The sequence below is a fragment of the Sciurus vulgaris genome (genome assembly GCF_902686455.1).
Source record: "Sciurus vulgaris genome assembly, chromosome: X".
NCBI lineage: Eukaryota > Metazoa > Chordata > Mammalia > Rodentia > Sciuridae > Sciurus > Sciurus vulgaris.
Window position 1 is genome coordinate 77,285,973 of NC_136471.1, and position 121,896 is coordinate 77,407,868.

The 121,896-nt window shown below is 36.0% G+C and overlaps 1 protein-coding gene and 1 pseudogene across 4 annotated transcripts; one reads left to right on the forward strand and one right to left on the reverse strand.

Annotated features, from left to right (window-relative positions):
- The first annotated feature begins 17,739 nt into the window (after window positions 1-17,739).
- On the forward strand, window positions 17,740-121,034 carry PHKA1 (phosphorylase kinase regulatory subunit alpha 1). Of its 3 annotated transcripts, XM_079123711.1 has the most exons (33): window positions 17,740-18,232; window positions 19,348-19,506; window positions 25,775-25,822; window positions 27,724-27,892; window positions 40,426-40,508; window positions 46,132-46,212; window positions 52,718-52,816; window positions 53,928-54,074; window positions 56,816-56,869; window positions 58,751-58,873; window positions 61,120-61,215; window positions 61,965-62,072; window positions 63,723-63,801; window positions 67,165-67,299; window positions 70,401-70,510; window positions 71,449-71,593; window positions 75,277-75,355; window positions 78,050-78,216; window positions 80,962-81,138; window positions 82,661-82,752; window positions 83,117-83,256; window positions 91,498-91,654; window positions 92,724-92,803; window positions 94,847-94,925; window positions 95,067-95,196; window positions 97,342-97,443; window positions 98,415-98,530; window positions 98,649-98,687; window positions 100,339-100,389; window positions 112,093-112,263; window positions 114,326-114,379; window positions 117,067-117,267; window positions 118,727-121,034. In XM_079123711.1, the coding sequence occupies exons 1-33, from the start codon at window positions 18,155-18,157 to the stop codon at window positions 118,898-118,900; spliced, it is 3,723 nt and encodes a 1,240-aa protein (XP_078979837.1). In that variant the 5' UTR covers window positions 17,740-18,154; the 3' UTR covers window positions 118,901-121,034. The 3 variants fall into 3 exon arrangements, with proteins under 3 accessions (XP_078979837.1, XP_078979838.1, XP_078979839.1); XM_079123712.1 differs by lacking the exon at window positions 98,649-98,687; XM_079123713.1 differs by lacking the exon at window positions 80,962-81,138.
- On the reverse strand, window positions 100,397-102,343 carry LOC306651234 (small ribosomal subunit protein eS6-like; annotated as a pseudogene). Its single transcript has one exon. The product of its transcript is annotated as a small ribosomal subunit protein eS6-like (transcript).
- Window positions 121,035-121,896: the final 862 nt, after the last annotated feature.

The following is a 121,896-nucleotide window of genomic DNA, read 5'->3' on the forward strand; positions in this document are numbered from 1 at the left end:
TAAAACATTTTGAAGCTTCAATAATTGAGAACAAAGAGTAATGGAAAATAAATAGACATGCAGATCAATTAAGTAGACTAGAGAGGTCATGATTAGAATAGGAGAAATATTAAAGTTTAGGATATGATGAAAATGACATCACACATCCGTGGAGAAAAGAAGGACAAGTTCAATAAACAAATTCCCCAACTTGGGTAGCCATGTGACAAAATAAAATAGATTTCTACTCACACTCTATTCCATGAACTGTAAATGAATCAAAGAGTTGAATATTAAACAATTAAATAGCGAAGGACACTAGAAGAATATATGGGAGAATAACTTTCTAACCTTGGACTTTCAGGAAAAGTTTTCATAACTATGATTCAAGATCCAAATGCCATAAAGAAGCCCTAGAATTCAATAAAAGATCAACTAACCAAAGGAAGAAATGGGTTAACCTCACGGACACACAAATAACAGAAAAAGTATAAACAGCCCTTAATGATGCTAAAATATAACTATAAAAGTGGCACTCCTCCAAATGATAACACACTTTAATAGTAATGCTGTAGGATACTAGAGACTCTCATATATTCCCCACAAAAGGCAATCTGGTGATACATGTCAAAATTATGAACATTTTCCATTGAACTCGTGATTCAACTTCCAAACATTTACCTGAATACGTAGAAAATAAAACAGGCACAAGGTTAATTGCAACTTTCTATAATAACAGAAGATTGTAAACAATGCAAGTATCTATCAACAGGGTAGTGGTTAGATAAATCAAGGATCATTCAAGCAACAGAATTCTATGACTTATACAAAAATAAGGAATCTTTATTTGTACTGACATGTAAAGATATACTACTAAGTGAAAAGATCAAGTTACCAGACAGATTGTGCAGTATTCTCCACTTTGTAAGAAAGGAGGTAAAATAAGTGTCTGTATTTATCACCCTGTAAAGAACTCTGGAAATCTAGCACAGTGGCACATGCCTGTCGTCCCAGCAAATTGGGAGGCTGAGGCAGGAGGATTGCTAATTTAAGGCCAGCCTAAACAATTTAGCAAGGCCCTGAACAACTTATTAAGACCCTGTCTCAGAATTGAAAAATGAATAAATAAGAGGCTGGGGATGTGGCTCACTGGTTAACTGTCCCTGGGTTCAATCCCAGGTAGCAAAAAGAAAAAAGAAAGATCTCTGGAAAAACATGTATTTATTGAGATTAACTGAAGGTAAAGATGGGAAGGAATAGGGGCAAGAATTTTCACTATATATCTTTTAACTATTTGGGTTTTTGAATGATATAACTACATTATCAATTGAAGAAAAAATGCAATAAAGATGAAATTAAAATTCCAGGAAACAATAGCAGGATGAAAAAATGATGTGTTGTTTGGTGAGTTGATAAACCACATCAGAAAACTTTGCATGTTTGGAGGAACAATAAAAAATACTAGGTTTTTTTCACATGTGTTAAAACACTTTATAGCTGAATACACATTAAAATCTAAAGTCAGGGTGGGCAGAGTGGAGCATACCTGTAATCCCATCAACTTGGGAGGATGAGGCAGCAAGATCTCAAGCTGGAGACAAGCCTAGGCAACTTAGCAAAACCCTGTCTCAAAAACAAAATAAAACAAGAATGCCCCTAAGTGCAACCATCAAAAGAACAGAAATGCAAACTATATTTTCTAAGTCCTCACAGGGAGAAAACGCGCACACACACACACACACACACACACACACACAAAAGCTTTATCATTTTAAGAGAAGGAAGGGGAAGAATGATAAAAAGAAAATACAAAACAATCCTCCAAAAATGGCAATCATCTTTGTTCTAATCAGAGTTTTTACCACTGTGATCAAAAGGCTGGAGAAGAACAATTTTAGAGGAGAAAAATTTGGGTCTCATGGCTTCAGATGTCTCAGTCCACGTATGGCTGAATCCATTGCTCTGTGCTTGAAGTGTGGCCAACCATCATGGTGGAAGACTGTGATTAAGGGAAGTGTCTAAGGACATGGCTACCAGGAAGCAGGGAGAATGACTTACATGTCCCCAATGACCACGCTCCTCCAGTCACATCCTTCTGGCCTAAAATTACCACCCCGTAAATCCCTATTAGAAGATTAATGCATTGTTTAGGTCACAACTCTCTTAATCCAATCATTTTACCTCTAAACATTCTTGCATTTTGTCTTACACATGAACTTTTGGGGAACACTTAAGATTTAAGCCATAACAATAATATATTTAAACAGATGTCATGTATCAATTAAAAGACAGGGTATCAGAATAGATTAATGATCAAGGCTGTATTTTGCAGCATTCTTAATGCTAGTAAAAGAGTAGAAACAACCCAAATATTCCATAAATAAAGGATTAGTACAACCTTAACATGAAGTACTTGCAGATTTTAAAATTAATATAGCCAGGCATGGTGGTGCACTCCTACAATCCTAGTGACTCAGGAGGCTGAGAATGGAGTATTGCAAGACTGAAGCCAGCCTCAGGAATTCAGAAAGACCCTGTCTCAAAATTTAAAGATTAAGAAAGAAAAAGGGCTGGGGATATAACTCAGTGGTAAAGAACCCCTACGTTCAATACCTATTATAGAGAGATATAGAAGGGAATGCAGAAGATTTCTATATACACTAATGGAATTATCTCAAGGATGTATTGTTAATTAAGTAAATGCAAGGTGGTAGGGTATGGTGGGGTATGCCTGCAATTCCAGCTACTCAGGAGGCTGAGGCAGAATGATTACAAGTTCAAAGTCAGCCTGGGCAACTTAGTGAGAACCCATCTCCTAATACAATTGTGAAAAAGGCATTGGGGAGGGATCCGAGATGGTGGACTAGAAGGAGGCTAGAAGGAGCATTCCTTATTGCTCCCTAATTTAGGATTTAAGCAGCGGAAATACTGTTTCTCTTAGTTGCCCACTGATCCCCTGCTGTTTACCCCATTTGTCTGCCTCAATCACCTGCCATCTGCCAGCATATTGCCTGCCTTTTGAGTGTGGATCACTACTGACTGCTGCCTATCATCCTCCATTTGCCTGTTTGCCCGCCTCTTGCCTGCCATCACCTGCCTTTCACATACCCATCACCCACGGCCTGATGCCCACCCACCTATCATCCACCATTAGCCTGCAGATCACCAGCAGACTGCCAGTAGATTGCCTGCTGCCCACTGTTGCCTGGAAGTCCATTGTCACAGTACCTGCAGGTTTGGTTACATGCCTCTGCTGTCTTCTTGGGACAACAGCCATGGCCTGCAGGTTTGCCTCCATGGCCACCACCATCTCAGGACATGGCCACTGTGGTCTGGGGACTCAGGCCAAGGCCTGGAGATACATTGGGGTCCCACAGGTCTGGCTGCACCTGAGGACTTTCTGCTTGGTGTGGTAGTGGCTGCCATCTGGCTGCCTCTTTGCAGGGTCACTCCTATGTGTTAGTGCATCCCTGGTGGTCTCTCTGCAAGTTGAATGGGCATTGAGATCATGGGACTGCAGCAAGACAGGGCCTGGGGAAGCAGAAGTCCAGGTCTGTTAGATTGCAGCTGGGTTTATGTGGGCCAGTCTGGGTCTGGCAAGCCTGTGGAAAGTCGCAGACTAGGGACAGTTCCCTGGAGGGAGCACAGGTTAAAGAAACTGGAGAAAACAGAGCTCTCTCCTGCTCAGTGAGTCCTAAAGTGTGCAGGGCCAGAAGTGGCCAGCTATAACAGGAGTGGGGGGAGACTGTAAGTGGTTGTGAGGGCATCTTGCTATCAGCTCACCTACCCAACTGGTCCAGCACCCACTAGACTGGAGCCAACATCAAACTTCAAGACAACCCCACCTATCATTGAAGAAGGGAAGCTGAGAATATTTTTGAAAGCCAATGGAAACAATCATTCAATTTTCCATTGAGACTTTCCTCCCTTTTTTCTCTTTTTTTGCCCTCTCTTGCACACCTCTACCATTTTTGAATCCAAATATTTTTTATGCATCAACTTATTGAGGAATGAGATGTCTGAATAATATTAGGCAATTTTGTTGTGTATTTTTAAATTTTTTACTTTTTAAAAAATCCATATATATTTTTTTCTCTCACCTACCTGTCTCCCTGGGTTCTCTTTCTCACTTCTCTCATACTAACAGCCAATCTCTATTCCTCCCTTGCTTTTACTATAAATGCTTACCTCTATCTTCTCTACCTCTTCCTCATAAACATCACATCTTACACTACTTCTGTTCCCTCATTATCCATCATTTGAAATGGTAAACACTTTTATCAAACTTACTACTTATATTTTAGACAATAATTGAACTCTTCATGTCTCTCTATTGTGACAAAACTGTAAATGCCTTAATAGGAGCCATTTGGTTTAAGGTGGTATATTGTTTGCATTGGGTGCAGTGGATATTTGTCTCCCCCTTAAAAGTGAGCAGCCTACAGGGACACTATAAGACTACAGGGTAGAATCTGTACTGCCTCAGCTCCATACCACTAGATCAGAAGACACACAAAAACATGAAAATACAAGGAAACAAAGTGCCTCAAATAAACCAAGATGTTCCAACAATAGAATCCATATACAACACAGAAGAAATGTCAGAGAAGGAGTTTAGAAGATACATAGATTGATCTTTGAAAAAAAGGATGATATTGGAGAGAAAATACAGGAAATGAGAGATCACTTCAGTAAAGAGGCAGAGTTCATAAAAAGGAATCAAGCAGAAATCCTCAAAATGAAGGAAACAATAAACCAAATTAAAAATTTAATGGAAAGAATCACCAACAGACTAGACCACATGGAAGACAGAGCTTTAGACAATGAATACAAAATATATACTCGTGAAAACAAAGTTGAACACACAGAGAAGATGGAAAGAAACCATGAATGGAACTTCCAAGTAATATGGGATAACATGAAAAGACCAAATTTAAGATTTATTGGAATAGACAAAGGTGTGGAGACACAAACCAAAGGAATGCACAATCTTTTCAATAACATAATATCAGAAAACTTTCCAAATCCAAAGAATGAAATGGAACATCAACTGCAAGAGGTTTACAGGACCCCAAATGTACAAAATTACAGCAGACTCACACCAAGGCACATTATAATGATAATGACTAACATACAGAATAAAGATAGAATTTTAAGGACTGCAAAAAAAATCAAATTACATATGGGGGAAACCAATTCGGATCTCAGCAGATTTCTCAACCCAGACCCTCAGCACCAAGAGGTCCTGGAATAACATATACCAAGCTCTGAAAGAAAGTGGATGCCAACTGAGAATTTTATATCAGCAAAATTAAGCTTCAGATTTGAAGAGGAAATAAAAACCTTCCATAATAAACAATAGTTAAAAGAATTCACATTTAGAAAGCCTGCAATATAGAACATCCTCAGCAAAATACTCTATGAGGAGGAAATGGAAAAAAAAAATACAATGAACACCAGGGAAGGGAGAACCTACACTAAAGGAAAAGTCAATCAAAGGAAAAACTAAGTTAAAAACCAAAAATAAGCCAAAATGACCAGGAATACATATTGTATCTCAATAATAACCCTGAATGCTAATGGCCTAAACTCATCAATCAAAAGACGTACACTGGCAGATTGGATTTTTTAAGAAAAGATCCAACAATATGCTGTCTTCAAGAGACTCACCTCCTAGGAAAAGACATCCACAGGCCAAAGGTGAAAGGTTGGGAAAAAACATATCACTCAAATGTACTGCAAAACAAGCAAGGGGTCTCCATCCTCATATCAAAGTAGACTTCAAATCAAACTTAGTCAGAAGGGATAAAGAAGGACATTTTACACTGCTTAAGGAAATCATACACCAACAAGACATAGCAATTGTAAATATGTATGCCCTCAACAATGGAGCATCTACATACATCAAACAAACCCTTCTCAATTTCATAAATCAAATAAACCACAACACAATAATACTGGGTGTTGTTAACACACCTCTCTCACCACTGGATAGATCTTCCAAACAAAAACTAAACAAAGAAACTATAGAATTAAATAATGCAATCAATGATTTATATTAAACAGATATATAGAGAGTATTTCATCCATCATTGAGCAAATACACTTTCTTCTCAGCAGCACATGGATGCTTCACTAAAATAGAAAACAAAACAAAACAAAGAGAAAACCCCCACAGAGAGAAAAGTTGAGAAAAGTATGTAGAAGGGGGAAAAGGTATGTACATAAGAAGGGAAGAGCTAGAAATATATGTGTGTGCATATTTTTATGTTCAAAAGGAAAGAGAAGTCATAAAATAAAGAAAATCATTACCAATGGGAATAGGAAGAATAGTACAAAGTATCAGTGATAACAGTTACACTTTCTTTATGTATACCTTCTTCTGCAGATTTGAATTGGAACCACATAAGTATATTTCACAGTTACAAAATGATTTTTAAAAAGTACTTAAATGTCCACAGCAAAATGAAACAAATAAGCCTATGTATCCAGGTGGTCACATACCCAGAAAGTGACTTTAAAACACAGCAACATTAATGGATATGTTAACAGGACACCCACAAAGATAAGGACAATGATATCTACAGAAGAATTGCATTCTTTGCAGTAACCATAATTTTTAGTGTAAGACTAGTATTGTTATTCTGAGACTATTACTGTATATGGTGGGATAAGCAAATGAGTGGCTATGTTTATTGTCTTGAGAACCAGGATTTTAGCTGTGGGAGAATGGAGTTACAGGTTATTGAGATTAAGTAAAAATCCTGTGTTCACAAATTTGAAGTGGAAGTATCATGCTGACCAGATTTTTATTCCTAAACACCATTTTACACTAAAAGGAACAAGGACTCCTTGGAGAAATGACTGGTTTCTAGTCTGGGGTTAAAAATGTACTAGCAGATCCTCCAGCACTTGCATTCTCAGAAAGCAAGGAAGCTTTCACAAACAACTAGGGCCAGCAGCAGCAGGGAGAATACTGTAATGCAGTGAAATGCTTCAAATGTTTAAACACATTTTAATGATACTACCCAAAATATGATCACACTTAAACAGTGATATCGAACAAACTCATTGTTTTGAAAAATTAAGGGAAAGGAAAGTGTTTATTCAATATGGATTGATGGGATACCACTGCTTTGCAACCCTTTTGAATTAAGGTGTGTGGCTTCAGAGAGACCAGCAAACACCATGTGTCTCTTGGGACAGAACTCTACAGGACCTGTGGGAAGTGAAGCCAAGGAAACTGAACCTCAATGTAATTAAGCCTTTAAAGGCTTAGATATGTAGGAAGTATAGGAGACAGAAAATGAAGTAAATTATACCATGGGACAGTAGTAGAAAAGTCCAAACGGTGAAACTCTACAGGACAACTAACCCGATTCTTCAATGAACTGCAAGGAAAAATGGGATGAGAAGAGGGGAAATCTATGGCTTAAAAGACATTTGAAGGGCTGGGGTTGTAGCTCAGTGGTAGAGTGCTTGCCTAGTACATGTGAGCCACTGGGTTCCATCTTCAGCACCACATAAAAATAAATAAAATAAAGGTATTGTGTCCATGTATAACTAAAAATTTTAAAAAAGGGAAGCCAAGAGATAGAGGACATATCGATTGAATGCAACGCACAGACCTTATTTATTCCTGATTCTATAAACTATACATCTCTTTCTCTCTCTCTCTCTGTCACACCCCCAAACACATTTATGAAGAGATATTTGATAATATTAAGGAATTTTATTTTAGGTGTAGTAATGGTAGTGTGTTATGTTTAATAAAACAATTGCTTTATCTTTTATTGGTACTTAATACTTAGGGATGACATGATATTAGATCTGGGACTTGTATAAGATTGATAGGAAGGAGAAACTGTAGATGAAAGAAACAAGATTAGCTAATAGGTTATAATTGTTTTGTTTGGTGGTGAGGTTCATTGTATTTTACACTTTTTTTGTAATAAGTTTTCTTAAAATTTGTATACCTATTAAGTTAAAAAGTAATATAAAATAAAAGTATAAGCAATGAGTAGAACTAAGAGCAGGTATGGCAGAAGATTAATAAAATAGAAAGTTCTTGGCATGTTCATCTTACTAAGAAAAGAGATAGTCACAAATAAAGTCCACAAAGAATATAAAGGGGGAGTAATTCTGATTTAGATCAGACTTAAACTGAGTATGAAATATTTCACCTTAACCCATTTTGGTAAATTTTGACTTCCTTGATGATATTTTGCAATATCTGGAGACATTTCAATTGTCACAAATGTGTGTATTGGGGGAAGTCACTACTGACATGTAGTTTGTAAAAGCCAGTGCTTCTGCTATTGCACATGCTACAACACACAGGACAGCTTCCCATAACCATGGAGCATCCAGAATAAAATGGCAATAACACTGACATTGAAAAACTAAACTGGTTGGCAGGCTTCTAGGAAAACTTTAATAAGAGAAATTGACCTTGGAAGAAGCTGAAAATCTGGATAATGCAGTAACCAGACAAGATACTGAATCATTTCCCTCCTGATGTCTTCTGTTATCCACTCATCATATAATAACATCTATGGTTTCTTTATTCAATTTTTGTTTGGAGGATCTGTCCAGTGGTGAGAGAGGCGTGTTAAAATCACCTAGTATTATTGTGTTATGGTCTATTTGGTTTCTGAAATTGAGAAGGATTTGTTTGACATACATAGATGAGCCACTGTTTGGGGCATAGATGTTTATGATTGTTATATCTTGCTGATTTATGCTTCCCTTAAGCAGTATGAAATGACCTTCTTTATCCCTTCTGACTAACTTTGGCTTGAAGTCCACATTATCTGAAATGAGGATGGATACTCCAGCTTTTTTGCTGAGTCCATGTGCATGGTATGTTTTTCCCCATCCTTTCACCTTTAGTCTATGGGTATCTCTTTCTACGAGGTGAGTCTCTTGCAGGCAGCCTATTGTTGGATCTTTCTTTTTAATCCAATCTGCCAGTCTATGTCTTTTGATTGATGAGTTCAGGCCATTAATACTCAGGGTTATTTTGATATGATTTGTATTCCCAGTCATTTGGCTCATTTTTAAAATTTATTTATTTATTTTTTGACTCAACTTGGTTCTTCCTTTATTTGACAATTCTTTTATGATAGTTCCCTCCTTTGCTGATTTGCTTCTTTGTTTTTCATCTCTTCCTCATGGAATATTTTGCTGAGAATGTTCTGTAATGCTGGCTTTCTTTTTGTATATTCTTTTAGCTTTTGTTTATCATGGAAGGATGTAATTTCATCATCAAATTTGAAGGTAAGTTTTGCTGGGTGTGAGATTCTTGGTTGGCATCCATTTTCTTTCAGAGCTTGAAAAATGTTGTTCCAGGCCCTTCTACCTTTTAGGGTCTGGATTGAAAAATCTGTTGATATCCATATTGGTTTCCCCCTGAATGTAATTTGGTTCTTTTCTCTCACAGCCTTTAAAATTCTCTCTTCATTTTGTATGTTAGGTATTTTCATTATAATGTGCCTTGGTGTGGGTCTGTTGTAATTTTGTGTATTTGAAGTCCTATAAGCCTCTTGAACTTGATTTTCCATTTCATTCTTCAGATTTGGGAAATTTTCTGATATTATTTCATTGAATAGATTGTTCATTCCTTTGGTTTGTTTCTCTAAGCCTTCCTCAATCCCAATAATTCTTAAATTTGGCCTTTTCATGATATCCCATAGTTCTTGTAGATTCTGTTCATGATTTCTTACCATTCTCTCTGTTTGGTCAACTTTATTTGCAAGATTAAATATTTTGTCTTTAATATCTGAGATTCTGTCTTCCAGGTGTTCTCTCCTATTGTTTATGCTTTCTATGGAGTTCTTAATTTGGTTTATTGTTTCCTTCATGTCAAGGATTTCTGTTTGGTTTTTTTTCAATATCTCTAACTCTTTATTGAAATGATCTTTTGCTTCCTGTATTTGCTCTTTTAACTGTCGATTGGTGTGATCATTCAATGCCTGCATTTGCTCTTTCATCTCATCATTCAATGCCTGCATTTGCTCTTTCATGTCATCGTTTGCTTCCCTGATCATTTTAATTATGTACATTCTGAACTCCCTTTCTGTCATTTCTTCTGCCATGCTGTCATTGATGTAACATCTAGATTTGTTTGCGGCATTTTCTTCCCTTGTTTTCTCATATTGTTCAGGTATCAGTGGACCACTGAGATATTGCAGATTTCCTCTATTGACTTACAATGTCCCTGAAAATTTCTATATATATCCCCCCTTAGCCTTCAGTAGGCTGAAGTCTTGGAGGAAGTTGATAATGTGGTGCTCCACAAGGAAGCTGCCTCTCTAGGGGTGATGGCCTTCAGGTGGGGTATATTCCCTGTTAGTGGGCAGGGGTGCCTCCACTTGTTGACCAATGGTCATTCAAAGGGGAACTAGGCTGTGGGCTGAGGCAAGGCCTGTTTGGGCCTGTGTCTCTGGTTTTACTGTCTTTGTGGGAAAACCTCAGCCAGCGGGGAAGACTCACCTGGTGGGGAGGTCTCGCTGGTCATTTCCCCTCCTAGAGGTTCCCCTCAATCCACAACTACCGCGTGGGCTGGGCAGCCCTCCTCTGCAATGTTCCCAGGGGCCTGGACCTACCTCCTGGGCCTGGGAGCCTCACCCTTCTCAGAGGAGTCTCCTTAGGCTGCCTCTCCTCAGAGAATCTGCCTGCAGTCCTGGAACCTTCGCTCTGCCCCTCAGCTTGTCTCTGTGTGGCTCTTCCACCAAGAAGCCTCCTAGGTCCTGGGACCCTGCTCTGCACCTAACCACCTGGCTGTGAGGCCCCTCCTCTGAGCAGCCACCTGGAGCCTCTTACAGAGCTCCGAGCCCCAGTGACCCGCCACACGCCTCTTCCTTGGGGCAACCACCCGGAGTTCTGGTGCAGTCGCTATGAGTCCAAGCAACTCACTGCGCGCCTCCTCCTCCTGCCAACCGCCCGTAGCCCTGGTGCAGTCACTCCAAATCCAAGCGACCTGCCGCGCTCCTCCTCCTCCTCCCGGCAGACCCCCAGTGTTCAGGAGCGGTCCCTCTGAGTCCAAACAGCTCTCCTTGCAGCTCCTCCTCTGGGCAGCCGCCCAGAGCCCCAGTGGTTGCTCTGAGTCCAAGCGCTGTCCAGAGCAGCCTCCTCTACCATGCTCCCAGTTGTCCAAGTGTACTGCTGCAGCAGGGGGAGGGGTGTCTCGCTGGGCAGCTCTACTTCACAAAGTTCCCTGCGTTCCGGGTTGACCGCCCCATCCGGGACGCCTCCCCAACAGAAAAACCTCACCCGGAGGTTTTGAGTTGATCCCAACTCTCTCAATATCTCCTCTTTTGAATCCTGAATCCTGGAGCAACATGAAACACAGCCACCCTCTAGTCTGCCATCTTGAGGACCCTTCAGTTTGAATTAAAATCTAGGGAAGACTGATGTCCCCACTTAAAGACAGTCAGGCAGGGTTTTAGTCAGCTTTTTGCTGCTGTGACTAAAACACCCACCAAGAGCAATTTTAGAAGAAAAGTTTATTTGAGGGCTCACGGTTTCAAAGGTCTCAGTCTATAGTCAGCAGTCTTCTTTCCTTGGGGCTTAAGATGAGGCAGAACATCAGGGCAGAAGAGTGTCCTACCTCCCCTTCTTGAATCCTGAGTTCTGGAGCAACGGGAGATGCAGTCACCCTCTAGTCCGCTATCTTGAATCTCCCTACAACTTTTTTTTAAATGGACATATTTCTTTCTCCTCTTCTCTCCCTGGTCCTCCCTAGTCACTTCCCCTCCCTAATCTCAGGGGAAACAGGGTTACCTTTCTCCCCATTTTAGGTAGATTTATCTGTCCTTCAGCACACACCCATCATAGGAATGAAGTAATCGAGACTTTGGGGATGATTCCAGAAGATCTCAGAAATAGCTATCTCCCAAATTAACAAGTGAATTACAACTTCAGACAGAGAACACATGGAATGTAGCCATTGAATCACATCTTTGAAAGTCCCTTTTTCCTGCTGATGGGCAGAATCACAGTCTTTGAAACAGGAGTCCCCTGTGTTTCTCTTTTGCTAGCAAAGCAATAAACCTTCTTTTTCCTTTTTCTCAAAAAAATTAAATAAAAATTTAAAAGAATCAATAAGTGGGACAGCATCAAATCACAAAGTGTACCCACAGCAAATAAGACAAGAGTGTGAAGAGAGAGCTTATAGAATAAGAAAAAAATCTTTGCCAGGTACTCCTCTGACAGTGGATTAATATTCAGAATATGTAAAGAACACGAAAAAGTTAATACTAAATCTTAAGACAATCAACAATTGGGCAAAAAATAAAAAAAAAATTTCTCAAAAGAAGAAATACAAATGGCCAACAAATATATGAAAAAATGTTCAACATTCCTGTGAATCAGGGGAATGCAATTCAGAACTACATTGAGATTCCTTTTCACTTCAGTTAGAATAGCAATCATGAAGGATATAAATAACAATAAATGCTGGTGAGAATGTGGGTGAAAAAGTACCCTCATACATTGTTGGTAGGACTGAAAATTATTACAACCACTTTGAAAAGCAGTATGGAGATTCCTCAAAAGAATAAGAATATAAACAACATATGACCCAGCTATTCCCCTCCTCAGTATTTATTCAAAAGAACAAAAATCAGCATACTATAGTGATAGAGGCACATCAATGTATATAGCAGTGCAACTCCTAATAACCAAGGTACGGAACAAACAGATGAGTGGATTCAGAAACTGTGGTGTATATATATATATATATATATATATATATATATATATATATAGAGAGAGAGAGAGAGAGAGAGAGAGAGAGAGAGAGAGAGAGAGAGAAAGAGAGAGAGAGTGTTTTAGTCAGTTATAAATAAGAATGAAATTATGGCATTTTCCAGTAAATGAATGGACTGGAGAACATCATGCTAATTGAAAAAATTCAAACTCAGAAAATCAAGTATCGATTATTTTCTCTCATATGCAGAAGTTAGAGAAAAATAAGGAAGAAAAAATGTGGGGGCAATCCCATGAAAAGAGAAGGGAGATGAGTGGAATGCAGGAAGGGGATGAAGGAGGAGGGAGGCGGGGCCAGAAAAGGGAGGAACTGCAGAATGAAACTGACCAAATGATGCTATGTACATATATGAATATACTACAGTGAATTTCACCTTTATGTGTATTTATAAAACACCAATAAAAAAAGAACAATAAATAAATAGAAGGAAGACCAGAAGAGTAGAGTAAGGCCAAATGGGGAGAGAGCAGGGAAAAGAAAGATGAAGCAAAGTATTGAGCAATGAAATGGAGCAAATTATATTCCATGCATATATGATTATGCTAAAGTGAACCCCACTATTCTGCATAATGCACTAAAATAATTTTTAAAACAGTGTTGTAGAGACAAAATTTTTAAATTTAATTTTAGTTTTCTTGCTTGTATGTCTTAGCTAAGATATCAATGCCTATCCCAAGGTCACAGTGAATTTATCTTACACTTTTCTTTTAGAAGATTTAGAATTTTATCTCCTCTATTTAGATTTCAGTTCCATTTCAAGTAAAATTTTTAAGGTATGCTTTGAAGAAAAGTCAATAATCACAGATTTGCATATAGCTGTCAAATTTTTCTAAGAATATTTTCTTAAATGATTAATCTTTCTACTTTTTAACTATCTTAAACTTACTATACATTTGTTGGCCTATTTCTGAGCTTCCTATATTATCCAAGTTATTTTCAATTATTTCCATAGGCAGAACCCATTGTCCAGAAGCTGTATAGTACATTTTGATTTCAGGTAGTATCCGTCTCTAAATATGAATCATTTTCAGTATTTTTTACTAATTTAGGTTATTTACGTTTTCAGATTTCAACTTTTGGAATCAGTTTATTCAATTTAACAGAGTACTCTGCTGAAATTTCCAATGGAATTTGTTCATTGACTCTATAGCTCAATTTGGGGAGGACTTGTATATGATTTTATTGAAACTTACCATATGTAAACATGGAAACTCTATTATTTGGATCTTATTTTATTTCTCTAAGCAATATTTTTTGTGTTTTTCAGTACAATGTTAAATTTTCACTGCACTCACACACAAACACAGACACAAAACACAAAGACCTGGCAAGAATGTAGAGAAAAGGGAATTCTTGTACAATGTTGGTGGGAATGTACAGTTATTACAGAAAATACTATACAGGTTCTTTTAGAAATTAAAAATAAAACCATGATATAATCCAGCAATCTTACTACTGGGTTTATATTCAAGGGAAATGAAACCAGTATGTCAAAGAAATATCTGCACTCCCGTGTTCCTTACAACACTATTCACAATAGCCAAGAAATGGAAACAATCTAAGTGTCTATGAACTGATGTATGGATAAAGAAAATGTGGTGCAATTACACATCAGAATACTATTCAGCTATGAGAAAGGATGAAATCCTGTCCTTTATGACAGCATGGATAGAACTGGAGGACATTAAGTGAAATAAATAAGGCACAGAAAGATAAGTACTATGTGCTCTTACTCACGGAGTATAGAAAAGTTGTTCTCACAGAAGTTGAGAATAGAATAGTGGCTACCAGAGGCTGAGGTGAGTAGGGAAGAAAGAGGGATGAGGAAAGGTTGTTCAATGGTTCTTAAGTTACTGTTAGATAGGGCGAAGAAGTCCAGATGTTCTATTTCACAGTAGGGTGAATATATATACAATAATGTATTTCATATATCAAAAAGTATCGAAAAGCTAAAAGTGAAGATTTTGAATGTTATCCTCACCAAGAAATGAGAAATTTTTGAAGAGACAGATATATTTACCAGATTTGAATATGAAACTGATTTTACACATTTAGAAACATCACATAGGACCGCATAAATATGTGTAATTTTTGTGACAATAATCAATGTTTATAGCAGCTCAATTCACAATAGCTGAATTATGGAATCAACCTAGATGCCCATCAACAGATGAATAAATAAAGAAATTGTGGTATATATATATATATATATATATATATATATATATATATATATATATACACAATGGAATATTACTCAGCCTTAAAGAAGAATGAAATTATGGCATTTGCCAGTAAATGGATGGAGCTAGAGAATGTCATGCTAAGCGAAATAAGCTAATCCCAAAAAAACCAAAGACCAAATGTTTTCTCTGATGTGCAGATGCTAATTCACAATAAGGGGGAGCGGTGGCTAGGGCAGAATAAAGGTACTTTGGATTAGGTAGGGGGGTACAAAGGGAGGGGAGCCAGTATGAGGTAAGAAGGATAGTAGAATGAATCTGACATTATTACTCTATGTACATATATGATTACATGACTGGTGTGATCCTACATCATGTACAACCAGAAGAATGAAAAGTTACACTCCTTTTATGTATGATGTGTCAAAGTACATTCTACTGTCATGTATAACTAATTAGTACAAGTAAAAAAGTTAAAGTAATGGAAAAAAATAATAAACATAATGGTTTCTAGACTGATAAGACTTGACTAAAACTTTATGACAATTTTGACATACCTAAAGAAAGAATGTATTAGTGAGCCACAGAATCATTGACAAGGGAGAATCAGGGAAACCAGAATGGAGGAGCACACTGCTAAACTACTCAATCTTTGTATGCCTTAGTTTCTTCATCTCTAAAATGGGTTTAATAATAGTATACTTAATAGGGTCACTGTATAAAACAAAAAATTACCTGGTATGTAATAAGACTTACACATTACTAAAGGAAGGGAATGTAATGGTCAGGTCAGTGTAAACTGTGTCATAGTTCTTTCTATTTCTCATCAACCAGCATCCTGGTCTTCATATATCAGGTTCTTGTGAAGTGGTCAGCATGAGTCAGCCTCTGAGTGTGACCAATTCTGGAACTCAGAGTAGATCAAGTTTCTGAGACTGTAAGACTGAAGGTCCAAACTGAACTGAGGTTGAAAGCACCAAGAAAATTCCATCTAGCAAGAGCCCTTGACAGCCAGCCAGCTTCTTTTCTTAGTGACACCCTACTTCTGGCATAATCTATTCATACTTAGGGTCAGGGTCAGTCTATGCAGAAGGAATAAAAAGACTGAAAAAAATCCTTAAAATATTCACAGGTGGTAACCAAAGGGATTGTGGATGAATTTAATATCTTGTTTGTTTTATTTTTTATACTCTCCAAATTTTCTCTAGTGAGCATATATTGCTTTAATATTTTGTAAGTATGATTAACTGATGGTGAGGAGAAGAAAAAAAGAGTAGGTGTTTGAAGGGGGCAAGAGTAGAGAAAAGACTTCTGAGGCCCCGGGCTGAGGGGAAGATTTCAGGGAGTTGGGGACACAAAAGGGATGATCTTTCATCGAAAATGTACCTGCTATTCCTGTGCACTGAAGACTTGAAGTGGTTCCTTACTGGCCAGGCATTCCATTTGCGTAGGTAGTGAATGCAATGGAAAATATTTGCCTGAGACTTCCCTCTCACTGTATCTAACTGTATAGTGAATGACTGGCTGTTGAATCTGATGTTTCCAGATCTGAGGGTTTTTGTTTGTTTTGTTTTTGGTACAGGGGATTGATCCCAGGGGAGCTTAACCACTGAACCACACCCCCAACCCCGCTCCTTTTTATATTTTCTTATTTAGAGACAGGGTCTCACTAATTTGCTGAGGTTGGCTTTGAATTTGTGATCCCCTGTCTCAGTCTCCTGAGCTGCTGGGATTACAGGCATGTGCCACCGTGCAGGCCCAGAACTGAGTTCTTGAGTATTCCCTCCTTCTTCATTATCTTGTCATTTATTTCCTTGTTGCTTTCCAAAGTGCCTGGCTAGACGCTATATTGGACTGAGAAGAGGTGGTGGTGATAGTAGAAAAGGGGGAACTTAATAAGGAGAAACGAAAGTTGAGGAAATGAAAAGAAACGAAAAAGCAAAATCATTGTAGCCTGGGGGAGGTGAGTAGGGAAGGCTTAGAACTTGCAAGGTCAGTCATTCTAATTCTTTTACCCGGGATTCAGAGAGCAGGTGGTACTTAAGCTGAGCCTTGAGAGGCGTGTAGGGTTTGGATGAGCAGAGAGAAAGGGGTGGGGGTGGGGACAGTAGATGGAGAAAGTAAAGTCCCTGGGGCCCCTGCTCCCCTATCGGCTGCGAACGGTTTCTCCTTAAGACAGTGATCTGCGTTACCTTCAGGCTTCTTTCCCAGCCTCTCCCTCCCCCCTTTATTTTCAGCTGAGTCTTTGTTTCCTCAACCTTGTGACCTACGTGCGCAGGAGGGCCATCCAAAGCAGTTATATGATCTCCAGCCCGGTCCTGCCAAGGCCGCCCTCCAGCACTGCTCATTCCCAGTCTGGTTCCCTGCCTGTGACATTCGCTTCTTCCAAGTACACCACTGACGCCTCCTTTGCCAAACCTGCGGACTCCTTGTTTTTAAGAAATAAAGTATCCAAGGGAGTTCTTTCTTGTTTGGTTTCAGTTGGAGGGCGGAGTTTAGTCTGAACTTTTGGTTAAAATCTAAGATACGCTAAAGACCCGGAAATCCAATTGTTTAGACCTTGAGCACAAACGTGTCTTTCAGTTTTGAAGTTCCTAGACCTATCCTGCAGAAGAAAGAAAAGACAGCCTCCTCAACGTCCTGTGTGCACCGCAAGTGTGGAAAATTTAAATAGTCACTTGTAGTGTTTCGAAAATAAACCTCAGAGAGCACATTGCCTACGATGACACATTCTCCGCCGCGGGGCAGGCGGCCGAGTCCTGGGGCTGCAGCGCGCAGCTGCCAGGACCCGCTGCGCCCGCCCCGCCTCCTGTTCGCGTCTCCAGCAAGGTGGAGGCGGCGCCGCGGCCAGCGACCTGCTGTCTGTGACCGCGCTGGAGCCTCTGGGCTGCCTAGGTCTCCAGGAATTGGGTGGAGGATGCCAGAGCCGCGCACGGAGGCCACACGGGGCTAGGGTGGTAGCGAGCGTCTACGGGGAAGTTGTGGCAGTGCTGTAGATCACGGAGGTTTGACTGGCTTTGGCGTGTGGTGGGCTCCGGAGGCCGCCGGAGCCAGGAGTGCTACACCGGACCGGCCGGGCCCAGGCCGGAGCGGTGGGAAGACTCTGCCGGGCCTGGCACTCGTGCTTCCCACAGCGAGGGTGCACCTGCGTTGGAGCCTCTTTCCCTAGTGGTCAGCGGCACCCCAGCCATTTTTCTGAGGGGATTGGAAACGTGGTGCGATGAGGAGCCGGAGTAACTCTGGGGTCCGACTGGACGGCTATGCCCGGCTGGTGCATCAGACCATCCTGTGCCATCAGGTAGGTGTAGGGGTGACACCTGGAATAGCCGAGGATGTGGAATGCAATAGACCGGACAGAGACCCTGGGTGAACCTTCGTGTGTGTGTGCATGTGTGTGTATCTGTAACAGGTTCTCCTGGCCCCTAAGTGGGAAGGCCAGAAAGGACCCTTAAGGAAAGGTAGGTGTTGGGCCTGCAACAGACCTAGAGTCAAGCACCCATAGCCAGGACCCCATCTGCCCCAGCCCCGTGATGATTTCGAAGCCCAGCACCCCAAATCCATAGCTGGGATCCAGAAGTAGGTAGAGTTGGAAGATGTGTTGAAGCTTGTTTATTGACGCCCCGTATCCCAGGTTTAGGCCTCACCTTCTTCCCTTCTACCTCCCCACCCACCTCAGAAAAGAGGTAGGGAACATTTAGCCATTTTAAGACTAGAGTATTGTGAAGGTCAAGGCAGTTTGTGTATATGCATACTTTTAATTGTATTTTTTTCTATTCCTTTACTACTGTATTTTTGTTGGTGATAGTTAATTCTTTCAAACTGGGAAGTTAACTTTTAATAATAATGCCCTTTAATAATGCATTTAATGATGCTCTTAATAAAATTATTAATATTATTTAATAATTTTAACAATTAGCACATTTCAGACTTGTAAGTCTTCAGCCGGTTCTTTCCCTGTACTCAAGATAGCATTCGGAAATAGTGCAAACTTTCCATTACAAGATAATGATGTTCTGGGGAGCAAATGAACAGCAGCATGATAACTGGAGTTATTAATACTTTATACTTGAAATTTGCTAAGAGAGTAAATCTTAAGTATTCTTAAGAAGAAATCTTTCTTACACCAAAGAAAAATAACTATGTGAGGTGATGAATGTGGTAATTGACTTGATTGTGGTAATACATGAATACAAATATCAAATCATCATATTGTACACCATAAATATACACAATTTTTATTGTTAATTATAACTCAGTAAAGATGTGGTGGGGAGAGAAAGCATTTGTCTGTAATTGGTCAGAAGAGTTTATAAAACTTGAGTGGAGAAGTAGAAGAAAGACAAAAATGCCCAATAACTTATTCCCTAATTTTGTTCCCTAAATATGCCTGTCCTCTTTTTCTTGGTCTTGCAGAATCCAGTGACTGGCTTGCTTCCAGCCAGCTATGATCAGAGAGATGCCTGGGTCCGAGATAATGTATATAGCATCTTGGCTGTGTGGGGTTTGGGCCTGGCCTATCGGAAGAATGCAGACCGAGATGAGGATAAGGCAAAGGCATATGAACTGGAGCAGGTACTGGAAACAAAAACACAAAGCCATCCAGAGCTGAATATGGTTGGGGTGGGGAGAGCAAGGATTGAAGAAAATGTAGCCCTTTCTTCATTTTCTTGAAATTACATTCCAAAAAGTTTTCCTGTATTGTACTGAATGGTTTCTTGGCAGTGGAAACTTGACACTTGTTGATTCAGGGGAAGAGGGCACAGTCTGTTCCATTCCCATGGAAAATCCTATCCTGGGATCTTAAAATTAATAATCTTCTTTCTAAGTAAATGTATTTTGCAGTCGCCACCATTTTATTATCATTAAGAAGAATGTTTGGGGGCAGATATCTACTATTTTATTTCATTTTTGAAAAGTATTAATGGTATTTGTATGAGTGTATCTGACACAGATACTAAACACAAATAGACTATTTGTTGATTTTTATAGCTGTGGCCTGTTAACTCCCCCACCCCCATCCAGGGGCAAAATGAGGTCAGAGCCAGTAAACACTTTTATGCCAACTTTCAAGGTACTTCCTCTCAGTAAATTAGCTTTCTTTATAGAACCATTTATATTCTTAGGGAAGTGCATCCTTTTGAATGACCAAAAAAAAAAAAAATCTGAGCTACAGGAAACTTTTAATGTTGAGGTCTTCTACTGTCTGTGGTAAGATATGTGAGACTCTCTACACTAACCATTTTTTACCAAGGTCTCCTTCAGAGTTAGGCAATCTGAGCTCTAGTTTTCATCTATAAATCAGAATATTGATATTTGCTCTTTAAGAGCAACAATATATCATGGAATTGCAGTTCTTGGCAATGAGAAAAGTCTCACTGTTGTCCTCAGCAACAGTAGGCATTTGTCATTTCTTTAAGCCATTATTCAGAGTACATAGGTCCACTCCCCTCAAAAGTTAGTTTGTGCTCTACCCAGGAGGTACAGATCAATATATCTATGACCTTTAAAGAATTAATACTATTGTAGAAAATTGGAAAACAGGAGAATGTAAAAAAAAATCACCTGCAAATCACCCCACCTCAAATCTTATATCCTACTCTGAATATTTGCTATGTCGATTGCAGTATATTATTTCTTTATTGTTTTGTTTTGCTAGAAATTAATATGAGTAGAACTGAAATGATATGCCTGGTACAATTTCATCAATTCTTTTCAATGTTTTTAAAAAGAGATGTGTTGTCTCTCTGTTGAACAATCACATTTATCCTTATTTGGCCCAGGTAGAAAGAATTTAACAGAGGAAGAGAGAAAAAGTAGGGAAACATTAAATTGCCCATTCTAAAATTTTAATGTTCTATTCTATAACTTTTTAATATTTTATTAGTGCACTATAATTACACATAATACTGGGGTTCATTGTGACATTTATAAATGGATATAACATAATTTGCTCCATTTAATCCACTAGTACTTCCCTGCCCATATTGCATAACTTTTTGTATAGCCAAAAATATTTTTCATACCACTCCAATAATAACTTTGGAATATTTTAAAAATTATGGAAATAGGAAGCAAATTTTAAAAATAAAAGTTTCTGTGGGAATTCTAAAATTTCTATGAATTTACATTATGAATCAAAACAAATTTTATTATTAGATCTCATTTTCTTTTTTCAAACTTGATTCAGCATTAATCTATACCATCTCTGTAGAATCGCAGATAGTAAATATTTTCAGCATTATATATCACTTGTGTCTCTGATCAACTCAGCTGTGTATTTTAACACGAGTCAGAATTCATATATAAACAGTGAACATGGTTATGTTCTAATAACATTTTATTCACAAAACCAGCTATGGGTTGGATTTGTCCTTGATCTACATGAGTGGTTCTGAACTTTGACTACACATTGGAATTCCTTGGGAAGCTTTTTGGAAATTGTTACACCTTGTAATAATTTTTTAAAACTCCGAAAGTAGAGCCCATACCATCATTTTAAAAAATCACCCAGGTAATTTTAATGCATAGGCAGATCTAATGTAGATAGATAAGATAATGACTTTACTATGGCTAGTAAATAAACATAAATTAAATCCACTAAATCCACGGGTTAAATTCCCACCTAATGCCAACTTTCTATTATAGTGTGGATTTTCCCTAGTGATTGTTAACCATTTATTCCCTTCTAATTCTTACCTAGTTTTCTTTCTGATAAATAATATCAAGAACTGAAGAGAATTCTAAGACAAGGGTTTAAACCACTTCCATATTCTAGATTGAGAATGGAATTATGGGCTTGCATGTTATTTGTTATTATTTTTTTGTACTGAGAATTGAATCTAGGGTCTCTTAACCACTGAGCCACATCCCCAGCCATCATTATTTCTTTATTTTTTTAATTCGAGACGGGTCTCACTAAGATGCTTATGATCTTACTAAATTGTTAAGACTGGCTTTGAATTTGTGGTACTCTTGCCTTGGCCTCTGGAATCACTGAAATTACAGGTGTGTGCCACCATGCCTGGCGGACATGTTTGTTTTTTACAAATGCCCCTTGGTCTTGGCACATAGATAAGTCAATAGCCATAAAAATTGTATAAATAAAGGTCTCTATTCCGCTGCCTCGAGTTCAGTTCTGTTCTCTCTTTTTGTGTGTGTGTCTTTAACAATTACCTTTATGACAACCACTTCCAAATCTTCATCTTTAACTCTGACCTCACTTTAATTTCAAGTCCCCATTTGCAATTATTTGCTCATTATTTTTGCCTATATGTCTTGAGGTTCATCAAACTCAATGTGTCCTAAACCCCACATTTCCCACTAAAAATAAAGAGAATAAAGTACCAAGCAACAGCACCTCACCAAACATCCCTTCTTCTCTTAATAGAGTCTTCATTTTGCCAATCAACCTGGCAATATTACTTGGAGTATTTCTCAAAGTATGTTCCATTGAACACTAGGCCAACTACTAAGGTTGGGGCTATGTTAAAAAGTAGGTTTCATTATACCTTATTTTCTCAGAGCCGTTGATGTACTTATGTGTGTTTTGAATCTAAGGCGGGAGTGAATTTTATAGTCTTTCTAGAATTTCCTGGACTAGTGTTCTATAAAATAGTGCTTTCTTTAAGTACTCTTCGTGCTGCCTGAGCCAGGAGCAGTGGCACATGCCTGTAATCCCATTGACTTGCGACGCTGAGGTAGGAGGATCATGAATTCAAAGCCAACCTCAGCAAAAGTGAGGCACTAAGCAACTCAGTGAGACCCTGTGTCTAAATAAAATACAAACTAGGGCTGGGGATGTGGCTCAGTGTTTGAGTACCCCTGAGTTCAATCCTCAGTACCAAAGGAAAAAAAAAAGAGTGCTGCCTGTAGGGTGAATTTTTTTTATTTGTTCTTTTCAGATAGACATGGCAGTAGAGTGTATTTTGACATACATACATGGAGTAGAATTTATTCTAATTAGGATCCTATTCTTCTACATGGTATGGAGTATCACTGGTAATGTATTCATATATGAAAATAGGAAAAATATGTCCAATTCATTCTACTGTCTTTCCTATTCCCATCTCCCCTCCCTTCCTTTCATTCCCCTTTGTCTAATCCACTGAACTTCTATTTGTTATCCCCTGTTATTGTGTGTTAGCATCTGCATATCAGAGACAACACTCAACCTTTAATTTTATGGGATTGACTTGTTTCACTAATCATTTTAGTGTTCAGATCCATCCATTTACTGGCAAAAGTCATGAAGTCATTCCTTTATATGGCCAAGTAATATTCCATTGTGTGTGTATATATATATATATATAAAGAAAACGTGATATATATATATATATATATATATATATATATATATATATATATATATATATATATATCACGTTTTCTTTATCCATTCATCTGTTATTGAAGAGTAGGTAGGTTGGTTCCATAGCTTAACTATTGTGAGTTGAGCTGCTATAAACATTGATACTAGTATGTCCCTGTAATATGCTGATTTTAAGTCCTTTTGATATATACCAAGCAGTAGGATAACTGGTTCAAATGGTGGTTCCATTCCTAGTTTTCTGAGAATCTCCATACTGCTTTCCAGAGTGGTTACACAAATTTGCAGTCCCACCAGCAATGTATAAGTGAACCTTTTCCCCACATTCTCGCCAACATTTATTGTTACTTGTATTCTTGATAATTGCCATTCTGACTGGAGAGAGATGAAATCTCAGTATAGTTTTGATTTGAATTTCTCTAATTGCTAGAGAAGTTGAACATTTTTTCACATATTTCATAGCCATTCATATTTCTTCTGTGAAGTGCCTGTTCAGTTCCTGTAGGTTAATTTTTGAGTTGTTGCTCTTGATTGTTGATATGTGCAAATGAAAGATGGTTGATTCTTTCATTTTCTCTAGAGTCCATCCTCTTTTTTCTTTTTCCCTTCTGCTTCAACCCTAACCTAAACCCTTATCATTTAATACTGTTGAGAAAAATCATACTTACATTATATTATTTCCATCCTCACTAGTCCTTCTGTGACTCTTTTTTCCCTACAAATGAAGTCTAAACACCCTGGATTTATAGGCAAATCTCTGTAGGATTTGGTCCTAGTCTACTTTTTTAATATATCACACTGGTGCCCTCAATTATACCCTCAGTTCCAACAAGGTTGGTGTCTTTGTTACTTCTCTAACAATCCCTTAATAAAAAACACCTAACAAATATTTGCTGTAAGTACTTTTCATTATACAACCTACTCATGCATAATTTCCAGTATTTCATTCTTAGAATGTCCTGTGAATTAGGTATTATTTTCCCTAATTTATAATTGAAGGAATTGAATTAGAGATGAAGAAGTAATTTGGTAGTACCATGAATAAACATTAGTCTTATGACTTCAGATACTGTCTTGTTTGAATATTTGTCTGTTTTTGTGTCTCTTTGATCTGAAAGGTGAGGGAACAATCTATAGACAGAAATTACTTAAGAAAGGGGACATCCCCAAGGAAACAATTTTTACTTTCCCTCAATAAAAGGTTCTATGAAGAGTTGGAACATTATTTAATAGGTAGTTATCCTTATCATGCCTATTGCTTATCGTCTGAAGTTAATATGTTCTGAAGGGATAACAGATTGACATGGCTCCTAAGTAGACTATTTCTGTGGTACTGGCATTTAATCAAGGGTGTTGTGCATGGTAGGCAAGCACTGTACCACTGAGCTATATCCCCAACCCTTTTTATTTTAGTTTGAGAGAGGGTCTTATTAAGTTGCCCAGGCTGGTCTTGAACCTAGGAACCTCCTGCCTCAGCCTCCCAAGTAGCTGAGATTACAGGCATGTGCCACCATGCCCAACTAGTAGATTAGTTTTCATAGTTGTCCTGATGTCACCTCTGAGCCAGCATTCTCTGAAGTAACCTGGTTCAATTTCTTCTAGACTGCAAAACAGAAAGCTTCTAGAAATGGAGAAGCTATTCATTGCTGTATTCTAAAACCTCTTACCTACTCATGGGGCTACTCATGGGCCCTTCTAGTTTCATGTGGTATACAATTGTTGACGAGAATTTGGGGATGTTATGATTGGAGAATGACTATTTTAGAAATTGTCAAGTCTTAGTAAGAGATATACTGATAACAAGGATTTCATAGACAGGCACAGTGGCACATACCTGTGGCAGGAAGATCACAAGTTTGAGGTTCAGCCTGGGCAACTTAGTTTGACCCAGTGTCAAAATAAAAAGGTGCTGGGGATGTAGCTCAGTGGTACAGCACCCCTGGGTTCAATCGCCACACCTGCCCCACCAAAAGAGGAGTCTGCAACTTTTTTTCATGGAGAAAGGGTTGAGTCATACTAACAATTCCCCTTTACACTTACTCTGAATTAACAATTCATTCGTTTTTAGGTAACATGTCCAGATAAACACTTGTATGGAATCTTTAGTCTTGGCTAGTTTATAAAAGTCATGTTTTGGTGAAGTTTTTCTAGGTCATAGGATATATTTTAGAATATCTTCAGAACTTTATGATTTTTTTAGTTGACTTGCCTTTTCCTCCAGGTGGAAGGAATATCCTCTACTAGATTGGTTGGTTTATTTTTATGTAAATTTTCCAAAGCATGGATTATTATTTTTTAAGTTGAAGGAATCAGAAACTGTAGCTTTTGATTCCATTTTTAGCTCCAATCTGCTTTTCTGTGTACCTATAAAGTAAATGCCATGTGATGTGAATAGGAACCCAGGATAGGGTTACTTGTTCTCAAAAGGTCATGTACCAACTGCAGTTGCTGAGCAAGTGTTTTTTTTTCATCTAGGCATGTTTATAACAGTCTTGTTTCCATTTATTTCTGCAGAGTGTAGTGAAGCTGATGAGGGGACTGCTGCACTGCATGATCAGACAGGTATGGAGTTGCTAACAACTTGCTCTCTAATGAAAGCACATTGAAATACTATCTCTACCCCTTAGGGAACACATATAACTTTTTTTTCAACTTCAAAAATAGTATACTCTAATTTTAGAAAATTTGAAAAATCAATGAGAAAATGTTATCCATAATGCCACCACCAGATTCCCTCTAAAATGTTTCATTCCATTCTTTTTTTTCTTCTCCTTCTACAAAGAATTTTTAAAAATGTGTTCCATCATTACCATTCATGCAATTACATAATACTGGATAGAAGATGATATAGGCCTAAAAACCCTCATCTGAAACTCCTGGGGCGATATCAATTTTAGAGTTGAGAATTTTTCAGATCTTAAATAGGTAGTGCAGTATATATACTATATATTTATCTTATGCCTCCAGTGGATTCAGGATAGCACTATTTAATTTTGAAATATCTCTGTAGAGAAACATGCCTTTTCACATTAAGTGGAATCAAGTCCAAAAATAGCCCTGTGTCAATCTGAACCTGGTGTTGCCACCAAATGAGCTTTGATGTAAAACTTAAGTGAGATAACTTTTCAAAGTGTTTCAGATTTTAGGAATGGATATAAAGAACTTTGGACTTGCAGTAATTTGTATTTCCTGTCTTTGAGTGAAGTTGAGAATCCTTTCATGTTTAGATTGAAAATTTGCTATTCCTTGCCTGCTAGGTGCTTTCCCTGTTTTTCTTTTAGATTGCCTACTAAGGAGTTCTTGCACATTATGGATATTAATCCTTTATCACATGCATTGCAAATATTTGAACAGTCTACTATTTTTTTGAATTTATGATATTTTCTTTGTGCAGAAATATTTTACTTAAAAATTATTTTATCTGGGGCTGGGGAGATAGCTCAGTTGGTAGAGTGCTTGCCTTGTAAGCACAAGGCCCTGGGTTCGATCCCCAGCACCCAAAAAAAAATTATTTTATCTTAGATCTTAAAAATGTTATGTTTCATTAGAAGAGTCAATGGAGACTCAGATGGATAAAGTGACTGCTCATAGACACACAAGTCTAAAGTAGAAAGAAAGCCACTCCAGACTTCTGAACTTCCTTATCAGTACTCTGTTTGTTGGGCAGCTATTATTTTCCCTTTTCCCTGTCTTTACTACTTTTTTGTACTTTAAATATTTGAACTTTCTACTCTAACAAAAAGTTTTAAAGTCTCTGATTTCACAAACCATATTTAAGGTGTAATAAGTACTCTCATATGTCAGAGGCATAAATATTCAAATCCAAGTTTCAAGAACTAAATTCTTTTAGCTGTCCCTTGTCCAGTGTTTCCCATCTGAACTTGTTGTGTGCATGGGGAGGATTGTGTGTTGGAAATTGAAGCCAGGGTCTCATGTATGCTAGTAAAATACTCTACCATTAAACTACCTTCCTGACCCCCATGTTTCCCTTCTGATCTCTAGTTTCAGCCTTCTGTCATACCTGTCACTCCTTCCCTCACCAGTTCTTTTCATTATTGCTTCAAAACATGTCCCCTTGTCCTAATTTCCCTCAAAACTACAACCTCATTTTCAGGAACAAATGTGTAACTCTGAGTTATCTTTTACTAAGTTGTTCTTACTCAGAACATTCTGAATCTCATTTTATATCTACAATGTGACAAAGTGGCCATCTGAAGACTGAGAGGCAGTGAACAGGAAATAGAGGGTTTTGACTGTTTGTCATTGTTTTCTAATTAAATTGCCTAAATTGAAAAATAGCAATTACAGACTTCCCCAATTATGGAAGAAGAAGTAACAGTGTATTTTAAATATTTGTAATGACTTGAAGACAGTGTACAATGATGTTTGTTAGAGTATTACAGAAGTGTGGCATACAGGTTCATTTTTTAAAATATCCTTTTACTGTTTTTCCTTTATTTCAGGTGGATAAAGTAGAGTCCTTCAAGTATAGCCAGAGTACTAAGGACAGTCTTCATGCCAAATACAATACCAAAACCTGTGCTACTGTAGTGGGTGATGACCAGTGGGGACACCTGCAGTTGGATGCTACCTCTGTATACCTGCTCTTCTTAGCACAAATGACTGCCTCAGGTCAGTACAAGGAGAGAAGTACTGTAAGTCCCTGAGCTTGGAGCACTTGCTCTGGCACCCTTGGCTTTTCAAGATGTATTGACCAGAAAATAACATAGCTATTGACATTGCTCAAAAACGCACATTGGAAACAAATGACAGTTTGCAAATTTTATACAGATTATTTGAGGTCTAGTTAATATTTCAGTAGGTTGAGATATAACAAGTCTGGGGTACTAATTAATATCTTTTAAAATGAGAACCAAGAAGTTTGAGGTAGATATTCTTTAGATAGGTACTTTTATTATTTATTAATTCTTAGATACCAGGATATGGGAAGGAAGGGCTAGGGTTTATTTCTTGTTCTCATATTGTACACAGATTAGCCTGCAGTTTGTATGAATATAAATTGAGACACCTATGTACTCTTTATGAATGTTATAAAATACATGTATCTGCTTTATATTTACAGAATTACCTTAGCAATCAGAATCCATTTTTTATTGAATTATACACTCTTTTCCAGTGATTTTGTTATTAGATTTAGCTACTTGACTTGTGAGACATTCGACAGATGTTATTGAGTCAGGCAATATACTTCTCACCATATATTTGTGTGTGTGGCACTCAGGATGGAACTAAGAGCCCCCACACCTGCTAAGCAAGCACTAAGCTATAACCCTAGAAATGCCACTTTTTGGGTATTTCCTCCTATCTGTTTACAGAACTTTCTAATACTAAGTCCATCCAAGGTAGGCATTCCCTCAGAGTACTTTTCTCTGTTTCTTGCAGTAACAAATATTTCATGATCAACCCTTTTTTTCCTCTAGAACACATATCCCAGAACCTGATTAACCTTTTGTCAAAATTATGAACCAAATACTCTCTCTTTTTGGAGGGAAATTTTTTTTCTGGAATAAATATGAAATATACTTTTAGGTTTTATATCTTTAAATTGAATGGCAGCTATAATTTCTATTTATTTATTTATTCATTCATTTATTTGTTCATTTGGTGCTGGGGATTTAACCCAGCGGCACTATACCACTGAGCTACATCTCCAGCACTTTTTATTCTTTATTTTGAGACAGGGTCTCACTAAGTTGCTTAGGGCCTCACTAAATTGCTGAGGCTGGCTTTGAATTTGTGATCCTTCTGCCTCAGCCTCCCAAGTAGCTATGATTACAAGTGTGTGCTTCCATCCCAGCTCTAGTATTATTTTAGTACTAATGCTGGAGTTATTTTTTGTTTTGTTTTTTGGAAAATGAACAGTGATAACTATCTTTGGTGGTTTTTCATTTTGAGCTCAGAATGAAAACAGAAATATACTAAAAAGGCTTATAAGAGATATATTCATTCATTTAGCAAATGTTTTTTTGATTCCTGGTTGAACATTTGATTTTCAACACAATCAGCTAACTTTGATAGATTCTTGTTTTGGGGGGAGGTGTACCTGGGATTGAATTCAGGGGCACTCAACCACTGAGCCACATCCCCAGCCCTATGTTGTATTTTATTTAGAAACAGGATCTCACTGAGTCGCTTAGCACTTTGCTTTTGCTGAGGCTGGCTTTGAACTTGCACTCCTCCTGCCTTAGCTTCCTGAGCCACTGGGATTACAGGTGTATACCACTGTCCCTGGCCACACTTTGATAGATTCTTGGAATAAGATGGATATTATTTGATCAGGCCTTTGATAAATAAATAGGAGTAATAAATTAACAAGTCAGAAAATGTAAAGGAATAGGATGAGTACCACACAGAAGTTTGAAAGGTTCAGGTCATCAAAGTAAGGCTAGGTCTTTTCTACCTTTAGAATGTAAAACATGTTGGGAAAATGTCAAAATATGAAGCTAGGAAGTTTGGGCCAGCTATTGGAGGACCTGTGTACCCAGCTAAGTAGTTTGGAGTTTCGTCTGCAAAAGGTGGAAAGATATTCAATGTAGATAAAGGAAATTTCAAATTATTCACTCTAGTAGCAGGAGGGATAGATTGGGTTGGGGAATAAAATTAAGATGGAAGGCTAGTGAGGAAGTTAGTGAAATACTTTTGGCAAGAAGTGATTATAGAACTTTTGTAAGGCAGTTGCCTTGAAAATGGAAAGTGCCTAAGTGAGATGTAATTGGTAGACACAGTATGGAAGTTCTTCATAGACTATTTAGTAATGCTGTGCATGTTTCTGAATACTTAATCTGAACCTTGGTTAAGACAGGCTTAGACAGAATCTGACTGCAGCTTACAGAATTGCAGCATGAAGAACTTCATGGATATTCCTCCAGCAAAACAACCACAAATGCTAAAAATTATTTCACAAAACTAACCCTTTTGAGTCACTGGAAATTGTCCGAAGGACCCACAGCAAGTGGAGAAACACTCCAGAAAAATCTACTAAATATTGGTAAGAGCAGTGAGGAACTGTGGCTTCTGAGTTTCAACCTACTCCGTCCTTCACCCCAAATCAGCATGACAGAATTAGTGTTCAAGGTGGGTACAGCCAAAAGTCAAATCCCTCTCTATCCTCAGCTTCAGTTTAGGGCTACTGTGTATCTCCAAGAGAGGTAGATTGTCATCATTTCCCATCCTACTAGCTCATGTTCTAGAAGCTATAGTTCAAGCAATGTTCTTGCTTAGAGGTCTGGAACTCCCTTCCTCTTCACTCCTAGTCTCCTGTGAAATGGAATCTTTGCCCCAGGCAGGGCAAGGGAAGAATACTAGTCTCTGATTGCCTTCAGTCCACCTCTCTATTAGGGGAGAGGTTTAACACTGAGAGAGAAAAGCTAAGAAGCTCATAGGCTACTACTCCTGCTCAGTACTCAGTTTGTAAAGGAGGCATGCCTCTCCAAAAGAAATGGACGACTCTTCTCACCACCAATTCTGGAGCACTGGCATAGAAATTTTGCTTGGGAGGGAGGAAAGGCAAGCTATAAATACAAAACTTTTCAGGTCTTCCAAAGAGAACTGATTTTTTTGAAACAGTGTGAGAAAGTTCAAAAATCAATGTAGAATTTTGTTCTAAGCAATAGAGAAGACCAGTTGCTCATAAAGAGTAATAAGCCAAACCAAAAAGTAGCCAGAAGTCTTAATAGAACCAACAAAAAGAAACAGCCGGTCTCTAGCGTTAGAACAATTCTCAAAGACTCGACTCAGATTACCAGAAAAGGGACTGAATTTAACTGGATGAGACTGTGGTGCAATTTATGCCTCAAGATATTGTACCAAAGAGTATAGCAATCAGTTGGAATTATTGGAGGCAGAAGCATAACAGATTAAGGAAAGAGATAGTCAATGAGACACCTGCTGAAACCCCATCTTCTCTGGGTGACAGTGCACCTGCCTAAGGCTGTACACTGAGGAATATGAGAGGCTGCCTACTATGGGGATAATAGAATTTACTGAAATAGTTCATCCAGAAAACTAAATAAATAAACAAAAATAAGAGAGAATATGTACCAGTATCTAGAGTTCTCACAACATATTATCTAAAAGAATTCATTTTCAACAAAAATTAATGAGACAGGGAAAGCAACAAGAAAGTATGAGCCATACACAAGAAAAAGCAGATAGCAGAAATTACCTTTCAAAGGGCACATATGTTGGAGTTAGGAGACAAAGATTTCAAAATACTTATAAAAATATTCACAAATCTGAAGGAAACCATGCTTAAAGAAATAGTGATAGACCAACAGAGATTCAATCTCAAGGACAGAGAGAAAAATAATTTTAAAAAATGAATAGAACTTCAGAGAAGTGTAGAACATCATTTAAAGCACCACCACACATGTAATTAGGGTAGCAAAGGAGAGTAAGGAGCAGAAAATATATTCAAAACATAATAGCTGAAAATATTCCAAATTCGATAAGAAATAAATAGAATTTCAGTCATCTCCAAGTAGGATAAACTTAGAGATCCTTCTTTGTTCTGTTGTTGTTAAATGTATTTCGTAGATTGGAAGACTTAGTGTTAAGATGTAAACATTCTTCAAATTGATCTACAGGTTAAACAAAATCCCTATATAAATCTTACCTGACTTCTTTGCAGAAATTGACAAGATGATCCTAAAATTCATATGGAAATTCCAGGGACACAGAATAGCCAAAACAACCTTGAAAGAGAAGAATGGTGTTGTTGGACTTGTCCCAATGTCAAAACTGAACTATAAGCCTACAATAATCAAAACAGTGTGACACTGGCATAAGCGTAGACCTAGAGATCATTGGAATAGAATCAAGAATTCTGAAATAAACCATCACATGTTCAGATGATTTTTGACAACAATGACAAGGTAACATGGGAAAAGAATAGTCTCTTTGGTAAACAGTGCTGGGACAATTGGATGTCCACATGCAAAAGCATGAAATTGAACTCCTTCCTCACACTGTGGATAAAAATCAACTCAAATCATAAAAATAAATGAAAGAGGGGAAATTATTGTATTAAATACATAATTGTGTTATTGTATTAGAATTCTCCAGAGAAACAGACCCAATAGAATATACGTAGTTTTGAGGGGACTTTATAGATTGACTTGTATGTTTAAAGGCTGAATAGTCACACAATGAATGTCTGCAGTCTAGAGAGTCAGGGAAAACAGTAGTTGCTCGGTCCAAGAAGCTAGAAATCTCAGAATATAAGAGATCAATAATGCAAGGTTAAAGACCTTGAAAGCACCCTGCAGAGCCATCGTTACAAGTCTGTATTCACAATCTGAAAAACATGGAGTTTAATATCCACAGGTGACAGCAACAGAAAAATCTAGCTGCTCAAGAAGGGTTCAACACAAGTGAGAGCTAGCTTCCTCCTAACCCCTTTTAGTTCTATCCAAGTCCATATTCCATTGAGTGGTGCCATCCACTTTCAGGGCAGGTTTTCCCAACTTGCTGACCTACATGCCTGTCTTCTCTGGAAAATCTATCACAGACAACACCCAGAAGCAAGCTTTACTAATTTTCTAGGCATTCCCCAATGCTGTCAAGTCAACAAACAAAATTAGATATTACAACTGTAAAAGACTGTATTAGTCTGCCATAGCAGAATCCCACAGAATAAGTGACATAAGCAACAAGAATTTATTTTCTCTCAGTTTTGGAGGTTCAAAATCCAAAATCAAGGAGATGGCAGGGTTGGTTTCTGGTAAGACCCTCCTTCTTAGCTTGCAGATAACTGCCTTCTCCCTGTGTCCTCACATGGCCTTTTCTTTCAATCTTGTCCCCATACTGGGGATTGAACCATGTGGTGCTCTACCGATGATCTATATCTCCAGTCCTTTTTATCGTTTTTATTTTCAGACATGGTCTCACTAAGTTGCTGAGGCTGGTCTCAAACTTGCAATCCTCCTGTCTCAACCTCCTAAGTTGCTGGGATTATGCACCACCACATAGCTTTTTCTGTACAAGCATTCCAGATGTCTCTTCCTCTTCTTATAAGGAAACAAGTCTTATTGGATTAGGACCATACCCTAATGACCATATTTATCTCTTCAATTACCTCCTTAAAGGCCCTATCTCCGAATACAGTCACATCATTGGTTAGGGCTTCAATATATGATTTTTTTTGTGGGGTGACATAATTCAGTCCATAACACACACTTAAGGGAAAATATAGGAGTAAATCTTTCTGAAGTTGAGTTAGGCAGTCTTCATAGATATGACACCAAAAGCATACATAACTAAAAAAAATTGATAAATTGGGATTTGTCAAAATTAAGAACTTTCGTGCTTCAAAGGACTCCTTCAAGAAAGTAAAAAATAATCCACACATGATGAGAGAAAATATTTGCAAATCATATATCTGATAAGGTATTTGTATCTAGAAGAAAGAACTTTGACAACCATTAAAAAGATTAATAACCTAATTAAAAATGGCCAAGGGATTTGAATTGACATTCCTCCAAAAATATGTTCAAATAACCGATAAATATGTGAAAAGACAGTGAACACCATTAGTCAGTAGAAAAATGCAGATCTACACCATAGTGAGATACTACACACCCATTAGAATGACTGTGGTAAAAAAATAAGCAGATAACAAGTGTTGCTGGGGATATGGAGCAATGGGAACAGTGCTGGCAGAAATGTACAATGGTATGTCTATTTGGAAAACAATCTGGTAGTTCCTTGAAAAGTTAAGCAGAATTACCATATGATCCAGTAATTTTCCTCCCAAGTACATGAATACCCAAGAGAAATTAAAACTTCAGGGCTAGGGATGTAGCACAGTGGTAGTTCTTGCCAAGCATGCTCAAGGCCCTGGGTTCAATCTCTAGTACTGAAGAAAAATGAAAAAAGAAAAAGAAAACATGCATTCATGCAAAAAGTTTATACATGAATATTTATAACAACATTGTTTATGATAGCCAAAAAGTAGAAACATTCCAAATGCCTATTAACTAAAGATTGGATAAATAAAATGTGATTCATCTATACAACAGAAGTTTTGGCAATACAAAATAAAGCACTGACTGATAAATGCCAGAACGGATGAACCTTGAAAACATTTTGCTCAATGAAAGAACCCAGACAAAAAAGACCACATGTTATATGTTTTCATTTACATAAATGTTAACTGAGGCAAATCTATAGAAACAGAAAGTCAATTAGTGACTACTAAGGCTTTGGGGCAAGTATTGAAGGGAAGTGGGGAATAACTGCTAAGGGGTACAGGATTCCTTTCTGGGGTGATGAAAATGTTCTAAAATTAATTGTGGTGATGGTTTGCACAACTGTGCATACACAAAAATTCATTAAATTTTATATTAATTTTATATTATGGAATGGGTAAATTATATGGTATGTGAATTTATCTCAAGCAGGATATTTTTTGTTTTGTTTTGGGGGGGTTTTGTTGTTATTGTTGTTTTGTACCAGGGATTGAACCCAGGGACACTTTACCCCTGACCTACATCCCCAGCCCTTGTTTTTATTTTATCCTGAGATAAGTTCTCACTAAGTTACTTAGAACCTCACTAAATTGCTGAAGCCGGCTTTGAACTTGTGATTTTCCTGCCTCAGCCTCCAGAGTCACTGGGATTACAGGCATGTGCCACTGCACATGGCCTCAATTTGTTTTTAAAAATGAAAGAGAAGTTGGGCACAATAGTGCACAACTGTAATCCCAGCTACTCAGATGGCCAAGGCAGGAGGATCACAAGTTGGAGGACAGTCTGGGTAATTTAGTGAGACTGTCAAAATAATAAAGGACTGAGAATATAGCTCTGTGATTGAGTTTTGCCTAGCATGCAAGAGGCCCTGGGTCTAATTCCCTGTACTGGAAAAAATGAAGGGGAAAGAGGCTTAATGTTAGATAGGTAAGTGCAAGTCAATCTAAGTTGAGTAGATTTAAATTTAATTCATAGTATAAATTCCATTCCTGGAGTTTTAGAATGCTTTATGTAGCACTGTCACCTTTGACCTTATCTAGCCCCACCTCAGTTCATGTGTACTCACCTCTGCACTCCAGGTTCAAAAAGTTGTACCTTAGCTCTACAGAAGCTACAGGATCCAGAGGGTCTGGGCTTAGGATCTTGTTTCAAGAGACTGGTCCTTTTCCTTTGTTAACAGGATTGTTTAATACACTTTTGAACATCTACTGTTCAGTACTCTTTAATACTGTACACCATACTATGTAAGATATGTTTAGGAGTTCAAATATAAGTAAGATATGCTTCTTTTCCTAAAATTCTGCTACATGTTCATAATACAGAGTAAAAAATGTTTTTAAGAGCAAAAAAAATATAGCTCTATAAATCACAAAAGAAGGGAATAAGTGATGGAATCACAGAGGAGATAGCAATTTAACTGAGACTTGACAATACAGTAGGGTTTCGAGATATGGAAAGGAGGGAAAGACTATTTAATCAGAGAATATCATAAGTAAAGGGACATATGGGAGAAATGTGTAGACTTTATATAGTATAGTAATTAGTTAGCTGTGACATAGTTTAAGAAATAGACAAGACCTGTTTCACACCAGCATTCTCAGTTTCTGTTCAATCTTGTTGGTATATGAAAAATGACAAGATGAAGATTTGATGCTGATGTCCAATGCCACTATCTCTCTCTTCCTTTTACCCTTCTATTCAATAAGTTAAGGTCATTACTGCTACAAGAAAGACGTTTGCTGCTGCAGCTACACTGTATTATGGTTGCTATTTTGACAGAAACATGGATCAGATGAAGTTTGTATTCTGAGGATACTAATCATATAGTCCTTTTTAGTTCTATAGTTACAGAGCTCTGATTTAAAATATCTCTCAATAGGTCAAATATTCAGGTACAAAAACTGTGAAACCATAAGTACCAGAAATATTCATAGGATAAAATTATTTTATAGAAGTTTTTAAGAAGGAAACTATACTACAGGGTGAGAATCTCTAATGTGAAAATTCAAAATCTAATAAGCTCCAAAATCCAAAACTTTTTGAGTGTTGACATAATGCAACAAATGGAAAATGCCACACTTAACCTCAGGTGATAGACAGGTGGCAATCGAAATGTAGGCATGCTAAATATTTCATAAAATTACCTTCAGGCTCTGTATGTAAGGTACATGGAACAAATATGAAAAGTATATTTGAAACAAATGCATTTTATGTTCAAACTTGTGTGCCATCCCTGAGATATTTCATTATGCATATGCAAATATTCCAAAATATGAAAGCTGAGACACTTCTGTTCCCAGGCATTTCAGATAAAGTGATACTCCACCTAAAAACAAAGTCAAAATTCAAACAAACTAAAAAAAATTACTTATAATATATATGGTGGGAAAAAGACTAATTTCCTTAATAATGTTTATTAAAATATCAATAACAGAAACAGAAAAGAAAAGAAACTGTAGTGCTATGTTAAGCTGTATATATCAGTAAATCAGAAGAACCAGTAATTCAATAGAAATCCATGAAGGACATGCCCAAACAGTTCTGAGGAAAAGAAATATGAATGAAGTATAAAAGACTCATAATAATAGAACTGCAAATTAAAGGAATATTCTACTTTGTATTTTTAGAGTAGGGCAAAGATCAAAAACTTTTTGCAAGGTCAGGGTTGGCAAGGATTTATAAAACATAGTAAAAAATAAATACAAAGTGAAACAGACAGTCAGTGTTGGGTGGTATATAAGCTGTTGAACTTCTTTGCAGAATAACTTGGTAATTACTATCAAACTTTAAAATGCATAGTGAAGTATTTAGAGTGAAGTGTACTGATATGTGCTGCTTACTCTGAAATGTATCAAAATAATTTGGATAGATATGTGATAAACAAAATATAGTAAAATGTTAATAGAAGAGTCCACATAGTAGATATGTGGATGTTCTCTGTAAAATTCATTCATTGTTTTTGCTTGAAATAAACAGAAATTATGTGTAATAAAATGTTGGAAAAATAATATGCATAAATTTTTCTTCAGTAGTACTGCTCAGAATTTGCCCTGATATACTTCACAGGCGTGCAAAGATATATGCAGTTATCCTCTGGTATCCTCAGAGGATTGGTTCCAAGACCCCCCACCACATGTACTCAAGTCACTTATATAAATGTTTTAATATTTACATATAACCTGTGCACATTCTTCTATATATTGTAAGTAATTTCTAGATTGTTTATAATACCGAGTACCATGTAAATCCTATGTAAATAGTAGTTATACTGTATTGTTTAAGAAATAAGGACAAAAAGTGTATATACCTGTTCAGTACATGTGAATTTTTTTTCAGAATATTTTCCATCCAAGGATGGTTGAATCTGTCAATGTGGAACCCACAGATACAGAAGGCCTTCTGAATATACAGATATTAATTGCAGAATTGATTGTAATGACAAAAGAGTAAATGCAACCTGAATGACTTTCAATAGGAAACTGGTTACATGAGTAGTCATTCAGTGCAATACTGTGTAGCCATTAAAATAAACAAGACACATATATTTGGAAGTGTCTCCAAGTTATACAAGAAAAAAGCAAAGTGTGATATAATATATTATCCTTTAGGTAATGTTTGTTTTTGCATAATGTTATCACTGAAATGACACAGAGGAAACTGGCAAGAATGCTTTCCTGTAAAGATTTGGCAGGGATGGGGTGATGTGGCAGGAGGAAGACACTTTGTATACTTTTCATGAAAGTGTATTACTAGGTGCTGATTTATAAAGTGTGTGCTTATCCTAAGAATTGTTTCTGAACTGGAATGAGTGCTATCCAGGACATTTACAGTGGGGTTCATTTTGGAGCTGAGGTTAAGAAATATTTGAGCCATGCTTGGTGGCACGTGCCTGTAATCCCAGCTACTCTGGAACTGAGGCAGAGGATTAAAAGTTTGAGACCAGTCTGGAAAACTTAGTCAAACCCTGTTATCAAAAAAGGAAAATTTTTATTAGTACTTTATAGTTTTAGATACTATTGTGGTTCATTGTGACATGTACAAACTTGGGATATAATTTGCTCCACTTCAGTCCCCAGTACATCCCCTTTGCCTTCCCTCCTTCCTACCCCTGTTCCTCTTCCTCTGCTCTACTGGTCTTTTTTTTTTTCTTAAGGGCTGGCCATGTAGCTCAATTGTACAGCACTTGCCTAGCATGCACAATGCTCTTGATTGAATTCCCAGTACCAGAAAATAAGAAAGAGAAAGGAGAATGAAAGATTTGACAACCATTTTACATCAGGTTTCTAAGAATGTCAGAGGAATTTTTTCCATTCCCAAGCTCCCCACTCCCTTTTTTTACTTTTTTTTTGGTACCAGGTATTGAACCTGCAGGCACTTAACCACTGAGCCACATCCCTAGCACACACCCCCGCCACTTTGTTTTTAATTTTGAGACAGGGTCTCACTTAATTTTTTAAGGCCTCACTAAGTTGCTGAGGCTGGCCTTGAACTTTTGATTCTCCTGCCTCAGCCTCCCAAGTCACTGGGATTGTAGGTGTGCACCACCATACTTGGTTCCCAAGCCCTTATTTATTTATTTGTTTGTTTGTTTGTTTGTTTGTTGGTACCCAGGATTGAATCCAGGGGCACTCCACCACTGAGCCACATCCCCAGGCCTTTATTAATATTTTATTTAGAGACAGGGTCTTGCTGAGTTGCTTAGGGCCTTGCTAAATTGCTGAGGCTGGCTTTGAAATTGCAATCCTTCTGCCTTAGCCTCCCTAGCCACTGGGATTACAAGTGTGTGCCCGGCTCACAAGCTTTTTTAAAAATGTTTTTTTCCTCTAGACCTACGTGCTGTAGATACACCCATTGCTCAGAAAACTGCAAATTCTGAACTTTCTCATGGTATAACATGAGACAACTGGCACATATAATCATTTCCACTGAACCACCTTATTTTTGTTACCAATGTGGATATAAAATCCTTGTTTAAATAGAATAGTTTCCATCAGAAAAGTATGAGAAGTTTAAACATTCAGCATCTGCAACTAACATGATTTTCATAGTTTCTTCTTACTTATTTAGAGACCAGAAAGGGAAAACAAGCTTCCTGATTCTTCAATTCTGACGTAATTTCTTAGTCTAAATAGGGCTTTAGACAATAAGCATGCAGTAGTATTTTTGTTACAAATGAGGCATTTAAAAGTTAATTGTTTATTTTACACATATAAACATTTTCAGCAATTGGGACTTAATAGTTTTCTATAAAATTTTATGAAGTATATCCTACCATTTTCTACCTTATTTAATATGACTTTGCTTTTATATACAACTTTTTAACAGAACTATTTTTATAGAATACTGTAAAATTACAAAGATATCCAAATAAGAAGAAAATAAAGCTCTTTTGAATCTTAACATCAAAGAAAACTACTATTAACATCTTTCCAGTTTTTATGTTTTTAATTCTATTTTGGTGGTAAAATGGGGGAGAAAAAGATTTTTTAAACAAAAAATGGATCATATTATTCATATTAAGTGGTAGTTTAACTTCTTGGTTAGGAACTCAATCTTTAAAGTGTAACAGAAGTCTACAGTCAACTGAGTCATTGTTCCAGTGTCTCTATTAGTTATGTGAAATATTTAATCACTCTAAACTTCATGGAGAAAATAGAGGTACCTGTCTGTTAGGGTTGCTATAAAAATTAAATGGATAATTCATGCAAACATTCCTTGTGTAAGCTAATTGTCTTTTTGTAGCTTATATTTAGAATAACTGTTATTTTTACTCCAAATATGGCTTGAAGTTCTTAATATCATTTTATACACTTTGTTTGCTTAGTATTTAGACTCCTTCATGGTATTTTTTTGAAATAATTTTCTTTATAGTTTTGTATATTTAAGTACATTATAAATTAGTAACCTAGAGTATCAGGAATCTGAGAGTTTCTGTAAAAATCTACAAATAATAGTTAAAATGTTTCCTGTTAAAATATATTCACATCTCACTTAGTTGGAGACTGGCCTAGGATTGATTTGTGATGTGGTTTTTATGATTACAAATCAAAATGTCTTCAATTTTTCCTAAGCAAGAGTGGATTACCTGGGAGTAGTGAGTACTTCACCTCTGTGGCTGCCTATCAAGTTTGTAGTGCTAATTGACTAGCTGTATATCATTTTTCCCTTTTTCCTTAGGACTTCATATCATCCACAGTCTAGATGAAGTCAATTTCATACAGAACCTTGTGTTTTACATTGAAGCTGCATATAAAACTGCTGTAAGTAGCTCATTTTGGAGTGGGTTTTAAACGCGCAATGGTTTTGTTTTTAATATACTGTACAGTCCATCTCTTCTCTTAATGCTGTCCCTCATAGTGAACTAATCTAAAAAGACTTCTGGCAGAAATTATATTCAGTCTCTTTCCAGAGTGTCCAGATGCTATACTTTCAAACTCCATGATATCTTACGGCATGTGTTTGTAAACCTGGGGCTAAATTGTAGTCTTATTTTAATGGTTTAAAGTCATAAACAGGAGCAAGATGGCTAGGGAAAATTATGCACTAGTTAGCTATATAGAAATAAAATCTGGTCATGTATTTAATATTATTTGTAGGTATAATAGCACTAGTATACAAAAAAGTTTTTTCCTTACAACTACTATATGAGTTAAGTTCATATTAATTCAACATATACAACATATTCTCTGTATAAAATATTATATTAGACACAGGTATGTGGATTTTTTTCTTCTTCAGTCTAACATAAACTGTTTGTTGTTTTTGTTGTTGTTTATTGAGGCTTTATTTATAATCTCCCAAATGGAAATAATTTAAATGTCCATCAACAGATAAATAGTTAAACACATTGCAGTATGCCCATAAAATGGTATACTGATCAGCAAGAAAAAGGAATGAACTTTGGCATTCATGAACAATATGGATGAATCGTAACAGCATTGTGCTTAGTGAAAGAAGTGAGACAAAAAGGTATGTACTGTATGGTTACAGTACTAGAAGATTCTAGAAATCTATAGTGACAGCAGATGTGTAGTTGTCTCATAGCAAAGACAGAGGGAAAGATAAATTATAGTGGGCATGAAGAGACTGGGGGAGGGCTGGACTCATGACCCAGTGGTTGGGCCCTTGCCTAGCACATGTGAGGCACTGGGTTTGATCCTCAGCACCACATAAAAAATAAATGAATAAAATTAAAGTCATTGTGTCCATGTACAATTAAAAACTTTTTAAAAAGTGATTGGGGGATTTCACAAATGACCATTCTTATGATGGTAGTTCATACATTTAAACATAGGATAAAACCAAATTTTACAGTTTGTGTACCTTTTTATAACAATTTTACCTCAAAAATGATAGATATATAAAGTTATTAGTATTTGAAGAATGCATGAATGTAATTGCTCTAGGACTGCGCTAAAGACACTGACTTTTAAAGACAAAGTCATTTTCTGACTGCTCCTTTTCTCTTTGTTTCTTACTTACCACCCTCCTCCCTTATGGCCAACACATTTTTTTTTCTTTTGAGGGGCTTGGGATAGAACCCAGGACCCCACACATGCTAGGCAAGTTCTCTGCCACTGAACTATACCCCCAGCCACCACATCACTTTTAAAATTTTGTTAATTGTTACATTATCTTTCTAAGATATTTAATTTAAAATAAATGTGTTTAAAATTTCTGGCACTCTTTATTTCTTTATGTACATTCAGATTTCAAACTGTTATCATTCCTTTTGCCTAAAGAATTTCCTTTATCATTTCTTGGGTCTGATGGTGATGAATTACTTCAGCTTTTATATGCCTTTATTTTACTTTAATTTTCGACAGATATTGGCACTAGGTATAGAATTTTCTGTTGATAGGTGTTCTTGTATTTCAGTCCTGAAAAAATGTTGCTCCTTTATCTTCTTGCTTGTATTTTTTTCATGAGGAATTTGTTATCTTTATCTTTTTTGCTCTCTATATAATGAGGCTTCCTCCACCCCTGCTGCCTTTGAAGTTTCTTCTTTGTGTATGAATATATAATAATGAATAATGTATAATTATAATGCATCAGTAAAAAAATCCAAAAAATAGAGTTCCTTCTTATTACTGATATTAAGCATTCTGATTATGGTATTCCTTGCTTTTTTTTCTTAATATTTCTGTGCTTACGGTTCAGTTTAGCTGTTCATGAATCTGTGGATACATAATTTTCACTAAAATTTTTCAGCAAATGTTTCTTTGTATATTTCTTATGTTGCCCCTTTTCCTGGAGGGGCTCCAGTTATACATATATTAGACCACATGATGTTGTTCCACAGCTCACTGATACACTGTTTAATTTTTAAATTCTCTCTCTCTTTTTTTTTTTTTTTTGCTTTCTGTTTCTCATTTTGTATAGTTTCTATCACTATACCTGAACTTCACTAATCTTTTCATTTACACTGTCTAATTTGTCATGAATTCTATCCAGTGTATTTTTCATCTCAAAAAGTTTCATTTCTAGAAGTTAATTTTGGTCTTTTTATATTTTCCACATGTCTACTTAACTCTTTAAACTTATGGAATACAATTATGCTAAATATTTTAATGTCTTTGTCTCAGAATTCTAAAGTCTGTCAGTTCCAGGTTGGTTTCAGTTGATGACATTTCTCATTAATTGATTGTATTTTCCTGCTTCTTTGCTTGCCTAGTCATTTTTTACTGGATGCCTGATATCACGCATCTTACCTTGCTGCATCCTGGATGTTTTTGTATTTCTCTAAATACTCTTGATCTTTGTTCTGGGATCTACTTAAGTTAGTTGGAAATACTTTGATCCTTTATTTCTTTAAAGGTGTTATGTAGGTTGAAAGTCATGTTTAGTCTAAGGCTAATTATTCCCCACTATTTAAGCCAGACCCTTGAATATTCATTACCCCCACAAAATCGTTGGAACAAGCACCATCTCTGGTCCCATTTGAGCACCAGGTATTTTTCCCTTTAATTCTTTTGGGTAGTTCTTTCTCCAACCTCAAGTAGTTTTCTTGCATACATACATTGGCCATTTTTCTGTTGAATATTAGAGGGGGAACCTCTACAGAATTCTGAGGTTGTGTATCTATGTAGCTCTCTCTCTCTTCCTCATTACTTTGTCCTGAAAATTATATGTACCTTGGTCTCTCTGTACTCTGAGCTTCATTTACTCAACTTAGGGAATCTGCCAAGCTCTGCTTTTTTTTTCTTTCTGTACTGTGGTCTAGAAATGCTTACAAACAGTAGTCTGGAGCAATCATAGGACTTGTCCTGTTTGTTGCTACCTCTCAGGAATCACTGCTCTTCATCGCAGGAACTTCATTATATTGAAAACCACTGTCTTGGACTTGGAATACAGCTCAGTGCTAGAGTGCTTGCATAGCATGAATGAGGCCCTAGGTTTAATTCCAAGAAGAAGAAGAAATAGTAGAAGGAGAAGAAAAAGAAAGAGAAAACCACTATGATACATAGTCCAATTTGTTTAAAGTTGTTTTTGGTAGGAGGGTGAATCTGGAATCTCTTCCTCTATATTTTCCAGAAACACAAGTCTAACATAAACATTTTTATGGAAGAAGACATTATTTGTCAACTGATCACTATGCCTTCTGAGACCATAGGCTTGCTGTGGTAGAAGTCAGGATTCTTTGGCCTCTCTTTTGCATCCAGGGGGTTTAGTAGTAGTGGTAGACTTAATGATATTTGTGTGTGCTTATATATTAATCTTTGCTACACAAAGTAGGGCAGATCTGAGTCTGGGAGAAGGTTAAGCAAGCTATGGGTTAAATAGGGCTTACTTTCCTGAAGCATCGCTTTAACTTAGAGATTTGATATGAAAAGTAATTAGAGGCCAGATGCAGTGGTGCACACCTTTATTCCCAGGAACTTGGGAGGCTGAGGCAGTAGGACTGCAAATTTGAGGCCAGCCTCAGCAACTTTGCAAGGCTCAAAAATAAAAATTAAAAAGACTGGAGGTGTGGTTCAGTGCTAAAGTACCCTTGGGTTCATTCCTTAGTACCAGAAAAGAAGGAAGGAAGAAAAGTAATTAAAGATAAATACAGAAATAATAGAGGAGTGGGGAGCATGTGTGTGTACATGTGTGTGTGCATGTACAAGCACATACACATGTGTTCATACATCTTATTCTAAGTTCTGGACTGACACCCCTGTAATAATGAATATACCCAGTGCCCAGGTTTTGGATTCTATAATTTTCTAAAAGAAATAAACTGGTGCTCCTTGTAGAGGAGATTGATTCCAGGGCTGGGATTAATTAAAATACAAGATGAGACTGGAGTACTTTGTATTACCAAAAAGTAAAGAAGTGCAGAAAAAAAAGAATAGGGCATATCAAAAGAGCACAGGAAAAAAATCATCAATAAATGAAATGAAGAAAGCACAGGAGCCAACCTGAAAAAATACCTGATGACCAAACCTTGAACAGTTAACAATTTGGATAACAAAATATTAGGGAAAAACCTAAATATCTATAACTCATACTAATATAAATAACTGGCTAAAAAAATAAATGAGGGAGAAAGGACAGCTCTTCTGTACAGAATTGCAATTAGTGATTATAGAAGTAATGAAGAAGCTAGAGAATCTCCATTAAAACATCACTGTTTCAGGCAAGACCCATCAATGGATGCTGAATAAGTGAGTGGATGTTTGAAGAGAAACAGGATATTTGCATGTTCTCAAAGTGTGTTTCTCAAGATATGTGCTAATTACAAAGGGGAAAATAGTAATGGTAGAATGGAGAAACTCAACAGATGGTACCTTAGCAAAGTGAAAGTTAACATCACTAGTAATAAGATATACAACATATTATACCTCTGATATAATGTACTGAGAAGGACACAGCATAATAACTGCAATACATATTCCTATCAAAAATGTATAACCTCTATCTAATTGTGAGGAAATATCATGCAAACCCAAATTAGGGAAATCTATTAAATATTTCATCACTAATCTTCAAAAAGCACCAAGGGTCTTGAAAAACAAGAGTAGAGGAACCATCATTGATTGAAAGAGACTAAGGAAACATGACAAATGTGACATGGAATTCTGGATTAGATTATGGAATGTCAGAAAGGCTGTTAGTGAGAAATTGATGAAATCCAAATAAAATCCACAGTTTGGTTAATAGTATTATCCTGATGTTAATTTCTTAACTTTGACAGTTGTACTATAGTTATGTTAGATGTTAAAATTAGAAAAAGCCAAATGAAAGGCATATGGGAACTCACTGTAATATTTTTTTGCAACTTCTATGTATCTGAAGTCATTTCAAAGTAAGAGTTTTAAAAAGTAACTTTGAATATTATTTATATTTTCATGGGGACATATGGAGCTATGATTAAGAATGGGATTTGAGTAAGATTACTTAAACCCTAATCCTGGTTCTGTCACTTATTAGCTCTATGAACTTGGGTGAGTCACTTAACCTCTCTTTGCACCTCAGTTTCATTATCTATAGAAAGGTAAGGATGAAGGAAGATAATATATAACATGTATCAATTAGTGCATGGTACATTATCAGTGCCAATAGAGAGTCAAATTAAATTGGATGTTTAAGATAAAGTACTGGGCTCCATCTCCTAGATCCCCTGGGTGCCTGCTATGGTGATAATTATTGAGAAGCATCTCTGCAGATGGACTGAGTTATAGTTCTTATCCCTCCTGATTAACTTATGAAGTCTTCCAACTTTTTGTAGGCCTCAGCAGAATTTAAAGTTATCAGGAAAGTAGCTACCAGAGCCACCAACTCATTAATAAGCATTGTGGCAAATGAGTTACTATTAATTTTTTTATTCAAGGATTGTGCATCTAGTGAGTGTTTAGTAGTTATGACTTGCTAATGGTGTATTGGTTATTGTTATCCCAGGACTTCGGGATATGGGAACGTGGCGATAAGACCAACCAAGGGATCTCAGAATTGAACGCCAGTTCAGTAGGAATGGCAAAGGTAATTTTTCTTTCTTGTTTATACTAAGTATGGGGTAAGGTAGTCTGATGCACCTTTTCTGTAGAAAAAACTTAATGAGCATGTAGACTATTAACAGACTATGGTTTTAAAAGACAGACAAAATTCATATTCTCCAATGAAACTATGGTCATGTAGATGAAAACACATAGATGCTCCAGATTTGATATCCAACTGCTTTTGTGGTATGTCTCTACTTAAATGTCTCACAAGGATTTCCAAGAACGCACTTTAAACACATTATCTCTACCATTACAAAAACAAAGAGAAACTTTTTGTCCTTCCATAGAACAGTTGGCCAAGCTTGATATCAGAGAACCACCTCTCAATCCTTTATTCCCTTACTCTCCTCTGTCCCCTGTATCATCATCATCATCATCACCACCACCACCACCACCTTCTATTTAGCTCTATCTTTTCATCCTATCAGCTTTTATTTTGTCCGAAATGAGCAAGAATTCATAAAATATAATAGCAGGAATAGGATTAAATATATCCATCATGATAAATATGCACAATTTAATTCTTCCTACTAAGAGGGAAAGACAGATTTTCAAAAAAATTTTATATATTTTTTAGTTGTAGGACCCAATACCTTTATTTATTTTTTTAATGTGTTGCTGAGGATCAAACCCTGTGCCTTACATGTGCTAGGCAAGTGCTCTACCCCTGAGCCACAGTCTCAGGCCCCACAGATTGATTTTAAAAAAGAAAAAAGGAAATTCAGTCCATACTGCCTAAATAACAAAATGATTCAGAAAGATTAAAGACAAAAGGATAAGCAAAGTCTGACAAACATGAAAAGATCAGGGAAGCTGGGCATAATGGTACATGCCTGTAATCAGGAGTCTGAGGCAGGAGGATCACAAATTGGAGGCCGGCCTCAGAAATTTAGTGAGACCCTAACCAACTTAGTAAGAACCCTATCTCAAGATTTAAAAAGGGCTGGGATGTAGCATTGTTGTAAAGCATCACTGGGTTCAATCCCCAGTACCAAAATGAAAGAAAGAAAGGAAGAAAGGAAGGAAGGAAAGAAGGAAGAAAGGAAGGAAGGAAAGAAGGAAGGAAGGAAGGAAGAAAGGAAGGAAGGAAGGAAGGAAGGAAGGAAGGAAGGAAGGAAGGAAAATAGCAGGGGTGACGATATATGAATATCAAATGAAGTGGATTTCAAAGCAAAAATATTACATTGGATATAGAACACAAAGAGGATCATGACAGACTTTTAAGAGGCACAACCTATAATGAGGAAGTCTAGTCTGAAATGTAGTTCCAATTAATACAGAGTAAATGTATTAGATATGCAAGGGAAACAAACAATTATATGGTAATAATTGAACAAAACACATTGTCAGGCCATGATAACTGCAGTAAACAAAAACTGAGATCATAGAAAATTTGAATTATATAACCAATGCAGTAGAATTAATAAATATATATGGAACTTTGTACCTATGAAACATTTATCTACTGGGTAAGCTTTTTAAAATGTATCTAAAAATGACCAAAATGGTACAGATATTAAATTTACTTTTTAAAAATGAGGTTATACTATATCTACTTCTGTGTAACCTGGTTTTTTCATTCAGTAAATCTCATATGTCACTGAAGAGCATAACTAAGCACCCTACTATGTCATTTCCTTTATGATTAATTTTTTCTTTTTGGTTATTTTGTAGTATTAAATAATTGCTATATTAATAAAATTGTGTCCACTTTTTATAGTTTCAAATATGTTTTAATTAGGATTCTTGTACATACATCCTGATGAACTTGCACAAATAATTTTTATAGAATAGATTTTTTAAAACTAAGAAACACTGAGTTAAGGGATATACACTTTAAAATTGCCCTCCAAAATTTTTTCACTGATTACCTTTTTCCCATCCATATATGAAGGATATGTGTATGCCATTATATACCATATATGGCCATTTTCTTCAAACCTTTATTTTTGGATGTTTGATCCCAAAAGTTTTAACCACTAAAACTACTTTTTCTTTCTATTTTGAAATCATTTCAGGCTAGAGAAAAGTTGTAAGAATGGTACAAATAATTCTCATATATATCTCATCTAAGTTCCTCACTTGATGACATTTACTTTATATTTTTCTCTAGCTGTTTAAGCACACATGCACGCACACACACAATTTGAGAGTACACTACAGAAATTAATCCCCACTACTCCTTAACTACTTCATTGTGAATTTCCTCAAAGACTCTTTCATAACTATGGTACCATCATCAAAATCAGGAAATGAACACTGGCATTATACTACCACCTAATCCACACATCTCGTTCAAATTTTATTAATTGTTCCACTAATGTCATTTATGGCAAAAAATCTTTGTGATGTAGGATCCAATCTAGAATAACATGTTACATTTACTTATAACATTTCTTTAGGCTCCTTCACTCTGAAACACTACTTCAGTCTTTACTTATCTTTCATGACCCTGGCAGTTTTGAAGAATATAAGCTAGTTTTTTGTTTGTTTTGATATTTTGTTTTGTTTGGCCTAGTTTGATCCTGGGAATAGAATCCAGGACGGTATACATGCTAAGTATATACTCTACCACTCAGCACCCCCTCACTTGTATTAGCTAGCCTCAGATAAGTATTTATAGAATGTCCCTTAATTTGATTTGGTATGCTATTCCCTTATGATTAGATTCATATTGTTTTTGGCAAGAATACCACAGAGGTGATCCTATATCATCAGGGAGCACATGATGTGAGTTTGTCCCATTACTACTAATGTTATATTTAGTCACTTCATTAAAGTGGTTTCTGCCAGATGCCTCTGCTATAAATTTGCTATTTTCCCCTTTGTTATTAATGAGTATTTTGTGCCTGGTCTACTTCCACTTACCCTTTAGGTTTCATTTATTTTGTGTGTCATTTCTTTAAGGAAGCTTTTTAAATTAAAAAAAAAATTGGTGCTGGATATTTGAACCTAGGGCCTCATACATGCCAGGTAACAATTTATCACTGAGCCACATCCCCAGCCCTGGGGAAGCTTTTTTATAATTACCTTTTACCTCTAAGACTAGATCAAGTCTGCCTCATAATTGAGGATATTATACCCAGCCTTGTTAGCAATTTAATGCAAGTGAATGCAACAAATAAACCTTTTTTATCAAAGCAGGAAAAATATTGAGATACTTAGTTTGCGGGAAGGAAGGTATTGTCAAATACCTTCCTGATATACTGCTAGTGATAGTTATATTGGTATGATATACACCAAAAACAAATTAGCATTGTCTCAAAAATTGATCATACCCAATTGATCATGACCCAATGATTCTACTTCAGGAAATTTATGCTTACAAAACAACTCAAAATGAAAGCACAGAATTGGTAGCTCAACCCCAAGCCTACTACATGCCATGCTATGTACTCTAGATATTAGTAAAAACGCAACCTTGACTTCAGTGGATTTATAATTTAGACTGAGATGTTTATCAAAGCACCAAATTAAAGACAACCTAAATTTCCAACAATTGGTAAATGGCCAAATGTACTTTATTACAGACTCATTTAAGGATATTATGCCAAAATAGTTTTTATGCCATTTTTACAAGTTTGGTTTTCATTGAATTGACTAGTTGATTTAGCAACATATAATTTAATTTACCATGTTAAATTGTATCTAAAATGACAGCTGGAAAACCTGGTTATATAGGAAATGAAACTCAAGCCATTTACTTGGCATCATGACTGGTAGTTTGAATTTAAGTTTACAAAAAGAGTGTGAATTGGCCAGCCATTTTTCCTTAAAACTGGCAAATATCACTTTGTCAGGAGATACAGCCTATATGGAAAAGTAAATCACTAACTCTTGTCAGTTTTCATCAATCACCCAGTTGTTTTATTTATTTTTATTTTTTTCTTTAGGCATTGGCAATTAAAACCAGGGGCACTTTACCACTGAGCTACATCCCAGCTCTTTTTATTTCTTTTACTTTTAGAAGTCTCACTAAGTTGCTTAAGGCCTCACTAAGTTGCTATGACTGGCCTCAAACTTGCAGTCCTCCTGCCTCAGCCTCCAGTGTTGTTGGAATTACAGGTGTGCACCACCAGGCCCAGCTCACTCAGTTTTATTATTTATGAAAGTAATAACTTTAATTATAGGTTTGACTGTTGACCAGAAATACTGAAATAATATAACCTAGTTTAAGTACCTGCCTTCAGGATCTGACAGCCTAAACAACTTTGTAAGCCTTCGCATACCTTCTTTTTAAAATTGTAATTATTAATGCATGTTCACTGTGCAAAATAATGGGTTTAACTATGGCATGCCATACATTCATATATTGTGCTATGATTATATCCCTCCTCCCTATTACCTTCCTTTGACATTCTCTCTCTCCCCTTTTCCTCTGGTTCACTTACCATTCTCTAATAGTCACTCTTCTAGTTTCAGGTCACCTTTTGTTTGTTTATTTGGGTTTTTTTTTTTTTCAGTTTCCACATGAGAGAAAATACTCATCTTGCAAGTCTGGCATATTTTGCTTAACATCATGACCTCCAATTACATCCATTTTTATGCAAATATCATGATTTCATTCTTCTTATTACTGAAGTAATAAACACATCTTTATGGAATGTGGATATATCCTCTTGTGTATTTATAATATATTTTATCATTGATTTATCTGTTGACCAGTACTTTGGCTGATTCCATAACTTAGCTATTGCAAATGGTGCTGCAGTAAAGATAGATATATGTGTATGTCTGTCTTTTGTATGCTGACTTCTTTTTCTTTGGGTATATACCCAGGAGTGCTACAGCTGGATCATACAGTAATTGTATTTTTAGGTTTTTTGAGGGACCGCCATACTGGTTTCCATAGTGACCATACTAATTTACATTTCCACCACCAGTATATAAGCATTCCTTTTTTCCATATCCTCCTCAGCATTTGTTATTTTTCATTTTTTTTTAAATATCAGCTAGTCTGACTAGGGTAGTTCAGGGAATTTTTTATTTGCATTTCTTTGATGTTGAAGATTTTTTCATATACTAGTTGGTCATTTGTACTTCTTTTGAGAAACGTCCATTCAGATCTTTTGCTCATTTATTGATTAGATTATTTGTTCTTTTGTTAAAATTTTTTGAGTTCTTCATATATTCTGAATAGTAATCCTCTGTCAGATGAATAGCTGGCAAAATAGTTTTTTCATAACTTGGAAAAACAATTAAGCTCGATATGAATTGTAAAAAGTAAGATACAAAATGTAATCTCAAATATATATAAATATACATAGAAAAAACTATTAGGACACATTTAAAAAATCTTAACAATGGCTGTTTTGGGTGACTTCCCCCTCTTTATACTTTACCGTTTTCAATATAGTCTATAAGGAGTATGTTTTACTTTATGATCCATCTGAAAACATATTTAGAAAAGCAAGAAATTAATACATTGTTTTTAAATGATAATCTCACATTTGTGTGGAATCCTAAAAAGTCAAACTCAAAGCCAGGTATTGTGGCACACACCTGTAATCCCAGCAACTTGGGAGGCTAAGGCAGAAGAATCTCAAGTTTAAGGCCAACCTGAGCAATTTAGCAAGACACTGTCTCAAAAAACAAAAAAAGGAATGTAGTTTGGTTGTGAAACGTTCCTGGGTTCACTCCCCAGTACCAAAAGGAAAAAGAAAAAAAAGTCAAATTAAGAAGTAGAGAATCAAATGATGATCATCAAAGACTGGAGCAGAATTGTTTATCAAGGAGTAGAAAGTTTCAGATAAACAGGAGAAATAAGTTTTGAGGTCTGTTGCTCATTAGGGTGACTATAGTCCATAAAATTTTGTGTGTGTTTGTGTGTGTATGTGTAATTAAAACCATGGGAATTCCTCCTTTGCTTGGTGACTAAGAATGTTTATTTTAAAGTCACCTATAGTATGTTTTAAGGAAGTCACTTCTCAGCTGTATGGCCGTACATGTAGTTGTTACGTTATCTTACACCACACAACTTGTAGCATTTCTTATGTGCTGGTATCATACTTGGAGCTTCCTTGCAAAAAAAATGATATACTGTACATTCGTGTTCCATGTTCAAATTATTTTTTTACATTTTTTATTTGTGCATTATAGTTGTACATAATGATGTCAAGTTATTGTGAAGTGTAATGTTTGACTCGATAGTGCTATAGACTCCATCGTAACTTTCTCTGAGACCATGTGGGAGACAAAGAAAAACTCAGAAGCCCCTGAAAATAAATATTATTGTATTTTTTGCTTTATTGAACATACTTATAAGTGACATCATATGCATTGATAAGATACTAGGATACAGGGAATATAAATATATACCTTTGGGGTTTTATTTGTTTGTTTGTTTTTGGTAGTAGTGGTACTAGGAATTAAACCCAGGGCTTTGCACATGCTAGGCAAGTGCTGTACCGCTGAGCTATATCTCTAGCCCAGAAATATTTATCTTTCTAACCTGAAGTTGTCCTTTCTTCCATTGCTTTTCACAGGCAGCCCTGGAAGCACTAGATGAACTGGACCTATTTGGTGTAAAAGGTGGGCCCCAATCTGTTATCCATGTCCTGGCTGATGAAGTACAACACTGCCAGGTAAGAGAATAATGAACAGTGTTATAGAAAATTTTATTCTTGCCCATACTCAGATTTAACATGAGCTATAGATTAAGGAGAACTGAAGGATAGTACCTCATCTGATTTATTACCATGTGTCAAGAAATGTCTTTATCAAGCATCCTATACTGAGATAAGCCAGATATATCATTGTTTATAAAATATGTAATAATTGTGTTCTGTTATGAAAGGTTTTGAAAGGATCCCACCTTGGTATACAAAATTATCCACTGCTATCTTATCAAGGTGCTATAACATTCCTGAAAAATCTCCCTTTCTAAATATATAAAGAGAACAAAAGATAATAGTTTTTGAGTATTTTTCACAGTGTCTCTGAAACAGTCTTTTATCCTGGGTTACCTCCAGGGTTAGATAATTTGGAGATCAGAATGTTAACATTGTAAACATGTATCTTCAGTTTTATTTAGGATTACTCTTGGTTTTGAAAGATTAAGGTTTAGCTGGGTGTGATGGCACATGCCTATAGTCCCAGATACTTGGGAGGCTGAAATGGGAGGATCATTTGAGCTTATGAGTTTGAGACGAACCTGGGTGACATTGTGAGACCCCATCTCAAACAAATAGATAAACATAAAGAAAGATTAAGGTTTTCTTTTCTTTGGCATGATGAATTTTTTCCTTTTCTCCAAACTCTGATTAGATGCCCATGTGTTCTAATGAATATAAACTTGCCTTCTCATTTTAAAAACAAAACTTTTCCGTGGGGAAAAAAAACGTATCAGATGCATAAGAGCTGATCCTTCCTTATCTTGCTCCTCAGCAGCTACATTTTACCTTAACTTTATCCTTAAGTAGCTGCTAATGGAGCAATAGGACCATGGGTGGGATAATAGAGTAATCTCTATGCATGAGCAGTGCTTAAGAATCAGAATGGGGATTTATTAAGAACAGGATTAAGACAAGGGATGACTTAACCAAAGTAGCTAGATTTCTAAGTTCTCTCTATTGAATAATGTTGAGGTTGATGTTTTCTTCTGAAAGATCTTCCACATGAATCTTTTGAAACTAAAACTGTTTTATAATGCCAAGGTATTTACTAATGTACCATATTTGAATTTCTTCCTCTTAGTCTATCCTTAATTCACTACTGCCCCGGGCTTCAACATCCAAAGAGGTTGATGCTAGTCTGTTGTCAGTGATTTCTTTCCCAGCCTTTGCTGTCGAGGACAGCCAGTTGGTGGAGCTCACAAAACAGGAGATAGTCACCAAGCTTCAGGTATGTCCACATTTGCCTTTCTTCTCTTTGAGGCTGTGACTTTGAGGGGAAATTAGTGCCTTTGGAGGCCTTGAACATGACCTGTGTCAGTGATTTTAAGGAACCTTTCATTTTTCTGAGTTGTCCTCTTCTTTAAAAAGCTTTTTAGTTTCTGTAGTTATTGCTAGTGGGAATACAGAATGGTCCATCCACTTTGGAAAACAGTTTGGCAGTTTCTTACAAATTTAAACATGTACACCATGTGATCCAACAACTTCATTCCTAGATAGCTACCCTAAAGAAATGAAAATTTTTTCCTCAAACAAAAAATCTGCACACAAATGTTTTTAACAGCTTTATTGATAATTGCAAAAAAGAACTAAAAACAATCTTCAACACAAGAATAGATAAACAAATTGTACTACCTCCCAGTGGAATACTACTCAACAATAAAAAGAAATAAGCTACTGATCTATATGACAATATGGATGATTCTTAAGTGCATTTTACTAAGGGAAAGAAAGAAGACTAGACCCCAAAGACTATGTGTTGTATGATTCAATTTACATGGTAAGCTAGAAAAGAAAAAATGAACAGAAAAAAAAAAAGATTAGTGGTTGCCAGAAGTTGAAGGGAGAGGTTGCTATAGCAATGCAGCTCTGGAATATTTTTTTAAAAATTTTAACAATAAGGTTTTTTTAAATTGATGCCTTATAATTATACATAATGGTGGATTTGTTGTTACATAATTGTACACGCACATAATATAACAATATAATTTGGTCAGTGTTTAAGTCAGCTTTTTCACTGCTGTGACTAAAAGACCCTGACCAGAACAACTGTAGGGGAGGAAAATTTTATTTGGGGGCTCATGGTTTCAGAGGTCTCAATACATAGGGAGTTGGCTCCATTCCCTGGGGCTTCAGATGAGGCTGAATATAGTGACAGAGGAGTGTGGCAGAGGGAAGCAGATCACATGATGATCAGAAAGCAGAGAGACTCCACTTGCCAGACACAAAATATATACCCCAAAGCCCCGCCCCCAATGCCCATCTCCTCCAGGCCACTTTACCCACCTTCAGTTAACACTCAGTTAATCAATTCACAGATTGGGTTAAGGCTCCCATAATCCAATCATTTCTCCTCTAAACCTTCTTGCCTTGTTTCACACGAGCTTTTGGGGGACACATCACATCCAAACCATAGCAGCCAATATCATACTGTTGTATTTCCCTTTTTCCTCTGTGGTCCCTTTACTCTGCTCTACTGTTCTCCCTTTGATTTTCATGAGATAACCCTCCTGTCATATGTTTTCTTTGATAAGTGGAAGCTACAGAGGGAAAAGAAAAAGAAAGGTGGGGGAGGATCTCTGGATTATTTTTAAGGTGATGGAATGGTTCTCTATGATACTGTGCTAGTAGAAATATGACTCTATGGGAAACCATTAGTGTACAGGTAGGGGACCAGGGGGACCAAGGGAGAGGGTAGGGGATGTATTGGAGAATGTTATTAATAATGTTATATGCATGTACAAATGTGCCACAATGAAACCTGCTATTCTGTATAATCAATATGCTCCAATAAAATTTTTAAAATTATTTTTTAAGTAGTATTAATGCCAAAGGGGTCATAGCTTATGTGTAATGTTAAGGAACTGAGGATAGTTCATTATCAAATATTAAATGAATGTTAACTATATACACAAAAACATGTTGAAGAAATGAAGGAATTATAAAATTACCATTAGGTAAACACTAAAATAATAACTGCTTCAGGAGAGACCCACTGATGGATGCTAAAATCTGTGGATGAAAGTTTAAGGAGAAAGAGAATATTTGCATAGTCTCAAAGTATCTCCCCCAAATATCTAATATCAAATATTTACAATGGAAAAATTACAGTGAAGAAATCCAGCAGATACCACTTTAGCCAAATGATCAGGGGGAACTTCACCACTAATAGGACATGTGGAAATCATATATCCCCTTATATGAAGCACTGAGAAGGGCACATAACTTGTTTGGTATCTTCCAGTAATACATAACCTCAATTGCATTATGAGAAAAAAACCAAACTAAACTAAATATGGGACATTATACAAGATAACTCATGAACACTCTTCAAAAGTATCAGGGTCATTAAAAACAAGGAAAGACTGAGGAACTGTCACAGATTTGAAGATACTAAGGACACAGGACAATTAAATGCAGTGTGGGATTCTAAATTGGGTCCTGGAACACAAAAAAGAGCATTAGTGGAAAAACTGATGAAAACCACTTAACTTACATATTTTGGTTAATAGTATTGTACCAAAGATAATGTTTTAGTTCTGATGAATGTTCTATGGTTATGTAAGATGTTACTATAAGATCCTGGTAATTGATGGGTATATCGGGACACTGTAATGTATTGATAACATCTCAAATTTAAAAAAATGTTTTTTAAAGCCTGTGGTCTCTATAAGCTCTGTGAGATATCAGCAGGACCACACAGATTAGTAATTAGGCTGTCACAGACTTACTCTAAGGTGGATATTGTTAGAAATGCTCACCTAAGGAAGAACCTATAACTTTGCCCTCAGTTGTAATCACATTGCTGAAATGAATTTCTGCTGCTGGGATGATTCAGGTTTTTATTTTTGTTTTTAGCTATTATGTCTGTATTGGTGAGAAATTGCACAGGATGGATTTTACCAAGCATGTATTTCTGTTTTATTGATGTATTTGTGTATAAGCTTCTAAATTTTTTCTTTGTGTCCCCAGGGTCGTTATGGTTGCTGTCGTTTCCTACGAGATGGATATAAAACTCCTAAAGAGGTAGGTTTCTTTTCAGCAAAATGAACACATGGTAGAAGGGTCGCTGTTATCTGCAGCCTTATTCAGAGATAATACATATCTCATTGATGGTACTTATGTAGATCACTAAATAGGATAACAATAACTGATGTTTACTGTATTTGTTGGACTTCACTGCCACATTCTCAGTTTGGGGGCCATTCTGGTCTAAATGAAAAGAAAGAAAACTCTTGCAGTTGGTTAGTTTCAGGAAAGAATTACTGATGAATGCTAAAATCAGGGCAAAAGCTTAAGCAAAAACAAAATTTGCATAGTCGCAAAGTAGCTCCCCCCAAATATTTAATATCTACAAAGAGCAAAATCTTGCCATCAGTACATCTTTCTGGTCCCTTGTCTTAGTACATTTTCTGTTGCCAATAATGTAATACCACAAAATGGGTGTGTTATGTAGAAAGGTGGCTTGTTTATTTTGGCTCACAGTTCTGGAAGTATAAGTTCAAGGATCCATATCTAGTGATGGGCATCACGTGGCAAGAGACAGGGAGCATGAGCATGTCTGTGTGTCTCTTCTGGTCATTCTCTCTTTTAATACAGCCACCAGTAGTCAGTAATGGGGGGCTCCACCCTAATGATCTTATTGAATCCCAATCCCCTCTCCCAGGCCTCACTTCTAAACAACATAGTTGGAATAAGTTTCTGCCGTCTTAATAACTTACAGTGCAGAATAAATTTTAACACAGGGACCCTTAGGGAACACACTCAAACCAATTCCAGATCATAACAACCTTTGAAAGTTTTTTTAGTTTGTTAGTTCTAAGCAGTTCTTGATCTTGAAAAGATTAAGTTCCTTTGGTTCTAATAGACAAATTTTTCTTGGAAATATCCATGGGGAAAATTAAATACTATTAAAGGGATTTTTTTTGATCCTGGGGATTGAACTCAGAGATGCTTTACCACTGGGCTACATCTCCAGCCTTATTTATTTATTTATTTATTTATTTATTTATTTAAGACAGAGTCTAGCTAATTTGCCTAGGTTGATCTGGAACTTGCAATTTTCCTGCCTCCGTCTCCCAAATATCTAGGGTTACAGATATGTGTTACTACACTTGACTGCTAAATAGAATTAATGGTCAATAATGAACACTTTTATTGGTAATGCAAACATTGTTTAAGGCTTAGGTGAGCTGGTCAAGGGCCATTGTGATTTTTTAAATCAAGCTCAAACTCTTCTGATACACTTTCTCTTTTTCACTTTATTCCTTAGCATTGAAGTTGACTGTTGCTCCCAACAGTATACTAAAATTACACCCTGAAACATCATCATAAGCTTCTAAATGACTGATCCAATAGCCAATCCTTATTCTCCTTGACTCTCCAATATTATATCACTGTTACCTACTCCTACATTTTCTTAATTCTTTTCCTATTTTAATTTTCACAACACTATAGTCTCCTGAGTCTTCTGTCTTTCTCTCACCTCACTCTGAAGATTTACCAGAATTCTATTTATGAGTTTGCTCATTTTATATAGTATTTATTCACTAAGTTCATCTATAACTTGTAATTCATGTGTCACTTTTATGAGGATGATTCCCAAACCCTCATCTCTAGCTGCCCTGGTAAGCATTTCTATTTGAACATCCTACACTACCTCAAACTTAGTAAATATAAAACCAAATTAGACTTCATTGCAAGCTAAACTTACTTCATATACCCTCCTGTGATGTCCTTATTACCCCAGTTCCATCAGTTATAATCACCTCATACAGTACTAAATACTGACTGCCTTTTCTGAAACAAGCTTTAAGTAGTGAAAGGTCATATAATAATATCTCTGAACTAAAGATGTACATCTAAGCTCTGAGTGATAAAACAGACTGCTTATTGTGTTTTTACCAGGATCCCAATCGTTTGTACTATGAACCAGCTGAGCTGAAGCTGTTTGAAAACATTGAGTGTGAATGGCCATTGTTCTGGACATATTTTATCCTTGATGGGATCTTCAGTGGAAATACTGAACAGGTAATGAGTTGAGGAAAGAGTTTTTCGGGAGACTGATCTTGTCCTATCTTGCTCTTTCAATTAATAGTTATACCAATTCTGTGCTCAAATGGAAGTCTTCCTACTAGAAAAGAGACAGAGTTGTCCCCTATAGACTAGGAACTGAGAGTCCTATGTTAACAGATGGGAGACCTAGATTCTGTTTTTTGGCTTCAATTTTGACCATTGAATAGCTCAAATATTGTTATAGACTTCTTTAGTTCCTCTGTACATCAGAATAGTCTTTCTCTCCTCATAAATTGTAAAAAAATATTTAAGAAGATGAAAATGTCAACTATCCTAATTTGATCCTTACACACTGTATATGTGAATCAAATTACTAAACTGTATTCCATAAATGTGTACAGTTAAAATTATAGTTTTGCAGCTCTCGGGATTGAACCCAGGATTTTGCACTTGCTATGCCCATGTTCCACCACTGAACTACATCCCCAGCCTTTTAAAAAGTTTTATTTTGAGACAGAATCTCCCTAATTTGCCCAGGGCTGGTCTAAACATGCAATCCTCCTGCCTTAGTCTCCCAAGTTGCTGAGATTATAAGTGTGTGCCATCATGCCCAGCTACAATAATATTTTTTAAAAAGATATCCCTGGAGTTCTTTGAATTTCACAGATAAAGACATGTTGTAAATTCAAGGTACAATCAGTTCTGCTCGGAGATAAAAACACAAATGAACTAAAGTGGAAAATCAAGGGAAAGGGGATGCTATGAAAGTAGAAGGATGACCAGTAGAGAGAGGAGATCTGGAGGGGAGGAAGAAGAGAGTGGAAGCAGTATTGGGGAGTAAAATTGATTAAATTATGTTTTGTATATGTGTGAATATGCCACAATGAAACCTATCATTCTGTATAAATGAGATGCAACAATAAAAGAAAATAATGATAGAAATTAGAGAAAAAAGAACATAGAACAAAGAGGAAAATTTTAAAAACAGGAGGAGAGGGAAGAGTGGGGAAGGCACATAGCCATGTGGCCAGGGTCACCACCAGAGGGTTACAGATTATAATCTGTGAAGTAGTAAAAGAAGGGTTATCTAAAATGGGATAGAAAGTAATAATAGCAGGTCTGAATGGGTATAGTTCACTATCCTCCTGAGATGTGTTCATGTGTGTTTTGTGCATTGTTAAGCAGCCAAACACATTCTCAGGAAGAAACCATGTATAAGCAAATGTGAAATTTATGTTCTACTCATATTGTTCCCTAATCTATTCAATACATCAGAACAAATTTGTGTTTTCAAAACAAGTATTAGAGCAGAAATGATTGCACATTTTTCTATCATAAATTATAGGAATTTTTTACTTTGTTTTTCAGGACCTGGGATCAAACCCAGGGCCTTATGCATTCTAGGCAAGTGCTCTATCACTGAGGTACATCCCCAGCCTTTGTTTTTTTTTTTTTTTTTTTTTTTTTTTTTTGTTTGTTTGTTTTTTTACATCTTATGTATTGGTAGGCTTCAACAAATGACTAAGCGAAGGACGTAATCCTAACCATACTAGAAACCAAATTTGATGGGTGAAATGCAGCTTTAAAGTCCAACACATCCTAAATCAAGTACTACACATGGAATCAAGTAGGACTTTGGAGGCAGGCTGACTTGGGTTGAATGCTGGACTCAACCATTTCCTTGCTCTGTGATCTTCCACAAGTTCAGAACTTCTTTGAGCCTACATTTCCCTGTAAAAAGGCTTCAATCAGGACTGGGGCTGTAACAGTTGTAGAGCACTTGCCTAGCACCTGTGAGGCACTGGGTTCTATCCTCAGCACCACATATAAATAAATCAGTAAAATAAAGGTATTGTTTCCATCTACAACTAAAAAATTTTTTAAAAGTCTTCAATCACACATGCCCACTACAATTGTTATTAAAATTAAATGCATTGAAGTATACAAAGTCCTAACATAATATTTGACCTATAACAAGCTTTTACTGCCATTTTCCTTTCCTCTCCCTTTTACGTGGTTAAATAAGCAGCTTTGCATAGTACCTTTCTCTTTGCATGATACCCCTCTCTTCTAGGTCCTTACAAGAACCGTCTGCCTTTCTTTTCTCTTTATTTGACCTATAACAAGCTTTTACTGCCATTCTCCTTTCCTCTCCCTTTTACATGGTTAAATAAGCAGCTTTGCATAGTACCTTTCTCTTTGCATAGTACCCCTCTCTTCTAGGTCCTTACAAAAACCGTCTGCCTTTCTTTTCTCCGTAGGTTCAAGAGTATAGAGAGGCTCTTGAAGCAGTCCTCATCAAGGGCAAAAATGGAGTCCCACTTCTGCCAGAGCTGTATAGTGTTCCTCCTGACAGGGTAAGTTGGAAAATGCTATAATACTGATTGAAGTGGAGGCATAATTTAATAGGACTGCTTCATTTGGGTCACATAATTGCTTATCTTCCGGTTTTGATGTTCAATAAGTTTGTCTTTAGGTATAGAACAACAGAAATATGATATTCCTTTAGAAATAAATTGTTAAAGGAGTCTCAATTATGGCAATATGGTACTGGAACATAGGATGAGACCAAACTGTGATGCTGAGAATGACATAGAGATCAGTAGGTAGAACTGGAGTGATGTTTTGTGTGAGCTCTCAGTTTTTGATATTCTCTGTTTTGAGACCAATAATCCAGGATTGCTTAAGTAGATCAGGTTTGGAAAATAAAGTATGTCCTGTTTTCATTTTCCCAAAACACCAGTCAGGTATACCATTTTTCATCTTTGTGAAAGAGCACTAAACGTGAGAGATTTACAACCTTCCATTCTGGTTGCGATGGGAAGGATAAGCTCCTAGCAATATCAGTACTATCACCTAAGTTTGTTTGAAAATAGATGTCATGCCTTCACCACACCTACTCAATCAAAGTCTGCATTTTAATTAGATCCTCAGGTGATTTGTATGAATATTACAATTTATGGAGTAAGTACTGCCCTGGACTACTGTTATAATGCTTCACTTATTAGTGGATTGCCCAAGTCACTGTGTAGAGTCACAATTTAGACTCAATCTTTTATGGTCTAATATCTTAAGCCTTCTATTACTTCTTCATGTTTTCATTTAGGTCGATGAAGAATATCAAAATCCTCACACTGTGGACCGAGTACCCATGGGGAAATTGCCTCATATGTGGGGCCAGTCCCTGTACATTTTAGGAAGTTTGATGGCAGAGGTAAGGGGAAACTTTAAGCTACCATGCCTTTTTCTGCCTTGGTCACCTTAATAATCAGATTTGTGAGTGGCTCATTCAATCTGAAGGATGTCTTGCCTTTTGTACTTTGCCTTAATTATAGCTTTTCCTCCAAGTCCTCAGAGTAGGAAGCATGGTCAGCCCTTGATGAAAATCTCATACTTCCTGGCAACCATTTTCCTCAGTCCATGCAGGGCTCCCTACTTTGGCATTGTACTTGGGGATACTAAAGAATCAAGATCAGAAGTTTTCCCATTCAAAATTCCTCAGTACCTTGCCTGGTGATGAATGCAATTGCCCTTAGATAGTAATTACTGATAATGGATTAAGTGCTAATCTTTCCAAGTAACATAATGTTTCATTCTTTAATTGAATTAACTAATCCTTTTAGACACCCTGACAACTGGGTAAGAACACTATGGACTTTTTGTTTGGTTGTTTTGGGTTTTCTGTTTGTTTTTTGGTCAGGTACTCACAAAATGTTCCTCAAATCAAATTCTGTTGAGACAGCCCTTAATGAAGCACTTCTACCTTTGAATCCAGCTTCTTTGTGGCATTTTGAACCAACACAAAGGGTTTTGTTTCTCCAGAGTTTTCCAGATTTACTGGTGAATCTATTTCCCCATTGTAGGTTATTTGGATGTGATATATGAACAGGTTCCTAGAGAATCTGCTTTGGGCATTAGCTGTCCTTTCTGAGCCACATTCTTTGACCTATTTATATGTGATAATTTCTTTTCTGAAGCTGTTTTCATTTGTTTTGTTTCTTCCTGGGACCATGGCTGTTTGATTATCTATAGTTGACATGAACCTGAATAGAGCAAATAATGGGAAGAGTGCTTTGTTTAAAGTATTCCATACCTGGTAAACTTCTCATTCAGCTAGAATAAGTTATATGTAATGAAAACAGGAGGAGATAAGTGGTATGCTTAAAAATAAAATAAGTGAGTTCATCCCATTTCATAAAGGACAGAAACTCAAGTTAAGTCAAAAGATTTTTGATAGTTAGGCACAGTGGTACACAGCTGTTATCCCAGCTACTAGGGCCGCTGAAGCAGGAGGATCACAAATTTGAGGCTAGCCTGAGCAACTTAGTGCAACTCTGTCTCAAAATAAAATTTTTAAAAGGCTGGGGATGTGAGTCAGTGGTATAGGTCTGGGTTTGATCCCCAAAACTGGAAAAAAAAAATATTTCCAAGGGGAAGAAAGCACAGAAGACACAGGAACAAAGTACAAAAACAGCAGGACTATTGACTTAAAATGTTTATAATAAATATTGTAGTCTGATCATCTAAATATGTGTCATCATTTGCATATCAAGAGAAAGACGAGGAGTAACCAGAAACTGTTAGTTTAGTTTTTTTTTTTTTTTTTTTTTTTTTGTGGTGCTAGGGATTGAACCCAGGTCCTTGTGCATTTATTTAGAATTTATATCCCACCTAATTCCAAGAAAAGGATTTGTGGCAGTCACTAGAAATAAACTTGAAATAAAATTAATATTGATGTGAATTATGGGAGTTCAAACATATTCATACATGAAGTGTATTTGTTTTCTTTCTGATATTATTTTCCCTAAAAATTAGCATATTTGGTTTTGGTTTTGAGACCTAATAATCTTTGATTTTTCTTTAGGGATTTTTAGCTCCTGGAGAAATTGATCCCCTGAATCGTAGATTTTCTACTGTACCAAAGCCAGATGTTGTGGTTCAAGGTGTGTATTCCATTTCCCAACAGCAAAATCTTTTATATTCAAGGTGTGGCTAGGGACAGAGAACTTTGGGCCAGTAAATTATGACTTTTTTCTTCATCTTGCATTTGTTAGATTTCAAAAAGTATATAATGATCTTGGTTCTGTTTGGTTCCAAATTTACTGTTAATCTTAATTCTAAATAAATTAATAATGTGTGATGTCAGAGGACTCAAAATATTATTTGATGTTCTTTATTTCTGGAAAGTCTTTACATTGTCACAACATTTCAGCCTCCTGGTTATCTCTGCTTCTCTGCTTCCTCTCTAACTACTTTTTCTGTGCTTTATCTGCTAGTACTCCTTTCTTTTCGTGTTTTCCTCTTGGTTCCGTACTTAATCTCATACTTTTGTCTTTCTATGTGTACAATATACTTTGTTAATTTGCTGGGACTACCTCCCTCATAATAAGTTTGCTTCTGACCATTATCTCCTTGGAGGATACACCTAACCTTTATTTTTAGTCCTAATTAAATCAGCTTAGATATGTGGGCATCTATTCTATGTAAAACACTGAGCTGAGTTATAAACATATTAAAAATTCTAGTTCCAGTACCTATAAAACTTCTCAATCACTTAATTATATGCTAATTACTACTAAATCTGTAGCAGTTTTGTTTAACATATCCCTACTTGGATGTCTCCCATACTGTATAGACTCCACATGACTAAAATCAATCAGCTGCCCCTCCTTGTACAGCATCACCTATACCTTCTTTTCCTCTTATGCACCTATACCATTAAATGACATACCATCCTCACAGTTACACCCAGGGAATCTTTCTCAATCCAAGTTTCTCCCTCTCTCTCATTTCCTTCAATCCGTTAACAAGTTCTGGTTTTTTCCCTTCCTAAATCATTCTGAAATTCATCCAGTTTTCTACAGTACCAATAGCATGATCCTAATATAGATCATCAACATCTCCCTCTTGCATTACAGCAAAACCTTTTTAATGGGTTCCTCTAACTTAACTCTAGGCCCAGCAGAGTCTCATCAGTTTCTTCTCTCTCTTTATTAACTTCTGTAACCCAGGTGTAGAAACATCAGTATAATCTTTAATGTCGTTAAAATATACTCTTTTTATGGTGCTAAGGATGAAACTCAGGACCTCACACATGCTAGGCAGGTGCTCTACCAGTGAGCTATACCCCAGCCCCTGAACATACTCTTTTTTAACTTACAGCATAAATATGTTATTCCTCTGATTGCAAGTCTACAATGGGGCTTCTCACTGCCAACATCCTTAATATGACTTACAAGGCTTTTATAATCTTTTGATTTTGTCTCCTGCTTCAGTTCTCATCACTTCCACTCCGTACTCCATGTTCCTTCTATGAAGAACTTTTTGTAATTCCTAGATCTGCCTTGTTCTTTGTTCCCTTGAGCCTTTGCCCAAGCTGTTCTTCTGTCTGGAATAATAATTTCTCCCTTCCTTTTACCATCACATCTACCAGATTAACTCCAATTTGACCCTCCAACAGGATTCATCATTTCTGTGTGTTCTTAGCATCTAGAGGTGCCTAGCATATAAGCAAAACTAAGTAAGAATTTTCTAAATATTTATAAAACATAAAATGAACAAAAAAACCAGTTGTTTGGATTGAATATGCTCCTGGGGTCCCAAAGATTTGTTCACTTGACTTTCCTTGAGTTCCCTCTATTCCTATTCCCAACTGCATTGCCCATGCAGAACCATAAAGTTCTGTAGGATATAGTTTGGAAATCATTACCCAAGAATAATATACAAGTTCCTTAAAGTGGCATATGCTCTTTATGGCAATTGACCCCCTGTCTACCTTTCCACATTCATTTCTTTTAGTGACATAAAAATGCTGTGGCAATATTGAAATGTACCTGTTTCCCCATATACACAATCACATTCTTTGTCATTTCCATTCTTTAAATTTATTCTGGACCCTCTACCTAGAATAGCTATCCCTTTTCCAATTGCTTCTTTCTCCTGACTTACTTATTCATTCTTTCATACTCAGGCATCAACTCTTTCACAATACCTTTCCTCACACTACTCTTCCCAACCCCAGCATAGACAGGTATCACTGCTGGGTATTCTCATAATATTTCATGCAAATCTCTATTTACCTAACAGATTATTTTACAATAATTTCAGGTATGTGCCACCTTCTTATGCTGTTGAGTTTTTGTCGGGGGGAGAGAACACTCATCTCTATATCTCTAGCACCTAGCATAGTAGTAAATATTTTTTAATGAACAAATGTATGACCACATGTGTTTGCCTGGACTGTTATTGGCTGTTATCATTCTTCCTCTGTACATGTTCCTCTTTCATTTTTGTGTTTTCCATTTAGAAGTGATCAAAATGATGTTATGTTCAAGGGACTCTTTAATCACCATATCCTACATATCCTGGCCCATACCTCAGCAACCTATGAGCATGAGGTTGCCAAGATAGAAAAATACACAAAGGATAATGGCAAAGGAAAGCAAAGTAGTACTTTGTTAGCCAGTTTTTTGCCCCAAAAGCTCAACAGAAAATACTGTAAAGCTGGAATTAACCAATTGGTACATTCTTTCCCCTTGTGAACCAAATGGAACACATCTATCAGTAAGGGAGCAGGAGGAAAGAGCATGTTACAAGCCAGCTGGTGTCACTTCATCATTGGTCCCAGTTAGGTATATGTTCCATAGAGGGAAAGTGAAAAGAAGAATCAGGGAGCTGGCCTGGTTTCCTGCCTTGTGGATAGGCTTACTACTTCAGGGACATCAGTGTTAATGGAAGAAAAGGGAACTTTCCAGACTTGGTAGGTTCTGGGTCTAGAGAAATGTCATCCCTATCATTACTAACCCCTCCTCCCACAAATCCACAACTATAATACCTCCTGGATGTTTATGACTTAAATCTTTATCCCCAATTCACATTGCTTTCTTTCATTGTCTAGCTATAGGGAAACTCCTGTCATCAGGACATTCTTTATTACCCTCACATTTGCAATCCTGACCTTAAGTATGTTGATCCAAAAGAGTGTGGGAAATCAGTTTTTACTAAAGCTATAAAAAACCCTCATGATGAATTTTTCCCATTTGAATATAATGTGTATCATTCTCTAAGAGCACTTAGTTACTTAGCCAAAAACACAGTCTAATACTCTAGTCATCTTTTCCATTTCCTATTTAAATAATATTGCTAATGTATCTAGGATGATATGTGCTTCATCTATTTCCTCAATAACTGTTAATTTCCTCCCCTTTCCTTTTTTTTAACCTCCAAAAGAAAGTATGTGCCATGAGAGACTTTCTATATTCCTATTGAAATAAAATTGTCTGTTGATCTCATCTTTCTTTCTGTAGTCTCCATTTTAGCAGAAACAGAAGAGATCAAGTCCATTTTGAAGGACAATGGAATTGATGTGGAGACCATTGCTGATGTGTACCCCATCAGAGTACAGCCAGCTCGTATTCTCAGTCACATTTATTCCAGTCTAGGTAAGGATTTTGGCCAACCTGCCAGAACCAAAGCATCACCCAATATGGCTTGTTTCCTTGCATTTTTCCCCATCTTGACCTTGTACTACTTTATTAAACTGGATCTGAGGAAGAATTTACAGTATCTGAAGTCCAAGTTTCTAACCCTATCTCTTCTAAGCAGGCTTAATAATTTTAGATATCCTTTAGTATGTAGGGCATGACTGCTTTCAGACAATATTATATCTTTATTCCAGGTGCGTATTCATTTAACCGGTTCTTCTCTTTCTCGGAACCTACATTTCTGTTTCAAATACATGTGAATTTCATGTAGAAGAGAATAACCAAGGAACTTGTTTTTAGGTCTGTTATACTTTGTCATGTAATGAACAAGTTGATAGTATTTTAAAATCCCTTAATCTGATACTTATTTTTTATTGGTATTTATTTTTATTTAATTTAAATATTAAATGGTGATATTTTCCACACTCAATAAATTACTATATTGTTAGCTTTTAAGAGATATGGGAGTTAGAGGGATACCTCAGTTTCAGAGTATGTGTCTAGTATGTCTAAGGTCTAGCACCAATAAAAATGATATGAAAAGTTCTAAACTACCTTTGTGGAAGACTACAGAATGATCCCCAAAGATATCCAGGTCCTAATCCCTAGGACCTATGAACATTACCTTATATGGCAAAAGGAACTTGGCAGGTATAGCTAAAATAAGGAGCTTGAGATGTAAATATTATCCTGGATTATTCAATTGAACCCTAATTGTAATCACAAATATCCTTATAAGATACATACAGAGGGCTATCTGACTACAGAATTAGGAGATGTGACTACAGAAGGAAGAGGTTATTGTGATGAGACTATGATCCAAGGAATTCCCACATTCTTTAGAAGTTGGAAGAAGCAAGGAGTGGTTCCTTCCCTGGAACCTCCAGAAGGAGTCAGCCCTGGTAAAACCTTGATTTTGATTTTAGCTCCATAATACTCATTTTGAACTTTGAGATCATTTGCTTATTTACTGTGGGGCTGGGGATTGAACCTAGGACCTCGAAGCATTCAACCACTGAACTACATTCCCACCCCAAATATCAATGAGATTTGTAACATATATATTCCCTAGTTTGTTACTTTCTTTTTATTTTCTTACCCTTTTGCAAATCTTTAAATATCAAATACATCAATTTTATCAGATATATTTTCCACTCCTTTCAAAATTATGAATATATCTCCTAGTTTCATCTGAAATAGATAGTTTCTGGTTCTGTTCAGTTTTCATAAGTTGTAAGCTATCTAATTTACAGATGATATATACATATTGACTACAGGAAACTGGGGAATAGAGAAAAGCATAAAGGAAAGAGATAAAAACCACTTGTAATTCCACTACTCTGAGGAATTTGCTCTTTTTATTTTGGTGTACTTGCTTCCAATAAGTTTATTTGTGTGTGGGGGGATACTGGGGACTGAACCCAGGGGTGCTTAACCACTGAGCCAAATCCTCAGCCCCTTTTATATTTTATTTAGAGACAGGGTCTCACTGTGTTGCATAGGACCTTAGTAAATTGCTGAGGCTGGTTTGAACTCACGATCCTCCTGGTTCAGTCTACCAAGCTGTTGGGATTACAGGCAGACGCTTCACCACTGAGCTATATCCCCAGCTGTTTTATTTTGAGACAGGGTTTCGCTAAATTTCTTAGTGCCTTGCTAAATTACTGAGGTTGGCCTTGAGTTTGCAGTCCTCCTGCCTCAGCCTCATGAGTCACTGGGATTACAGGCATGTGCCACCACACTCAGCAGCAATTCTAAGTATGTACCTAAAAGAAATGAAAGCAGGAATTTGAACAGGTATTTTCTATGCCAACATATAGCATTGTTTACAATAGCTAAAAGGGGGGCACAACCCAAACATCCATCAGTAGATGGATAGATAAACAAAATATGGTATATACACTGGATGAAATATTATTGAGCCTTAAAAGGAAATTCTGACATGTGCTATAACATAGGTGAACCTTGAAGACATTATGCTAAGTGAAATCAGCCAATTACAAATGGACAGATATTGAATAATTTTAATTATACAAGGTACCTAGAATATTCAAATTCATAAACACAAGGTAGAATGGTGGTTCTCAAGCTGGGAGGAGGAGGACATGAGAAGTTACTATTTAATGGGTCAGAAATTCAGATTGGGAAGATAAAAAGTTCTGGAGATGGAAGGTGGATGAGTTCACAATCCTGTTACTGTATTTAAAGCCACTAATTGTACACTTAAATATTAAAATAGGTTTGGTGCAGTGGTGCATGCCTATAATCCCATCTACATGGGAGGCTGAGGCAGAAAGATTGCAAGTTTGAGGCCAGTGTTAGCAACTTAGTAAGACCCTGTCTCAAAATAAAGATAAAAAAGACTGGGGATGTAGCTCATGGGTAGAAAGCCCCTGGGTTTGATCCCCAGTTCCAAAAAAAAATTATTAAAATGATAAATTTTATTCTATGTATACTTTAATAAAAAAGAAAAAACAAAAACAAAAAGGAAAGAGAAGTGAATAAATCTAGTTGGGAAACCACATTCAAATAAATTGTGTGATTTACTAAGCAGGCCCTGAAATGTGACCAAGGCGTTGACAGTTCTGTGGTTCTGGCCTCCAAAGAATAAATGAACTCTAAAAATGTAGCTTATTTTTTAAGTATAGTACTTAGGATAAAGTAAGGGAAAACATCAAATACTCAAAAATATGCTTAAAAAATAAAAAAGTATTAAAAGTGTTGTCAGTATTGACATGAAAATATATTCACTGAGTATTTTGGGGGGAAAATTTAAGAGTAATATGTATAGTATTATCCTGTGGTATACAGGAAAATATGTGTGAAAATTTTAATAATTTCCTCATTGTAAAAGGTATTGATTTAATGATGGCCTTTTGGAAGATGAAAGAAACCTGAGTACATTTAACATAAACATCAATTATAAGATTGATTCCAATTTCAGAATGCTCAATTGAAGAAGGAAAACATCTTCAACTCAACATATATATGTTAAAAAAGACTTGCTGCTTTAATTAATGCACTGAAAATATCTTGACCTTTTCTTAATTTTGTGTCAGGATGCAACAGTAGAATGAAACTCAGTGGACGACCTTATAGATTCATGGGAGTACTTGGAACTTCAAAACTCTATGACATTCGGAAAACTATCTTTACTTTCACTCCCCAGGTGGGTGAAATAACTGGTAACCTGCCCTGAATTAAGAGAGAAACATTGCAGAAATAAAGTATTTACTGGAATTGGGATAAATATCAAAGAGTTCCATGAGGCCTTGCACATATTAAGTTGCTCAATAAATATTTGTTGAGTTGAACTGAATCAAACTTGCTCCACAGTTATGACAAGTGATTCAAGTGATTGTGACTACCAAGAGTAGTCCTGGGTTTTGCAGGATTTTACAAATGTTACTTACAAAGTTCCCCTTATTTTAAAAAGTTAAAATAAGGTTGTAATATTTGTCCTTTATAAATAAAGTACAATCTTTTTTATTCAGCTACTAAATTAATGTGTTTCCATTATTTGGGGAAGGGGCCTTTTTATGTGCATGGAAATCTTAATCTTCTAAACAAAAATGCCAGGATTGTTGAGCTGTGAGTATACATATTGGTGGCATGATGTTTATTGACTACATCAAAATAACAAGCCCTATGTGTGTGTCTGGGGAGGAGAAACTTCCAGAAAGTGTAAACTCCCCATTTTTCATCTTACTTGTGAAATAGTACAGCTAAGATACATACACACCCAAAAGTAGTGGATCCTAGACTGTTTCAGACTGAAATTTGCTAGCTATATGACTTTACCATTCCACATATTGCTTCTGAGCTTTATTTTGCATTTATTAAAAGAAGAAAAGTACTCATCAGGTGGTTATAGGTTTGAATAAAATTATATACTTGAAAAGACTTTCTAAACGGGAGCACTAAAAATGTCAGAAATTTGTTGTATGTGCTGTTTGACCACCACATACTTTGGGACTTATTATACATTAAATTTGGGAATATCATTACTTCTATGATATCTTGTACAGCCTTCGGAATATGTATTTTTAAAATATTATTTGATAGTTATGAGAACAAATTGTTCTGAAGTATTATTTTTTTTCTCAGTTTATAGACCAGCAACAGTTCTACCTGGCTCTGGACAATAAGATGATAGTGGAAATGCTCAGAACAGATCTCTCCTACCTCTGTAGCCGCTGGAGGATGACAGGCCAGCCCACCATCACCTTCCCCATCTCACACAGCATGCTTGGTAAGGGCTCAAAGAGTCAAGGAATGACTATATTTTTAAAAATATGACAGATGTTTAATCCTTCAACATCCCAGATGTAGTGTAGAGCTAGCTACTTATGACTTATTCTTCCTCTTTTGTTTTCTAAGCATTGGGGTCACATAGGGTGGATAAGTCATATCAGGTCTCTGCTTTCCTAAAACATGTTTTAGAAAGCTAAGACACAATAAATGTGAAACAAATACACAAGAATATTTCAAATGGTTTGAGAGCCACAATTTTTAAAAAATGTAGCAGAGAATACCTTGGTTGGGGGTGACTTTAGTTAATTTATTTCTAAGTCAATTTATAAAAACTATATTCATGCAGTTCTTTTTTAAATGTTTTGATTAGTGCAGTATAGTTATACATGATATTGGGGTTCATACTGACATAATCATACATGTATGGAATATAATTGCTCAACTTCAGTCCACAATACTTTCTCTTCCCCTCCTTCCCCTTCTCCTTGCCCCTGTTTCCTCTCCTCTATTCTACTGGTCTTCCTTCTATTTATTTATAGTTTTAAAAATTAGTGCTTTATAGATACAGATTCTTTTTAGAGATAGAAATACTAGCTGGTGTGGTGGGGTACACCTGTAATCCCAGTAACTTGAGAGACCGAGGCAGGAGGATTTCAAGTTCAAAGCCAGCCTTGGAGACTTAGTAAGACCCTGCCTCAAAATTAAAATAAAAAGGGACTTGGGTGTAGCTCAGCGGCAGACAGCCCCTAAGTTAAATTGCCAGTTCCAAAAGAAAAAAAAGTAATACTACATTCTGTATCTTATTCCAGTGGATTAAGATTTTATAGATAAATTCCCAAGTTTCTCCTTCCAAAGCCTGTCTAATGGAAAAAGTAAGCTTAGCGGAGAAAAAGTGAAAGGGCTTTTGGCTTATCTTTTTTTTCTTTTTTGGCTGGGCTTCCTGCCATTGCTTAGTTGAAACTGGGTGAAAGGCTTTATTGTTCTTTGAGTTCCTGGAAGACTAGAGCCAATACTGAAGCCACTGCTTTCTTTCTGGGCTTCTGTTGCTTCCAAAGGTTTGTTTATACTGCCAAAGTACATAGAGTTCCTTTTCACTAAAGAAGAATCCTTTATTATAAATCATTTAAAATCCAGATAGACTGTTAGGGATTTTGGTCGCATCTCAAAAGTGCTTCAGAATCACAGGAGTTGAGAAAGTAGGGTAGTCTTTCTTCTTTTTCTCTTTATTTAATTAGGACAATTAATAAGTACCCATTTAATAACTACTATGTTCCCAGAACTGTCTTTAGAAAGTCGAAAGTCTTAATTGGAGGGGCAAAATTAATACATAGGAATAACAGAAATCAACCATTAGTTTAGTATTTCATAGTTTAAGTTATCAGATTGTAAAAGAATATTTCTCAACTGAGGTGGGACGTAGGCAGGTTTTTTGGAATTGTTAATATAAAAATGGGAGGAGGCAAGAAGAAAGGTACTCTGAGGGGGGAAATACCATCAGTGTAGCCTGAAGGCAGGAATGAGTTTGACTTGTGAGGCCAGTGAAGAGACTAAACTGAATAGAATGGATTTTTCATACTGGAGTATAATTATAAACAAAACTAGAGAAGTACAGTAGGATCAGATTATGTAAACCCTGAAAATTTGCAAAGATATTTAAACAGATTTTCTCTGAAGTCTGAAACTATCAAAAGGTTTTGAGTAGGGAGTGACATGATCAAAGTGATGTTTAAGAAATATTGGTTTGTGACAGTACACATTGTAATGAGGAGAGACTGATCTCAAGAAAGCTAATTTACATGTGAGGTAAAGGAAAGATACATTAAACTGGTGGTATTGAAAATAGAGTAGAAATGAGTGGTGGTACGTGCCTGCAGTCCCAGCTACTCAAGAGGCTGAAGCAGAAAGTTCATTTGAGCCTAGAAATTTAAGGCCAGCCTGGACAGTGTAGCGAGATCCTATTTCCAACAAATAGCTGGGCATGATGGCATGTACCTGTAATCCCAGTGACTCAAAAGGCTGAGGCAGGAGGATTCCAAATTTGAGGCCAACCTCAGCAACTTACCAAGAATTTGTCTCTAAATAAATAAGTACATAAATAAAATAAAGGCAATGTCACTCAGTGGTAAAGTGCCCCTGGGTCCAGCCCCCTGTACCAAAAAAAAAAAAAAAAAAAAAAAAGGCTCCTTGGGGGTGAGAGATGAGGAAATAATAATGGAAAAAAAATGGTTGAGAAACACTACTATAGAGAAGTGAAGTAAGATCTATCAATAAGGAGGCTATGGCAAAGAAGATAAAGACAGCATTTCAAACAGAGGCCAAAGACTATAAATAAATGCATTTCAGATGATAAAGAATTTAGACTTACTACTCTACTTTTTGTGAAAATGCAAATTCTAGGTTACTCAAAGATCTACACACACACACACACACACACACACAATAAACACATGAAAATATTAGAAGAAAATATGGGAGAATATTTTTGCAATCTTAGACTGAAGAAAACTGTCCTTTGCAATATATAAAAAGAAAAAATGACAAATTCAAAAACATAAAAACATAAAAAGCATCAAGGATGAGGTTGAAAGACAAATAATTAAGCTAGAGAGAGTATTTGCCATATATCTATAATACTCACAGAACATATAAAATTATTAAAAGTTGATTGAAAAAAGAAAGAAAAACTACTTTAGTGGAAAAATGATCCTTGATAGGCAATTCATAAAAGAAATACAAATGGTCAGTAAATAAATACATGCTCAAGTTAATGGTAATAAAATTAAAACTGTGTCTTCTTGTTTTATCTATAAGATAAACAAAGATTTAAAAGATTATTAATTCCCACTATTGTTAAAAGTATGGAAGTGCAGTCGCTTTCTGTACTGTTGGCAGAAATATAATTGGCACAATGATTTTAGTGGTAATTTGACAGTTTCCTATAACATTTTTTAGTATTTGTTCCCTTTGTCCTACAAGTTCTACTTGTAAAAATTTAACCTAAGGAAATAATAGAATGAGTCCATAAAGATATAGGTACAATGATCTTCAGTACAGTGTTGATTGTAACTTAAAAACAGTTTAAATGTCAACTATGGAATCATTTTCAGCTTTTACAAAAGATGAATTAGAAAAAGTAGATCACAAATGATTATCTGTAGTATAATCATTTTCACATGAATTCAGATGATTATTAGCCTTCTACATATTTTTATGCTTATGCATACGCAAATACATTAAGGCTGAGGAAAGCTGTCCGTTGCAAGACACAAAAAGGAAAAATTGACAAACTTAAAAACATGAAATTTTAAATCAATCTCATATAAAAAACACCAAGGATACGGTACTTAAGATATACGAATGAGATAATATATATAAAACATTTATCATAGCACTTGGCATATAGCAGTCACTGCTGCATATTTATGTTAGCATTCAGAAGTCATTAAACTCTCTGCCATCAGATACTGTACTAAGTACTTATGATGAATAAAATAATGCCTTTGAAGGACTGTCAACTGGTCACAACCCCATGTGCCCATTCTGCAGTGTTGCTTCTCAGATGAATTATTAAAATATAGGGTGATCATTTGTACCATTACCACCAGAATGTTGGTTTGAAATATTTCCCCCTCTTTAAAGTTAAAACCACAAAGATTGTGTTAAAATTCTCTCCATTTCAAGATGAAGATGGAACCAGCTTGAATTCAAGTATCCTGGCAGCACTCCGAAAAATGCAGGATGGCTATTTTGGTGGGGCAAGGTAAGTGACATATATATTCCTGTAAGTGAAATGAATGGAAACTTAGGAATTGAATATAGTAATGGCAGACTCGTGATGCCTTTCTTTGTCTTCAATAACACAATCCCATCATATTCAGAGGAGCTAGAATTTGATTGAATTAATCAAGGAATGTTTGGAAGATTTGCATACCCTGTTCTTTTCCTATATCTTAGGGGTCCAGAAAACTTACTATTTAGAAAAAGAAACTTACTGAATTATGCAATTCTGGCTGCTTATTTTCTCCCAAGATTTTGTTTTTGAAAAATTTTCAACTTACAGAAATCTGTAAGCATAGTACTAAACACCCATATACCCTTTTTCAGTATTCACCTTTTATTGATATTTGCCTCAATGTGTCTTTTCTCTCTCCCCTCTCCTCTCTTCCTCTGTTCCTCCCTACTCACCTCTCTCACCCATCCATATGTGCATACACACACACACACACACACATACTCTCTCTACATATATATACACACATACACACACATACACATACTTTTTTACTAAGAAGGTTAGCTACAGACATTACTCTTCAGTCATAAATACTTCAGTTTCCATCACCCAAGAACAAGGACATTACCATAAATAACTACAATATAATCATCAAATGTAGGGAATTTTATATTAATACTCTACAGTATTTCCCTCTTATCTCTAGGGGATACCATACCTAGATACATCTGGAGGATGCCTGAAACCACAGATAGCTATAAATTAGGTACAGAAAGAGATGAAAACAATAACTAAAAATAAAATAAAACAATTATAGCAATATACTATGATAAAATTTATTGAAAAATATTTAATATTTTTGGATAACCATAGACCTTGAATAATGAAACAATGGAAAGCCAACCCACAGAAAAGAAAGGAATAACATGTCTAATATCTGATATGGATTCCATATTTAAAATTACCCAGTTGCCCCAGTAATGTTTTCCCATAGCTTTTTTCCCTATCCAGGATCCAACCAAAGGAGTACTTACTTCCAAACAAGTAAACATTAGCATTTAATTATTATATCTCTTTGATATCTTTTAATCTAGAACAGTTTCCCAGCATTTTGATACTCTTTCTTGATAATTTCATTAAGTTTTGAAGAATGCAGTTCAGTTATTTTGTAGGATATGTCTCAATTTGGATTTGTCAGGTTATATGTTTGGCAGGAGTATTACCTGTGTAATGTTGAGTCCTTGTTTTAATTTAGAATCTTTAAGATGATGGAGAGCATCCTTTAAATGATTAGGAGAGATACAAGTTGGGAATATAGATTTTATTACTTACTGGCCAGGGAAGGAGTAAATGGCATGCTCAGAAACCACACACAGAGACCAGAGAGCTCAAGGAGACCCATGGGCCAACACCTGTATTGGGATCCAGGGCATTATACAAACAGGTTTCACATAAGGAATTTTAAGGGGTAGATTTAAAGCAAGCAGATATGAATTTCAGGATGTCACACTATGGCTCAGAAGTGGTCATTGAGCATATCTGCACAGTCTATGAAGGGTGTGAGGGTCAACAGGGCCAGTAAAAGAGGTTGTATCTAGCTGTACTGTAGGAATGAGGTCACCAGAAGGAAGTTGTGTAAGGCAGATATCTGAATCAATCCTACTGAGGAACTGGAGGAGGTGCAGAACTTTAAACTATCAAGGATGACTGAGCCTTCCCTGTGATGTGAGGGAGTTATTAAACATATTCAACATAGATGTTGAAGCAACCTAAAATTATAAAAAAATTACTATAGTCCTTCTCAGGGCATCGTATCAGGAGGCACATGAGATTGGTTTGTTACCTTATTAGTGATGTTAATCTTGATCACTTGGGTACAGTGGTGTCTGCCAATTTTCTCCATCTGTTTTCCCCAACAATCTTTGACCAAATGATTAGCTTTCATTGATTCTTCCATGAATTTTTACTAATAGAGTTACAAAGGGCATTTCTATTTCTATAACTCTTTGTACATTCATAGTTGACATTGCTATGTATAAAAGGGAGCTTGTCTTCTCCTGTGTTTTATAATTTAGTATCAGCATAGATTCATAGATTCTTGTTTTATTTCAATATGTCATGATCCATTCCTGTCATTGTTTATTTCAATGTTCTCATTATCCAAGGTCTGGGCATTAGTAGCCCCTTTAAAACTGGATTCTTTAGAAAATTATTACTACTCACTTTTCTCTTGAGTTTTGTAATTGGCTTTATAAGTAGGGGAAGATATAACTTATATGCTATTATAACGTATAAAATTTTCAAATACCATCTTTCATGTTCAAAATGGTCATTGAGGGCTAGTTTTTAAATGATATGATGGGTTCATTGTGATTTATCTTCATTCTCTCCTGGCCTCTCTAAGTAGCCAATGCAAATTTTTATCAAACATCTGACATAGTTATCAAAATAACATATGGCAGTGGAAGAGAACAAAATTGATGTACTAGTGGATTGTGAACCCATAATTGTAGACTTTATTAACAGAGACCTCTGACCATTGAAGCTGAACATTATGCCTAGGAGTGCTGAGAAATTTCACTTTTATAAAATTTATGCTAAAGATGAATTTTAGTAATCCCCCAACAAAATATGCTAGGTATTCTTTTATCACTAAGATTTTGTGGTGTTTAAAAGGATCTCCCCTGATTTCCTGTTTTGTATCTACCCTCTGATTGTCAGGATTCAAACAGGTAAATTGTCAGAATTTTTGACAACATCCTGCCGCACACACTTGAGCTTCATGGACCCTGGACCGGAGGGTAAGCTGTACAGTGAAGATTATGATGACACCTATGATGAGCTCGAATCTGGCAACTGGATGGATGGCTATGATTCAATCAATAATGGTAAGGAGGCTTCATAAAGCACTGGCTGCCTGGATAAGAATACAAAATATTGTTCAGCATTGTCCTTAATAATTCATGCTGCCCGCAATCTCACAGTGTACCAACCTCACTCCTCTTTAATACACCTAGATTTCTACTTTTGTTTGGCTTCACTTTTTATCCCTTTACTTACCTTTGGTTTCTGGTCTAATATCTCTGCGGTGTTTGTGGAGTATGGAGTTGAACTCTCCCTTACTAAGGTTAGGGAAGATTTCTCTACTGGGCATTCAAAGTGGCTGAGATTTTGAAATGGGAAGAAGCAGTGGTGAGTAAGAGATATTTAATCAAGTTCATAGTAAAAAATACATATACATTACTGCCTTTTGACGTTAAAATATAAAATATAAAATTTAATTTAGAATACTTTTTATATAACATGGGAGGGCTATATCAGAATATTTGGGGAGATATGTATAGTTCAAAAAAGCCTGTTTAAAATGCCTATTGCTTTCATATTACAAACTAGACAAATAATACACAAGAAAACCAAAATATAACTGGCTACTAGGATATAGGGAGAAAGTTTTCTGATAGCACACATTAAAAATGAGAGGACTGGGGATATAGCTCAGTTGGTAGAGTGCATGGCTCACATGCACAAGGCCCTGGGTTCAATCCCCAGCACCACACACACACACACACACACACACACACACACACAGACTAAGAAATTCTGACCTGCAGTGTTAAAACACTGACTTATGCAGGACAAGCATTACATTGCTTGAATCTTAAAGAAAGAAGGGCCCTTTTATTGTCTGGGTATTTGACTGTTAGCCTGAATCTGTTTTTTAAATTTTTTATTCATACATCATAGTTGTACATATTAATGGGATTTGTTGTTACATATGCATACATGTACACAATATAATTTGACCAATATCATTCCCCAGCATTCTGCACCTCCCTCCCCACCTCGTATCCCCGGTCCCTTCCCTTTATTGATCTCCCTTTGATTTTTAGAAGATCCATCCCCACCTTTCTTTTCCTTTCTCCTCTGTAGCTTCCACATATGAGAAAAAATATATGACCCTTAACTTTCTGAGACTGACTTATTTCACTTAACAGTGGTCTCTAGTTCCACCCATTTTCCTGCAAATGACAATTTCATTTTTCTTTATGGCTGAATAAAATTCATTGTGTATATATGTCACATTTTCTTTATCCATTCATCTGTGAACAGACACCTAGGCTGGTTCCAGAGTTTGGTTATTATGAAATATGCTGATATAAACATGGGTATGTATGCATCACTATAGTATGATGACTTTATTTATTTAGAATAAATACTAAGGAGTGTTATAGCTGGGTCCTATGGTGGGTCCATGCCTTGTCTTTTGAGGAACCTCCATACTGATTTCCATAGTGGTTGTACTAATTTACAATCCTATTAACAGTATAGAAATGTTCCTTTTTCTCCTCGTCCCCACCAACTTTTATTATTGTTTATATTCTTCATGACTGCCACCTTTTTATTTTTTATATTGAGATAAGGTCTCACTTAGTTGCTCAGGCTGGCCTTAAATTTGCTGTCCTTCTGCCTCAGCCTCCCAAGTAGCTGGGATTACAGACATGCACCACCACACCTGCCTTAAAATACATCTTTTTAATGATTTGCATCACTGCATTTGTTCTTACAGCATTCTGAGTCACTTTCCCACCTTTGGGTGTGCTCATCAGTGGTCTCACAGTGGCTATGTTCATTGCAGGTAGAAAGGTTTTCTTCATATTTTTGTAATCCTCAACTCAAGTCTCTTGATTGTATTCAAAGTTAAAGTCTTTGTCATCAGGATGTTCCATTCTTATAGCTCTGCTAGTTCCCATTAGTCACATCTGTAGAGATTACTGAAGATCATCCAAAACCAGATGATGTGTGACTGACTTAGCTGACTTCTCTACTGATCCAGACAGTGTGCTTCTTCAACTATAAACGGTGTGAATATTTATGTAAAGCCTGAAATATTAAGCATCCCCAGAGTATATTTATATTTTTATTCCCAATATCTGTATTTCATTAACTAATGTTATAGAAGTTGTATGGTGGAGGAGGAGCCCCAAAGGATATGGACCATATCTAGTTCACCAAAACATAGTACCTAGTACACTGCCTGGTACATAGTAGCCAATATATAATTGACAAATAAATATATGAGGTAACTAAAAGGCCACCATAGTCCCATAGTCCTTTCTTCATCAATACCATATGGAGTTTTTTTTTTTATTAGTAGTAATTGTAACTGTTGTTTTTAGATTCTGTTTACCACCAGGCTCAATGTTTAGTGGAAGTTTTTTGTCCTTCCCTGACCCTTCCTCACAAAAGTCTCCTACTAATGGAACTTGAAAGGCCTTGTTCTGCTCCTCCTCCACCACCTCTGCCACCATCCCATCACACACATACCTACACAAATTATGAAATGCTTGTTCCACCTATCCTAGAATAAGCTCATACTGCTTTAGGAAACCTTATCATTGTCCCAGGAAAGTTGAAGAAGAGGTTGGTTCTGGTTGATGACTATCGTCTCTAAATCTTAAATCAATGAGGTTGTATAATGATCACAAGCTTCCTCACCTCTGTGATCGAAAATCAGCCTATTTCCGGTGCTGTGTTATGAGTACAGGAGCCCATCATTCTGATTGCTGGGGTAGACTTTGAAGTAACTAAAATGTTAATTCTTTTCTCTCTCCCTCCTCCCACTAACCCTGCAGCTCGCTGTGGTGATGAAGTTGCTCGTTATTTAGATCACCTTTTGGCGCACACTGCTCCCCATCCTAAACTAGCCCCTTCCTCACAGAGGGGAGGGCTAGATCGGTTCCGAGCTGCTGTGCAAACAACCTGCGACTTAATGTCCTTGGTGACCAAGGCCAAGGAACTCCATGTACAGAGTGAGTAATGCTATGACTCACTAGAGTCAGGCACAGGATGACATAAAGCCCAGGATGGGGGCGGGATATTGATTACACATAAGCAGGAACTTTGTTTTGTTCACTGCTTTATCCCCAGCATCTTGGACAGCACCTGGAACATATCAGACACTCAAATATTTGTACAGCAATGAATCGAATACAGTTTTGCTGTGGATAATGCTATATAGTTTGATTTAATCAGGAACATGATAAGGAGAGGCAGAACAAAAGACTTGGAGCATACTCAGTTCTAACATCAAAGAAAAATGATGGTAAGAAGGAAAAATTCAGAGAATTTCCTCCTTTGGAAGTATTTGTTCATAGATAAAGCATTGCAAGACTATTACAGGATAGTCATGCAATGGAAAGGGAGATAGTCTTAAGCAAGTTACAGCTGGTTCCCTTAGGCCAGTTGTAATTTTGACAGTCAGTCATTCCAACCATGTAGATCTGTATTTGTCAAATATGGTATTCTTTTTTCACTGCATACTCCATCCCATGACCCCTGTCCTCCTTCAGTAATGTTTACAGTGGGGGATGTCTTCTACCACACATTATTAGGAGTTGTCATGGTTCCCAAAAGGTATTCATTGCCTCTATGTAGTAGCCACATATGAAGGGAGAGAAGGGCTCCTTGGCCACACCTAGAAAACCAAAATGTTAACACTATTTAGATAATATGATTGAGATGCATGCTCTTGCTGTCTAAAACTTCATTGACCATTACTAACCAAAGATATTAAATATGAACTCTAGGTAATCATTTAACATTTATAAAGGAGAAAAGCTTAGCATGCCCTTTGGGTATGCTCCCTGGAGAAAGGACTTAAGCAAAGAGATGAAGTTTATTGTCATATTTCTCGATTGTGAATCAAGAAACTTGAGCTTAATTTTCAGCTCTGCTATTTACTTGCTTGAGCAGTTATTTGAACTCTGTATCTCTCCGAATATGTAAAATGATAAAAATGACAAGAAAGTCTCTCTTGAGTGGTTTTGGGTAAGTATTTCATCAATGGACTATAAGTAAGAAATCTTTAAGAATATCTCAAAGTTGGTCAGCCACTAGATTGTTTTGATTCCCTAGATAGGTTCATCCAGTCACCTCTTCTCAGGGAAATCTAACCACTAGCCATCAAGCATTTTCTTAGGAATGTCCAGAAAATATAAAATGTAACTGAACCTTTTCTGTTACTTGTGGTATACTACCAAAGTTTCAGTGTTAGCACCATCATGGTATTGATTACACTAGTAAATTTAATATCTTACTTGATGGTATAATTCTAGAAAGTCAAATCAAAATGTATTTATTGATTAATTGTATACTCTTCAAATTACCTAATATTCATCTTTCTCTTCTTTGGTATTACCAAGGAAGAAGAAGGTTGCCATTCTTGTTTTCTAAAGAACTGACTCATACATGACCTCACTGCTGAGGTCAATGGCACATTTTTATTGGTATCTTTATTATCTATCTTTTCTAATAAGTGTCAACCTTTTGCAGATGTTCACATGTATCTTCCTACAAAGTTATTTCAACCTTCCCGGCCTTCATTCAACTTACTCGACTCGCCTCAGTCCCCACAAGATGAGCAGGTAAATGTGCAAGTGGGATTCTTCTATTTGTGTTTGCAAAAATGCCATCTTTATAGAAGATTATAGAACTAACCATTATGATTCCTGTTAGTAAATGATGGTAGGTAAAATGCAATCCTGGTGAAGATACATGTACTTTTCAGTTCAGTCTTAAAGTGGGCAAGTTTCCCTAAGTAGGTTTCAAGAAAACTGCTTTGCTGTATCATATATCTTGATGCTTTTATTGTTTTTGCTTTGCTTTTCATCAAAAATTAGAAAATTCTTATGGAAAAGGTTTAAAGATAGAAAGATGACTCATTCTAGGTTATCATTTAAGTGGAACACTTGTGGACTTAATTTCTTTTCAACATTTTTCAAACTGAAGGTTCCCTCTGTTCGTGTAGAAATGCATCTTCCTAGAGACCAGTCTGGGGAGGTGGATTTTGAAGCACTGGTTTCACAGTTAAAGGAGACAACAAACTTACAGGAACAAGCTGATATTCTCTACATGTTGTACACTATGAAGTAAGTGATGGATATTATCAGCATACTTTAATGTTCATATAGAGAGGAAGGATTGCATAGTATGTAGTTAGCTTTCTATTGCTGTAACAAATATCTGCGATAATCAGCTTATTAAAAGAAAAGGTTTATTTTGGCTTACAGTTTTGGAGGTTTCAGTCCCTGATTTCTTGGCCCTATTTCTTTTGGGTCTGTGGTGAGGCAGCATATCATGGCAGATACATGTGGCAAAGACATTCACCTCATTGACAGGATGCAAAAGAGAGAGAGAGAGAGAGAGAGAGAGAGAGAGAGAGAGACAGAGAGAGAGAGAGACAGAGAGACAGAGAGAGGCAGACAGACCAAGGTCACATAATCACCTTCAAGGGCATGCCCCCAGTGACCTAAGATCTCCCACAAAGCCTCACCTCTTCAAGGTGAGACCATCTCCCAATAGTGCCATGGGCTGGGGACAAAACCTTTAACACATGGACCTTTGGGGCACTATATCAGATGCAAATTATAGCATATAGAAAATGAGCAAAGCTTTCGAGTTTCACTTATCTGGTTTTGAATATAGTTTAGCAATCTATTCATTATATGACTTTAAAGCCTCAATTATCCTCATTTACAAAATTTGGATTATACATACCTCATAGAATTATTATAAATATCTATGAAGTCCCTAATGCCTGGCACATAATCAGTGATCAGTAACTGACAAGTATTATTATCAGTATTATGGTTCTTATTAAGCATCCATTATTTGGTAAAACCTACAGATATATTCTTAACACAAAAGAAAGAAGAATATAGAGTCTTACAGGAAAAAGAAACTAATATTTTCAAATGTTTTCTTATGTGTCAGGTACCCACTAGGTACTTTGTATCTTATACTCAATTTGCCTAAATTGATCTCCTCTTTCCTGCCTACCCCTACACAAAAATACCTGCTCTTCCTCCTCTTTTCATGTGGTGGTGACTAGAATATGAAGAGGCAGCATTTAAGACCCTTTCTAAATTTGGCAAAAGGGGCTGTGGATGTAGCTTGGTGGTTTACTTGCCTAGCATGTGCAAGACCCTAGGTTTGATCCCTAGCACTGCAAAAAAGAAAAAAGAGCAACAACTAGATACCATGTGCCTCCTGATGTTACAAAAGTACAAAGCATCACCTATTGAAGTTGCTCCTTTTCATGTTAAGATTAATAAGATCTTGTTAGCCTGTCGTACCATTATACAGTTCCTCATTAGCTTCTCCTAATGATTTTATAACCATCGGTGGTGACTGCCCAGATCTTTCATTAGAAATTGCCAAATCCTGGCCTCCTAATTCTATACAATGACCTATTTAATATGCTCATCTTACCAAATCCCTTCCCTACTTAAAATTTTTTGCTTCACTTAAGCAGGGGGAAAGTTCAAGAGCCTTAATATGACATATAAGAACCTCTATGATAGAATTCCTGCCTGCTTTGTAGATTTTGCTTTCACCATTCTGTGTCCTATAAGTAGTATTCCAGCAACACCAAACTGCTGGTAGTTTTTCATCAACACTATGTTGTCTCATTTCTGTGCCTTTGCTCATGTTTCTGTCTTTGCAAGGACTCTTTTCTTTCTCTTTAGGCTTACTTATACTCAGCTCTTCTCATATCGTCCAAGGAGTCAACTTGAAACCTTTCACTTTCCAAACCCCTGCTCCTTAAACATTCCTCTGTAATGCAGTATGCACAACTAGTACTTTATTGCCATATTATCTCTGTGTGTGTGTGTATCAACCCCATTAGACTGAGTTCTTCCAGAACATTGATTGTTTTATTTTAGTCTGAAAACAAAACCTAGTGCTTGCCTTATAACATTTTCTCTGTATAGGTTGGTCAAACAAATTAACTTCTTAATTTAATCCTTATACTTTTTCTATGAGATGATTGGTATCTACATTTATTGCAGATAGGGAGACCATCTCAGAGAGGTTGATCAACTTGCTGAAGGTCACACAGTTACGGGAAGAGATGAGATGAAAATCCTTGTTCTTTGACTCCAACGCTCATACAGTTTTCATCAAACTATGCTATTTTTTTTTTGTTTATTTGGTTCTGGGGATTGAACTCAGGGCCTCGTGCTTGTGAGTCAACAAACTATACTATTTAATGAGCAAGTGAAAACACACAGGTCTTTGGTTAGCTGAAAAACCCTTGAACACCAAAGTAAAACTTTTACATACTTGATTTTTAAAAAATAACATTTCGGATGTGGTGACACATGCCTGTAATTCTAGCAACTTGGGAGACTGAGGCAGGAGGATAGCAAGTTCAAAGATAGCCTCAGCAACTTATCAAGGCCCTATGAAACTTAATGAGACTCTGTTTCAAAATAAAAAATAAAAAGGACTGGGGATGTAGCTCAGTAGTAAAGCATCCCTGGATTAAATTCCTAGTACCAAAGCAAATAAATAAATAACTCAAAGAAGCCAGGCATGGTGGCACATACCTGTTGTCCCAGCAACTCAAGAGGCAGAGGTGGAAGGACCATGTGAGTGCCTGAGTTCAAAGCCAGTCTGGGCAACATAGAAAGATATCATATCAAAAAATCATTAAAACATTAAAATAATCCAAACAGATTATTAGCTACATACAGACTGAGTTTTTGTATACTCTTTGAAACCCCACCTCAGACTTGTTAGTAATAACTAAACCCTGGGCCGTGAATACTCCAAACCACTGCTGCCCTTCAGTATTCACTAATCTAGACATCCCACACAGTGCTGCAAAGGGACATCACCTAGACGTTTAACCCTTACCCCAGCTTCTCTTCTCCCTCTGACAGTTCCCTTGCTCTTCTCCTTTTCTGAATGACAGAACCTGGGCCATGATCTTCTGGATGATCTCGTGCTTTGAGGGACTTCCCTTCTTATGCAACCTGCCAAAGTGCCACCCAGTAAAGCTCGTTGTGTGTTACTGATTTTTAAAGGCCTGGGTCTTATTTTGGAATTTTTGTTTCCTTCTTTTTATCTTTTGTGGTATGGCACTTTATTCAGTTGTGTCATATACTTACTATGTACCAACACATGCTAAATGCAGGGGAATAGAAAGAGAAAGTGAAAGGAGGGAAGGAATAAGGACAGAATAATTCTAACTTGAATAGAAATTGAAGATTCAGAGGGGTAATTGAGATGGGCATACAAAAGTTCATGCACAACAACTTTTGCTCACACCAGTTGAGATGATCCATGGTTTACCACCTTCTGCTCCTACATTGCATCCTAACTTCACCATGACTTCTGAGTAAACCCTGCAATCTCCCTGAAACTAATATTCTAGATAATATCAAATCACTTGAATAGGGGCTGTGGGCATAGCTTAGTGGTAGAGCATCTGCTTCAGATGCACAAGGCACTGGGTTCATTCCAGCAGCACATGTATACACATGCACACACAAAACACTTGACTAGATTGTGTATAATTATGCTATGTGGCTATGGGATACACTTGGATCTCTATCCAGTATCCCTGTGTAGATAAAAGTAGAATGACAGATGCAGTTTTCTAGCATATTGACAAATATCCCTTCTGTGAATCATCTGTTTATAAGCTTGTTTTATCCTATAGTGGGTTATTTTAATTTTTCTTATTATATTACTCTTTTGTTATATATGTTTCAGGTAGTTTTCCAAGGAATTTGCCTTTTTTATTGTAAACAAATGGGGTACACCTTGTTTGTCTGTTTGTACATGAAGGAATTTGCCTTTTAACTTTGTTTATATTCTTTTCTCTACACAAAAGTTTAGCTTTTATATAATCAAATCTTTTTTGGGAGGGCGGGTACTGAGGATTGAACCAGGGGCACTCAAATACTGAGCTACATTCCCAGCCCTATTTCATATTTTATTTAGAGATAGGGTCTCATTGAGCTGCTTTAGGACCTAAGTTGCTGAGGCTGACTTTGAACTCTCAATCCTCCTACCTCAGCCTCCTGAGCCACTGAGATTATAGGTGTGCTTCACCACACCTGACTATAGTCAAATCTTTTGATCTTTTTATTTTTCTCTTTACTTTATGGCACTGGAGATTGAGCCCAGCACCTTGCACATGCTAGGCAAGTGTTCTATCATTGAGCTATACCCCTGACCTGATATTTTCCTTTTTTGACTTCAGGATTTCTTGCCATGCATAGGGAATCTTCTTCCCTTCCAGAATTTAAAAAAAAAAAAAAAAAAAAAAAAAAAAAAAAAAAAAAAAAAAAAAAAAAAAACCTTTAAATACTTTTAATAATTTTTTAAATTTTTTAATGTTTTGGGTCTTTAACCTACCTGGCATTTATTTTTATGTATGTCTTCCTACTCAACATGTCTAAAATCATATTCACTATCTTTACCAGAACATGCTGCTTATCTTTCTTCACTCTGTGTGTGATACCATCATTCTTTCAAATCACCCAGAAATTGTATCATCTTCAACTTCTCCATTTCCCCTGCCTCTCCCCACATCACTAACTCCCATAGGGAATTATTGGCCAAGTCTACATCTTCTAAGTTCTTTCAAACTAATTTATCTATTATTGCTATCTCCTCACAATGTAAATGCTCTCACCAAAGTGGACCACATACACTCAAAACACAACCTCTACATGTCTACCTTCATTCCTTGATTGATGTTTTTTCCTCTGCCTAGAATATTGTCCTTTGCCATTCCCCATCTCTTTTTGTTGCAATTCTCTCTTATCCATCAAGGTCTAGTTCATCTGTCACCTCCACAAAGCTTTCTCTGAAAAGAGATCAGAGATTAATAATAATCTTTCCTGGTTCTGAGCTCTTGTAGCAATTTTTGAGACTTTAAAAAATTAATTTAGATAATTTCAGACTTAGAGAAAAATTGTAAAGAAAGTACAAAAAATTTCTGGATATCCTTCACCCTGATTCCTCTAATGTTTCCACTGAGCTTTAATATCTCTCTCTTCACTCACTTTCTGCATTTCTCTCTTATGTCACCACCACCACCATCATCTATACTCAATCCAACACACGCACACACACACACACACACACACACACACACATATATTATTTTTTGAACCATTCAAGAGTGATAGACATGATTTCCATTTACTTTAAATTATTCAGTGTGTATTTCCTAAAAACTTGGAACTCTCTTACATAAGCACAGCATAATCACCAAAATCAGAAAATTAACTTTAAGACAATACTAGTATCTAGCTTCAGACCCTATTAAGATTTGTCAGCCCAATAATGTATTATTTTAATAATAATGTATTATTTAATAATAATGTATTATTTTAATAATACATTATTATTTTAATAATAATGATTATAATAATTGATTATAGTATATAATGATTGTAATAATGATTTTGTAAAAGAAAATCTAAAATCATGTATTTCATTTAGTTCTTCATATCTTGAATCTCCATTGATCTCAAATGACTTGTGTTTCATTTTTCATGTCGACATTTTTTAAAAATACAGACCATTTGTTTTGCAGGATTTCGCACAGTCTTTGTTTCTGTGGTGTTTCCTCATGAGTTATTCAGGTTATGAATTTTTTCAGGAATACCACTGAAGCGATGCCATGTTTTCTGTGTGTCATGTCGGGAGACACATAGTGTTGACTACTCCAATTCCTAGTAGTGTTGACTTTTATCACATGGTTTGATCATTCGATTAAGATATTAGCTTCCAGATTCCTCGACTGTAAAGTTATCATCTTACCTATCGAAATAAAAATTAATCTTGTAGAGCTATACCTTGGGACTATGTAAATGTGCTATTATTTTTAAAACTCACTGGTTTTACAGCCATTGATGACTTCCTGTAGTACTTATTTCATGTTTTTTACAAAATTTGATATATTGAATGGACAATTCATTCTCGTGGTCAAATTCTTTTAAATACAAAAGAAAATATAGTGAATGAGCAAATGGCCTTTTCCCACCTCTGTTTCTCTATACCCAGTTCCCCACCTCACAGGCAACCAGTATATTCGTGTGTGCATGCATCCTCCAGGGATATGTTATGCATATGTATGTAAATGCTGACTGTATTTTATCCCTATTTTACTAAAATTTAGCATAGTATATACACTGCTCTATACAGTGTTTTTTTTTTTTTCACTGAAACTTTATATCTTAAAGTCATGACACAGTTTGCTCGTTCCTATGTCTGAGAATTATACTGACTGTTTGGCTGTTAGATAGAACCTCATTACCTATAGGTGGAATAACAGCAAATAACCTCCCTATATGTGTCTCTATTTCCTGACCACATGATGATTGGGTTCTAAGAGTAAGTGTCCCAAGGTAAGACTAGGTAGAAGCTGTATTACTTTTTATGACAGCCTCAGAAATCATATGGTATTACTTTTGTCTTAGTCAAAAGCATGCCTGGATTCAAGTGAGGGGAACGCAGACCCCACCTCCTTTATTTTTTAATTCATTCATTCATTCATTCATTCATTCATTTGCAGTACTAGGTATTGTACCTAGGTCCTCTCACATACTAGGCAAGTTTTCTACTAGCTGAGCTACATCCCCAGCCCTTTCTTATTTTTCATTTTGAGATGATCTTCCTAAGTTGCTGAGGATGGCTTTGAACTTGTGATTCTCCTGCTTCAGCCTCCCGAGTTGCTGGAGTTACAGGTGTAGGCCACCATGCCTGGCTAGATCTACTTTATATATTTTTAATAGTTGTGTTGCATTCTTATCTCATGTACTGTAATTTATTTAACAAGTCTTTTACTGATAGACATTTTTGTATTTTCCAGTCATTCACCATCACAATGTTTATAGTGAGTAACCTTTTATCATACATCATTTCACATGTTTTGAAGGAATTTATCATCCAGATGAACCAGAAATTGGACTGGTATATCAAAGAATATATATATTTTTAAGTGTATAATTTCTTTTGATGGCTTTTTGTATATTCTCGGTTTCATACATATATATCTTTCACCATCCATTTTAGAGCATTTTCATTATCCTAAAAAGAATCTCCACTTCTTTTATCCATCAACTTTACAGAAAGCCCTCCAGAGCAATAATCCCAATTTTTATTCCTACCAGGAACATATTGAGAGTACCTGTTTTCCTAAAGCTTTAACCAATGCAGTGTTAAAAATTTGGGGATTTTTCACAGCTTGATATGTTAAAAATATTATCTTGGTATAATGTTAATTTTAATTTTTCTTATTATGGGTGAGATAGAGCAAGCTTTACTATATTTAATACCTGCCAGTATTTGTTTTGCCACATTTTCTTTTGTTGTTTCTTATTTTCTGATCTATTTATGAGAGGTCTATATGTATATAGAGATAATTAGCCTATGAAGTACAAATATTTTCCCATTTTGTAATTTGTCCTATACTTTGCATACAGTGGTTTTCGAGGTAAGAGTTTTTTTTTGTTTGTTTTATGTGTACAAATGTAATAGCTTTTTTTTATGGCTTCAAACATGTGTTCCATACTTAAAAATTCCTCTTCCCTCCAAGTTATAAATGAATTCTCCCATATTTGTCTAGTTTCTTCAAATTTAGATATTTGATACATTTGGAATTGTGTTATATACAGTCTGAAATAAAGGTCCAACTTTTTTTCAAGATGGTTACATGATTGTCTTAACATCATTTAATAAATAATCTACCTTTATCACATATTAAATACCCAATTTCAGAGAACTTTATATGTCTTTTATGGCACTTCATATTTGATTGTGCTACAGTAATTTTGCACCAATAATGTATACGTATCCTTTAAAAATAAACACACATCCTTCTTATTTCTTCATTTGTTCCTGAAGTACAATCATACTTTCTGAATTTTCAGTAGTTATATTAAATCTGTCTTTAGTTTCAGCCCTGTTGAAGCATGTGAAGAGGGTAAATAATGCATTTTGTCAAAGCATAAATGAAACTAAGAAATTATTGTCTAGATATTTGCCTTTTGGGGTGACTGTTAGTCATAGTTTTACAAAGGTTTCTTGTTTTAAATATCATTAGTTTCCTAATGCAGGAGGCTTATCAAAAATAGGTATATGCACGTGGGGGTTGTGACTCGGTGGTAGAGCGCTTGCCTAGCACATGTGAGGCATTGGATTCAATCAGCACCACAGAACAAATAAAATAAGGGCATTCTGTCCATCTGCAACTACAAAAAAGAATTTTTAAAAAATAGGTGTATTTTTTAAAACACTGAAAGATAAGATTTTTGTTGGATGCTTTACTTTTAATTAACATACTTCTTTCTTTAAAATTCCAGAGGACCTGATTGGGACACTGAATTGTATGAAGAGGGGGGTGCTACAGTCAGAGAGCTTCTTACTGAACTATATGGCAAAGTTGGAGAAATTCGTCATTGGGGCCTGATTCGATACATCTCTGGGATCCTAAGGAAGAAAGTGGAAGCACTCGATGAGGTACTATAAATTCTTGAATTTATAACATGTCTAAATGGGCATGCTTTTTTCCTTTACTTCTTGGTTCTTTTTAGTTATATGTAATATTAGGATTCATTTTGACTCGATTTTAAAAGCACGGAATGTAATTTACTTTAATTCAGTCACAATTACTTCCCTTTCCTTCCCCTCCTTCCTCTCCTTGTTCCCATCCCTCTACTCTACTGATATTTCTTCTATTTACTTACAGTTTTTTAAAGTTATTGTCTTATGGATGTACATGATGGTGAGATTCATGTGATATATTCATATATGTATGAAGGAAAGTTAGGTCAGATTCATTCCATTGTTGTTCCCTTATCCCATCCCTCCTCCTTCCCCCTCAATCCCCTTCGTCTACTCCACTGATCTTTCCTTTATTTTGATGAAATCCCCCCACACTTTTCTTTTCTTTTCCTTATATTGTACTAGTTTCTGCACATCAGAGAAAACTTTCAACCTTTCACTTTCTGGATCTGACTTATTTCACTGATCATGATAGTGTCCAGTTCCATCCTTTTACTGGCAAATGGGAATGCTTTTTAAAAGTCAGTTTCAGGGATGGGGGTGTAGATCAGTGGTAGAGTGCTTGCCTAGCACACATAAGGCCTCAGATTCCATCCCCAGCACTGAAAACAATAAATAAATTTGGATTCCTTAATTGTTTTTAAGGCAACCACAGCCTCTAATCATTTCATATGTTGTTTTTCACATGTACATTTTCTGATATTCACTTATGTTTCTGGTAGTGACAAATGTACATTACTGAACCATAATAACTATAGACTTTAGAGGCATTATAAACTATTAGAATTCTAGATCCTAATAATGAATCTGCACCAAACTAAAAGTACCAACCTCCAAGGAGTTTGAAAAACCTCTTTGTTCCTTCCTAGAAATCCTTCTTTTCTGATCTTCATGGTATTTCCTGAGGAAGAGAGTTTAGTGTTATTAGGTTAATGGGGAGCAAAAGTTTCTAGGCTAAGAAGAGAAAAGTTTGTGGAAATCTGAGGTTTTATGGAAAGGATAATGTGATACTATCTCTTCTTAGGCCTGCACAGATCTTCTCTCCTACCAGAAACATTTGACAGTGGGACTCCCTCCAGAACCTCGAGAAAAGACCATCTCTTCGTGAGTGTGGCATTTGCTTGGGTTTGATAAGGCTTCTCTGAGACTTAAGGAACCTGCATGAACTTACACAATTTTCTTGCCTTAATCTGTCCATGGATGACAACATCCTACAGACACATGTCTATCAGAGACATTCACCAGGAAAATGTTGGGAATAACAGGGCATGGGCAAATTAAAGAGAAAAACTAACAGCAAATAGTGTTCAAACTTTTTTTTCTTATTGGCATTTCCTAATCCTCCCTTCAAAAAAAGCACAACAAAACATGCAGGGCACTGGAAATTGGTACCCATAAAGAGTCAACTGTCCTCTAAAGAGAGGAAGTGGAAAAAGGTGTCTGGCTAGACTACAGGGCTGATGATGCAAATCCATGCTGTTTAATAAGTGATGAAAGTGATAGAACTCAGGGTCAGAGGGGAAAAATGGGAACTTTCAAAGCAGAGTCAAGAACAGTGTCATCAAACTGCCACTGTCTCAGTTCTGCCACAACCTCCAATTGGCAGCAGTACCCTCAGATAGGCTGGGACTGGAGGGGGTGGGAAGTACGGTGATAGGCAAGGGTGGAACATTTTAATTTTTACAAACACAAGTTTTCCTTTGCCAATAGCCATGCCAGTAAATCTCATCTGCACTAAATCTGTCTAATTTCATGTCCTGCCAGTGCCAATATAAAAATCTCCAAGCAGGTTGTATTTCCAAGACATATTTTTAGAATGTTTCTAACCTCATTCATTACTGATCTGTAAATCCATTTTTCTATGAGGATTAATTTAAAACAGGGTATTTCTCCTGCCTGCCAGTTCTATTTCAGTAGCCAGTATAGTAAAAAGTTCATTTTGTAAACAAAACATGCTCTAGCTATAGAGCTTAATCAGGAGTAAATGAGAGATAAGTGATCAGGGATGATTTTGCTGATGTCTGCGTTCCACCTCCTTTCTGGTCCATGTCCATGATTTCTGTTGCCTGTAATATCCAGTTCAAACTCCTGATGAAGACCAGGAGAGACATGTCCTAGGACCATGCATCAGATCCCATCCATAAAGTCCCACTTATGCTTTAGGAAAATAGTCCTAACCTTGCGTGTTAATTTGTTTAGGCAGCCATAGCACAATGCCACAGATGGGGTAGTTTTATCAACAGAAAAGAAATGTATTCTCTCACATTTCTGGAGTCTGGAAGTTTACATCATTGTGTCAGCAGTGTTGGTTCATTCTGAAGGCTGTAAAGGACTTTTTTCTTGTAGGTGGCCATCTTATTCCTATGTCTCTTCACTTTCTTCCTTCCACATTTCCATGTCTTAATTTCCCTTTTTCATAAGAATACCAGTCATACTGAATTAGGGTTCATCCTAATGACAACACTTTAATATAGCCACCTCTAAAGATTATATGTACAAATAAGGTTGCACTCCAGGTACAAGGGATTAGATTTCAACTTGTGAATTTGGGGGCAACCCAATTTAGCCCATAACACTTTGCTACTGGAAGACAATCTTTTATCACAAAGCAGATCAGTTTTGTTACACTACAAACAATCCAAAAAAATGACGTACCCTCAGAGTACTTAGTGTCAATAAGAGAGTCACAAGTGTGTCTGTGTGTGTTTGTGTCTGTGTGTATATGTGGACCGATGAAACTTGAAAATCAATAGAAGATGTGACTGTAAACCAAAGGTTTCCAAAAGGCACAACTTAATTAGTGTATTTCTTTGTAGCCATAATAGTTACCTTTCTAGAGTTAATGACTAACCATGGAATACTAGTTTGGAAAGACATCATGGAGCAACTTTTAAATATAAATTTATAGAAGAAGGAAAATCCAGGTGTAGAGAGGAGAAAGCTAGCTCCCCTGAGTTGATATGGGCCAGAGTGGTTTATGGAGGTAACGAATGAATTTTGGAAATGAAAAGAATCAAAATGCTACTGGTAATAATGAGGTATTAAGGCAGTAACTTGGACTTAGAACTTTTTTATTTTTTCAATACATTTATGTTTAAGTGGTTCAGGTTTGTTTTTTGTGGTTTTTTTTACTTTTTTCTTCCTCAGACCTCTGCCCTATGAGACACTTACTCAGCTGATAGATGAAGCCAGTGAAGGGGACATGAGTATTTCAATCCTTACACAGGTAAGCAGAATTATAAAGCCTAACATGTTGATTAATACTTTAAAGTTTGTTTTCAATTGATATAGCAATTTGCAAAGACAAAAAAATAGGCATTGTGAGGCCTGGTCTCATAATTTTTGTCTATATCCATTTTATGCACAGGAAATAATGGTATATCTAGCCATGTATATGAGAACCCAGCCTGGCCTCTTTGCAGAAATGTTTCGACTTCGAATTGGTCTGATCATACAAGTTATGGCAACAGAACTAGCCCACTCCCTTCGATGCTCAGGTACTCAATTCAGTAACTACTTTTAGGCAGAATTCACTTTTAATGTAGATCAATGGAATTTGGCATCAGGAGGGAAAGAAAGCTAAAACATTTTTACTGATAGCTCAGAAGCTGTGTAAGGCAATTTTGTTCTCATGTTTTACTCATTACTTATACAAGTCAAAGATCTGATTTGATGACACATATGTATATTGGTTCTGAAACTTCATCCCTCCTAATTCCTCAGAGTGCTTTGGAGAATACTGGAGTGTGACAGACTGGGTTTGGTTCTGATTCAGGTAATGGAACTTGAGGACACCAAAGACACAGAGTCACTGTATCAGTGGATATAGTGTCAGTGTCCTGTCTGTCTAGTCAACATCATGATTGAATAAAGGAAGACAATATTTTTATTAATATTTGTCTAAAAATACTCTCTTTGAAATTAATAATAGTTGTATTTATCAAGATAACAGTTTTAGCTGGAAAAATAGTTGGGGCCTGTGGAAGCTATAGAGAATACTACAAAAGTGGAGGTGGAACTCCCATGGCATGACTCTCTTTTCCATTGATATTGTTTGATTTTAGCAAGAATGGCAAAATAATATAAACAGGGATGGAACAGAAAAATAAAATCACAATTGAAAAACTTACAACCGAAGTTCATTGTTTAGGTTAAATTTCCCCACAAGACTTTTAATCAAGGTGTTAATGGAAATCTAAATTTATTGTTTTTAATGAAACTTAAATCAAACACATGAGATAATTTACATTTAAATAACCCTTAAAAATAAGAGAGCTAATAACTATTTTATACCTATAATATGCCAAACATTATGCTTTTTACTTTATATTTACACACATTGACATTTAATCCTTACAACAACTCTGTAGAGAATATAATTTTTCCACTTTTGCCAATAAGGAAAATGAAACTCAGAGAGGTTAAGTAACTTGCTCAAAGTAATATATCTAGTAAACAGTAGAATTTGAGTTCAAGTCTGTCTTACTTCGAATGATTTCCAATCCAGATTTCATTGTTAGAAATAAATGTATTATATAGTATTCTCCAGCTGTGATATCAAGGAATGTTTTATGGGAGGTTGTAGCTGATCCATAATAAACCTCAGCAAGGGATAACCTCCCAAACATTCTTTGCTTTTCCTTAATAGTCTGTAATGGATTTATTCCCTGTGGATTCATCAAAACTATGGCTCTTTATTTCTTTATAGAATAAAGTCAAGATACCCAGGTCTGATATCCAAGACCCTCAATATTCTGGCCTCTACCTACTATTTCCATAGTACTTCCCAGTAATTTTATAAATCCCTTCCCTTGGAGATTGGTTTATCTCCTCTGATTTCCAAAGAACTTCTTCTTTATGCCTCTCTTTTGGCATGTAGTATATACAGTGTTTTATTATTGTTTATCTTGTTTGCATGTTCCATCTCTCCCAAATGATCAGCCTCTCAAGGTAAAACAACATGCCATACTTGTTTGTACTAACATTGTTTAAAATGATGACCTACATGTAGTAAACTCTTAACTAGTTTCTGATGTTGATAAACAACTTCAAGTTACCCTTTCAGTATTCTTTTATAACTTCATGGATTCATATATATTCTCTTTTAACTCTCTTATTTCTAGACTGAGACATTTTAAGTATTTTATTTGCATGTATCTATGCATTCCTTGCCTCTCTCTGAATGGCCTCCGTTTTGATTTCACTTTCCTTCTCACCTTCAAATAAAGGTTCTACTGAGTACCCTAATGGTACGGAAGTGGGGGTGACAGAGAAATAGATGACTTAGCAAATCTATAAACTGTAAGTCAGTCACTAAATAATTAAGTCTATCACGGTATGAATAGCTAAGTGTGCGGTGTTAGAAATTTATAATTCTCATCTTCCAATCAAGTGACTCAGATATTTTAAGCAAGAAAGGAAATAGAGGGGTTGAAGGTATAGTTCAGTGATAGTGGGTTGTTTAGTATTTGCAAAGCCATGCTTCCAATCCCCAGCACCAAAGAAAACTAGAGAGAGAGAGGAGTGGGGGAGGAAGGAAGGGTAGGATAAGAGGGAAAAGAAAAGGAGGGAAATGGAGAAAAATAGGGAGAGTATGACAGACAAATTAGAATTCCTTCTGTTCCGTCCTATGTTTCTGCTAGCTGAAGAAGCCACAGAGGGCCTAATGAATCTCAGTCCTTCGGCCATGAAGAATCTCCTGCATCACATTCTCAGTGGCAAAGAGTTTGGCGTGGAACGAAGTGGTAAGATTAAATAACTGCATTTCTATCTCAGAGTGTTTGGTTTAAATGTCTCATTAGTAATAAAATATTTCCTTTTATCAGAGGAACATTTTGCCTTAAAGAAATAGAACTCCAATTTATAAAACAAAGCTATCCTTTGCAGTAAGATATGAAAAACCACTGTGTCTCAATTTTTCCCTTAAATGATATATCAACCAAGTGAATTCATTATGATCATGTTTCATTTTAACTACTTTGACCATTCCCTAACATTATCCTAAGTCTCTAGGACAACTAACAATCCACATTATCTGAAACATTCTTATATTCTAATTGGCAATAATTCAGTAGCACAGTGTTTGGGGTATGTATGTATGTGGATAGCTGCTACAGTATATCTAAATGTATCCTTTTTAACCTTAAATTCTAATATGTCTAAGTGTCCATCAAAAACTAGTTTTCCACCTGTACTTTTTAAATTTATGATTCACATGTTTTAATTATATATATAACAGGGTTTGATGTGGTATTTTAGTACATGCATACAGCGAGCACTAAACCCAGCCTGCACTTTTAGTTTCAGCAACATTATCTGGTGTTGTATATCTAAAGAAGCAGAGCAAATGAAATGGGTTACCTCTAATGCTCAACTCTTAGGCTTAAGATAAAAGATATATAAGGTCAGATGGATGGATGGCCAGAACTTAGAGTGACAAAAGAAAGAAAGCAGTGTACCTCAGGTTGAAGATCTTTCTTTAATTCAGATTCTGATCCAGTGTGTCTGAGATGGGACCAGAGACTCTTCTACCAAGCTCCTAATTAATGCTGCTGGTCCCTGGACCACAATTTAAATAGCAAGTTTATACTAGTTGGGTTTTTTTAAATTAAGTTAAAAATTAAAGAAGGACATACATCTAAGTCTTTTTAACATGGGAGAGGGGAAAGTGAAGCTGATTATCCTTTCTTTATCTTTAATCCCTTATGCTATGTAGTTCGTCCCACTGATTCAAATGTCAGTCCTGCTATTTCTATCCATGAGATTGGTGCTGTTGGAGCAACCAAAACAGAGCGAACTGGGATCATGCAGTTAAAAAGTGAGATAAAGCAGGTGAGATACTACCCGTTAGGTGGTAGCTTGTTAAGAACATTCTTTTTGGATCAGACTTTGTTGGGATCATTTATGTTGTTTTATGTCCTAAGTATAATTTGAGCCATTTATTTTTCAGGTGGAATTTCGTAGACTGTCTATCTCAACTGAGAGTCAGGTGAAACAACTAGGGATCCTTTAACATACTTTAACTTGTCTTTTGTTCTATATAACATGCATGAGCTCATGGCCTTTTTACAAATAATAACAAGCCATGGAGTTGCTTGTTTGAATATTCTTTATAACAATAATTTGTAAATAGTTTTTTTTTTCCTGAACCAAACTACTTCACTGATTTTAGGAGGAAAGAAAGTTGCATTGGATAGCAAGAAATTGAAACCCCAAGCTCCTCTTATTAGAACTGATTTGGAATTAATTTTCTTTATAAAGCTAGGCTTAGATGTCTTCTAAGAATAGGTGTTAAAACATCTGATTAAGGAAAGGCTTTAGTTTGAAAAAAATCTATCAAAGATAGATTAGCACGTGCAAGGCCCTATGTTCAATGCCCAGCACCACAAAGATAAATAAATAAATAAATAATCTATTTTCAGGTTTTGTCCCCTATTTATTCTTTTACCACTGCAACAACAGAGGTATATGAAAGGTACTGTGGATATATAGAGGAAAAGCATTTAAATCCATCTGGGAATTTGTGGGAGTCACAAAATGCCATATTGCAGCTTCTCAGTTTTCCTAGCAGGTGACAACAGATGAGTTGTTGTATTCTAGAAAGAAATAGTTAACATAGACTTCCGTAGCTTATTATTGAACTTTGGGAAATCATTTGATTTCAAGATTTAGAAGTTGAAATGGTGCTGATTTGGTCCCTTCTAGAAGCATTGTTATGAAAAGCTTAAAACTACTACTCCTGGATTCAAAGTAGAATTATGATAACTTACTGCATTAAAACATACCAAGAAGAAGAGAGGTAAATGGCAATTTTGTTTGTTTTCTTTTAAAAAGATAATCAGAAACCATTTAAGAGGAGAATGAAACAATGCTTGAAGTTTAATTTGAAGTAAATTTAATTTGAGCAGACTTATCAAATGCCCTTAGATATTCATATTTATGCCAGGGCAAGAATGGAATACAAAAGAGCTTTGTGTTTAAAATTATAAATTTTTTCCCAGATAATATGGATAATCTGAGCATTTTTCTATTTGGAAGGCGAAAGAATAACATGCATTACTGAATAGTTAGACTGATGTTGATGGTTAATGATCCTTATTTTGTTTGAGTGATTGGCTAAAACTTTATAGTCATATAGTATTACATGCAAGTTAATTTTATATTTAGAATTGAAGTTCGTGTGCCCAGCTAGATTAATATAATGTTAAGACTTGGTCTACTCAACAAATGCCTTTAGTTTATTTTAACCTACATATCCACTACTTATAGGACTTCAGGGAATCCAAATCATTAGAACTATATATAATTTTGGAGGACTGAGAGCCCTAAATTTTCATTAATTTCCTATTTCTAAATGATTTCCATCTTCACCTGCCTGTCTGTTAGTTTGTATTGTTCTGTCCTTTTCTCTGTGCTCACCAGTGCCCTCTTCTGGGCAAAAATATTTTAAAGGTAATTTCACCCTTTACTATGACATCTAGAGTAAAGGTATTTCGTCAGCTTTTTAATGATAATATGGCTGGCTAGTTACATGAATGGTCCATATTTTACTCTACTAATAGCTTCTAAAAAATGCAAGCACTGGTTGCCTTACCTCATTCCTTTAACAATTTTATTTTCTCAATTTTTTTTTTTCATAGCCCAATGGTAGTCATCTCTCGGGCATAGATATGATGTCACCGTCTTTTCTGGTAACTGCTATTATTTTGTATTATACTCCATTCGAAAGTGTTATGAATATGCTGTTATGTAAATCATGATATACACATTGAATAAAAAGAAAAAAATGCTCAATAACTAAAATAAGTATAAAGCAACTTCATATGAGTGGGGGAGGGGGCGTCTGTTTCTTTCCCAATTAGTCAGGGAAGGGAGTTCAACTCCAACCTCTTTTCCACTTTAGAAAACAAATACAATTTTTTTTAAGTTCGAAGGCCAGATCTTGTTTATTTGTTACTCTTAAAAATTCTTTTTTTTGACTGGACTCAGACTTAGAAGTAGAAGCTCTCAGAGAGAACAGCCTGCGTCTCTTGGCAATCTTCTCCTGGCGTTTTTCTTTGTCTTCTTTCATCCTCTTGGCCAAAAGTTTGGCATATTCTGCATCCTCTTCCTTGTTGTTCTTGGTATGCTGTTTCTTCAGAGCAATATGTCCAGGCGCTTGTGTTGCAGGACATGTGGAGTAACAAGATGCTGAATCTTCAGTGCTTTGGTCCTGGGTTTTTCACCTTCCTTGTTTAAGGGTTTTCTGACAACATATTGGCGGACATCATCTTCCTTAGATAGATTGAAAAGTTTGCAGATTCTACTAACTCTTTTTGGTCCCAGTCTATGAGGTACAGTAGTATCCATAAGTCCAGGAATATCCTTCTCTCCTTTTTTTTACAATAACCAAGTTAAGAACCCTCAGATTGGCATCCACAATGCAACCTCGAACAGATTTGCTCTTTCTCTCTCCAGTTCACCTTGGTATATAACAGGAGTGCCCCTTATTCAGTAGCAGACGAACACCGGCATGGGTCCAGACACCCTGCTTCATGGGGAAACCTTGGTTTGTCGGTCCCGCCACTGATTCAGACCACATAACCCTTCCATTCTTCACCCAGAGCATGAGCAGCAACTTCTGTGGCCATACGCTTCTCATAAAAAGTACAAAGTTTGCGTTCATGGTCCACTTCAATGAGTTTCTGGCAGCCAGTGGCTCGGAAGGAGATATTCGGCTTCATTTTGGAGCAACTGATCTCCCACAAGGCACCACAAAAAAGAGCAACAAATACAATTTTTAAAAGTATTTGTTAAGTGTTTATTAATTCATTCTTTCAACTAATGTAACCTATTACATGCTCACTATGCACCAGGCAGCCTACTAGGCAGCATCAGCATCACCTAGAAACTCACTAGAAATGCCAGTTCTTGGTCTCAATTCCAGAATTACTGAATCAGAAAGACTTAAAATGCTGGGGGTGAGGCCTAGCACTCTGTGTTTTAATAAGCTCCTTAGGTGACTCTGATGCACTTTTCATTCTCAAAAACCACTGGGTTAGTTGTATTCTTCTGAGCATTAATTCATTTAATAACTGTTAGTTGAGTGCAAATTTTGTGTCAAGCACTAGAGATTCAATAGTAAACAAAATGGATGTGATCTTTGCCTTCATGAAGCTTATGGTTTAGGAAAACTGAACTCTAACTCAATTTCTTATCTTTAAATCAATGTTTCATAAATGCCTATGATTTCAGATCTCACAGACTAAAGAGATTTAGACCAGATGACAACCAAACAAAAAGTGGAAAATTCTGGGACACAATATTTCAGTTTACCTTAACCATATATCCTGTAATGAATGTAATGAATTAACCAATTCTGTCATATCCTTATTAATAGAGAATAGAGACATAGAAGATAATGTTACTTAAAAGCTCCAAACTATTGACAGTCTGAATTTTACTGTATCAGATATATATCCTTTCTGGTTTGACCACACTATCATCAGCCTAGGATCTTGGTGGTAGAGATAAGACAATGAAAATGAATTAAATGATAGTTCATCTACTTGACCCATTTGTATGATTGATAGTCACTTATCAATAGAAATGTTTCAGGCACATTTCTTTTTTACATAGTAATAGTTGGTGATTTAGGCAATTAAAATATGAAAAGTTCTTTTCTCAGGAAATATTTGTGTTATCTTTTATTTTATATTTATTTCTGAGTCTAAACTATGAACCACTTTTGCCAGTGTATTTCATCCTTTATTTAGTATAATTTTTTTCAAAACTCATCATGTTGTAGTATCTATCAATACTCATTTTTATTATAAAATAATATCCTGTAGTACTGATACACCACAATTTATTTATCCATTCATCAGTTGATAGACATCTGAATTTTTTTTACTTTTTGGCTATTATGGATATGACTGGGTTAGGGATTTGGCTCAGTGGTAGAGCATTTGCCTGGCATAGAAGAGGCCCTGGGTTCGAACCCCAACACTGCAAAAATAAATGAAAACAAATAAATACTGCTTCCCTGAATCTTCATGTACAAGTTAATGCAGACATGTTTTCGTTTCTCTTGTATATATATATTTAGGAGTGGAAGTGCTGGATCATATGGCATTCTGAGGAACTGCCAACCTTTTCTAAAGGGTCTGTTCTATTTACATTCCCATTAGCAATGTATGAAGGTTGTAATTTCTTCACATCCTCACCCACCCTTAGTCGTTTTTATTATAGGCATCTTAGTGTATGAAGTGGTATCTCATTGTCGTTTTGATTTGCATTTCCCTGTTGGCTAGTAATATAGAACATCTTTTCATGAATCTATTGGTTATTTGTTTACCTGCTTTAGAGGAATACCAGTTCAGATGCTTGTCCATTTGTAATTGGATTATTTCTTTTGTTGTTGGTTTGCAAATATTTTTTATATATTATGGATACAATTCCCTTATATCGTATGTGATTTGTACAGAATTGCCTTTTCACTCTCTTAATGATGTTATTTGAAGACCAAAAGTTTTTAATATTGACAAAGTTCAATTTATCTACTTTTTGCTTTTGTTGCTTTTGTTTTTGGTGTCATATCCGATAAGGTTTTACCTAATCCAAGATCACAAAAATTTACCCCTTTTTTTTTGTTCTGAGAGTTTTATTATTTTGACTCTTACATTTAGATCTGTGATTATGTTGGGATAGAGGATTCCCCAAGATCCTCCAGGTTCAGTGATTTACTAGGAGAACTCACAGGACTCAACATATACTCAAACTCATAACTATGATTTATTACAGCAAAAAAGTGCAAAGCAAAGAAAGAAGGTACACTGAGTAAAGTCCAGGGAAAACAGGCACAGCTTCCGGAATATTCTCCCAGTGGAGTCACATAGGATGCACTTAATTCCCTCTGCATCAGATTTTGACAACATGTGTGAAATGTTCCCCAACCAGAGTAACTCACAAAAGAATGCACCCAAGGTCTTTATTAGGGGCTGGTCATGTAAAACAACCTTTGAATGGCATTCCCAGAAGGAAAGCAGATGTTCAACATAAACTATAGTGTTTGCATAGTTAGGCATAGTAAGCCACTGTTATCAGTTCTGGGAGTGATAGGATACCTCCCAAAGTCTGTTTCCAGATGCCAGACAAGGGCCAATCTTATAAGCAGGCCTTTCCACAAGTAGTAGTTCTGACCTCCTCCATTAACTCTTTTTTTAATATTTAGCTGCAGATGGACACAATAACTTTATTTTATTTATTTTTATGTGGTGCTGAGGATGGAACCCAGTGCCTAAAACATGCTAGGCAAGCACTCTACCACTGAGCTACAACCCCAGCCCCTGCTGTTAACTCTTTTCAGCACAATAATGTACTTTGATTCATTTTTTTGTGTATGTTGTAAGGGTCCAACTTCATTCTTCCATATATAGATATCCAATTGTTCCAGCACCTCTTGTTGAAAAGACTACCTTATCCCATTTAATTCTCTTGGCACCTTCGTTGAAAATTTATATACCAAGATATGATTTATTTCTGAATTCCAAATTCTATTCTATTGGTCTGCAGTATGGAATATCCTCGTATATCCTATACCAGCATGACTCAGTTTTGATTACTTTAGCTTTGTAGTAAGTTTTGAAATTGAGAAGTATGAATCCTCTGACTTCAGTCTTCTTTTTAAAAATTGTATTAACTATCCTGCATCCCTTGAATTTCTATAAGAATGTTGAAATCAGTTAACTAATTTCTATGAAGAAACAAGCTGGAACTTTCATAGGAATTGTGTTCAATCTCTAGATCAATTTTGGGAGAATTGACATCTTGAAAGTGTTAAGTGTTCTGATCCATGAACGTGTATTTCTTTCCATTTTTTTTATTTTACTTTTTTATTTTTACAGACTGCATTTTGATTCATTGTACACAAATAAGGTACATGATTTCATTTCTATAGTTGTGCACGATGTAGGTTCGTACCATTCATGTAATCATACATGTACATAAGGTAATGATGTCTGTCTTATTCCACCATTTTTCATACCCACCCCTCTCATTTCCCTCTACGTAATCTAAAGTTCCTCCATTCTTCTCTCGCCCCCACCCCTATTATATATCATCATCCACTTATCGGGAAAACATTCGACCCTTGGTTTTTTGAGAGTGGCTTATTTCACTTAGCATGATATTCTCCAATTCCATTCATTTTTCTGCAAATGCCATAATATTATTCTTCTTTATGACTGAATAATATTCTGTTGTGTATATATACCACAGTTTCTCTATCCATTCATCTGTTGAAGGGCATCTAGCTTGGTTCCACAATCTAGCTATTGTGAATTGAGCTGCTATAAACATTGATGTGACTGCGTTTGTTACTGTAGTATACTAATTTTAAGTTCTTTGGGTATAAACCAAGGAGTGGGATAACTAGGTCAAAAGGTGAGTCCATTCCAAGTTTTCCAGAGCTTTCCAGAGTGGCTGCACCAATTGCAACTCCACCAGCAATGTAAAAGTGTGCCTTTTTCCCCACATCCACACCAACATCTATTTTGTTTGTGTTCTTGATAATAGCCATTCTAATTGGAGTAAGATGAAATCTTAGAGTTGTTTTAATTTGAATTTCTCAAGTTTCTAGAGATGTTGAACACTTTTTCATATATTTATTAATCCCCTGTATACCTTCTTCTGTAAAGTATCTGTCCAGTTCCTTGGCCCATTTATTGATTGGGTTCTTTGTATCTTTGCTGTAAAGTTTTGTAAGTTCTTTATAAATTTTGGAGATGAGTGTTCTGTCTGAAGTGTGTGTGGAAAAGATTTTCTCCTACTCTTTAGGCTCTCTCTTCACATTATTGATTGTATCCTTTGCTGAGAAAAAGCTTTTTAGTTTGAATCCATTTATTTAAATACCTAATTTCTTTCAACATATTTTACAGCTTTCATGATATATATTTGCACTTCCTTTGTTAACTTTACATCCAAGTATTTTTATGCTCTTTTAAATGGAATTGTTAATTTTATTTTCAGATTGGTGACTGCTTACTGGTTAGGAATATAGTTGATTGTTTTGTTTTTGTGTTTTTGGTGCCAGGGATTGAACTCAGGGCCTTGTGCATGAAAGACAAGCACTTTACCAACTGAGCTATATCCCCAGCCCCTAGTTGATTGTTATATTTAAAATAAGAACATTTAAACATGAGATCTAACCTTTAAAAATGTAACTATATAATATGCTATCATTGATTGTAGTCATGATGTTGTACAGTGCATCTGTATAATTCATTCACATTGCATAAATGGAAATTTTATGCCCATCAAATATCAAGTCCCTATATTTCCCTTTCCCTACCTCCTGGCAAGCACCATTCTACTCTCTGCTTCTATGAGTTTGGCTATTTTAGATAACTTACATAACTTAAAATCATACACTAGTTGTCTTTCTGTGACTATCTTATTTGATTTATCATAGTGTCCTCTGTATACTATAAAATGTTCTTTTTTATAAGGCTAACATATAACACATTTTTCCATCATTCATCTGTTGATAGACTTTTAGATTATTTTCATATCTTGACTATTGTAAATAATAAATGCTACATTGCACATAGGAGTACAAATGTCTCTTCAGGGTCATAATTTCAGACTGGGGATGTGACTCAGTTGTAGAGAGCTTGCCTGTTATGTATAAGGCCCAAGGTTTGATCGCCAGCACCTACAAAAAAGAAGATGTTCCCTTATTTTTTAAAAAAATTCTGATTCCAATTCTTATGGATAAATATCCAGGAGAATTGTAGTTCTATTTTTAATTTTTTAAGGAATCTCAATACTCTTTTTCATAGTGGCTGCATCATTTTACATTCCCTCCAGTGGCAAACAGAGTTTCAGTTTCTTCATATTCTCACCAACATTTGTAATCTTTTGTTTTGTAGAAAATGTCCTTCCTAAACAAACCTTTAAAAAATTTGTTCTAATTACTTGTACATGTCAGTAGAATGCATGTTGACACATCATACATAAATGGAGTATAACTTCTCATTCTTCTGGTTGTACCTGATGTAGAATTACACTGGTTGTGTAATCATATTTGCAATTAGGGTAATAATGTCCAATCCATTCTACTGTCCTTTCTACCCCCAAACCTCCTCCCCTCCCTTCACTTCCCTCTGTCTATTCCAAAGTACTTCTGTTCTTCCCTAGGGCCTCCCATTGTGAATTAGCATCCACATATTAGAGAAAACATCTGGCCTTTGGTTCTTTGAGATTGGCTTATTTCACTTAGCATGAAATTCTCCAGCTCCATCCATTTGCCAGTAAATGCCATAATTCCATTCTTCTTTAAGGCTGAGTAATATTTCATTGTATATATATATATATATATATATATATACCATTTTTCTTTATCCATTTATCTATTGAAGGGAACCTAGGTTGGTTCCATAGCCTAGCTCTTGTGAGTTGAGCTACTATAAACATTGATTTGCCTGCATCAGTGTAGTATGCTGATTTTAAGTCCTTTGTGTATATACCAAGGACTGGGATAACTGGGTCAAGCGGAGGTTCTATTCCAAGTTTTCTGAGGAATTGCCATAGTGCTTTCCAGAATGGTTTCAACAATTTGCAGTCCCACCAGCAATGTATGAGTGTACCTTTTTCCACACATCCTTGCCAACATTTATTGTTGCTTGTATTCTTGAAAATTGCCATTCTGACTGGAGTGAGATGGAATCTCAGTATAGTTTTGATGTGCATTTCTCTAATTGCTAGAGATGTGAATATTTCTTTATATATTTGATCAATTGTATTTCTTCTTATGTGAAGTATCTGTTCATTTCCTTAGCCCATTTATTGATTGGATTATTTTTTTTGTGTGTGTGTGTGTGTGTGTGTGTGTGTTGAGTTTTTTGAGTTCTTTATATATCCTAGAGATTAATGCTCTATCTGAGGTGCATGTAGTAAAGATTTTCTCCCATTCTGTAGCTCTCTCTTCACATTATTTCCTTTGCTGTGAAGAAGCTTTCTAGTTTGATTCCATCCCATTTATTGATTCTTGATTACTTCTTGCACTTTAGGAGTCTTCTTAAGGAATTCAGTTCCTAAACCAACATGTGGAGATTTGGGCCTACTTTTTCTTTTTGGATGCAGTTTCTCTGTTCTAGTGCCTAAGTCCTGGATCCACTTTGAGTTGATTTTTGTGCAGGGTGAGAGAGGTTTACTTTCATTTTGCTATATATGGATTTCCAGTTTTCTCAGCACCATTTATTGAAGAAGCTATCTTTTTTCCAATGCATGTTTTTAGTGCCTTTGTCTAGTATGAGATAATTGTATTTATGTGGGTTTGTCTCTGCATCTTCTATTCTTTACCATTGATCTATGTGTCTGTTTTGGTGCCAATACTATGCTGTTCTTGTTACTGTGGTTCTGTAGTATAATTTAAGGTCTGGTATTTCACTCTTCCTGATAAGGATTGCTTTGACTATTCTGGGTCCCTTATTTTTCCAAATTAATTTCATGATTGCTTTTTATATTTCTATGAAGAATGACATTGGGATTTTTATAGGTGTTATATTAATCTATATAATGCTTTTGGTAGCATGGCCATTTTGACAATGTTAATTCTGCCTATCCAAGAGCATGGGAGATCCTTCCATTTTCTAAGGTTTTCCTCGATTTCCTTTTTTAGTGTTCTGTAGTTTTCATCATAGAAATCTTTCACCTCTTTTGTTAGATTAGTTCTCAATATTTTATTTTTTGAAGCTATTGTGAATGGGGTAGTTTTCCTAATTTCTCTTTCAGTGGATTCATCACCGATGTATAGGAATGCATTTGATTTATGGGTGTTAATTTTATATCCTGCAACTTTGCTGAACTTATTTATTAGTTCTAGAAGTTTTCTGGCGTAATTTTTTGGATCTTCTAAATACAGAATCATCTCATCAGCAAACAGTGATAGTTTGAGTTCTTCTTTTCCTATTTGTATCCCTTTAAATTCTTTCTTCTAATTGCTGTGTCTAGAGTTTCAAAGATGATGTTGAATAAAAGTAGTGAAAGAAGGCATATTTGTCTTGTTCCAGTTCCTAGAGGGAATGCTTTCAATTTTTCTCCATTTAGAATGATGTTGGCCTTGGGCTTAGCATAGAGCTTTTACAATGTTGAGGTATGTTCCTACTATCCCTAGTTTACCTAGTGCTGTGAACATGAAGGGGCACTATATTTTCTAAACAGGACTTTTATGGTTTGATTTGCATTTCCATGATAATAAGTGGTAATAAGTGATGTTAGCCCCTTTTTATCATTTAAATTGTAAATTTAGTTTTTTTAAATTTTTTATATTTTATTAGTTCTTTTTGGTTATGTAAACAGTAGGATTCATTTTCACATAATTATATAAGCATGCAATATAATTGGTCCTAATTCAATCCCCATGCTTCCCCTTTCGCTCCCCTCCTCCTTTCTCCCCCTACTACTGATTTCTACTCTACTGATTTTTCTGCTTTGTGTACCTTTTGATATACCTGTGGACCATTTATATGTCTTTGGTGGAATATCTATTCAAGTAAAATATAATTGATTTTTGCTTTGATCTTAAATCATTCAACTTTACTGAGATCACTTATTAGTTGTAGTTATTTTTAAGGAGTTCCTTAGCATTTTCTAGATACAAGATCATATTATCTGTAAATAGAAATAATGTTACTTCTTTTCTTGCTTAATTGCCCTGGCTAGAACCTCCAGTACAATGCTGAACAGTAGTGGTGAGATTGGGCATCTTTGTCTTAAGAGAGGAAAGTATCAATCTTTTTTAGTGTCCATTTTCAGAGAATACAAAATGTAACCTTTTGTTTTTTTTTTTGTTTTGTTTTTGTTTTTTTGCAGTGCTGGGGATTGAACTCAGGGCCTTGTGCTTGTGAGGCAAGCACTCTACCGACTGAGCTATCTCCCCAGCCCTAAAATGTAACCTTTTGTAAGATTGAGGAAGTTCCTCTCTTTTTCTAGTTTTTGAGTGTTTTAATCACAAAGGCATATCGAATTTTGTCAAATGCTTTTTCTTCATCTGTTTAGATGGTGTTTTTAATTCTTTATTCTGTTGATATGGCATATTACATTAATGCTTAGATATTTTAAAATCCTTGAACTGATAGAATAAATTCCACTTCATTATGGTGTGTAATCCTTTTAATGTATCACAAAATTCAATTTGCTAGCATTTTATTGAAGTGTTTTTGTTAGCTAGTTTGTTTGCAGTCCTGGGGATTGAATGCAGGGGTGCTTTACATCCCTGGCTCTTTTGATTTATTTTTTGCCAAGGCTGGCCTCCAACTTTCATTCCTCCTGCCTCAGACCCCCAAATAGCTGGGATTATAGGAGGGCATCACCATACCCAGCTTGTTGCAGATTCTTTTATCTATACTTGTAAAGGGTATTAGACTTCAGTTTTCTTTTTTGTGATGTCTTTGTCTGGTTTGGGTATTGGGATAAAACTAGTCTCCAAATGAGGTGGGATGAGAATGAGTTTCTTCCTCTTTTGGGGGAAGCATTTATGAAGAACAGATATTAACAATGAAGTTTTCCTCAGCCACAGAGAAAAATGAAATTATAGCATTTGGTGGTAAATGGATGGAAATGGAGAACATCATGCTAAGTGAAATAAGCCAGACTTAGGAAGTCAAGGATTAAATGTTTTCTCTCATATGTAGAAGCTAGACCAAATGAAGCAGGCTGGGGGTGGGGGAGGTGGGGAGGGAAATCCCATGAAAATAGAAGGGAGAACAGTGAAGTAAAGTGGATAGAGGGGGAGGAGAAGGGATGGGAAAGGGAAGAACTACAGAATGAAATTGACCAAATTATTCTACGTACATGTATGAATATACTACAGTGAATTTCACCTTTATAAATATCTGTAAAGAACCAGTTAAAGAATCAACAATCACATAGAAGGAAGACCAGTAGTGTGAAGGAAAGGCAATGAGGAAGTGCCAGGAGAAGGGAAGAGAAAGTACTGGGGAGTGAAATGGGGCAAATTATATTCCAAGCATGTATGATTATGTAAAAATGAAACCCACTACTATGTATAACTATAATGCACTGATGATAACATTTAAAATGGAAAAAAGAACTAGTGTTAAGCAAGATGTGGTTGCACATGCCTGTAAACCAGCTGTTTGAGAGGCTAAGGCAGGAGAATTGTAAGTTCTAGGCTATCCTAACAATTTAGCAAGACCCTGTCTCAGAATAAAAATTTAAAAGGTCGCAGGTTGTAGCTCAGTAATAGAACACTTGCCTAGCATCCAGAAAGGCCCAGGGTTCAATCCCAGGTACTAGGAAGAAAGAAAAAGAACTGGTATTAATTTGTCTTTAAATGTTTTGTATATTAACCAGTGAAGCTCTGTACTAGGGCTTTTCTTTGTAGGAATTTTTGCTCTTATTAATCTGATCTCTCTATTATGAATTGATTCAGATTTTGTTTCTTTTTAAAGCAGTTTGTGTCTTTCTAGGAATTTGTCCATTTCATCTAGGTTATGTGATTTGTTAGCATATGGCTGCTGACAGTATGTCCTTATGATTCTTTTCATTTATGTAGGTTGAAATTGATATCCTCTATTCCCTCTGTTTCAGTCCATCTACCTAGAGATTTTTCCATTCATTTATATTTTCATAGAAACAAATTTGGATTTTATTAATTTTTCTTTTATTTCTCTATTCTCTACTTCATTTCTTTTCACTTGAATCTTCATTATATCCTTCCTTCTGCTTTCTTTCAGTTGAGCTTTTTTTCTTAAGGTAGGTTTGCTTATTGATTTGAGATTTTTATTCTTTCAATATAAGCATTTATAACATAAATATCTCTTTCAGCACTGTTTTTACTATATCACATAAGTTTATGTAGTGTTTTTTGTTTTCATTCATCTCAGAGTACTTCCAATTTTTCTTTTTTCCTTAATACATTGGTTACTTAAAAGTATGTTCTTTAATTTCCATATATTTAAATTTCCTGAATTCCTTCCTTTTACTGATTTCTAATTTATTTATATTGTGGTGATTGAATTTTAATCCTTTTAAACTTACTGAGGCTTGTGTTATGGCCCATTTGAGCAATCAAAAAAGCTGTAGACCAGTTAGAAATTTAAGGGATAACCAGGTAAAGAGATAGCTAACAATGTCCCATTCATCAGTATTTTCAAGGTTCTTCTTTTTTTGTAAATAACACCAGATTGCTTTCTAAAAGGATTGTTCAGATTTACAGCACTACTAGCTATATATAAGTCTACTAGCTTCCCTGTTACCACTTTATCATGGCTATTTTACATAATATGTGGTATAAAATTTGGCAGACTATTGTTCACTTTGCTATAATACTTTATCAGAGAAATAGAAATCACTTCTGATTTATGGTTTTTCCTTTCTCTTCTCCCAAGTCCCCTGGAACCTGTATGACTCCAAATAGTGGGTCCTTTCCTAGTGCATTTGGTCAGCAGACACCTAGAGATAGCCGTCAAGGTCAATGGCAACGCCGGAGAAGGTTGGATGGAGCCCTAAATAGAGTCCCAGTTGGATTTTATCAAAAAGTTTGGAAAGTTTTACAGAAGGTAAGCATAATACATTGTTGATGTCTCTTTATTTTCCCTCTTGAAATCCTTGGTTTCCTTGCTTGAGATATGATGTAACTATGATGTCAGTGTAATTATGATCATATATTCAGACAGAAAAATCATATAAGAAAAGATAAAAATGAAAGAGTTGAATTTATACTGTGGCATTATTGAAAATTTAGTCTCTATTATTGTTGCAGTGATGTTGTTTCTAAAGTAGCTTTTAAAATCACGACTTCTCTGTTTTGGGCCCTAGTCGCATGTTATGGGACATTGTGATACATTTGCTGTTAGTCACATGATTTAAAAATATGAAGAGCTCACTTACTTCTATAGCTGTGGTGAACTGGAAATAGTATCTGCAGCTATGTGTTGTTTTGTAACTACATAGCACTGTGGAAAAACAAATGCAGCATCTGGGGAGTTTGTGTAAGGATCTCTTACCTACATTTTTTTCTTAGATTAAAACTACCAAACAAATGTGAAATTATAAAGATATTAATAGTCCAAAGACTCTTGATGTGATCAATATTTGTTTTTCTTTCAAAGGCACATTTTGCCAAAGATATATTATTGTACAACACACCATTCTGATGGTGACAATTTTAGAGGACCAGAAAGACTACTATACTCATTCCTAGATTCTATTCAAGTGTCTCAGGTGCCAGATTTTGTTTCATTGCCCTTGATGAGGCCCTAAAGAATACTTCATCCAGCACTTCAAAACCTTTAGTAGTGTCTTTCTTCTTAGCACACTGTTATTTTTCCAGAGACAGGATCAGGTTATTTTATTTTTGAAAAGGTGAAAGTTGATTCCTCAGATTATTGGCTCTGGCAATTCAAAAAATGCCCAGAACTTGTTTTCCTTCCACCTTATTCCTTTAACACAGTGATGAAAAATATGTATTTTATTTCTCCAATTATGCACATCTTATGGCAATTCAACTTAACAGACATGTATTAGGTGCAGTTCTGCCCCAGATACCATGTACTGATCATGTAAATGTAAAATGAAGGAATAGAAAAGAAAGAACACTTAAATATGGCTGGAAATATTGAGTGTTTTGTGGCAGAATCAAAATCTGAACTTGGGATCCTAATGTAAGAGACCAAATACATACCTTGTTTTTCCCATCTATCCCTTTAAGAATCTGAATGTAACAAAATAATTTTGCACGTGTGTTTGAAGGACAACAATCCTCTGTACAAACACTATTATTTGGTATGTGAAATAAGGAATGGATGTGTCTAATGGAGTCAGCAAACCTCTTGCTTTGGAATCTTTCTGTGGTTGTTTCATATATAGCATTTTGAATTATCTAGAAATTAAAATTGTAAATCTTTTATCCCCATTGCTTCTTAAAAATTAAATCAATAGTTATAGGTGTTGGGAAAGATGAAATATCATTAATATACTCTTCATTGAGTACCTACTATGTACCAGACACTGTTCTAAGTTTTCATACAAAAAAAGACAACAATTTTTTAAATAATTTCTGTCCTTATAGAATTTGCATTGTTCTAGAGAGGAAGAATAAATAGTAAATACAGTAAATGAGTATCTAGAGTGTTAAAAGATATAAGCTTATGGAAAAAAGACGGGCTAGGTAAGAGGACTGATAGGGACATGGGATGCTTAACTAGAACATGTAGTAATGGTACTTGTTCAATAAATGCATATCTTAAGTTTATCCTGCAACCTAAAAGACTTTCTGAAAGTCTCTTTGTGATGGTTCTGGAATGTAGCATGATATCCTCCCAGGTAGTCTCTCAATATTTGGGGGGTAGGGAGGTTGCTAGTTTTTCCCAGAATGCAGATCTTCCCTACCCATCTCACTCCCCTAAATAGAGGATGAATCTTGGGCCTTTTTGTAGTCCAACCCTGCATCTTGGCACCTAGTAGTTATGATCCCATTGCTATATGGGGCTGCAGGACCTCTTGCTGGCCTGTGATTACACAGTGTACACCCCATGAAACACACTTAGAAATACAAAGTGTCTTCTTAGAGCCTCCCATTTGTTAGCCCATTCCTGGTGGCATGTATTTTCTGCTTTGCAGTGTCATGGACTTTCTGTGGAAGGTTTTGTTCTTCCTTCTTCAACCACTAGAGAGGTAAGATTCTGTATCTTTTGCATGTATATGATGAAGCATTTCAGTGATCTTGCTGGCTAAACTATTTCAGTGATCACTTTCCAAAGTCACAGACCTATGCCTTTTTATAAGTCATCTGAATATGAAATACATTTGAAGAAATGAGAGGTTTTTCAAAAATTGAATAGGAATATTAGAGAATAATTATGTATTATATTAATTATCTAAGAAAAGCTTCTCTTGATGGTAAATTGCATTAGGCTATGTAAAATTAAGTGAGAGCTGGAGAAGTCAGAAGGAATAGAAATGTAAGAATGAGTGAATTCCCATATACCCCCATTCTTCTCATCCCTGATTTTATTTAGTAGGATGCTTGTAAACCATTAGTAGTCTTGAGCTCTAAATTTTATGTTGGAGTAACCTGGGCTCCCATCTCCAATTTATGGATTAGAATCTCAATGGAGGGAGCCTGAGCATATGTATTTTTTTATTTAGCTTTTAATTTTTTACAGACTTGTATTTTTTTAATCCATAGAATGATGCTGATAAATAACCATGGTTGGAGAACACTGCCACTGACCACAGATACAGATTATCAGATGCTTTTGTATTTTCTTTTTTGTTCAAATCACAAAAAAATGATAAAGAACTAACTTTTATGCAAAATCAATGAAGGAGGTAGTATTAATAAGCTAGAAATAATCAATCAGACACTAGGAAGTTCTCACAAACACTTGAGCTATTGCAGGCAGCATCTAGGGACACTAGTATTAAAAGTTAATATAATGCTTCAGGCATATTCCCTATTTGCCATTTCTCTGCATTTAAGTAATATTAAAATGTTAATAGAATTAGTAATAATACATAGGCGAATAGTACCTTTGTCTTCAAAGGCTTTCTTATTATTTACTCTTCAACACAACTATGTAAGATAGCCAAAGAAGGGATTGTCATTCCAAATTTACAGATAAGAAAAAGAAATTAGAGAAATTAATAATGCAAGGTCATATAACTCAAAACTGACCAAGGTCAGACTTGAATCCATCTTTTTTTAATTCTTTTTAGTTATACATGACAATAGAATTCATTTTAATGCAATTATAAAAACATGGAATATAATTTGTTCTAATTCAGTTCCCAATACTTCCCCTTTCTCTCCCCTCTTCCCTCCCTCATTCTTTTTCTTCTACTCTTTTAATCTTTCTGCTATTTACTTATAATTTTGTTTTAAATTAGTGTCTTGTGGATAAACATGATAGTGGGATTCATTGTGGTATATTCATATGTGTACATAGGAAATTTATATCAGATTCTTTCCACTTTCTTATTCCTGTCCTTCCTTTCTTCCCCTCATTCCCCTTTCCTTTGTCTACTCCACTGGCTTTCTTCTATTCTTTTTTAATCTCCCTTCCTCCTTATTTTGGATTAAGTTCTGCATATCAGAGAAAACATTCCACCTTTGACTTTTGGAAACTAGCTTATTTCACTTAGCATGACAGTCTCAGTTCTAGCCATTCACCAGCAAATGTCATAAAGTTATTTTGACTGAATAATACTCCATTGTGTATACATACCACATTTTCTTCATCCATTCATCCAGTGAAGGGCACCTAGGTTGGCAATAGTGAATCGTGGTGCTATAATCATTGATGTGGCTGCATCACTACAGTATGCTGATTTTAACTCCTTTGGATATATACCAAGGAGTGGGTTAGCTGGGTATATGTTAGTGGGTTAACATATAGTAGTTCCAGTCCTAGTTTTTTTGCGGAATCTCCATAGTGCTTTCCAGAGTGGTTGCACCAATTTTCAGTCCCACCAGCAATGTGTGAGTGTACTTTTTTCCCTGAATCCTCACCAACATTTATTGTTGCTTGTATTCTTGAAAATTGCCATTCTGACTACAGTGAGATGGAATCTCACTACAGTTTTGACATGCATCTCTCTAATTGCTAGAGATGTTGAACATTTTTTCATATATTTGTTGGCCATTTGAATTTCTGCTTTTGAGAAGTTCTGTTAATTCCTTTGCCCATTTATTGATTTTTTATGTTAAGATTTTTAATTGAACCCAGCTCTTTGGGCAAAGACAGGACTTTAAAACCAAGCATATTGCCTCCCTATATTATAAACTCAGTACAATTTTACCAAAAATTATCCCTGAATCTCCTTCACCATAAAATAATTTTATAATTCTTGATGCCCACTTTGTTCTAATAATATATAGATGTTCTACATAATTCCAATCAACACATATATGCAGTTTTAAGTTTGACTTTGTCCTTTATCCAGTCATCACATTTATACTTTTAAATGGCTCCATAAAAACTCATGAAGTTTTAAGCTATGACATGTCATTATTTATACAACCATTTTCATGTTTGCATTACTTCTAGTTTTACCCTTGTGACTAATTCTGCTATAAACACTCTTGCACATAGGGCTTTTTTCCTCTTTTGAATTATTTTCTTGGGATGAACTCCCAGAAATAGGATTATGGGTTAGAGGGCATTGACACTTTTATGACTCTCCTTCTGCATTGCCAGATTGCCTTCCAAAAAGATTGAACCAATTTACTTACTCCATTACATTAAAAGGGCTGAAACCATGCTCATGGCTTCAGTATTTTTACTGCCTTTCAAAGCAGGTGATTGATGTCACCTAAGCGGTGAGTTCCTAGGAAGTGATTTTCTTTTTCTATGTCACAGATGACTCCAGGTGAGATTAAATTCTCTGTCCATGTGGAATCTGTCCTGAATCGTGTACCTCAGCCAGAGTACCGCCAGCTTCTGGTTGAAGCCATCCTTGTCCTCACCATGCTAGCAGACATTGAAATTCATAGCATCGGAAGCATCATTGCTGTGGAAAAAATAGTGCATATTGCTAATGACTTGTTCCTTCAAGAACAGGTAGGTAAACCAGTTGTTTTCTCAGAGGAGAACTTTGACACTAAGCTGACTGCATTCCAAGTTCCTCAGAAAGCCAAGATCACTTGGTTGTTCCTTCTTCCTCATAGCTCTTTTCGGGGTCCCCTTCAGTGACTCAGCTGTGTTTGCAAAGGAAGTGGGCTGCAGGATGGCCTCTGTATTTTGTCATGTTTCTCTCTTCCTTTCTTTCAAGATTATTTTTAACTTTATTTTTTAATTTTTTTAAAATTTATTTATTTTTTGTGGTACTGGGGATGAAACCTGGGACCCCATGCATGCTAGGCAGGTGCTTTATCAATGAGCTACAACCCCAGGCCATTTTACTTGATTTTTAATAACATGTATTAATTATACATATTAATCAGGTTCAATGTGATAGTTGCACACATGCATACAATGTGTACCAATCAATTCCAACCTCCCTTTATTTGCCCTTTTCACACCATGTGTTTGGTGGTTTGTTTTTGATCAAGTTACCTGGAACTCAGAAGGCAAAATGCTTTTCCCTGAAAAGCCTGAAGCATAGCATTAGCATTATATTTTAACTCCTGATCACAGTGCTTTTTGTAGTTTTAAAACCTTAGTAAGAATTATTAGTTAGAAATCCTTTCTGAACTATTAAGGAAAAGAGAAAATTCAATTTTGGTTTTACTTTGCTTTTCCTTTTACTACTTACCTACAGGAAAGCTTTAAAGTGAAACTTATTTTTACATTTTCTTATTTTCTTTATAAAACTTCCAGGAAATTAACCACAGTAAAAATACTATTTATTGAAAGTGTTCCAAATGTTGCCTGAATTAAGAGTAGATGTACATAAGATGAAAGGGTATGATTGTTTTCAACAGGAAAATATCCAAAACATAATAGGTATTTAATTCTCTTAGCCACTGTGAGAGGATGCAGAAGAATACATCTAGGACTGGCCTACTTTTAAATATTCTAGATTGATGCCAATCAGTGTGTTAGAAAATGTGATCCCTTTTAATAATAGACTCTAGCCTTAGAAAGCTTATGGTCTATTTGAATTAAGAAATAATGATCCAACACAAAATAAAAGAATACAAATAGTACTAGAGAGTATCAAACCAAAATTTCACTAGGGTGATTTGTGAGTGTTAACATTTTTCTGTTATTAACAGGTCTGACTTGTACAATTGATGATTACTATATGTTTAACTTTCAAAACTACACTGTAATAGGGAAAATTCTAAGCAATGATTTTTAAATAACTTACATAATTTGGAGATCTAGTGAAAAATGCATCTTTAGAAACTTATATTCACTTTTCTGTGCATAACCCTTATCCCTCCCTGGCTGAACAACCTAGGAACCAACTAATTGGTAATGGGGAGGAGGCTCTGTGTTATACTACTCAGGATTTCACTTAGCAGGATTAGTAATTTTTCTTTCCCCTATTTTCTCACCCTTAACAACCAAACAGAAAACCCTTGGCGCAGATGATGACATGTTGGCTAAAGATCCTGCATCTGGCATCTGTACTCTTCTGTATGACAGTGCACCCAGTGGCAGGTTTGGCACCATGACCTACCTCTCCAAGGCAGCTGCCACCTATGTGCAAGAGTTCCTGCCCCACAGCATCTGTGCCATGCAGTGAGGGCTTTGGGTCCTGGCTGCTAGGAGTCTTTTGGCAGCTGGTCCCTTTCTCAGTTGATTGTGCATGGAACTGAAATGTTAACACCTGATCACTCCCTCTACCCCTTCCTGCCCTTTCTTCCCAAAAGAACTTTGCTGTTAAACTAACTGCTTCAGAAGAAGTGAACCATTACCTGGACACTCACCTACAGTGCATCTGCTCAACAAGGCCTTTCAATTATTGTCTCTGATTCTTTCATGGTTCATAAAAGTTTGCATGTGTTTTTATTTCTATAGATCTGTTACCAGCTTAGTTTTCTAACTCCTGTTTGGGGAACAGATATTAATAGTAACTTATTCCTAAACTTTGTTTTGTCTTATGTGTGGTTTTATTGTATATATGAGTGGTGGATGCTTTGGGACATTATTTCAAGTGAGTAGACTCTAAACTGTTAGATTTTTACACTGCTGTAAGTTGAAAATATCTATTCTACGTGCCTTTTCTTAGGAAAATAGAGTACCAGATCAAGGGGCTCTTTTTTCACTCACATGTTGCCTCACACTGATGAAGTAGTTTTGCATAGAATTATTGTCTTTACTGTTGTCCTGTTGGTATCTGTACACATAATACCTACTCTTATATTGGCAAAATGTCAAAAAAATGCATGTACAGCAGGTACATTTGAGGATTCCTGTATTAACACTTGAAATCACATTTTATGAAGATTGCTACTACTCAGAGGTGTGTTTGTAGCAGAACACATGGAACAACCCAGATAAATGGAGCCAGAACCCCAATACCAAAGAGAAGGGAAAGGAGAGAAGATACCTGGGGATTGTCTTACACATGGGGAATTGAGAGGGCATCAGATGTGGGTTAGTATCCTACAGCCAGCCTTGTGCACCAAATCCTTGCCATGAAGATGGGGGCAAAAATTGGAGCCTGACTTCAACAAAGAGAAATCCAGCAGTCCAGTCTATAGCTGCTTTTTCAAGTATTCTCCTCTTGTGTTCTTGGTCTCTGCCTCACTCATCTACTCACTTTTTGCCACATCCAACCAGCCCCTATCAACTCCCTGCCCTGCCTCCATTCTTAAACTCTTTCACTTATATTTTCACTTCCTAATCCAAGTGCTCATGTCCCTGTATATCTTGATATCTATGGGCATATATCTGTTTCTTATGAATATCTCTTGGTGTGTATGTGCACGTGTGTGTATGTATAAGTAGTAAAATAGCACATAGTTTGGTCTATCTGTATATCTTATCCTATATCTACATTTGGCAGACCAAGTAAGCATGTAAGTATGAATGTCTCATGTGAGAAAAGACATGACTGCTCTCAGGCTACACAACTCAGTAGGTTAAAAATGCCTTCAATTCTGTTGTCTGATCCTATGTGTAGTTAGCCTAGCTTGACAAAGGTTTCTCATAATTTTCCTTCTCCCTGTTTACTAATAAAGACTGCTAATTTCCATTTGCACTCAGATAATTTCTGACTTTAATCCCCCTCATTCCCTCATATTTTAAAGGTTTTCTCCAAGAACATGAATGGGGAGGGTGGGGATGGGAGACTCTAAACACTTCATCTTATAAGTATGTAGAATTAGTGAGCCCAGTAGAGTGATAGAAAGCAGATGGTGGAAACAAAGAGCGCATGGCCCACCTTTTCAGTACCTCTCTCCCTGCAAATGGAAACACATAGTAAGTAGCTTTTTAAAAATCTTTTTTAAGTTGTAGGTGGACTCAATACCTTTATTTTATTTTTGTGTGGTGCTGAGGATTGAACCCAGGGCCTCACGTGTGCCAGGCAAGCGCCTTACCACTGAGCCACAACCCCAGCCCCGCTTTTTAATTTTTCTAGTCACCTTTAAAGAAAAGAACAACCCATTCTGAAATCATTTGTCTTTTTACTGACTCTAAGTATACCCCACTCACAGGAAATACATCTGGAGTGTCAGAGGCAAAAGTCACCACTCCTTGTACTCATTTCTTTGAACTGACACCAATGGCTGCTTTTCTCTGGGTTTTCTAAGTTGTATATCACTATGATCCCCAAACAGTGGTATTTAACTTTTAAAGGAAATTTTCAGAAAACTCTCCCTGGTATTTTGTTCTTTTTAAGTGTGCAATAATAAAAAGACATGTTAGACTTTTTTAAGCACTTATGTTTTGAAAATAGAATAAAGAATAAGAATTTCCAATTAAACCATGTCTGATGTCAATGCACAAAACTTGATATGTGTTTTGTGATTGGAGTTTATTTCATGGTTTTATTTTACATACTCTAATTATATAATATAATCAAAACTCATTAATTGGGTCAAATTAGAATAATATTAATAGTAATGCATATATGCTAGATAATATATGTAAAGAAACAAATTTTTGTTGCTCAAATACATACTCAAACAAGGCTTATTTACTACATTCATACAGGTTTGTTGATATCTTTAGAGAAACTTCTGGTGAAGGAATAAGACAGATAATTACTCAGAATTTCAATTGTATACAAATGAGTCTTCTGCACTACTGGAGGGTACTTAGAACAGTTTGTTCTTCTAAGTATTATAAACATTTGGCATTATATAATTTATGATATTCTCTAGCCATTTCTATAAGAAGATGGGTTTATTCAGCAAGGATGAGCAATGTCTCTACAGTTCCATCCTGGTTAATCAGGTTTTACTACATTCTGGGAATTTTATACAACTGGTGGAGTGAAAGTTGTCATAGTTCACAACATCTCTTCCAGTTTTTTAGCTTACCAAACACCTAATGTCTGTACTAATGCAGTGGGTATAAATACAGTATTTTCATGTCTGGTCTTCATTTTCTATTTGACTTGACTGACCTCAGGTCTTGGTTTGTCTAGTACATCACCTATTTATCTCTGTTTCCCTGGCATAATTAGCACTAACATTATCTGTCACCCTCCAAAATGTCCAAGTTTGGATGATATGGTCACGCTATATTTAGCAGAAGTCTGATTTATTTTAAGGCTATGCCTAAAAGCCA

Excerpts from the sequence above, each read along its gene's own strand:
- PHKA1 (XM_079123711.1), top strand. The coding sequence starts at position 18,155 with ATGAGGAGCCGGAGTAACTCTGGGGTCCGACTGGACGGCTATGCCCGG. Across the intron at positions 56,870-58,750 it reads GATATAAAACTCCTAAAGAG|GATCCCAATCGTTTGTACTA; the intron begins GTAGGTTTCTTT and ends TGTTTTTACCAG. Across the intron at positions 58,874-61,119 it reads TCAGTGGAAATACTGAACAG|GTTCAAGAGTATAGAGAGGC; the intron begins GTAATGAGTTGA and ends TTTTCTCCGTAG.